We start from the raw sequence: 131,492 nt of genomic DNA, 5'->3' as shown, positions 1-131,492 counted from the left end.
ATATGCTGCTACTTCACAAGAGTCCCAGCACACAAATAACATTTTCTCCATCATTGAAAATAGGAGAGGTCAGGTCTCAGGTCTGGTGTAACTTGGAATAACTCCATTTAGAGACAGCAATGTTTTCCTGATTTACACTTGCTGGTGGATCAGGTCTGCTGGACACAAAACATGGTAATTACTGGATGCTGGAACTATGGAAGCATAAAAAGGCACAGAGCATGCTTCTAAAAATAATGAAATACTTGATGCATGAGAGCACACACACACACACACACACACAGAGAAACTTGCGCTGAGGGAAAAGTGGCTTTTAAATCAACAGAATAATTAAGCATGCAGAAGGCTTTTCCTTGTCATTCATCTGCATATCAGTGAGCAGGAAATTACGAATTAGCCATTAGATAGTCCTAGGCATTAAAAAGGAATTAGGGAAGTGCAACGAAAATAAACATGCTTTTAGGTATTATTACCAGTGCGTATCTCTGTTGGTGGGCAGGGATCCTTCTCGAGCCACTGAGTCTCATTAAACTTGAGTCCCCGTAACCGGTTTTTCTGGGAGGTGACTGAGCTGAAGCAGCTGAGGGAATCAGAAAGCACATTAATTTCATGGGACAATCCTGTGTGATATGTTGCTCTGCTTGTTAATAAATCAAAGAGAGTTAATTTAATTAGCTCTCTGCCAGAACTTCCTATCAGAGTACTATTTAGGCTTGCTAGCTAAGTACTCAGATGGCCTATTTAGCCTGGGTAATCCTTTTCCCCTTCAAAGCAGAACAGAGGAAAGTAGCTTTTTTTTCATTCTTTTTTCTTCATTTTAAAAGTGAGCCCCATGCTGGGGGTGAAGCTGCTGCTGCGGACAGATCAGCCCCCGTACAGCATGGGAATTCGCCTGGGACTGTATTGTCACAACTGCCTCTTCCTAAATCAATACTGCAATCCTGCCTCTGCCAGACTGCAGAGAGGCTGTGCATGGGAAAAGAAAAAAAATCTGAGTAGATAAATAAGTGAAAATTGTGAATGCTGGAACAGCTGATAACACAACCCCCCAAAAAAACGTTAAGGATGGGAGGAATATGTATCGCTCAGCTCCTAACATTTGGTTGTAAATGAGAACAGGAGATAATTTTTGCAATGCTGAGTGACACTTTGAGAATATTTTCAGACAGACTTGAGGACAAGTGAGTGAATTGATTTGCTTAAATGTATTCTTTCTCTCTGTTCCCAAAGTAACTGTGAGCCTCCAGCAAGTTATTATTTGGTTTTTTCCTGATTTGTAGTTAGTAGCTGCATAAATCTTGATACCAGGAAATTTCAGTCTACAAGTTACCAGTGCAAGTATTCTGCCATGAAAGCCATAAATGATCTAAAGGTCCTTGCTATTTACACTGGTTATTGCCACCTGAATCCCTGGAGATAATTTCTGTTTGACTATTGACTAAATGCCTAGACTTGGGAAGCACCACCATATCCATGGGCAGCAGAGATGGAACCCCCCATCCCTGCAGTCCTGCTAACCTCAGGGCTCCGGCAATTCTGTGATCCACTCCCTTTGAGACCCAGCTGCCTTCCAGGGCTGGCAGGAGAGGTATCCCTGATCCCACAGGTACACAGGATCATCTTCAACCTGAAAATGCGTTAGTGCCTCTGGGCTGGGATACAAAAAGGATTGTTGTTCTCCAAAAAAAGGACCACATTCAAGGATGGGTGAGGGACCTTTGCAGTGCTCAAATCCCTGTGTGCATCTGTGCCCATCATACTTGCTACATGTGACCTTCTGAGGAGCATTTGTCTGTCACCAATATTTGTGGAGAAGGGTGAAAATGAGCATTCAGGGCATCTGAACGTAACTCGTGCTCAGTACATGAGCTCACATTCATGGTGGCACATCTGGAAAATATTTTACTGCCTGTATTTTGTCCAGAGACTCCCACACAGCACCTGCTTACTGCATTTCAACACAGGACTTTTAGCTCCTGCTTGATGAGGGACTCTGCACCCACCAAGACACAGCAGCTGGCTGTGCAAGCAACTTCTCTTGCAAACAAAGGATCAGCAGCATCATCTGGCATGCAGGTGTGGATCCAGTTCTTTCTTCTGCTTTCACATACAGAGGGTCTGGACCAGCATAACTCCATTAATTTGAGGTCATTGTGGTCTCACCCAGGCTTGGGTATCCAAGGTCTGCTGCCCCACCTGGCCTCACACCATGGAGCGGGTCCTTAAAGTCATTATTTAACTGTATGGATGCAGCCAGAGAGAGGAGAAACGAGTTCACCTGCAAGGGGTGCTTGGTGAACCCCATTTCACTGCTGGTTGCAAATTTCTGGTGACTGCAGCTGTTACTTCCAAGATGGTTAATTCTGTAGCAGACAAGTGGGAAGTGGCAGAAGTCCATGAGCTAAACCTCCATTAGGATCCAGATTTTGCCAAATTAGCAGCTCAAGTGGCATCACTGTAACGTGCACGGGATTATAATGCTCTAACCGCTGAGCTGCTGCTGCAGCTGCGTCAGGTTTACACGGTGACAGGATCTGCCAAACACAAAAGTCAGCCACAGTAGCAATAGCTGTCCAGTTTTTCAGTCTGAGCTGCCAAGGTGCAAGGAGAGCGCTCATGGGAAACCTCAGGTGTCCAGGCACTGTGTGACTTGGCAGGATGATAGCCTGGGAGATGTGTTGCTCCGTCCAAACCCAACAAGAGATTTTGGGTTTCAACAAGATTTGTTTGTTTTTCTGACTGGGCACTTTTGGGAGTCACCTTCCTACATGCTGCTTTCTCTCTTCAACAGCCATAGGGGAAACCTAACCTGCCACGTTACCAACACTAGTCTTTATCCCAGGAACAGGAGAGCAGATGCTGCTTGGGCTATCACGAGTGTCCATTCAGGCCCCTGACCAGCCTGCCCATGTTTCTGAGTGCTGGTAGGATTTCTGGCAAGGCTGGCTGATGCAGGATGTCCTCTGGCTCCACTCTTTGTATTTCCCTGAGAAAGGAACCAGGCCAATCTAACCTGCCACCTGGCTGGGACTTCAGGCAGTTTTCTGCATCCTTTGGATCCAAACAATGTACAAAGCTTCATGTGCTCTCCTGACTCTCACAGCAGGTTTTGAGGAAAGGTTTTTGCACTGTTATCATTTTCCTGTGCTGTCTTTTAGGCAAGAACATACAAAAAGTCTCACTAACCCAGTGCAATGATCCCTCCAGCCCAGCACCCTGTCCCCTGCAGTGACTACAGAAGATGGCATTTTGAATTCACTCGTGGACAGGGATCACCACCTGCTGTCCATTCTCCTGGCATTCCCTAAGCACTACAGCTGTCATCTTGGGGCACTGGAGGGCACATCCATAGGGAATAAGAGCCTTTTAGAAGAAGCAACGACTTTTACAACTGGAACAAGAGTTGCAGCCCTCCAGCCTGGCCCCTGTAAAGCATGTGTCACTTCACACTGACTGCTTTGTGCTTTGATTGGAGCCCATTCTTTCCAAAAAGCCTGGCTTTGAAGATTCCCATGAAAGAGACCAGTGGCATCTCCTGCTAAGTTCTTCTAAGGATTATGTATCTTCATCACTAGGATTTTTTTATCATATTTTCAGTCTGAATTATTTTCCTACAGGAGCTTCTGACTTCAGAAAGTCATTGTGCTTTCCCTCACTGAGCTGGGGCAGTCTCTGCCATCACAGGCTTTCTGCATGTGAAGACCCAGTTTTTGCCCAAAACCTCCTCCATCAAACCCAGTAAATAGGTAGTGTTTCCTTTGCAAAGCACCTTTCTTGCCCAAGGTCAGGTCATTCTTGCATCTTCTCTGTGCATTTTCTCTACCTCTTCCTTCTCCTTCTGTCTTCTCAAACCTGATCTGCTTCTCACCATCAACGAGTATAGAAGCAAAGAGACATCATGGTACTCTGGTTACAAACATGATCTGTTCACTCCTTGGAGTTTCCATTCCACACCTCCACTTCTCTTGCAGGGCAGATTTAACTCCAGTGCAGCTACAAGGAAGCCAGAGCTGCCTGCGGGCATGGAGGACAATCACAGATCTCCCAGAAAAATGCAGGGAGGTACTCCCTCCTCTCATCTTATTTGGTGACTACAGTGATGGGAGGTGAGAATATAAGCAGATTTTTTTTCTCTTATTTAATCATCATCTGTCTTTTTTCAAAAGCAAAGCATTGTCAGAAGTTGTTTGCTTTACCAAAATCCTTTATCTGTGGTGAATTATTTTGCCAAATAGGTTTTCAGAAATCCATTTTGACTACATTCATCGATATAAGCAATAGCTGCACTGGAACTGTACACATGCTTTAAGCAGAAATTGATCCTAAATGTCTCAACAGTTTTTATTTTCTCTGAAGAACAGCTTTCATTGGGCAAAAACTATCAAAAGCAGCCTTTAAAGCAGTTAAATAACACGCCAGTTAAGATATCAGTGATAAATGCCACAGACAATCTTAAAAACTTGGGAGAAAATAGAATTTGCTGAACTGTAACCACTTTTGCAATTTTGCAATTTGATGTTCTTCCCAGTGTTTCCTGAGTGCTGGCCTTCTGCTCCCTGTGGGCAGCACCTTCAACTGTGCATGGTCATTGCCCTCAGAGCTGCTTTGCAACGCTGCAATCCAACACCATCACTGGAATAACTGGGGATGCATGCTGCCATTTTTTTAAACACTTGGGCCATGTCTGCCCCATCTGTCACAGAGCAAAAGTCGTTTCTGTACCCCCTGGCCACCTGCAGAGCATCGTCACTGCACAGCTGCTGAGCTGGTCTCTTCCCTGTTAATCTTCCCTTCAACAGAGACTTAAATTTCTCGCTGGTATTGGAGGGCACTGATGTGGCAAGATGTGTTTTTCTTTTATTCCTTTCAAAGCCATCCTTCCTATATTAATATTAGCACTACATGAGTTTTCTAGTTCTTGGGTCAAGAGGGAAATTCTTCATTTCTCCTTGGGGTACATCTGCTGCCAAGGGAAAAATGTTGCTGCTTCTACCATCTTAATTTTGTCCTTTCACACAGCTGCATTAGGTATTCTCTGCCTTCCTCTGCTCGCTTATTAACGGAGGAGTTTATGGCAGTATCTCATGCCACTTCTCTGCAAATGTTATACCCGAGAGAGCATCTCCTTTAACTCTCACCAGCAAGCCAGCAGCTCAATAAAGGCACTTCACATTTTCATGCTGTTACTTGATAAAGCAACTGCCATCATTTCCTATTCATAGTGGCTGCCTGGTGCCCAAATTACCATAAAGACCTATTGCTTTCAATTGCCAGCCTAACAGCACCCACCGGAGACTTCTGCTGCCCCAGGCCACACCGGCTGGGTGGATGGACTGTATCTGTCTCAGTTGCCTGGTCTTGAAGCTCCTGGAGCCAGAAGGGATGCACGGAGGAGGCTCCTTTTCCTGCCAATAGCACGAGCAGTGGCTTCTTCAGAGGCAGCCTCTAACTCTGAGGAGGTTTTAAGGGATGAGGAACTTTTCTGGGGCTGGGAGGCTTGCCTGAGAGGCTGTCTCTGCCCCTCTCTTCGCTCCCAGAGCCGTGCCGAGCCCGGGGAAGCAGCAGTGGGCAACGCAGGCTGGTGGGAGCAACAGCTGCCACCCTTTAATCTCCTCAGTGTGCTCTCAGCTCCAGTGCTGGTGTGTAATCAGGATGCTGGGGGCCTGCCAGAGTCCCAGTGGGCTTTTTTCAGTCCAGCTGCTTTAGAACAGACACAGAGACACACGCACGGGGACATGCAAAAGACAGATAGGTAGCAGGAAGGAGACAGACTCGCTGTGCTCATGTCAAATGGTTTTGGGGCTGCAGAGGAGCCCCAATGAGCCACATACTGCTGCTCCTGACTCCCCCACCAAGGAGGAGGGCATGGAGGAAGAGGTGGAGGGCTGTATCCAAATGGCTCAGCAAGACAGAATGCAGTCCCTGCACTTTTGGGTCACAAGAGTGATAAATTATTCGGGTTGGGAATGGTTGGACAAGAGTCTGAATTTCAGACCCCTTTTCTAAATTTCCAATCACTTTTCATAAGAGTTTCTGGGACAGATTACAGCTGTATCTTCCCCTGCAGTCCTGGTGTGAGCAGGGGCCACCTTCACTGAGGGTCTCACTAGCTCCTGTCAGCTAAAGGCTCACAGATCCCACAGATGACCACTGGCCAAGAGGCACATGTAGCCTTTCCAAATCTGTATTTAGTAATTTGAAAAATGTGCCTGCCAAAGCCAGTGTTTCTGAGGCATTGCTGCAAAGCTCAATTAGCTAATGGCACAGAGACCAGCATGAGAGGCAGTATTCAGTGCCAAGTGCTGTTAAGATGATTACCATGTCCCAGCGTGTCACCAGAGGCGCCCGTCCTGCATGAGCTGCACCCAGGAACAGCTTGCTTGGAATGTGTCCTTTCACATCTGCATAAGTACCAAAGACATCCTTGCAGCTGGTGGCATTTTTCCAGCCTACAGATAGCTTAGGTTGAGCCCACAGAGGTCAGAGATAGTGCAGGGACTCATCTGCCCAGGAACTGTACACAATAAAAGAGGTTGAAGAAGAAGGGCCTCACCTGGAGGACCAGATCCTCTTCCTGTGCTCAATGTGGTGCTCCCATGACACCAGTGGCATTTGTAGACAGGTATCTGATGGCAAAATTTCACTCTTAGACTATTTATTTCACCCTCAAGATAATCTCAGGAGGAAAAAAATGAGGTGGCTCCCCTCTGTTTCAGTCCTCCCTGAAACAAATTCTGGGGCTGTCCTTCAGCTCAATACACCCTTGTGATTTATGCCGAATGAAGTGGAGATGAAGCAGACCAATGATTGCCACCACCAGGTGCCCAGGGCAGTGAAAGCCACCCGGCTCCCTCTGAGCTACATTCCACAGGGACTGTGTCTCCCTGTGCCCCTGGATTAGCATCTCACATGTCAGACACAGGCTGAGGTGTCCAGGATCCACATCACACAGCCCATCTGGCCTTGGATAATGTGGCAAATACCACAGCTAGAAATGCTGGGGAGGATTTTCCAAATATGATTTCTTTTTACCTCTTGTTTGCATCCCAGGTGGAAGAGAAATCCTGTGCCATGTTTTAGGTGTGGCTGGAGTCATGGACAGGGCAAAGAATGTTGGTAAAGCAGTGGAGAGGGGCAGAAGGTGAGAGTTAGGGAGGCAGGAGTTCTGCCTATAAATAATTCACTTCCCTTGTGTAGTAAAAGGAGATATATCTGGAGTTATTAACCTTGGTTATAAACCCTTAATTCACTATTTCCGTGGAGCAAGACAGCACAACTTCCCTTTGTGCTGGTGGGCATGTTACCCAGAGTCCCTCTGGGCAGGTAATTCCTCACCATTATAGGCTTTCAACAGTGCTTGAAGTAAATTTAAAATATGTAGCACTGGAAATGACAACAACCAAATGAATACTTGCAGCCACATCACATTCTTGGTTTCCCTGGGGAGGGCAGTTTCAATATTGACAGTGTTGCCTCTTTTGGGGCACAGCCACATGACAGACCTTATTGCTTTTCTTCCGGTGTTTGTAAATGTAACTAAATTAATTTGATTTATATAATCAATAAACAGGTGCTTCTGCCCCATGCTCTCAGACACAATTGTCAAGTGGACAGCTCCTGCAGCCACTTCTCCACCAATAATAACAACATCTTTTACTGGAAAATAATAATTTTAAGGGCAATGGTCCTAATTGCATAATGTCTTTTTGGGGGCTCTGTTTTCCAGAGAGCAACTAATGTTTTTCACAACGAGATCAGTTATCATCCCTGGGGATACATCCACCTCCTTCCTGGAATGCTTTTCATGCTGGAGGACGCTCACTGAAACCAAGAGCAATATTGTCAACACAAATCCCAGCTGATACCACGTGCTCCTGGCTGTGATACAGCCAACTCCCGAGGGGCCAGCAGAGCCTGACCTTGGGCAGCCAGCAGAGACCAAGGCTGAAAGTTTCCAGCCTGGGATATAACTCTGCTGCTTTACACTGGAGGGAAAATTCCCAGAGTCTGCTCTCCAAGGTTTTTCCAGCAAAGTGACTACTTCAAGTGAAATGTCTTGATGTGGAAGCATCCCTCTGCTGGCAGGAATAGCTGAGGGAGCCTTCCCAGTGTGATTTGTGCGCAGTAGCACTGGGACTAAAACTGTGTGTGTTGATCCTCATGGCACACCACACTCAGGCAGTAATTCAAAGCCTGATTTCCTTTCTTTGGGGGCTCAGTGTTTCAGCTGCTTTTCAACATTTCTTACTGGGAGTCTAAGCCCTCAGTAAAACTGAGTGTCCAGATGGCTCAACACAAAACCCTAAAGCAAGTTCTCAAGACCATCCTGACTGTGTCTTGACCTATTACTAGAAAATAAACAGCCCCTGCAGATCTCTTGCCCGTAATTAGCCAGCAGACACCAAACTGCTCCTCCTCAAGCCCTTCCACCACTGCCACTTTCCCACCAAGCTGTCGCCTTCAATCAAGGAAAGCCCCAGTGAGCAGATGAGCCCTGACCTCCGGCCTCGAGGCCACCATGCTCCAGCTCAGGGGGTCTCAGGAGACTTCCTTCCAGAATGCTCATTGGTTTACATTTTAAATGGCAATTTAAAAACCATGATACAGCCAACACTGAAAACATGACTTGTTTGAAAGCAATCCCTGTCACACAGCATAACAATGGCATGCCTCAGGGTTTGCCTTGTTTTTTTTTGTTTTTTTGGTTTTTTTTTTAATGTAAAGATATCAAATTATCAGCTGACTCTCACGGTGTTATTTCACTTCTCCATATGAAGCAAGCCCATCAGACACACTTTTCTTAATTACTCAGCAATCCCACTGAGATTCATTTATCTCCAAGGTTAAAATATGCCAGGCATTTAAAGTACGAACCAAATGATTGTATTAAAAGTTTGCCAGAAGGAGTATTAGCCTTTTATGGGTGTAAACTTCCCTGTTTGAATGATTCAGAAAGGTGGCTGTGATATATTCAGTTTAATTATTTCTTTCGATGGCTTTATAAATGTTTTCTCTACTATCTACAAGCAGTGTACATCTCAATTATATATGACATGTTTGTTTTTAACCAAAAGCAAATCAATAAAGGGACTCCACTTTTTATTTAATCTTACTGTTGGATGGCTGCACACAACCTAAAACCCCATGAATATAAGTTGAATCATAAAAATCCAAACAGCTACTAAACAAAGAATAAAAAATAGATGCCAAGTCTTTGTTTTTTGGAATTAGGCTATAAACCATGCCCCTGCATCTGAAATGCAAAGTAGCAGAACTGGAGGATAAGGCATGAAGCAGCATCTTCTGGCACGGTGGCTTTGAATCAAAGTCCAAGAGGAGTCGTCCTGCCTCAGAGAACACCTACCAGCCATCCTAGCCCATGGCCATCATAAGAAAGGAGGAGCTGGGACAAATTGCAGGCTCAAAATTCAGATTGGGATTTTTTTTTTCCTCGAATTTTAATTTTTCAATTTTTTTTTTAAATCCCAATATCATTCAACCCCAATCCAGTGTGCAGCCTGGGGGTTGCCACCTTTTCTGCATTTCTGCTGTGTCTGCTGAGGGTGAGATGTTCCAGTGCACAAGCACAAGTGGGATGAAGTCATGACAGAGGACCTCACCCCCTGCTGATCTTGGCTCCTGAATACATTTCCTTTTAGCAAAGAAAATAAGCACACTTTTAAAAACACCACTGGAGGAGGCTTGGCCACCCTGTGTCTCTTGGCCCTTTCGTGCCTGGCTGAGCCTGCCTGGGGCTGAAGCCCTTCAGCAGGAGGGCAGAGGTGTGGGCTTGGGGACAGCATGGTCACATCCCTATGGCAAAATTTGGCATAGAGTGAGTCTTGGTGCTCGAGGGTGAGACAAGGGTGGGAGGCACCCATGACACCCTAATCTCACCTGCAGAGGCACTCAGATCACACATGGGTGTCCTCAAGCCCCCTGGGAAATCCAACCTTTCCCAGCCCACGCATTTTTCACAATAACAGTCCCGTTCATGTCCAACTGCCAGTCCTGCAGTGGTGATCTCTTGTGTCCTGTCGCTTGTCTGGGTGTGGCCACATCCATGGGTGAGAGGGGCTTCTCTGCCTCAAAGGCCAGGGCAAGGAAAATGGGGTAGGAGGAACACAGCACCCAGATTAATTCACACTTAGCAGCTGTTTCTAGTATTACTGGTTTCCATCATGAGAAAGGTGAGCAAAGAAAAGAACTTCAATGGCTTTTGGTTCTTGTACATCTGATTTTCCACTGTTTGCAGATTCCATCAATTAATTTCTCCTGAAGACGAGAAAGTCCTTATAGATGGTTTTCCAAGGCTTTGTGACTAATGTAATCGGAGCCCTGATGGGTGTTGATTTGTGTTAGAATGTCAGTCTCATTCGCAGGTAGCCTGGGACAGATCCACTCCACTTCACTTTGCTGGGCTGCAGCACAGTCAGATCTGTTCGAGATGCACTTTGTTACCGGCAGAGGTGCCCTCAGGGCACTGCATCAGTTTGGAAGTACTTAGTCACTGCTCCCTTTTAACCCTCTGGACCACCAGGATATTTGCATGTTGTAAATTAAATAAACTGTATTCGGTGGCTGACTGGGGTAAATAGCAATTTCTTTAGCTAGTGGATGCGGCGTGGGTTTTTGCTCTCCCCAGCTGCACGTGGCTCTTGGGAGCCCGGCTGTGGCGTAGCTTCCACGTGCTGCCGGGGTTTGCTGCCGTGGGTTCCCGGACACGGCTCCGTGTCTCGGGTGCGTGGGCTGGCCAGCCTCTGTTACCGTGCGCTAGGGACCCGGCAAAGAGGAAGGAATTTGTCCATTTACTCCGTGCTTGGCAGGAACGGTTTATTGGTCACGCGGCGCGGTTCGATGGAAAGACGCGACCGCTCCCGGCACTCGCATGGGAGAAAATGGCGCCTGGGTGCCGGCGGGATAGGGCTTTATGGAGGGGCGGGGCGAGAGGATCCACGGCCTGCCGGCCAATAGGGGCGGCTGCCGTGGCGGTGACGCCAGCAACAGCGACCAACCAGAGAACCCCGCAGGGGCGGGCGCCGAGCCTTGGGCTGAGTGGGATCGTGTGGCCAGCACGGGGTTTCCCGGGGCCAGATGGCAGGGTGGTTACAGGAGCGGCAGAGGGGTAAGAGCCGGCAGCAGGCAACATGGGGCCAGAAACCGCGGGGGGGAACAACACGGGGGAAAACGCGGGATTACAGAATTTGACTTATTTTAACATAAATTAAAAACCCTAATCTAAACCCAAACTCCAGGATGCAACAAGTGGATCCTAATTAACCTGGTGTGAGTAAGGCAGACGAACATATCCTGGTAATATTGTCACTGCACATTGATATTTCAGCTGAGGCTCTCGGGGATCTTTATGTGACAGGGCAGGGGCTGGGTCGACATTGAGTATGAGGGTGCCCCTCTGTGGATGGACACAGGGGTAGAGTGACCCATGGCTGCCTACATCAGAAGCCTGGGCAGAGCCTGGAAGTTTCCCTCATTTCAGTGCTCTACTTCTGTTTCCAGCTCCAGCCTTCCCTGCTTCCTAGAGTCAGAAGTATATGGGGAACCTGTTTGTTTTCCCCTGACACCAGAGCACCATGAAATTCCACTGGTCTCTGGGACATTTAAATGGTGCTGACAGCCTTCTGCAGGGGCTGAGCCAGGGAGTGCTGACCCTTTGGCCACGCACTGACCCTTCGACCACAGCACTACCTCTGTCGCTGGCAGAGAGGGAGAGGGGCACTTGGGCAGAAGGAGGCAAAACAACTGGAAATGAACCAGCGTAAGAAAGGAGCTAAGGCTTATGTGTGACTAGATCTGCCAGACTGGTGAAGAAAATTGTCCCTGATGTTTTCCAGTGAAAAACAGCTTTTGCACTCGATACATGTTTTCAAGTACATGATTATTTTAATGATTTTTCATGATCCGAAAAGTGTTGATTGTCAAGAAACTCCCAAATGTTTCTGTTTTGTAACCTATGGATTTCTCATGCAGAAACTTGAAAATCAGCACAGACAACAGAAGTCCCTAATTCCAGGAGAAAAAGACTCCCATCAGCTCTGGCTGCAGCCTAGAATCAACCCTGAAGATAGTACCCAAGAACAATCTCCCATCTTATTTGCTCAACTCAGTGCCAAGGAAAAGTTTCCCCTTGTTTAGGGCTGCAGAGCAGGCTTGCTCCTGCATCCTCACAAGAGGGAGGATTACACCACATAGAAAAGGGAAGAGGCAATGACACCATGTCCTGTGTTAAGGTCAGCCTTCTTCTAGACTCTTACAGGAAATACTAAGAGGGGAGAGAAGTGGATCCCTCTTGCAGAAGCTTTCAACCCATTTTTCTGCTTGAATCACATTTTGATGAAAGTTGGGCCAGGAAAAGCTCAGAAGAGAGGGGCAGTAAAACTGGGATGAGTAGCAAATGGTAACAAGAGAGCGTATTAAGAGGGTTTAAAAGGGCAGCTTACACACAAAGCATTTTAAATCCAATGGTAAATGACAACTCTGTTCCTTTGTGCCTTATTATTAAATCGTGTTGGATTAATTCGACATTAAGTGGTATTTCTGTCTCTCTCCTCTGCCACATGGACGCATCATTCCCATGAAACACTATGTTTCACTTGTGCCTCAACCAGCAGAGTGGGACCAACTTCTGTTTGCAGAGGTAAAAAGTGGTTATCTCTTCCCTACTGCTTTCATAGACTGTTTTCCTCAATACTATATAGGAAAAAAAAAATCTGCAAAATGGGGATATTGACTGTTCAGATTCAGCTTGGCTGCTTCTGTTCTTCCTCATCAAAATCTGACTATCTTGGAGAAATTTCCCGCTTGTGAAGATTGCAGTGTGCTGCTATCAGACAGAATTGTAATGTTCCACCTTGGAGAGCACAACAATTAAGAGAGAGCTCTTCAGGACACATTTTTTCAGGTGCTCTGGGATGTCTTGGCATATAAGGAATAATGGGCCTCAGTTGCACACAGAAACAAACATCCTTTAAGAAAGTTCACTTTTCTTACAGCCATACTGAAGAGTGAAAGGAACAGCCCTGAGAGCTGTGTTGCTCCTTTGAAAGTGACACTAGGACTGTAAACTAAAAGTCATGGGTTCTTTGCAAGATTTTCCACTGATCTCAGTCATTTGGAAAACTTCCAATTATTCTGTTCTAGACCTCAAAGCTGGACTGAAAATAATAATAAAAAAAAATTAAATAGCAGCAATTCCTGGAAATTCTCCTGAGCTTTCTGGTACGGTCTTAGTAACATGTATCAGGAAGCAGAGAACGACTGCATAAAGCATTTGACATTGATTGAATATATAGATTGGTGGTGCCTCAACCCCTGTTTTAATCTTTCCATTACCTATGATATTTTTTTTACAGAGAAAGTCTTATTATTTAGAAAACAATTTCTTGCAGCCTTCAAATAGACGAGAAGCTGCAGCATCTTAATGGAAGGTAAATTACTGGTGCTTTCACAGCCAAAGCCTCTCCCTGGTCTGATGGAAAGGTTAACCATTTAGCACCTCCTCTCTACAAACACTACTCTCCATGAACACGAATTTGGCAGAATTTGTCACAGTGTATTCTGTACTGGGAAAAGCTTCTCCACATTTGCTGTGACAGGTAGTTATTTCATGCCAAAGGGGATGAAATAACTAATAAATTAATAAATTTTCAGCGGTGGGGAAATCTCATATGGGGGTAGCATCTCATATGGGGGGAACAACTTGCAGGGAGCCAGTGGCCTCAGTCCCAGTGGCTGCCACCCCTAGCTGCCCGATGACCACACAAATTCACGTGGTCTGTTCCCACCTCCCTCCCCCGAAGCAAATGGGCAATTACACTTGAGCGCCAAAATCGGATTCCAGCCGAGGTGTCTAGGTGGGAAAGGCAATTCCTTTAATCCACTAATCTACTTTAGTTCCCCGTCTTTATCTGAAACTCACAGACAGAAAGTGTCACTGGGAACTTGATGGACTGACTACCTAATACAATCAGCATTTCGGGGTGCAAATTGGGGTTTCTTGGTTACCTTGTTTAAAAGGGAAACAGCCAAGAAAAAAGAAAAACATTTTATTACAACACTCTATCGGATGTTGGAGGCAGCATTTTGGAACCAAATCCTCATCAGACAATCTGTGCAGGTCAAAAAAGCATCTCAGCATAGGATGGGGAGGACAGAGTGGTGTGGGGTGTTTAGTCTGAAAATGGCTGCAAGCCTGAAAGTCTGTCTGCTTTTAAAAGCAAAGCAAATTCACCACAAATGCTAAAATATGTGGAGCTGGTTAAGTCCATCGGACTGCTAGCAGACACCGTGTGACATGCTGATTTTCCTGTCTCTCCCTGTTATTTGGTAAACCACAGAGGCTTCCCACACCTCCACCCTGAATCCAGCTGTCACAGATCCAATTTTGGGAGTGCACCAGCCTCGCAGCACTTGGATGACTGCAAGCAGTGCGATGCATAGTGAAAGTCATTTTTGACATCAGGTTTTTACAGCTCCCCCCAGCTCTTATTATTCTTAGATTTTGGCATGAGGGAACTTCTCTGACAAGAAAGAATGTTCAAACTGACCTCTAGCTCTTCCTGTAGGTGGGCAGCAGGTGTGAGGCTCGGGTGATTCCTCCCTCCTTCCATCCTGCACCCTTGTGCCATCTTGGCGGGTGATTCCTCCCTCCTTCCATCCTGCACCCTTGTGCCATCTTGGCCCAAAATTTCCACATGAAAGTCACAGAGGGATTAAGAAGAATTTGGAAAAGGATGAGGAGCTGGCATTGAACAGGGCAGGGGGCTCTCAGCTGAAACTGCTGCAGCAGCACCCTGACCCCAAGGCTGAGCCTTGGGATGTCACATTCCCACCTCAGCCTCCTGCTCAAAGACATCTCAAAGCCTTGACCCAATGTCTCAAAACCTTCCTTTCTCACCCCCACCACACCAGTCAGCTTGACACAAAACTTAAAATGCTTCATTACCCTTCATGAGGTTATTAAAGGCAATAAAGTAGGGAACTCTGGGAGGGGAAGGTTACTTCCAGTGCCACTAAAGCAGGGAAGGGTGTAACAGCTGAACAACGTGCCCTCACAAGGCTTTGAAAGTCAAAGGCAGGAGCAACAGGAAGATTTGTTGTTATATTTGCCTTTGTAATCCACTCAGGCATTTTATTCCATAAAGAGCCCATTCTATGTTTTGCTCAGACACCCTGACCATGTGCCAGGGCTCCCCATTTGTCCTCTTCACTCACGGGATCAGGAGATGGCTGCTCTTGATAGCTTCACCCCTGCCTGTGCTTTACTGGGGAACAGCATTCTGTCCCTATGCCCATCAAGTCCATTTCCAAACAGTGGTCATTACTCAGTTTCCCTTCATCCATCTTTCCTTATGTCCTTTTCCATGCACATGCAGTCCTGGGGCTTTCATCCTACTATGTTTTCCCTCTTATTTCTTTTTTCCTCTTGACACTTCTGAAGTTTCTGGCTCTTCTCTCACCTTCAGATCAGATCTTTGCTCTTCCCTGGGCAACAGTTCCCAGTCTAGGTCACAGTTTAGGAGACAGGACAGTGGTGCCCTGGAGAAGAGACCACAACCACTTGGAGAACAATTTCCTATTTGTGCAGCCCTGAGCCCGGCTCAAGACCTGAGGACATCACAGCTCTCCCTGTGTGTCTCTCATCATCCTTTCAGGGGTCTACAGCTGTTTCCTAACCTCATGGCTGTTACAATCATACCCCCAAAACTGAGCTGTACCACAGTTTAGAGGGAGTTCATCCCACAGCCCTTCCCAGGGGATGTGGGGCACGGCTGACTGGTGGTTACTGGCAACAGCCAGGTGGGTGAGAACCAGGAGTAAATTGAAGGCCCCCTTGAAAACAGGGGAAACATGTTCAGAAGGCTCACACTCCTCATCATTGACTTCAGAATGTAAATGCCTGATAATTCCTCATGTTATTGCCCAGCCTCACAGTTAGTGTCAGGGGATCATGCAGGGATGCTTCATACACAGTTCTGAAGGTCACAGCAGTTGTGGGAACATACCCAAACAGGAGAGGGAAAAGGAAGCAGGGGACCACTGTTGCAGTGGTTGGGCTGTGGTTGGAAACAGAAGAGTGTCCTGAGCAACTGAGATAATGAAATATCAGGGTCTGAAAGCAAAGAGGGAAAGGGGGACACCTGTCCTGGACAAACAGGACTACTGAAGATGAGGATTATCCTCTGCTGGATTCCTGATCATGGTGTCTAGATTTTTATCAGTAAAAAGAAACAGCATTTTTTTGCTTAAAAAGAATCTTGTAAAAGACAAGTCCCTGAATCTAACATGACTTTGTTGGAGCTAAGTCTGTCCTAGAAAGCAAATTTTTTTTCTCTGTGTAGATTTTTACTACCTGATGAAAAGAAATTTCACAATATCTGCTCTAAAATTTTCTAACTCTTGCATTTTTCTTTTCCAAACATTTGCTTGTACTCTTGTCACCTGCTTTTCCTTTTCATCTTTCCTTTCCTGTCTTCCCAAGCACTGTTCAGACCCAGCTGACAGTGGTTAGGATCACAGGTTAAGATGCGGTGATGAGCTGGAAGGTGATGAGGTTTTGCACTCTCCAACCTTGTCACTGACCCCCACACTGAAGCTCACACTCACTTGGGATCTAACTCCTTCTCTACAGACAGGATCCTGCAAGAATAACATTGATAAGGAGATTTTACTGAAGACAACACGTGGACAGTTTTGTGGTGCTGTGTCTAGAAGGTTCCTGCACTTCCTGCAGCAGCTCAGCTGGCCTCTGCTGCAGAAAGAAGGACTTGGTATTGCTCATGGAAGAAGGTGCAATGGAAAGCAAGAGACTGGAAGACACAGGACATGGAATGGGTCCCACAGCCCACAGCATGAAGGAGTGGCTTACTTGATGCACAGCAGGAAACACTGGACCTTGATGCACAGCAGGAAGCAGCACTGTTGATAATATTAAAGCTGGATTTACAATGCAAAGGCTTAACTAGTGAGCTGTATTTCCATGCAAATGGATTTCAATGAATGCATGTATGGAAAAAAAGCAGCATGGATGAGTGGAGCAGAGCTGAGGCAGGCAAGCACATCCAGCATGAGCAATTTACTGTGTTGGGAGACCAGTGGAAACACCTCTCATGTTCCCTTAATGTCTAGAGTTTGGTTTAATAAGCATAGAAAACATGCATATTTATTCTAACCTTTAGCAGTGCTTACTGAGGATAGGTCAAACGTATCTTTGAAGGCAGCATGACCACTGCAGTATTCCTCAGGGATGTGAGTAATACAAAGGCACCTCTAAGTTTTCCACTTAACAGACCTCTGTATATCATCATGGACACTTGTGCACGTTTGAAATGCGGCCGTTTAATAACCATGAAGCAACTGGAAAAAACAAATGAGAGAATATCTGACTAGAGCAATATTAATTATTTCTAACAAAACCCATGTTTGCATTGCAGCCAATATGATGTTGTACATGTAACATTTGCTTCGGTTACTGCATTAAAAGGTCAGCATGAAATGAGGGGTAGAAAACCATCTCTGGTTTGTGAACATGTGCTGTAGACAGTCAGGAGTGAGTTATTACAGCCCTCATCCTGATGTTTAAAAAAGCACAGGGGTATGTTATTCTAATCACTCACTCACCATTTATGAATTTCAGCTCAAACTGACCAAACAGAAATCGTGTGCACATGTTCAGACTACTTCTGATTAGCAGCTAAGGCCCATTCCTAAAAAGGCCGCAGGCACAGAGGGACTCTGCAGCTGTGCCTACAACCAGGATAACATCTTGGCAGGGAACAAACCTCCATTATCCTTGAGGAATAAAATATGCACAGTAATCAGGCAAGGGAGATGTCCAATGTACAGTTAATTTTGGTGAGGCATATTGATCATTTTGCAGTAGTAATGAAGTGAGGCAATATTTAGAGGTCTCCAAGGGTTTGCTAATCAAGAAGGTTTTGCCTTGGTGCTTCAATGTGATGCATTAGAGACTACATAGACAACACAGAGAAACCAGTCCATGGACCACTAAGGGATGATCTCTGCTTATCACCACATTCCTGAAGTGCAAGACTCTTACCAGTATTTAAGTCTGCCTAGCAAAGGATGGTGAAAGAAGCCTGTGAGATGTCAGAGGCTGATCACAGAGGAGTCAGGCACGCAAGGATTTGATCTCACCTAGACACACCCAGGTTTTGCCAAGGGGATGTGTATATTATATCAAACGTGAAGCCAGCAAGAATTCAAGCAAGATAAAACCCAAACATCAAAAAAACAGGTATGCATGAATGCATTTTTGTCACATTTCCACTTTCATGTTATAAATTCTCTGCCTAGTCCCTTTTGAGATCATTTCATACAAAACAAATGTAATCACACATTGAATGTGATATTCAGATCATGGGATGCAGGCACACACAGAGTCAACACCTCTGAGTGGGGAAATGACTCTAGTGACAGACCAATATCCTTTCTGAATTACTAACACTAGACATTCAAGGACAAATTATTCCTTTCCAGCCTTTCTTTTTATGGAATCTTTCTCTTCTCCCAAAAGATGTAACGTGTGTGTTAAAAGGGAGCTCAAGGCAGTAGGTAACTTCTTGTGCAGGGAATTATAATGCCTTCCAAAACAAATGTTTAATATTAAGTATGGACACCTTGCTCCATGGCTAAAACCTGAGCACTCACTGCTAAAAATGCTGTGAAGCACAAGGGCAATCTGGTCACACTGCCTTTTACTGTGGCATCAAATTGCATCCAGCAGAGGGTTTATCCACTTCATTAATATGAAGGGATTTTTGATCTTGTTTGTCTTTTTAGGATAAGCAGATGACATTAGAGTTTGTGTCAGATTCTGCCTTCCTGATCAGTGGAACCTGACTCCTTCAGATAAGTGAGACAAGTTTAATTTATGCCACAACAGAACAGTGATGAAAAACACTGAATCTAAATAAGATTTTTGACAAAGCTTTCTTACCAGAAGAGGAAAGAGTGCAGTAATTCATACACACACGTACACTCAGTCGTACATCCACAGCCATTGAACCTTAACGACATTATTAATTGAGATGTTTGGCTTTGTTATTTTTAATGCCTAAAATATCTTCTTTGTTGGATGGCTAACTTTAATGTCATATTGGCCTCAGATTTCCCCTTGAGGGAACTTGCAATCTGTACTAGCAACCCAGTTCAACAGAGAGGCCCATTTAACACTTTTATTAGCTCTGTACAAAGATTAATTAAGCAATGATCTCTTCCAAACAGCTCCTCATCAGTGGTTAATAACATGTTTGTTAGTTAAATTCCTAAGGCTAGATCCATGATGGGGAATGTTCTAGTGTGCTGGTTAACTGTTTTAGCAATTGTTAAAGGTTTTATTGTCAACGTAAATTGTACTTCAGGATTTGTAACAGGAGCAGTTCATAAATTTTTATCTGGGGAAACAAAAAGTAAATTTAACCATGTAGACAGAAAGTCAGTCATTTAACCAGTGGGGGTCTAAGACTCAATTAGAAGGAAAGCCATATTAAAGGTTACTATATCTCTAAAATGGTCTTTGCAATATTCTTTACAATGCATTTTAAGACATACCTAAGACTTCTTCTGGCTTTTTGAATGTTTTTGTTTAAAATAGCTTTCTATTGCCATCTAGTAACCCTTCCATGACTCCTTTTCCAGCAAGCTTCTGTGCAGCTGCCAGCCTACAAACAGCAGCACATGTCAGCACTGGAGGGATGGAGCAAGCCAGTGGTGACAGCTAAGAAATAATTGGGATCAGGCTATATATTGTTCTGTCCACCACTAATCCAGGTCAAAAGCAGCATGAAATTTAATTTTGTAAGTCTGGAAAGAAACTTTCCCAGCTCTTGATCAATGAATCACAAAGCTACCCTAGTCTTGAAAAAGCAAGAGGAAAAAAACCCCAACACTCCAAATTAATTTAGGGTTACATTGATTTCTCCTCCATCCCTTTATGGGACTGTGTCAGCATTCATCAGATTAATGCCTGCAGATAAAATATTTCTTTTGTAGTTGCGGACCTTGGGCTTTTGTGTCATGCTTTAAAACAGTGTCACCACGTAAATCCTCCTAAAGATGCTGATTGCAAACATGCTTAGGATACCTCTGCCCACAGGCACCCTGAGTGTGACAGCCCCCTGGGCCATGGCCAACATGTTGGTGCTTCTCATTGGAGCTGTGCACGGCCAGGAGCAGCACACTGAGCCCATGGCCCCTCCATGGCACCAAGACCACCACAGGGGCACCCCACAGGCTCAAGCATGATGGCAGTAACTCCACTGCCTGTGTCACATGATCAGATCAGAGAAATTACCCTCTGGAAACTGTAGTAAAAAATATATATATGTATTCCAGTAACAATCAGTGACAAAAGCCAAGAAAACTCCTGCTCTTTAACTAATATTCCCTTTTGATACAGAAATCAATACCATGGTGATTAGGTACTTTCAGAGCAACACAAAATACTTCTAAAGAAAAAATAACCCCACGTGATAAATCCTCCTCTGCTGTTCTTGGGTGAAGAACTGAAAACCAATTTCTATGGTTCAGAAGCAAGCAGGGAAGGAAAACATCTTTCCAGATATTGGATTTATCACTTCGGTAGTACATCAATTTTATCATGTCATTCTCTTCACACTTCACATTGGTTTATACAGGTGAAAATTAGAGTTGAATCTCCCATACATAAATGTGATATTTCCTTTCTATCCAGATGTGCATGGTTGAGCTGAGCCTAGAACTGATATATGCCTGTTGCCACAAAAAAAAAAAAGTCTGACTCTCAGACTCTATCCAGTTGCCTTATTTATTAACTACCCAACACATTTTGTTATGGGCTCCAGCAATTTAAGCAAAAGCAGGCTGATTTATTCTTACTGAATTTGAACAGGCTTAAATTGATTTTCCTAAAATGATGCTGAAGTGGAACCCTAATTTGAGCATTTCCTTATGAACAACTCTCGTGGTTATGTAGCCCTCCCATGATGACATTTCAGTGTAAATGGTGATGCCATTGGTCCTATGTTCCAGGAAAAGGCTCATGTGTCCATTCAAACCTGTATAACAAACAGAACAGCAGAATAACTCTTTTTTTCACAAGTTTAGAAATATTTTAAAAGCACTGTTTATCCCTCTTTTTTTTGTTTGTTTGTTTTAAGCTTCAGATCTGCTAATGTTCCATGCTTCCACTTTGGCCAGAGGATGCCATGATTTACACCAAGCTGTCATCAGGCAGGACTCCCATTTTTTATGTGTAGTTATGAGTGCAGCATTAACTAGACCAAACAACAAGACAGGATTGTGCATCACTGCATGCACTTTAGACTCTACTGATGAATAGGCAAGGCCATATTCATAATTTGTGCACTGAGAAGGAAAAAAAGTGGGTGAGATTATAGCAATAAAAATGGAAATTAAAGGCGTGAATACAGCAAATAGATTATGCTATCATTCCAGAGCAGACAGTAGAGAAGTCACAGTTGCCCATTTATGTTTTGACAATTCATGCATCAGATGAGATTTTCAAAGAGGGGTACCACAGTTTGGGGGAGGAGAACAGAATAGCTGCTGCTAAGTGTGGATTTAACAGTGCAATTATTATTCACACAACTTACTTTTGGAAAAGCTGTCAAAAAAACCATTTCCCTAAAGAAAAAAAAAATAGAAATTCAGATCATGCAGGAAAAATGTCACAATCAGGCATGTTATCTGTCAGTTTATCTCTCTCTTACAGTGGTCCTAACCAGACACCTCAAAGGGAAATTCAAAAGCCATCAGACAGAGTCTCATACTTTCTACCAGAGTTAGACACAGGTTGACACTGCCTGCCCAGCAGCTCTTATAGTCTCCAAGAGATGAGCTGAAAGTTTCAAACATGCCCAGGATGGTTCCCAAGTGCAGGAACGTGTCTGAGTCTGAACAACTGTGTGATGGAACCTGGCTCACTCCAACATGAATTTTTCCCAAGCAAATGCTCTATGTGATTTGGCAGCTGGGTCAGGGACTTTGCCCAACAGGCAGCTATCCCATTTCAGGAGTTAGGACAGCTTGCTCACACAGAAACAAACTGCTGGATACCAGGAGCTCACAATGCCTGACAGCCTTCCCTGCTGTGTAGAAGTTCATGTAATAGAAGCTGGTTTAGACACAGCCTTAGTTAACCTCCCAGAAACAGCTGTATATGCTCACAGCATGCTTAAGCCTTTTGAAAATTTTGGTAAGTTTTAACTTCTGCCACGTCCTACAGCTTGAACCCTAAACCTAATTAGGCATTGCAAGGAAAACAAGAATTTCTATTTCATTGTTCAGTTCTGCTAGTCTTCAATTTTACTGAATATCAACTGAGCTTTATCATAAGGAGCAGAAAAAAAGTATCTTCCATGCTTCTTTTTCTGGATCACTACTTCACATAATTTAATAATATCTACTATTACTCCTTTCCTTTCTAAGGGCACAGTCCCAAGAATTTTAATATCCTTGATATAAGATCTTACGTGCCTTCCCCAAGTTCTCACCTGCTTTGCAATAAACTTTTTTACATTAGAAACCTACTCATTGTGCAGTTTCTACCTCTGCATAACTTTTTTTTCTGTATATTCTTCTATTTTTGGCTTTATGTATATCTCTCTACATCAGATTGAAGTTTTCTGTGAACTATAGGGTTCCTTCTGGCACCAATACCACAAACTTATAGCACTACAAGGTATAGACATTGATTAAATTTTCTGCTTCAGGGTTGTGTCAATATGGTGGGTTGACCCTGGCTGGACACCAGGTGCCCACCAAAGCCATTGGATTCACTTCTCTCAGCTGGACAGGGTAGAGAAAATGTAATGAAAGGCTTGTGGGACAAGATAAGGACAGGGAGGGATCACTCACCAATTACTGTCATGGGAGAAATAGCCTCCACTTGGGGAAATTTTATTTAACTTATTATCAGAGTAGGGCAATGAGAAATAAACCCCAAGTCTTAGAGCACCTTCCCTCCTTGCTGGGCTTAACTTTACTCCTGCATTCTCTATCTCCCCCACCTCAGTGGCACCGATGAATGGAGAATGGGGAATGTGATGAGTTCATCCGTTGTCTCTGCTGCTGCTTCCTCCTCCTCAGAAGGACTCACACTTTTCCCCTGCTTCAGTGTGAGGTCCTCCTCTGAAAACAGTCCTCTACAGATTTCTACCTGAGAACTTCCCATGGGCTGCAGTTCTTCAAGAACTGCTCCAGGGTGGGTCTCCACAGGGTCACAAGTCCTGCAAACAAGCCTGTTCCAGTTTGGGCTCCTCTCTGCACAGGACCACAGGTGCTGCCAGGAGGCTGCTCCAGCATGGACTTCCCACAGGATCACAGTCTCCTTTGGGCATCCCTTGGCTCTAGTGTGGGCTCTTCCACATGCTACAGGAGGATCTCTGCTTCCCCAAGGACCTCCCTGGGCTGCAGGGGCTCAGCTGCCTCCCCATGGTTTGCACCAGGGGCTGCAGGGGAATCCAGCTCTGGTGCCTGGAGCACCTCCTGTCCCTCCTTCTGTGCTGACCTTGGTGTCTGCAGAGCTATTTCTCTCATGTAGTCTCACTCCTCTCTCCATATACAATGGTACAGGCTTTTTCCTTCCCTTTCCTAACTCTGTTATCCCAGAGGCACTGCCACTGTCACTGCTGGGCTCAGCCTTGGCCAGTGGGGGTCAGTCCTGGAGCCGGCTGGCACTGGATCTGCCAGATATGGGGGAAGCTTCCGGCAGCTTCTCACTGAACCCATCCCTGTAGACCCCTGTGACCAAACCCATGCTGAGCAAACCAAATAAAGTCACTTTTGGACCCTTGATGCTGATTGGCAGAAGGACTTAAAATGAGCTAAAAATGAATGAGCCACATGGCAGCAAACACATCTCTTCAGGTTTCCCTCGAGTTGTAATTGTGATTTGCAAATTTTCTCATCTTGCTTCTCAGTCAGATCCTTCTCAAATCACAAATGTACAGGGAGGTCACCCACTGTGAGCTGTTTGTGATGAGACGTGATCAGTTAGTCCTCTACTTTTCCTTCTGTTTCCTTGTAATTTTAAATTCATGTCATTTCTTTATTCTTCCCTCACTACAGCTTAATTTTTTCCTGCTAACCTTGTGTGAGACGTTTCAGAAGTCCTCTGAAACCTCTTGCTAGCACATTTTCTGTGAGCATGCAAGGCACAGATGCAGGCATGATGACTATGTTTCGTGCTGGCACAAAGCATCTTTGCAACTCAGAGAGAAGGTAAATCTTGTGTGCACCCATTCAGATCTCAGTAGACATCTTAAAAGTACATAGGAGCAGTGTAGGTCCCCACCTGTTCTTTTTCTGACCTTCAGTTTTTTTCTCCCCATTTCTCTGTTTTTCAGAAGACAGAATTCATATTCCATGCTCCTCCTCATTTTCAGGGCTCTTTGAGTCTGTAGGTTGAATCTGTGCTTCTGAAAGCACAGGGAAGCAGACCAGGACAGACCAGGTGAGAATCTGGAGGTACTCAGAGAGTAGTAAAACCACTCCTCTGCCTGCTGGAGACACTTACCTGGAACCATGGTACAGCCACACAGCCTGTTTCCAGAGCTATTTCACCAGTGCTTCATGTACTCACTTAGCACACCTAGATCCTTCTGCCTCCTTCATTCTGATGAGCGAGCTCCCAGCTTTTAGGAGTGTGAAACCACACTCCTGGGCTGAAAACTACAACCTATGCTACTCAAATTGTGCCCCATTTCTGTTATTCCTTTCCTCAAGTACTTTCCAGGCACTTTCCCTTTGTTTCAGTCTTCCCTTGGTTAGGAACTGCATAATTGCAACTATCAGAGCCCTTTCACACATGAACATACACTTAAAATCTGGCAGCACATTGCTCTGTGCCTCAGCAGTTTGTACTAATATGTATTCTGACACTTCAGTCTTTATAGGTAATACCTTAGTTTCGTCACTAATGAAAGAAAGCAAACCCGTGGTAGATGCATCCTCAGCAGTGAAAGCTGATATTAAGAAATTAAGCTTTTCCAGAAGATGTTTATCTTCTCTCTTTCATCAATTGATCCCTGTTGATAGGGCAGAGGCAATAATACTGGCTGTTCAGTACAAAAACAGTCTTCCTCCATAAAACTCTGGGCATTTGTTTTAGTACTTGTCTCTCCCACATGATTGGTCTCCTTTATAGAATTTGATGGGACAAATTTTCAAATTTTCTGGAGGCTAATTGTTGAGGAAACTCCTCACATCTTGATGTTTGGTCACATTGCTTTACTTTGGAGTTTAGGGCTTCGTTTAGAGCTTTTTTATTATTATTTTGACAATTCATTTGCCATTCTCAATTGTATCCAAATCCAAATTGCATCCAAAAACACCTTGGACACCCACACTGCCCATAATCCCTTACTCACTTTACAATGTGTGCAGTGAAACCAAGCATTTGGTACCATAACTTTGGACTTTCAATTGGCATTAAAACAAAGACTTGTACAGTAAAAATAGCTGCTTTGTAAAAGGACCCGTTGAAAAACAGATTTTGACTGCTACTGCAAAACAAGAGGTTCCTGAACTCTTTTAGCTGGTAGCAAATTTTGGAATTGAACACACAGGCTGTGTCCAGCTCCAGTCAGCCTGTTCCCTGCTGAAGGGCATCCCTACAGCAGGAAAAGGAGAACACAACTGTGTCAAGGCAATTCAAATAAAAGCCTTAATCTAGCAAAATTGTTTAAACTCTACCTTTTGAGTATGCTGTGCAGATGGCCCACTGTCAAAATCCCTACCTCCCTCCACTAGCTGAAGCAGCAATAGCCCTAAAGTACTGTTTAGGATAATGAATTTGACGCTACCCTAAGATAGAGGTCATAGTCCCATTTGTGTCTCGAGGCTCTAAAAATCTGCTCTGCCTTTGAATCCGTTCTGGCTGCAGGAGCTGGGCCCAGCATTTCACTGGGACAAAAGCCTGGTTCATCCACCAGCACAGGCACAGCTCATTGTTCTGCAGCGCCACGTGCCAGTGGCACCTCAGGGATGCTTAAAACTAATTTATCATCCAACTAGGCACAGCATGGGCTTAGCAGCAGAGAGGGCAGACATCTCTAATCTGGTTCAGGGACTGCTTTAAAGTTGCTGCCACAGCTTAAAAGGAGAAACTGAGTAGGGAGAGATGCTTGTCCATGTTTTCAGACTTGAAGCCGGAACACAAAGGGGCACCCAAGGCATGCATTTAGCCTCACTGCCAGATATATTACAGGCTCTTGTGTATCCTCCTGAAGCCTTGCAAAATGTGAAATGGACTAGAATTCTTCCACCCCTTCTTTTTCCACACAAAATCAAGCTAGGAGAGAAATAGGGAGGAAGGAAAAGATGCAAGAAGACCCATCACAGAAATGATGATCAACACAGGGAAGGTGTGGAGGCTCCAAAGATGGGAGGTCCTAAAGCAAGGTCTGCAATTCAGACAAGTTTCATAGCTTTTTCTGAAACTGGAATGTGGGAAATTCTCCTTTTCTTAAAGCCATTGTAAAATACCTGATGACAGTTGTTAACTTATATTCCCTGCAAACTAAACTTTACTTTTTGTTAAAATGATGAAGACCAAAATACTCATACACAGGAACTTCACGCTTACTGGGCTCTACCTGTACAGTAATTCCTGCCAGGTGAAGGGAAATGCTTGAAAAAAAATTCTAGTGCTTCCCACAGGAACACATATGTTTTCTGACAGTACTGTATCATACTTCTGCAGTCATAAGTGCTGCAAATTGAATTAAAGCAAAGGTGTGTAAGAGGCAATTTCAGCATTGTTCTTTGTATAATCCCAACAAATGATGGTACAGCTCAGCACTGGCTTTAAAGGGACCCTATCACTTCAGGAGATACTTAATAGTAGCCCATCAGACCTACTTTATTTTGCATTTTCTAGGGTAATGTGAAATATTCTTCTCCAAACTAAGTGCATATATACACCTTGACCGTTTTACAGGAAGATGGTTTAAAGCACAGTGTAATTAAATGCCACACCATTGATCTATTTTGTGTACTGTGGTTTTAGATACGGCTGTTTCTAGCTATCAAATATTTTTATGTCTTTTAGAGACAGAGGTTAAAATAGGCTTTAACAGAATTGGTAGCAATGATCTGATACTTTCAGCATAAAGGCAGCATTACTGTAGCTATAAAACAGGTGAGAACACATTTAAATGCTGAATAGAATTGGTTTGTTAACTCTTGCTTAGGTACTAGTGTTTAAGACATGTTATTTATTATAAGTCTATATAAAATCATCAATGACATCACAAATAATAGTTAACAAGCTAAAAATGTCCAGCAAGTGAAAAACATAAAATGAAGTTTTGCCTGAGTCACATAATTTAGTAAGAATTAACAAAAAAAGAAGGCAGAGATTTCTCACATCATTTATATTTGATATGAATACTATACACTGCTGTGTGGGCACTTAAAAAAACAGAACTAAAAACTTCCTCTTGTCTTCTTAAACAATTCTTTAAATGTAGTGTAAGAAGGTAGTAGGTGTTACAGAAAGCATCGTAGCAAGAAATCTCTGTATTTGAACCACATTGCTATTCATAGTTAGGCCTTTGCCTGAAGCCAATACTTCAGCAATCACAACAGATGTGAGACAGACCTGCTGTTAGCACACTCAACATCCCACCACAGTGTGCTGGTTCCAAGTGGAGAAAAAGGATAAGAAACTAATATAAACTTGTCAAAAAATTTAGTGGTTCGTAACTCATTTTCAACCTGCGTGAGAACAACGAAAGCAAGTTGCTCTGCAGCAACCCAGTATCAAGGTAAAGCTATGGATTTTTTTTCTATCCTCTATGAGCAGAATTCAAAGTAACAGTTCAAGTTTAATGCCAGGAAAAGTATAGAGGTGTATACAAAGACTTAGTCTGAGGTTTTAGAAGTCTTGGTTTCATATGGAGGACAACACAGACTACCTAAAGATACCTTACTGGTATGATCCAAAGATCTTTCACCCATTTTGTAATAGAACAATTCTTACAAAACTGAGCCGAGACTTGACAATTCTATAACATGCCTCTGAAATCTTAATAACCTTAAAAATCTTAATTGGTCACTGCCTCTACAGCTAACATACAAAACCTCCTGGAACTCAGCAACTTGAAACACCCTCAGGCTGCTGCATGGGATTGATCTGCCCTGACAATTCCCAGAATGTAAAATTCATCACAGAACGTCCTGAGGTGGAAGGGACCTACAGGAATCATCGAAGTCAGACTCCTGGCTCTGCAGAGAACACCCCAGGAATCACATCATGTGCCTGAAAGCCTTGTCCAAATGCTTCTTGAACTGTCAAGCTTGGTGCTCTGACAACTTCCCTTCAGAGCCTGTTCCAGTGCCCAACCACCCTCTGGGTGAAGAACATTTTCCTGATATCCAACCTAAACCTACCATCTCAGCTTCATGCTAATTCATCAGGTCCTGTCACTGGCCACCAGAGATAAGAGATCAGTACCTGGCCCTCCTCTTCCACTTGTGAGGATGTTGAAGACCACAATGAGGTCTCCAATCTCCTCCAGGCTGAATGGACCAAGTTAGCTCAGCTGCTCCTCCTATGGCATCCCCTCAGGGCCCTTCACTTTCCTGTCCTCGTCTTAAGACATTCTTTAATAGTTTAATGTCTTGCTTATATTGTGGCACCCAAAACTGCCTCCAGCATTTGAGGTGAGGCAGCCCCAGGTCAGAGCAGAGCGGGACAATCCCCTCCCTTGCCCAGCTGGTGATGGTGTGCCTGATCCACCCCAGGACAGGGTTGACCCTTCTGGCTGTCAGGGCATTCCTGACTTGCCATCAACCAGGGCCCCCAGGATCCTTCCCATGGGGCTCCTTTCCAACCTCTCATTCCCCAGTCTGTCTGTACTTCCAGGGCTGTCCCATACCAGGTGCAGAATCTGGCACTTGCCCTTGTTGGACTTCATATGGGTGGTTGCCTATCTCTAATTTATCGAGGTCTCTCTTCAGGGCCCCTCTGCCTTCCAGGGAATCAAGAGTTCCTCCCAGCTTAGTATCACTGGGAAGCTTACTTAACCCTTAATGAAGATGACAAAGAGCACAGGGCTGAGGATGGAGCCCTGTGGAAGCCCACTAGTGACAGGTCCCCACTCTGATGTCACCCCATTCACTATAACCCCGTGTACCTGATCCATAAGCAGTTGCTCACCTATCGCATGATGTGCTTATCCAGCTGTGTCCTGGACATCCTTTCTGTCCAGAAGGATATTTGAGAGAGTATCAAAAACTGTACTGAAAGCCAAGAAGATTACATCAACTGGCTTTCCTTGATCAACCAGGTAGGTTTCCTTGTTGTAAAAGGAAATCAGTTTGAAAAGCAGGTTTCCACACAAAGCCCTGCTGGCTGTGACCAGTGGCTGTGCTGCTCTTCATAGTTTTTCACTATGCACTAGTTAGTCCTTTTTGAAAGCAGGCAGCAATTCCAAAATGCAGTTAGTGTCATAATTATAGACACCTAAAACTGGTTATAAATAATTTCTTGAAGTGGTTTTTTTTTTTCTTTTTTAAACTTTCTCTTTAATCAACAAAAAAGGGAGCCTTAACTGACTGGACTAGGTTTTTGTGTCCAGAAGGAATTAAAAGGAAATTTCCTTTACATTAAAGGAAACCTATGTTAAAGATGGAAAAGAGGTAGATTTTGATCCAAATCCACACCAGAGGCTACTATGATAAGAAAGGGATTTGGAAAAAAGAAGGCAAACAGACTCACAGCTATTTAGCAAATTTCAGAAGTGTACTGAGGGACCAAGGTAATGGTAGAAATACCCATTCATAATAAGGAAAAAGATACACCGACAGTTTTCCTCAATTTAATATTATTTGATGTTAAAAACTACTAAATCCAGACATCTTCACATTATTACACTTGATGCACCATAAAACAGGTTTATGTTACAGTGTAAGGTTCAATATTACAAAAGTTGCAGAGACCTCCACACAGAAGTCTTAATTTTTCACTCCTATTCACATCTAAACCCAATACTCTTAACTGTGTACAAAAGGTGTATTTCCTTTCATCTTCTAGAGCTGCTTTACAACCACCAGTTCTAAACAGCAACACCAACACTGGTAGTGAGAAATCAACTCAAAATCAAGGAAGTGCCACTGCAGTCATTTCCTCAAGTCACACACACTTCCTGCTGGAGAGCTGGCTGTGGAATTTTGCTGTCCTCTGTCTTTTCCTGTCCGGGAACTTGGCACACAGTCTTTCGTTTGAATAACCGCAGACTCAACCGTAACAAGTCGCTGTCCATTGTTGCGGAATTTGTGTAAGTTTGTTTTGTTGCACCCTGTTGAAATTGGAAATTGAATTTAAAAAAAGGAAGAACTGGAAACAACGTCTTTTAACATGCAAGCTAGGAAATTAACCTCAAGTAGTCTCAGTAATTACAGGTTTAATCATACTAATCATACCACCAGAAAAGACTTGGAGAATCAATGATTTTTCTACTAGCATACAAAATCATAAAACCCACTGCAGAAGTTTTAATTTTAACTTGGATACTTACAATTCTTATACAAGCACATGGAATCTTAAGCAAGAAAGTTATTCAACAGTTACCTTTGAAATAATATTTTACCTAATTATTTTTATTATGTATTCTCTAAATATAGAAAATGTATCTCCAGAATTTAAACACCAAAATGGTAAGAAACAGGAACTAGCTCTAGTCTCAAATTTAAATTAATCTCTCATTTTACATAAAAAATAAATACCCTACAACCTCTCTAAATAAAAGTCAGTGTATTATTTAAAGGACCAGATCTGCTTCAGAACAACAAGCACAAAAATTATCTCTCAGAGAAAAGCTCTGCTTAGGGGCATCTGTGTTCCCACACTTTCACCCAGCACTGTAAGCAGACCACTTGCCTTTTCATTCTTCATGAGCTGCTTACGAATTGCAGAATCCCTGCGGAAGCACAGCGCTTTGCAGCAAGGACCCAGATTGCTGAGAAGACCTGCTCTCTCTTCTTTTCGCCGAAGTGCAGCCATGTTCAGTGCTCCCAGTTCATGTTCAAAAAGGTTTTCTGCATCTAGAAAGAATTGAGATTTGCAGAGATCAATATATATATGGGATTTTTGAACAGCACCATACAGTCATATGAATTTTCTTAACGTTTTACTATTTGTACTTCTGCCTTCTAAACAATATCAATGTTTGGAAAAAAAGGGTATTTCAGTTTATAAAATAACATGAATAAATCCTTCACCATTGAAATGGAAGGAAGAATAATCTTGCATTTAGTTTCAGCACTGGAAAGCAATATTGAGACAGCAATCACTGGGAAGCCTAAAAATCAAGTGACAGCTTTGGACAGAAGACAGGGTATGATTTATGATCAGATGTGTGACAGAAGAAAGGTGTTTGCTTACCACTTGCATTAATCATAAACTAGCCCAAGTTTCACTTTGCAAAACATCAGGTAACTGTGCTAGTGTCAACACTCTTTTTATATGGCTATGCAGAAGGGAAATACAACTATCTAGAATATTTTTTTCATTTGTGGTGGATGAACCTGGAAAACAAGTCAGCACCTACCCTTCCGACTGGCTCACCTAAAGCATTTAACAGAACTCAAGATGACAGGACCAGTCCTTCAACATATTTACCAGAAGAAACAGTGTGCAGAAAGAACACTTTTAGAAAAGATGGATCCTGAGGTGAATCTTGCTCTGCAACAAGTCTGTTTCTATGAAATGCAAAGACAAAAAGAGTGCACAGGGCTGGACCAGAGCTCATTGATTTATAGCCCTTTTACAATAAATAGGAAGATTATCATGTCATAGACAAAAAAGCTGTAAAGGTACATGGCTGAGTCCAATCCAGCTGCCTCCATATAGTAAGGCTGGGTGTTCAGCAGAGAATTTAACACCTCACTCAAGATGTGAAGAACCCTGGGGAAAATACAGCAAAGAAAAAAAGAAAAAGAGCAAAGACTGCTCCAGCAGTTTGGCAGTATGAACCCAGAAGAGCAGAAGAGGACAAAGACACATTTTTTAAACTACTCAGAACGTGGATGAAACTCAGTAGTTTTTAAACAAGCTGAAAAGAAACAAGAAAGTTACATGAAATGAAGGGCGGGTTAAAGAGAACTGCACTGAAGTCAAAGACAACCTCAATGGACAATCAAAAAATGGAAATAAGTGACAAGACACAAAAAGGCCACTTCAAAGGTAACATGGACAGCTTGCAGAGTCTTCTCAGATGCCAGCTGCTTGCTGAGCATATCTGGCAAGTAAGCATGTCCATATTCTCAGAAGAACAATTGCATATAATAGAGGGCAAGTCAGCGAAAAATTTCAATACCATCACATCACATCCTACAGATTTTTGTTTCCAAAGAAAAAATAATTCAAAAATCACACCCTGAAAAAAGGTATCATTTCCCTACTTTCTGCATTTAATAGTATTACCAGAAATATTTTGATTTGTTCCTCAACAAGAACAAAGACGGGAACACCTACCTCAGAAATAAGACTGGGAGACAAATTATACCACCACGAAGTCCAGAGTGAAAATGCTACTTTTTCACTGTTAAACACACTGAGCACATGTAGCTCAGATTCATTCAGTTCTCAGGGCACTGTATTTGTGCCTTTCTTTAGATTGTATGTGCTGTGGCTGTGTAAATCTCTATACAGAGAACATTCAGCTGGCAGACTGCAGAGGAAGTGCATACACTTGAAAGCCTACTGGCAGCGTAGGAACTCTGATGTGTGAGAGACTGCACACACACACCAAAGGGAAATCAAGAGAGGCACTTCAAATCTCCCATCCTCTCCAGAGCCAGGTTCTGCTGAACCCAAGTATACAGTCCAAAGGCAGTGCTGGAGAGCCTTCTGTTATCACTAAGGACTTTATTTCTAAGGAAGCATGCAAAGATTGCTGAGATTAGTTCAGGTATCATTTTAAACAGCCACGTGGAGTGATCCCGCAGTGCAGTTGCTGTTGCAAGGAATCCCTGGTAAAAACTGTTGAAGTATACAGTGAAATTAAAGCTTACAGGGAGAGAGACACACTTCATACATTGACTGTATCAGTTTGTATGCTCAGGAAGACTCAATATTTTGATTGATTAAAAAAAAAAAAAAAGTAGGAGCTCACAATTCATACAGTTAAACAATTTAAATGGCTCAAGCAAACAGTGACATTGATGGAGATTAGCACAGCTAAAAGTTTTGGATTTTTTTTTCCCCACTTATGTGAGACTGTGAAGTTGTCAGAACAAGACAACTGCATAAATAATAATGTAAAGTGAAAGGTATTGTTTCAAATTAAGAACTAGAATTTACTGAGTAAAAAAACCCATGAGCTCCACATATACTATTATTTATAAGCCACAATTTTCTAACATTTAGATCCTGCAATAATTTGCATAGAGGTCTTACAGAAAGCAAATGTTTCATAGTCCCAGAAGAACCATTCTACTATGCAAGCTGTTGCAAGTAGCTCAACTGATTCCAGAGATGTGAAAAATTAGTATTCCTTCTCATGGAAAAACCCTGCTAACACTCAGAACTGCAGTAAACAGCACTAGTACAAGTGGTGCCTAACCCATTTATCATGCATGTCTTATGACATACACTTTGTCCAAATTCCAAACCTGTAAATCATTTTATTTCCCACTTTTAGTAGAGGTATAATATACATATTTAACTTAGTGCCTTCATTCTGATCCAAAACCCCTATCTATGAAATCTAGAAAGGATCCTTAGAATGAAAATAAGAAATCTTATTTCTTTCTTGAAATACTACTACTAATTCACTGGAAAAGATATTTAGCTTCCTAAGAAACTGCTAATACACTTTAGGCTAGGAAAGCATGAACAGTCCCACAGAAAGAATATTCCACTAAGATAAAAGCAATTTTGTTTTGTTTATTAGTCTAGACCTCCGCACCATTGCTGGAATCAAAACACTGATCTGACTAACATGCTGCTGTATCACATTTCTGTAATTTTCACACAATATTCATTATACACTTTCTGCAGTCTTTGAAACCTAAAATAATGAACTAATGCACATTTCAGAAGGACTTTTTCACCACACGAAAAAGACAGTTTAAACCCTGCAGAAGTTACCTTTAGGTTTTTCTAACACCCTCTGGCATGTCTCTTTTATTTTGGTGAAGAGCTCTGGTCCTGCCAATCGCTTGGAAATGCCAACTCTCAACATAACAGCACCTGGTGTGAATTTTAGAAGCGCAGCCCCAGGTTCACGTGGTTCTTTTGGCTGTTTTGGCATAAGACTGGACCAGTCTACATCTATAACATCCACTGGATCTGCAAAAACATTGACAGAGAATGAGTTATCACATCACCACCCCTTACTACAGCTGATTGATTTCACATGTTGTGCACACGTCTGTCTCCTGAAAGCAGTATATATATTAGATGAACATTGTTCTGCAGACCTCTTGGACCTTTCATGTAAGAATGCCAAAACTCACTTGGATGGGTGGAAAATAAGAGAAATACAAAAAGAAATAGAAATAAAAAGCTGTACGGATTAAAAAAAACCAACCCATGCCTAATATTCTGCTTTATTTTTATTGCAATCCCTTTGTGAAAGGTTGCTCAGATCCTGCTTAGCCAGCAGGTTTGGAGGTATTACTTATGCATTCAGAAAAGTCACAGTCCAACTGAATATGCTAAGATGGATTCAAATTAAATGCTCAGAAAGCTAGTTCACAGAGCCCAGACTACCCAACTGAACTTAGGACAATTAGGCAATTCCATTATTCCCAATGCACTTGGAAAGCATTCAAGCACAGACAGAATCTGCTCACAGACTGCACTCCTAATTCAGAAATACTGTCAACATCACAATAGCATTATATGCACACTGATCTAATCTTTATATTCAAATAATCACAAAAGGGGGTTGATATACTTTTACCAGGCATCTTCTCATCCTCCTGTTGATCCTCACGCTTTTCAGCATCACCTGCCAGAATTTCATCCAGTTCATCATCACTGATAGGCTCATATTCTCCAGCACCAGACCCCAGTGACTGCACATCATTAGTCTTTGTTTCATCCTCTCCTCCTACAGAGACAGATACATACTGTAGCTTTAAAGCAATCATATTTATTTTCTAAACATGGTGTACACTGCCTGAAGACAAAAAGGCTGAGCAAACTAAACTGTTAGCTTTTAGGAACAAGTGTATTCAACATAAAAACTGGTATTAACCCAGAGAAACAGTGAAGTCATTCCTCCCATACACAATGTGGTAGTTTGAATTTTACATACACTGGTCAATTTTTGGTGCGGTACTGCTCAGAGAAGGCCATTTTCACAACATACATGTTGATTATCTGATACCTGACATGTAGTTTATAATAATAAATAGTTTATAAAAATATAAGTCAGTGCCACTAAGTCTTTCAGATGCTTTAGTACATTAATCTAAAATCAGGATTCAGTCCAAAGGTCCTAAAATAAGTAACAAAACTCAGAAATACAAAAGGTAACAGGTATCCTGAATGAAACAATTATGTACAGAATTTTAGACTCTTTGTAGCAGTCACAAGAAGAGCTTTTAGAAAACCATGCCAAACTTCTTTTAGTTACCCTCCTTTCCATCCACATACTATCTGCATAAACAAGTACATGTGCTGTATGTGGCAACATATTCCTTAGGGCCTGTGAGCACAAGACACTCAAACACTGAATTTTGCAGTTCACAAAAGGGACATCCTCTCACCTCCAAGACTGAAAGATCAGACTCAAGCATTTAAAATTCCATTGCTCTGAACTCAGGCTTTATTATGGCTCTCCACCATGGGTACTAACAATGAGTTGTGCCACACAAACTGAACAGAATTTACAGGGATCCTCCTCTGCGAATGACTATTCTGATACCTTCCAGCTCCCTTAGACAGAGTGAAACTGCTTCCATTTTAAGTTTCCCCCCTGTTCTTTGGTTTTGTTTTTTTTTTTTTTTGGCTTGCCTTTGTTGGGGAAGAAAAAGTAGTCACCTCACTAACCTAAAAATCAGCAAGGAAAAAGCAAGTATAAGACAAACCAGCAGAGCATGAACAAACTACTCAGACCATCTGGCAATGCTTTGGAGGAAGCATATAGCATCTTCGGCATTATTTAAGCCCACTCCTAAAGCAAATACATTAGGTTCAAAACATTAAGACAATTTAATAATATCCTGACATATTTTGTTAAGACAATATACAACAGTAAACACCATGTACCTCCCTAACATCAGTACATCTGGAAATTTTACTTAGTTTTCTAACAAGTTTTTCCTTTTTAGAAAGGAGAATAAGGTGAACAAAATTCACTAGATTTCATTTTGTGTTTTATAACCTTAAATATTCACTGCCTGTAAGATCCATCTGCTGCATCCACACTGATGTGCCAGATTCACTAGTTCACCAGTACTACATGCCTGGACCCATTAAAATTTACTGTATTAAGAAATTTAAAATAATACAATTCATAGTTCTTAATATGTAGTTTTTAAAAATTATTTTACATTTTGAATTTCAAGTAAAAGTTTGGTAATTTCTAGACTTTTACCACTCTTATGTGGAAGTGTACTTTTATATTAATTCTGCATTAAAAACTCAATGCACTCATCAGCTGAACTGAGCAATGTAAAGAGGAGTTACAAAGTAATGAAGATAATGAAATACACTAAACCTTTAGAAAATCATAACCATGCTATATAGAATATGCTTTAATAAAATGGAATGTCATCTAATATTTTACAAAATAGATTTTCCTAAAAAAATTAAGAAATCCTAAATATATCATAACGCCCTACAGATGATAAGCTGCAGAGAATTTAGAACACAACCTTTGAAAAACAGACAAAGAATACACATCAAAACAAATATGCTGAAAGGCTAGACCTAAGAACACATTTAACAGGCACAGCCTATATGGTTACAGGTGCCCTCTCGGAAACAGGTCATGCACCCAAGAATGGCCTTTCATTACCTCTTTTCTCAACTTACACGGTACTCTCAGATTTATGCTTTTCCTCTAGTTTAAAAATAGTTAATTCTGTCTATTATAGCAAAAGCAGACTTTTCCAGGCTCATTTCAAATACTATTTTTGTCAAGTGCTTCCACTCCACAGATAATCTCCTTAAATGAAACTTTCTCAACAGGATCTCTCAATTTTAAAGACCACTTTGTGAGTAATCAGGTAGGAGACCTAAGTACTAATATTCCTCACAACCCTCTTGAGACAGCATTTGATTTAACTACCCAAATTAACAATGAACACTACAGGTAATTCTTACAAAGAATGGCAAACACAATGAGCATAATCATAACATACATCAGTTACTCTGGATTTAGACTCTTTCTTTTACGTTGTTCGTGTAAAAGCACTTCCCAACTCCCTATTCTTGCAAAGCTCAAGCTTCTAATCCATGTGACAAACTGTTAAGAGTTTGTCAGTGTTTGCCCCTTTCTAAGCACGCTTACCCCAATATCATTAGGGTCAGCAAAGTGAAGCTGCATTTTCAGCTGATATTACTGAGATCACCTCAGATAAGGTTAGATCTGGAAAGATCTATAAGATTACCTCAGGAAAGCTATTTTTGGACTACTGTGCCAAGCCATACATATGTTTCACCTACTAATCAGACAAACAGTTCTATGATAATTGGGCTCTGGCAGAAAAAAATCCCAAGAAACAGTTCCAAGTCCACAGTCTCTTTTTTCACTCAATACCTGTCACTCCCAAAATAAGAAATAGATCTTAAAATTATATGAAAGGCAGTTAAATTTTGGTGTTATCTTTTAGTAAACTGCTTTTTCAGAAACACTGCATTTTGGTGAAATTATCTCAGACAATTTATGCCTCTTTGCCTCAAGACTTCTCTAGAAATTAAGAAACAGCACTAACATAATTAACAATAAGAAAGATGCTCATCAGATTTCTCTCACTGTCTGCTTCCACAGTGGAGAAGCTGAAGCCAATAAGCCTTTCAGTAAAAATTATTCTATTTAGCACTATGCTAAAAGAGAAAGAAGAAAGTACTTGTTAGTCCAGTTTCTTTCCCAGAATAGCTCACCTTCTAGACTCTCTACCTTTTCGGCCTCATTTCCATCTTCAAAGCCTTGTAAAGGTCCTAAATCTTTGTCTGTTTTCTCCTTCTCTGAAGCCGCTGAGTCCCGGCAAACACCATCAAACTCCTTTTCATGATCTCTGTCCAGTTTTGTTTCACTGTGCTTTGTTGATTCCTTTTGAGAGGAGATGTCAAGAGTTCTCTCTCTCTCTCTTTCAGCAGGATCAGGCAGCTGTCGCTCTCTCTCTCTCTCCAGCTCCCGTCTTTTCTCCCTCTCCCTCTCTCGCTCCCGGAGTCTCTCTCGCTCCCGGCTCCTTGGCCAGTCTTTGTCCACATCTCGGTCCCAGTCCCTCTGTCTCCCCTCTCTCCTGTCTCTCTCTCGTTCTCGATCATGCTCATGTCGATCTCGCTCCTGAAGCCTTTCCCTGCTATCAAAGGACCCAGATCTGGAATGGACCTGACGATCTGACTCAGGGGAGCTTCTTCTTGAACTGTGGCTCCTTGAATCTTGACGATCTGCATAAAAGATTATATATATAAGCATGACTATGACACATAAATGTAATACCATTTTACTAGATCAAAGCATTTTAAAGATTCGGGTATGAAAATATGCTTCTCAAAAGCATCATCTTCAAATAAATAATGCTTTCACACTGCCTTAGAAGATTTAACCTTAAAAACATGAGGTAACTTTTACCGCTTCCAAAAAAGAATTTTAGTGGCTGCTTTCTACTATGAGCGAAACCAACTGAAGGTATACAATCCTAACTCAGGAATTTAGGCATAGGGGAAAAAAAAAAAAGAAAAAAAAATCACCTCAAAATTCGAAATTTTTATAACATGTCTTCTAAAAGCTAGAAATGCCTTAGTTAACAAATGATGAATTCAGAAAAAATTTCAAGCATGTAACCATGAGGAGAACAGACAGCCAAAATGTTTCTGGAAGAAGATATTTTTGAATTAATGCTGATTCAGTTTTAAAATATTTTACCTACTGTTTTTTTTTCACAGCAATTACACACATTAAAAAATGTGATTATTTTGATTTGCAATGAAGATGATTTCCATGTGCATTAAAAGTATGCCTAACAGGAACCATAAAGAAATTATCTAATTTTGCATAATTTCAGGAATTTCCATACCAAAATTAACAATAATAACAAATTTAAGATCATTATTTAGATAATCAAACTACCTCAATATTCTGTTAGCACAAGCATTTTCTCTATGAGGTTTTTCTGTCCTACAAATTACTTTATTACCTAGACATCATGAACCAAATCCAACTGAATGTTTTGGTGTAAACAAAATGGTAATCCTGCCCACTGAGAATCAGCTTTTCAAATATGTTAACACTTGCAGAAATCTTAATTCATTCTAGTTTTACAATGAAAGGCAGGCAGCACCTTCCTCTCCTGTCACACTAATTAGAGCCATGAAGAACAATTTGGGACTTGTACACAGAATGATAGGTCAGTCTCACTACAATGTATCTTATTACCTGAAGATGTACTGCGACTGGGTTCCCCTCGTTTCAACTGATCAATTCGGGACTTCCTTTCAGTGATTTCTAAGCTTTTCTTCTCCCTGTCCCTGTCCCTATCCCTGTCCCTAGAGCTACTGTGCAGGATCCTCTTCCGTGCAGTCTGATCGTCTCCACTGCGATGCGCTGACTCATTGGAGGGGGATCTAAGCCTGCTTGAGGCATGGCTCCGATTGCTACCGAGGCTGCTGCTGCGCTTCTGGTCCACAGGCTTACGGTGTGGTCCATCCTCTATAGTAACATGAGGGGCTTCCACTTTTTCTACCCTTGTCCTGTGACTTTTTCTATGGGAATCCTCAGTGGTTCTTTCTGGAACAACAATGTCACCACGTTCAGGAACATCTTCATCTGACCAGTCACTAAATGTTGTATCTTCTCTTTTTGTTGGGACTTCCGCCACTGCTTTCTCAGGTGGTGCTTCAACCAATTCTTCTTTAGTTACAGGAGGGGTTCTTGGGCCTTTTTTCTTTTTATGATGTGGAACAATTTCTTCGTCAGAAACTTCAGAATCACCCTTGGATCTCTTACGCTTTTTCTCCACATTTTTCCTTTTTTGACCTTTCTTAGGGGAAAAGACCTGGCTTTCCTCAGTTGTTGGTTCATTAGCATACCTTTCCACCCCACTGTCATCATCTTTCTTCTTCTTCGTGGCCTTTTTCTGTATCTTAGACTTCTTCTTGCTGTCATCATGCATTCTATCAGAAGCATCTCTTTCTTCAGAAGGACGGTGTCCAAGATTTTCCTGAACCCTGGACCGGGAACCTTCTGAAGCATCTGGCTGCTCTCTTTGCTTATCTGCTGAAGAAACCCTCTCTTTAAACTCTGGTTCTTCATAGCGCCGGGAACTTTCCTTTCTGTCTGATTTTCGCTCTTCTTCTTTCCAGCGGCTCTGCCGCTCCTCTGTGACGTGAGAGGGGCTGAGTGACCGGGATTCCTGGGGCCGCACAACCTGGCTCAGGAGTCTGTGCTTTTCATCTGCAAAATGAGAAAAATAACATTCTTTTCTAAATGAGAGGGAAATGAGAAAAAGAACATCCTGTTCTAAGAAGAACATTTTTTCACAGCCTTTATTGTGTAGGAAGAGCATGTGAGCATTTGCTGTCTAATGCATGCCAAAAAGTGTCCATTAAAACACATAACCCATTACTTCAGTTTGATTTCTCAGGTTTTTCTACTGCTGCAGCAGCAAAAGACAATTTCCAATTTAGCAAAAATTTATCTTACACAGAAGATGTGAAAGTCACTATCACCTCGAAGACATAACACATAGTGACAAAATGAAGATAAACAACAAATAAAGATGAAGAAAAAATGTAGTGCTCGTAAAAATATGGAGAACATTTACAAAACCTTCCCCATGTTTTTTCTGTTTAAAATTGCAAGTTATTTTCCATAGACAGAGGATAACCTGGGTCCAGCTGCAGAGAGAGCCCACTCCCACTTACTTTTGTCATCTCCACTGTTGTAAGCATCACTATCAGGAGAATGATCACGGCGACGTTTGGGTGACTGACGGGGACTTGGACTGCTTTCATTTCTGTGACGCTTCCTGCAAAAGGAACATGCACCATCAAATTTCTTTAGGATGCTTTGAGTTTATCATCAATACAATCCCTGAAGTCTAAGCACCTCATACAGAAGACATTAAAAGATGTCGTGAAGTTCTGTAGTTTTCTAAGCTGCCTTTCCAAGTAACAGCTATGCACTTAAAGGAAGTACAACACAACACTGGGGATATTTTTCATGCCTTCACTGGTAGCCTTCTGGTGTTGGAAATTTGGTAGAGCAAAGGGTAATGCATGTTCCAAAGAAATTCAATTAACGAAGTCACAAACCCTGACCTAGATAGCTGCTATTTGAATTTCAGACTTCATAATGTACCACAGTTTTCTACTACGTTTCCATTAGTGACTGTATTATTAAAGGCAAGACAATGCATGCATAAAAGGGAAAATTACATTGTCTGACTCAACTCTTAGCTCACGAGTAGTTCCATGATTCAGCACTAAAAAAAACCAGTGGAATAACTTCACCAGCATAGTACCGATTTGGGGGCTACCAGCATGTGCCACACAGATGCAGGGGAGACAGCTCCAGACCAAGCCTATGAATAAACAGAATGTCTTCTTCCTTAAAATACTCCTCTGCCTACTAACTTACCAAATTCAACAGTAAAAGACTGCCTGTTTCTTTTTCTTTGACTGAAATAACATTTAGATGCACTCACTTGGATTTTCTTTCCTCGTGGACATCTCTTGAGCCTCTTTCTTCTCGAATATCTTCTCTCTTATCCCTGCGATCTTCCCTTCCTTTTTCTTTGTCATCCCAGTCTCTCTGGCGGTCTCTTTCTTTGTCTCTGTCTCGACCTCTCTCCCTTTCGCGCTCCCGCTCCCGATCTCTCTCTCGTTCTCGCTCCCTTTCTCGTTCCTCCCGCTCTCGCTCCCGCTCCTTCTCCCTCTCCCTCTCTCGTTCCCTTTCCCTGTCATGGTCTCTGTCTCGGTCCCGCTCACGGTCCCTGTCTTTGTCCCGCTCTCTGTCCCTCTCCCGCTCCCGAGCACGATCTCGTTCCAACTCTCTTTCTTTCTCCCTCTCTCTTTCCCGGTCTCTTTCTCTTTCTCTCTCTCGGTCCCTCTCCCTTTCCCGCTCTCTCTCCCGGGCCCTTTCATCTCTCCTGTCATCAGACCGATCCACCCTTCGCTCCTCTCTCCTCTCGTCCCGCTCGAGATCATCACTCCGTCCTTGGTGCCGTACCGGTGAGCTTGCTCTCTGATCTGCAAACAGAATCAGGTTTGATTACCAAGTGCTAAACAGATAAACACTGCTTCCACTGCACTAATAAAAAAAGAGCCTTTGTCTTGACAATCTAGATCTTGATTTGCATTAAATGAAAAGCAACTCCATGCAGAAACTTGAATATTCCCTTTGGGGAGGAAGGAAGGAAGACAAAAAGCAGAATTAATTTCAAAAGAATTTTTCAACATTTAGGAAGTGGGCTTTGCTTACTTAACCGAAAGTTGCCAAAAAAATTTTAAAATTTCTACCAGATTTTTCTGAATGGCTTCGAAAGACAAATGTATGCCTCATAATGTAGCTATTACTATTGCCTTACCCAATGATTCCAAATCTGGTATGAGATCTTAAAAAGCTGGGAATGGCATGCATAAGAAATGTTAAGGCTTCTGTACAAAGATTTTACTTCTGAAATCTATTAGGAGTCAAGTGCTTTACAAGGACTCAAGTTATTTATAACATAGAGTAAAAGTTTCTGCAAAATTAGGATACTGGTTTGTCTCTTCACAGAACAGATCCCAGCACAGAAACACACAACTGAACCTACAAGACAGGGAGAGGCACAGATGAGATAGGGGAAGCAGAGCTGCCAGAAGTTTTCATTTGTGTTCACTGCAGAGTCTTACAGTTTAGAATCTGAGTTTGCTGTTGTTCAGACAATGGATTAGAGTCAGAGGGAAAACTAAACATGTAGAAAATGACTGATCCAGAAGGACAGTGAAATCTGATTTGTCCAATTGTATTTACTCTCCACAGACATACCTATGTATTTGTCATTGTATTTTGGATAGTTTTGAGTATTTCTATAAGTTTCAACTACTTCATAGCAATTTCTATGCTCACGTTAGTAGTATTTGAGCCACAACAAATCAATAAAACAATTTTCCTACAACATATATATAAAAACACTATACAAAAGAGGGGAAAAACGGCATGAACAGAGATTGGTATTTCTTGGTCCATTACTCTGAGTCTGAGTGCACTTCCCTGTAAATTGAGACAATGTCCACTAGGCGTGAGCAGGCAGAGTTTGGACAGAAATAAATCAATAAAACATGCATTTCCATCAGTTTAATCAATTTTCATCCCTGAGTGAATTAACAATGATTTAGTGCTCTCCTGTTACCATGTAATATTAAATGTAAAGCTCAGTGACATTTCTGCCTTTTTAAAAAGGTAAACCATCAATCCATGCAATCAGTTCCATGAACAGGTTTCACATTCTTTTAATGGGGCCTACAACACTGATTTACTCTGCATACCAAGTATTAGATTTTTATAAAAAAGTTCTGTAACTCCTATTTGTTATGTCAGTTTTGGTGACAAAACATCCACATCAAAGTCTTATGTGAATCAAACACTGCAAGTGTATTACACAGTTAAATGCAGACAGTCAGCACTTCTTACATGACTTTATTTTTTGAAGTACTGTTCCAGTGTTTGTTTGGAACACTCGCATATTTGCCTTAGTTGAATAAAGACAGCTCAAATTTGCAAGCTTGCATTTTAAAATCATAGTCCTTGCATATCACAGAATCAAAATCTACCTCAATTTTTCTCAGAATGACAGGTATTAAAACTGAAGTCTAATTAGGGAAACTGTCTTGAGTTGTAACTCTGGGGACTTACTATTACAAAAAGTGATCTAAGTTTTTAAGGAAGAAGACAACAAATTTTGAATTTACACTCTATATTTTTCCCCCCAAAGGGAAACACAACCCATTCAAAGCAACTTCCTTCCTAGAAATTTATTTTGTTGTGATTACATGCTTTTATTTCCAAGGTTTTTTCTGTTGGTTTGGGGTTTTTGTTTTGGCTTTTTTTTTTTGAGGGTGGATGTTTGTTGTTTTTTTTAATAAATTAAGAACTTGCTAGGATATGAAGGGCACAGAATTATATGATATATATCTGTAAGATTTATTTGAGCTGGGAAGGTGAAAAGGATGAAAGCCAGATTGCAAAAGCCAACCCCCAGGACACGTTCAGTCTTCAGGATTTTTCATCTGACATGAAAAAGGAAGCCTGGAGTTTAGGTCTGTTGAAATCCTGCCTTGAAGATGAGAGAGAAGCTGAAGCAGAGCCTTTCACGAGAACAAGCAACAACAGATCTGTTTCAATAGGCTAAAAAGTATCTTTTGAAGTGGCATACAAAATAGCTGTTTGAAAAACTGAAATTACACAGCAGCTTGAATGTATCTATCACCTGTAAATCAAAACTCAAGACAGAAAATAACCCACTGTAATTTTATGTTTAGTCTTCACAGCTCCTCTTTTAATTTTCACACAATTTTCATTTCCCTGACTCCTGTTCTCTTAATTGGTGAGCAATACAAATGTATTCCAGAGTGTAAGCTGGTACTAAGCTCCCTCAAGCCAAAACAGTGCACTTTCTGGTACAGAAGTCTGACATCTGGCATACTATGTTAAAATAAGTCTTGCATGCAGTTTTCATGATCATTGGTATCTGTATCAATACTTAGTTAGTAATTATGGACAATAGCAAAGCACTCATCACTATTAAACTAACCAGACAATAAATATTTGAATTAAGCATAAATTTAAACTGTCATTTACTTTAGTAGCAAGTAGTCCATAATTGTCAGTCTAATTTAGGCCTTCCCCAAAACACACTCAAGCAATTTACAGAACAAAAGCATAGTGTTTCTACACAGGCAAAGAGAATCAGAACGAAACACGATCATGACTCTAAGCTTAACAGGCTTTTGAACCATGAAGTGGAGGAGGAGGCAAAAACATTTTACAATGAAGTCATACAATGAAATCCCTTGAAGTTTAGCTTGTTTGAATAATACTTGGAAGAATAAATACAGAAGATGCCAAAACCTAGCCATAGGGCTGGAGAAAAGGTGACAGCATTCATGCACACAATGCCAATGAATGATCTTTAACAGAAGTTATCTTCTATCAAGGATAGGAGTAGTGTCAGTGTGTGGTGTCAGATGAGCTATTTACGAATCAGTGTGGGAGCAGAACAAGGTAGAAAAATGAGGGAAACACACACATTCATACTTGTACATTTGACTACAGATGTATGAGTAAAAACAAGACATTAAAATACCTCTTTCTCTGTTGTCACGTCTATCCCGTTCACTATGTCTTCTTTCAAAGGAGGAATCCCTTGCTTGATCCCGACTGTCGTAGCGATCCCGATCAGCGTAGCTACTCCTCGATTCCCAGCTGTCGTGGTAGTTCCCACTACTGCTGTGACCATCAGCCTGGGATCCTCTAGTCCCCCGACTTCCTAATGGAGATGGAGCAACGCAAAACATGAGCTTCCACACATAAGGAAATCCACTGATATTTTATACCAACTGATGTATTAACATCTAATAAATTTGAATTAGCTGTTCACGGACTTAAGATTGCAACATCAAACTCTACTTAACCAACAACTCAAATTTCGTATGTTTTAACTGTTTAAAGTTATTATTTGCAAAATGCAAAATCAAGACTTTCTAAATCCCCATGCCCTGGTCATAGTACGAGGTCTCTTGACTAGAAGTATCAGTCCAAATGCCAGTTCACAATTGTTCTGAATAGGCTGTAAGCTAACAGTGCATCAAGAATAGGCAGAGAAAGCAGAGGTCATTCTCCCTGTAAAAACCGTACACAATTTCCCTAATGAAAATGTCACAACAAGCCTGAGAAAGCAAAATAAATTATAGATTATTAAAAGTTTTTGTTATTTATTACTATTATTAATACATCAGTCTTCAGAAATGATTTTAAAGAATAAAGTCACACATTTTGGAAATTGGATGAGGCAGGGCGGCGAGGCAGGGAGAGATGGGTGTGTGAGAAATGGTTTCCAGGCACCTAAGATATGCAGTTGTTTTTGAAAGAGCTTAAGAAACCTGCTGCCCGGTGCTTTGAGATGCACTACCCCCTATGAATTTTCCACTACATATCAGCTTGTTGTGTTTGTAGCAATGGGAAAACCTAGGGTTGCAGAAACATTAAACAGAGAGAAGCAAGGGTTAGGCTTTGTTTTAAAATGGGATGGCAGAATACCAATGTCATGCCACTTGAATGAATGGAGAACACAGAAGTGCTATAAATTTCAACAACAGTTCTAATTTAACAACAACAGAATTGAACACAGCTTTAAAAGCATGAACTACTTGGCAGTACTTGCATATCAAATATCAAACAAGGCACTATGAATGCAAATACTCAATCTTCAATGACAGGGACACATGGATTTTTTAAATTACGCAATACCTTTGTCAGATAATTCTGGACCTCTGCCTCGACTTCTGCCAATTCTATCACTTCTGCTCTCATTTCTGGAGTCACTTCTGGAGTCATTTCTTGTTTCAGCACGAGAGCTCTCCTCTCTGCCATGGGATCTTCCATAGCTGCGCAAGTCATCCTGATACTGGTCATCCTTTTTATGGGCATCACGACTCTCTCTGTCTCTGTAGTCATGGGAGTCTCGTGTGGAGCGCGAGTCTCTCTGGTCACGACTGTCTTTGGTATCCCTGCTATAATCCCGGGTGTCTCTGGAGTCTCGAGTGTCTCTGGATTCCCGTGGCTCCCGCCGATCTCTGGTGTCTCTCGTGTCCCTCCGATCTCTTCCATCACGAGACTCTCTGTCATCCCTGTGATCCCTGGAGGTACTCTGCTCTTGGTCATAATCACGATCATCTCTTGTTTCTCTTTCTTTTTCTCTTTTCCCTCTTGTTTCTGCAAAACGTTTGAAAGAATGTTATATACCTGGCTTAATCTGAGCAAGCAAACATTTAGCACACAAATAACACTAAAACAACATACTCAAAGTACACTTGCTGAATCAAAATGAACACATAAGCAGGACAAGATCATGCTGGGTTATCTATCTATACATTTAGTAAGTTTTAACGATCTTATTCTGAATATGAATCTCTACAGATATTTACCTATTCAAAACACAGTAAGAATAATAAGAATAAATGTGAAACATACTAAAGAGCAAGTGCACTTCAATAATTTTAAGGCAGGATCATTACTCATTCATAGATTCCTCTTATTTTCTACACACACACAGAGACACTTCCAAAACATTTGTGGTATATTTAGACCACTTGTAAGGCCCCAGTGCCCTGCTAAAATCTGCTGGTTTGAGTTTGGGGGGTCTGTTTTGTTTTGGGTTTTTTCTATTATAATATTACTACTACAGGAAGGTAAGTTTACAGCCAGTCTAATATAGAGCCGACATATGCACTCTTCTAATCTGTCTCTCGAGGCAAACAGCATGTTTGCTCATCACATATTACCCAAATAGACGGAATGACTCCTTCTTTGCACACATCTCACTTCATGTCAATTACAAAGACAATAGAAAGCAATCAGTGGGGACTGGATTTGGGCACCTCACAGAAAAGAGTAATAGTTACTTAGGTGTAGCCTGCTGTGAAAATCACCTTCTTACTGACACCACCATTGCATTACAGAAAGAACACCGACACAGATACCTACAAGCACCTTTACAATTAGTTGAGCCTACGTAAGCAGTTCTGCAGGGGTACGTTATTACACACAGTACCTGCAAACAGCACCACCAGCACGGCCAGAGTAAACACAGCCAGTATTTTCTTCAACCCCTAGGCACTGGGATCGGTGCACACAATGCCAGAATTTGAAAATCAAGTTTCACAAGGCTATTTGCAAACAAATAAAAACAATTCTGAAGTGCTATTTTCATTCATACCATCCCGCCTTTCGTGGCGCCTGTCGTGAGACTGTGAAGTCCGATCACGATCGTGTCTTCCCTTGTCTCTTCCAGGAGATCGGTGTCTCGAAGGACTTCGTTTCCTCTGAGGAGGAGAGGAAGAGTGTGGGGGATAGGGGGAAGATGACCGCCTTGCAGGCGGGGAAGCTGTCCTTTGATAGGATGGAGAAGGAGTTCTTTTGCGGTGTGGGGAAGGAGAATGTCTTTGAACAGATGAGCCTGACTGCGAGGACGAGGAGTGATGTCTGGAGGATATGGGAGAATGATGCTGACCTGATGGAGAAGCAGACCTGCACGGAAGAGTTAAAACAGGCACATGTGTAATAATTTGACTTGAAAGGTTCTTGACATACCATACAAAAAAGCAATTAAAATAATTTTTGTATTTGCTACCCTCTGATTGCTCAAAATATGTGCTGTTTCTATAAAACATCAAACTTCGCTTCCCTCCAGGGTGCCAAGTATATGTTTTCAAAATATGCTTATCTTTGAATTATTATTATTTATTTAATACCCAGGAAAAATCTGTTCAATCAAAACTGTATTACATAGCTACCAGAATGTAGGGGAAGGAGGAGTCAGAAAAAAAATCATTATCATCTTTCCCATTCCTAAACGAGAACCATTGTTTTCTTCAATAGAAAATAATTTTTGGAGTTCATAATAAAATTACACAGATAATTTTTACAAGGTGTAACTAAGATTTTTTTGTTTACAACAGCATTGAAATTTTTTTGACAAAGCAACAGTGTCTCCCTCCTTATACACATCTAAACACCTTTTATTGTAAGGACTGATCTTTAAACAGTTCTTAGATCCAGAAAAACCATACGCATACCTACTTAAAATGTTAGCCAACGTGAATATTTACACAAACATGGAAAACTCACACCTGATAGAATAAAAAAATGTATACAAAGTATTTCTGATCTTCGAAATTCTGTCACCAACTAAAGAGAATTTACACAACAATAAAAATTTCCTCATAATATGACTAACATGGACAAAACCACACTTCAAGTCTTTAGGCTCAGTAGTGGGGTATTTTTCCCCTTATCAGCATCCAAGTAACTTGCAAGTATCTTTTCTCATGAAATATATACTGTCCTTAACTCCAACTGCCTTCTACTTCACAATACTCCAGAGATGATAAGGATAAGAGTGGGAGTTAACAGCCACACTTGGACAACATGTCATCAAAAATCTCACTGTTCCTGAGGAAACAAGTAGCCTGCATCCCTCTAAGATGACAATTCATATGCAAATTAAACAGATAACCTGGAATTAGTAGTCAAATTTCCAAAGCAGTCAACGTAAAATTCTGTCAGGGCTAGATATGACTGACAGAATCCAAAAGACTTTCATGACTTACTGTCTTTAAACTAAGACTACATTTATTTTTCCCTGTGAAATCATTATTTTGAGACACAGAGTTACCAAGATTGGCTTGCATGGAAGGCTTTCAATGGTATGGAGACAAAATATTTCATATACCCTTCCCTGCTTAACATTCCCTTGCACAACATTTGGTGCTTGCTCACTCCCCCCCACCCCCCAACCCCAGCAGGGTGGGGAGAAGAATGGGAAAAAAGTAAAGCCTGTGGGTTGAGGTAAGAACAGTTTAAAAACTGAAATAAAGTAAAATATAATCATGATGGTAACAATAATAGCAATCAAAAGGGAGATAAGAAAAAGAGAGAGAAAAAGAGGAAAACCAAGAGAAATGGTGATGCACAACATATTTGCTCACCTCAACTGATGCTCAGTCCCTGAGCAGTAACTGGATGCTTCTGGCCAACTCCCTCAGTTTATACACTGAACATGATATTCCATGGTATGGAATATCTTCTTGGCCAGTTCAGGTCAGCTGTCCTGGCCATGCTCCCTCCCAGCATTATGTGCACCTGCTCACTGGCAGGGTGTGGGAAACTGTGGTAATCATTACTAAAACATCAGTGTATTATCAGTATTCTCATGCTAAATCCAAAACACAGCACTGCAGTAGCTACTAGGAAGAAAATTAACTCAACCCCAGCTGAAACCCGGACACTGGAGTAAGTTAAGAAACAGGGAAAAGAGTACAGAAGAGGTATTTTGCAGACTCTGTACTACTGCTCTAAGAACTCTCTTCCCTATGAAGAATCCAATATAGTAAAAATGTCCATCAGTCACATAAAACAATCCAGTGCTGTTTCAGCTGAACCAAGTCACCACAAAGGCCAAACAGTTTGCTTAAAACTCTTTGGATTGCTGAATGGATTTGTTTTATTTTGCTTGCTTTATCAGGATGCAGAAATATGTATGACATCTGGAGCTTCCCCCACCCTTCAACAGAGGTGCAGAAAATAAGAATGCTTTGCTCTCCATTATACAAACACGGGACTACAGCAGTATTTAGCACTGCCATTCTAAATCTGAGCTTACACTCATTCAGGCCAAAATAAGGAGCCTACTCCATTTTTAATGGGTGGTAAAACATTTTTTTCAAAGCCCCAAGAACTAACAAATATGATACCTTCCCTAAAACTTCCTGCAAGAAGCTTCATACAGCATTATTTAACCAGCTGTAACTGCTTCTCAAGAAAGATGTGCAGAACCAGGACCTGTGTATCACTTTTACCTATTCTAGAAAAGAGAAACTCTGCCTGTTTCCCATCTCAAAAGTAAAAGATATTCCTATGTTCCACTTCTTAAAAAGAGGAAGGTTAGGGAGGTAGAAAGCTCCTGAAGGTTCACAGACGCACTGTATCTCATATCAGATTTCTGAAGCTCCACCTGAAGGCAAAACATTTGAGAGGAACTGATAAACAGAAACTTTCACTGTGAATTGTGTTCTTGACGTGACTATAGATACTCTCCATGTAGTAACATTGCAAAAGAACAAAAAGTCTCAGAGCTCAAGTGTTTGAGGCACAAACATTCACAACAGGCACAAAAACAAGTAGTTAAACCAAGAGAGGAAGTTTCCAAACCATAACTATTAAAGGAAATGAAAACCACAGAATTGACCTCCTACCTGCGAGAGGGTGAGAAGTTATGTTTGTGAGTGGTTGACTTGGCTGGAGCTCGGGAGGTTTGCTTTCGCCTTGCGGCAGGTGGTGAGTACTCCCTGGAAGGGGAAGAATTACTGCCAGAGTGATCTGCAGGACTAGGAGAACGTTTCTGTCTACGGGAGCTTTCAGATGGATCTCTGGGAAACATAAACAAAGCTTGTTTAACAAGGCTAAGACGGCATTAGCACATTTCTAAGAAATTACAGACACCTCCAAGAAAGAACCTGTGATTACCATATCAAGAGCCATGTTATACAGTCATTTGTTCCACCTATGATTTAACATATGAAATTACCTTAAGCTAGCAAAACTCAAGAATGCAAGATATGCACTAAATTTCTTGCTACACTGGACTTTAGAACCAAAAAAAAAACCCTACTGAAATTTTACCTAACATTTCATGTGGTGGTAAAACAGAATTCTTACCAGTGGAGAACTATTTACTACCTTATTATAAGATTTTTGTAATATCAGAACTTTATTTAAGCAGCTTCAAGCTCAGACACATTTTTACAGGCTAATCCCAGTAGCAAGTGAATGAAAGTAATCTGCCAAAACTTTCAACTATTTCACTGACTGTACCTCATAGAGATTTGACATTACAACTTCATTTTTTATTATGTAGGGAAAAAAAAAGACAACAATCCAACACTGAAATGTAAGGCTGTAGTCACCACAGCAATACCTGGTTATAGTACAATGATAAGACAAGTACTGTCTTGATGCTTTCAGCACTATCTAGAATGTTCTTTTCTACTGCTTGCAACTTCCTTCCAGTAACAGAGTGTGCAATCATGAGGGAAATAAAATACTTTCAAGTAAGTATGGTGGAATTTATTTAATCAATTAAAAATACATGACTGACTGCTCTTCCAATCCTTAGTCTGCTATGCCAGTTACAAAGACGTAACAACAGGTACCCGACTTTCAAGAAAATATAGGACATAAAAATGCAGATCATGTATCTTTCAGCTTAAGTGGATGTGTATGCTCCAGGAAATAATGGAATATTCATAGTAGCCCACCATTTTTTTTTAATATATAAATACGTATATATGCAAAAGTGAAGCAATTCTAAAATGTCAGTAGTCTTTGACTTTAACCTACTTGAAGATTAGGAAGCGTTTAAATGCACACTGCCAACTTTTCAGAAAAGCATACAATCAGACCAGTGAATGACTTCAATAAAGGTTTTGGCAAACAACCTGTTCCACTGGTGAAGATCCAAATTCTTGAGAAGTAATGAAGCTTTCTAAGGAGCATTTTACAAACTTACGAAGTTATGCAATTAAAACCTACCAATCTGTTAGTTATAGTCTATCAATCCATCTACATAACACACTGAAAATACTTCATTGAGTACTGGAAAGGTTGTTGGCAAAGTATGTGATGCCACCCTTATTATTCAGTGTTCTATAGAAGATAATTTTAAAAGCAAGGTTACAGTTAAAAGCCCGTAATGCAACATAACTTACCTCTGCTTCTCTTTTTTTTCCTTGTGCCTTTCAAAGTCACGCCCTCTCTCTTTCACGTCCCTTGCCTTTTCTTCTGAACGTTCTTTTGCTTTATGTTTTTCTTTGTGTTTTTTCCCCAGGGGAGTTTCCTCGTGTACCGGAGGAGGAGGGCTAGGGGTACGAGGACCTTTCTTTTTACTCTGGGTACTTTTAGAACTCCTAGTGAAAAATTAATAGGGTGGGGGGGGGTATAAAAATGAAGAGTTGACAACTATTTCACACAATATTTTCTCAGACGCTGACAGGAAAGTTGTAACATAAAAGGCCTGGAGGCTTTTAGGATGGGATTTACCAACTCCCTTAGCAAGCACCATTCAACAGCAGAACTTGACAGAAAGATGAATAGAGATGGTAAAAATTTATGTTGAGCTCCTCAATTTATAGCCTTTTTTTCCTACGGAAGTGAACAAAAATAGGAATTGCTCTTGCTCAGACAGAACCAGTTTTCAAAGATAAAATGCCCTTACATGAACTGTGTACATCAGAAGACAAAAACCATACAGTACCTTGTCTGTTTATACTCCCATTTCTGCAATGCAATATCCCAACCACATACACAAAATTACTTGAACGAACTACTCATGTTTTCAATTTAATGTTAACTACCTGACCGGATGAAGCATCTAAACATTCTTGAGTATGCATCTCACAATATGAAACATTATGTATTTTCCGCATAATTTACCACTAAGATAAATCCTATCAACTAGGTATCACTGCATATGTCAGTAGTATACCAGCACATGCTGTACCATTCCTGCAGCAGAAACAATGTCCTTCTACCCCTATTTAAAAGGGGATTTTAACAAATAGGTTAAATAGGGGATTTTACCAAACACAGATGTGTCTGGTTACATTGCTGCAGTCATTTCTTTCATATCTAAAAGCTGCAAACAACAACTCAAAATGTCTTGTGGCCAGCAAGAACTTTAGAAGCAGGTTTGGAGATTGAGTCTGGTGGCACAGCATCCAGTTAAAATCCTGTGATATTTTATCCTTAATTCTTCCCTGCTCCTCCACATCCCTCACTTCTTATCTTCTCCTGAATTCTGAGAAATTCCCTGCCTTGAAAGTCGCACATTATATCTTAAACAGTAATATACAATACCAACAGAATGTGCAGTTGGTCAAATTTTAACCACTTCAATTTAGAGAGGCTGCCTCACAGGCTGCAGCATTTCAAACAAAAGTGTTTTCCACTTTTCAATGGTTTCTATTTTCTCATCATCTCACAAAGCTTCTGGAGATTCAAAGAGAAAAGATCTGCTTGTAAACCATGAAAATAATCAATTGAAAACTACATCCATATGACAATTATCTGCATAAGATGATTCACAATGCACGATTTAGAGATCTTCTCCTAAATTTATGTAATCAAGGGCACTGAAAGGAAGGAAGATGAAAAATATTATTTATGAAAACTCCAGTAATAAATGTAAGTGTGGCTCTCTGTTCTCACTCTCTTGAAAGATGCACCTACATACTGACCTCTGCTGCTCCAAAAGTGGTGAAGACACAGTAGATGCTTTCTTATCTTTCTTATTAGCTGAAGATGATGATTTGGGACTGGATCTTCGTTTTGGAGATTTGCTGGACTTTCGTGGTGATGGTGATAATTTAGATCTAACCACCTCTGGAGAAATCTTGAGGGAAAGAATAAAATTAACCAGTAAGATACTGATGCTCAAAAGTGTAACTGTATGCTGATATGTGTGTCAAACATGTAAATTCAGCAACTGAGAGAGTATGAGAACCATGTACATCTCTACTTCAACCTCATCACATTGTTTGCAAAGAATAGCATAAAAGGAAGACAATAGATAAAGTGCAGGAGGAAGAGAAGGTGATGCACTCTGTAATACGTTACAAAAGCTGTAACTTAAGGTTTAAAATCAATATGCTCACTAACTAACTCACTCACATTTGTCTGAAAAAGAAAGACCTTAGAGGATTTTTTTTTTTCAGTCTTTCCCAAAATGTTAGAGTTTCTAACACCTACAGCTTTGTCTCTGTCACTCTATTCTGTTACTACAAGGCAAGCTGGAAAATGAGATTGGGAAATGCCTTGTATTTTCTTTTACCTATCTTCTCCATTACAGATCTTACTAGTTTTGTATCACTAAAATGCATTAAATCCTACTCATTTAATAGCTGACTTCAAAAAGAAGAAAACTTGGTTACTGTGCTGGATGACTGATCAGATACTCACTTCAAGTACTGAAGTCACATACTAATTACATAGGTGCCAGTTATTTCCTATCATGTAACACAATAGTGCATTGGTAGCCCAAAAACTTTAAAGTCTTCTGGGAAACAATTAGAACCCTTCATAGAACCCTATGAAGTGGCTGATGACTTTTTTTATTTCACGTTTACATAATACAAACCTCTTTTTTAATTACTATTTCCTCTCGTTTCTCCATGTTTTCCTGCTCCAATTTCATGAGTTCTCTCTGAATCTTTTGGCGCTTCATTTCCAAAGACAGCTCATGATCATAATCATAATTAACATCTCCATTATCAGAGTCTTTATTTGAAGAAAAAAAAAAGTAAATAGATTAATAGACAATTTCTTATGAAAAAATACAACAGTAAGATTTAGCATACTAGATGGCAACCATAAATATTTCCATGACCTTTAAGCACTGCATGAATGGACCAAGGAATGAATGCCAAATTTCTTCTCCAATTCTGTATGCAAACCTGAAGTAATTCCAGTTAGTTCCATACAACCTGAAGTTAAACTCTTACACTTCATTAAAAATAACACCTTAACTTCTTTAATGGACATTCATCTGAGGTAGCAAGGGAAAAACAGTAAACCACTTCATATTTAAATAACAAAAAAAATTAAAACTGTGTCGTCACAAGGAGTGAATACATGTAGAGCAGTAGTTAACTGGGGAACTAACATGAAACAGATTCATACAGTGATGCACAATACTAGAGGGGTTTATTTAATACAGTGTCTTACAAATCAATTGAAACACTTAATTACAATTAATGTAAACACTGATTTTAAAATAAGAGAAGAGTTCTGTATTAACCCTTTCACTGGATAAACATACACTTCAAGAGTTTACATCTGGTTTTACAAAATTATCACTCTTTGGTTTTCACATTAGAAAAAGTGCTATTTCTCTCATATTTTCATTAAGTCATGGACAGTTAATATCTTAAGTTTCCAACCTGGCAACTGAAATCTTACTGAAAATTGAATTTACTCACTCTGCTTATATTAATTTTGTTTATGGCTATTTAAGTCTAATACTCAAAAAGCATTTTGGGAAAATATCTGTCAGAGAAATGACAACTTCATTAAAAAGTTATTAGTTTTTACTCCCTTCCTACATATGGGAACTACATAAAAGGGTTTGCAATAACTACACTCAGTCTACAAATCGCCTTCATGTGTCACGAATGCATGGGAACAGTCCAGAGAAAGGTGCAGTTCCCAGTAGCATAGGTTCTTTCCAGTCTATCCATGTACTTATATAGCACTCAGTAGAAATGAACAGACAGTAATTCTCCTTCATCCATATACCGACAATTGACACTATTTTGAAAAAAAAAAGCTGAGTTCTCAAGATGAAAAGTCTCACTGTCTAAGACTTAACACATTCATACCATATGTTTATATAGACCTTGTGGTTTCTATGTTCCAAACTTTTTTGAGTCAGGTTTTATTTCCATGTATACATGCCAGAGATCAATTTTTCTTAAAAGTGTGTAAAAAAAAGTCTACAAATGAGTGAATACATATATTGGCTACTTTTCCATTCCAAATGCATTCCATGTATTGTGCTTAAGACACAGCAAAACAGGACCTGCAACACTTTTAACACACAGTGTATTGAAAAGCTCCTTAGTTATTGACATTTCCAAGGAGCTCATTCCTACAACCTGCAGTGAACTTCATTGCAAATATCTTCATTATATGTGAATTCCCTCAGATGGGATCAGAGCTGCCATTTTTTTCTTGCAACATTTTAACTACTTCTGAAAAACAGATGCTTAGAAAACGACAGAAACACCACAGTTCAGTGATGTTTCAGCAAAAATGAAACCACCAATAAGTACTAAAGTACCTCCAAACCCAAAAACTCCCATCCACCAACTCATACAGAAGTGACTACAAAGGTAATGCAAGACACTTAGCATTCTTCAAGTATTTTTAGAACATAAGTATGTCACTGATGTCCACCTTCAACCATTGTTATATGCATTCTAATGGAAACCTTGATAGCGACAGTTTACACCATTACAAATTATGCAACAAAAACAGCTGACTTTTGATTTCAAAGGATTTGCACTTTCTTCTCAGACTGACAAGTTCCAAAATTACTTTAGATGCAACTTGGATTCATTTAGTGACCTTAATGTGAAAGATTCACCATGAAGTAGACTATACCTAAATTCCTTGTTGCCTGAGTGGTTAAAAGAGGAAAAAAAAAAAAAGCCTGTGGTTTTAAGCTAGTTGATTTAACCACTGTAGCAGTCCAACTCAAATAACTTGTTAGTTCTCCTCAAAAAAAAAAATATTAACAGCTACTGTATGAAAGTATTCTGCTTAGAAAGTAAATCTTGAAGCATTCCACTTGGCACAGAGCTCAGAAATCTCACAGCTCTTTAAGGTGTCAGGGGACTGTCAGTTCAATACCTTATACGTACCTTCTCTATTTGTTTCCCAATCCCCATTTTCCTCTTCGCTTTCTGGTGTTCGCTCCTTTGTAATTTTGATATCCTCCTTTTCTCTATGTCTTCCTCGTGAAGACTCTTTCTATAAAGGAAAAAAATGCCACATTAGAGTAAACAACTTTATTTTAAAAGAAGCCTGAAGAAGCAGGTGTATTTTACATGGTATTTTGGCTGGGATTTTTTCATAGTACAAAAAGCATTTTCCCCTTTAGCCTGTTGAACAAATATCTTCCTAAACAAGCAGAGACTCCACAGGCTACATGTTCTAATGCAATTTCACATAATCAGAATGCAGATAGCAGATGAGGAAAAGAGAAGAAAGGATTCATAAAATAGGAAGGCTTAAAGGCAGGGCAAGTAGGCACCGAAAGAAGAGATTAAGTTCTAAAGCCCAGAAGTTTAATGAACATTTAAAGAGTATAACTTTAACAGCTTGAGCAAGAATTCTCGGCTGTAAATAAGAATATTTACAGGCAAGGCAGATGAGCCTCAGAAGTGGAACCATTTAGCTCTTCAGAGGATAAAGAATGGGGGCGGGGGGGTGGGGACAGGAGATAATAAATAAACCCAGAGACCCTTGGCTGGCAGAAGGGGAAAAAATTCTAAAGCAACACAATCGAATCAAGTTCCATTGACAGCTTTGTGTTTGACTTTCACTGTCTCCAAGACAAGTCTAACTAATGCAGTAGCACCCATTTCCCATATGGTGGATGGTCCTGTGAACACCTAAGAAAGCCAGAGACTATGCTTACAAGAAAAAAAGATAATTTCAAGTCAAATGATGCTGTGCTGCTCTTGTGCCCTTGCTAAATTCCAGTATAAAGCTACATAGTTGCACCTCAGCATCTGCTGAAGCAACATTCTCTGTATGATGTACCTGGGCTCAAGTGGAATACAGGACGAAGTTTCCTCACTACTAGCAAAAGAAGAAAATTCAAGCTTACAAGTATCTCAGGTTAATATATTAAATAGGAAACCAGAACAGCAAAATCTGTCCCATAGTCCTGTTGTTCTCAGCTCACATAGTGCCCTCTTTTGTTTTTCTGGGGATTCTTTCATATTGGTATGTGGGAGAAACACCAAGAAAAGGAGATGCCTGAGAATTTCACTAGCTATTCCTTACTGGGACTTAGATCTTAATTTAAAACCTTAACATCACCTTAGAAACACATTAAGGAAACAAAATAAAATTGCAGACAGCCACTCAAAAATGAGTAAAATTCAACTATTCCTTTTTATTCAGCAACAATGTTAGAAACTTATCTCTAGTTTAATGATGAAAATCTCTAAAATTATACAGAAGGTCACAACTTACTGAGTTATGTTGGTTGCTGACATCAACTGCAGACAAGTCTACATCCACTAAGCCATTGTCTCAACATGCACTAAAGACATTCAGTCTAAGGGCCAGAATTCTACTATGCCCCAAAGCAAATTACTTTAAAAGAAAACTACTCTGATGAGATCTGAAAATCTCTAAGTATAACAAGCCTTCCCTTCAATCATTCTTTTCTTTTGGAAGACTGTTCTTATTTTTCTAGCCCACCCTCCATGAAGGCCACAGCTGTTTTACCGAGCTGTATACTTCTGCCATATACTTAAACTAAGTCCTATAACATAAACTAACAAAACCATAATTTCTTAAATATGAATACTAGCTTCTATTAATTCAACAGTAGCTCTTACTAGCAAACAGAAATACGAACACTAGGACAACCTCTCTATGCCGATTTAAAAAAATCTCCCAAAGACAATTCATCAAATACCTTGTCATCAAAGAAGGTGGAGCAAGTCAATGCTTCAAGTTCAATTTAACAACCCATGTTAAAAATACTACACAACCTGTATGCATCATGCCTACCTCCTCAAACTTACAAGCCAATACAAGCATCTTGAAAGAGCTTGTATTTTCTCCTTTCAGTGGAAAGATTCGGTAGTAGCACAATCATATTTCTAGAGAAGAACTGAGAACAAGAAAAGCTATCAAAATAAAATACTGACTATAGGGGAAGCAGAGTATTTTACATTAATGTTGTTTAGTTGTCAGGAAAAAAAGATTTTTGACAACATTGCATCTTGAGAAACAAATATCAGTTTAGAAATTGAGTATATTTTTCCTGGGGCATGCTAATCAAGAATTTAAGTTATGATGATTTAGAACACATACCTAATTTTTCTCACTGAAAAATCTTCAACATGTTCCTTTTATTTTACTTGTTACACTTGTAACACATTTGATTCCCTCATACTATGGGAATGAAATATTTCCTCCATATCCTTACAGACCCTTTCTGTCTCTCCCTTAACAAGCCAAGAATAAATTAAGTTAAATTCCTAAAGGCCAATAGCATGACTATCACTTGCACCTGAAGATGCTGAATATTCAGTCTTGATAACTCTCTCTGCAGACTCTGAAAAAATACCATTTACTAGATGAGAAACATTACACCTACATAATTATATATTTATTTACTAAAAAAAATTGCAGCATGTCCTAAGAGGAAACAATGATTTACTAGACTTTGTCTACACTGTTTTTAGGTATATGTTCACAGCTAAACATAGCAGGTATTGGATAGATTTTTACAGTTTCATGTTATGTTTAGAGAGATGCCACATAAGAAAGGGAAAAATTATTATGGGTGACTTCTGTGCGATTTTATTTAATTTAATGTCTATTCAAGTTGAAGTTCTATGTTGCATGTGATCAGCACTCTACAGCACAAGACTTGATGTCTACTTGAATAAATTTCCCTCTACTGCCAGAAAAGCCTGGCCAAGCACAAAAGGACTCATCCAATCTTAAAACATGCTCCTAGCCAAGAAGTGTTACTTTGCCAACACTGATGGAAAGAATAAAAGACTGATACAATACAGGAGAACCTACAATTCTCACACAGCAGAAATCTTGGTTTCAACCTTGCACACATACATGCAGCAAAATAAACTCATTCCAAAGCACAGACTCCTTTAAACCTACAGTAAACTATGCATATTACAGCTACAACCTTTTGGGCAAGCACAGTACTACTTTGCTCTAGGTATAATATCTTTATAGTGTAAACTACTATCACACTACAGAAACACATAAGTAAACGAATCTGAAGTTCCCCTGACATTAAGAGGTATTTGTTCCCATTTCAGAGATGGAAGACAATGGACAATGCTGAGTCCTATTTCCAGTGGAAATAGTTAAAAGCTACAGTGACAAAATCCACAGATATGAAACAAGTGATACACATTCCTTACAAAAACCTTCCTAAATGTACATTAAGCTCCTCCCACTTTCTCCCAAATCACACACACCTTCCAGGTTAAGACTTCAGTAAGACTTCATACACACCAATGTAACTGTCTTCTCATATTATTTAAAATAAAAATTTTCAACTAAATAAACAGCAGGAACCTCAACTAATTATCTGTATTATGATTCATACACTAACGTAAATGCTGAAGTAATTCCAAACACAAATCCAAGAAACACAAAAACAACTGAGTTCATTCAATGTAGGCGTCCACACAGCACAGCAAATTCTCTCTGCAAACAACAGTACAACACATGAAGAAATAAAAAGGGATATAGTCTATAAACTGCCAATATAGGAAGTTTCTTCCTAAATACATACATATTGTACTAGATATGTCTCCAAAGAATAAAAAATCGCTTCTGAAAAGATTTTATACTGGTTATACTGTCTTAGCTTCTTGTGGAACCTATTCAGCTTTGTGTGTCTATCTTCTGGCAACCAGGTAGATTTGTTTTATATAACATTTCCCCTTGTAATTTTCAAATTTGCCACTCTTTCTACTGGTATAAAGTACGAATATGACGCATCTAACTTACATTCTCTCAAACATACATTATATGCATTCAGCCCATGTCCTTTCTTCTCTCCAGTTTATTTCTCACCTCTTTGCCCACTTCAAGACCTTTGACTGTATTTTCTTGCATACAGGTGATGACAACCAAACAGCATTTCAAATAAAACTAGACCATGAATTTCTACAGCATATTATCAATCATTTTCTATTCAATTTTTATATATACCTGAATATTTGCTTCTACAACTGTGACTTCACTTTGAACACATGGTTTCATTGAGCTGTCCACAATAACTTATTTTTCTACTGCATGGTTTCAGTTACTTTTAAAAAATTCGTTCATTTTTTGTTTTAAATACTTTCTTCATTGCCAACACCAAGTTTCATCTGCCATTGTACTGCCAAAAACTATCTTTCCCAACCCCTGTGGCATTCCTCAGACTTCAGTAATCCCAAGTACTGTTTTCAAATCTTCTGCAAAGTTTGGCATTTGGGATGTCCAACCTTTTTCTACATTCTTTAAAATTATAGTTCTTTAAATGAATTACAATAGCATTCGGTGTAATTCAATTTCAAATTAATCTAAAATTTTTCCCTTAGCTGGGTTCTAAACCTAAAATACTATACCTTCTATTCTTTGACTATCTATACATATGCCTCAGAAGTCTTGTTTCAAAACAGGTTTGACCTACATCAGCCAGTTCTCTCTTAACCACTACCCTCCATCATAGTCTGGTAAAGCACAGATTTTGTCTGCAGGAACGTTTCTGATCAGTCTCTTTATTTTTAACCAAAATTATGAAACTTCTTATGGAACAAGCTACCTTTCATTATTTCAAAGTTTTCTTATCAAGCTCTGCTGTTACCCCAAAAGCTTTAATAAAATATGGAAACATCACATATTAGATCTCCACCATAACAGCAGCTCCACCGATGGAGCAAGATTTTTCTTAGCAGTTCAGTCACTTGAGTCTTCTGTCCTTTAAGATATTTTCTGGTTCTTTGCAAAGCAACTCTTGACGACTGTCCCTCTTCATCTATTTGTTCCAGAACATTTTCTTTGATATCCTGTATTTTGAGAGTTGCCTCCATGGAACTAAAACAAAAGTTCAGCTGTTTCCTCAATCTTCCATTTTATGTGATTGAAGCAGAGCATTTTTTACTCTGCTGTGTGCTTAATCTATAAATAGTTCTTTGATAGGTTAACACTAATTCGCCAATTCCTTTAGATTCTTGCTTCCAGTTCACTTTCACTTGGGTTTTAGTTGTTTAAGAATATTTTATTATTACATTAAGAGAACACTATAAAAAGCAAGGTTAACTAACCCAAAGTAAGAATTACATCAAAATTAGAGTGGCACCAGGACAGAAGTTACAGCAAATTTTTAATGACGGTTGGAAAAAAAAAATTTTCCCACCAACCATGTACTCAATAACTGAACAGTTTATTCAAACTATTAGAAAATAAAAGAAACACATTTCAGTAAAAAGATTGAGAGTTTACAAAAATTAACAGCAACTGAAAACATGATTGGAAGGTAAGCCATTCTGTTAAATTTAATGATAGCAGCTGCTGCTGATATATTTACAGCTGACATATGAAATTCATTTTACACAGCAAATAAGAACAGACCAAGAGGAAATGATCGAACATTGTCAATACCTGCAGAAGTAAAACTGATGTTTTACAAATAAAACCTTTAAAAAAATATTCATATTAAGATCATCTTAAACAGGAACACAGTGGTGCTACTGCTACACAGGTACAGGGTCACAGTATGAACTCTGTCCCTATTTGTAACATCAGAAACAGATAACACAATTTAAAAATAATTAAATGTTGATATTTGAGGGCCACAGGGTTGCAGAAAGATGTTTACAAAATAAGAATAATAATGAATTTTTTGCAAAATCCACTAATAGACCAGTTGGGGTGCCTGATGAGTAAATGAGGAGGAAGGCAAAATGAACCTGCACAATTTTAACTGCATGGTTTCGTCAAAAGCAAATTTGGGGTGAACAACTTAAGTCAGGATGCATGTATACAAGGGATATGAATAAGTGTTGGGGGAAAAATAGTGGACGACTGAAAGAATGGTTAGTATACTTTCTTGGTAATAATCAAAGAGTCTGCACTGTTATTAAATACTTGTTTATCAGTATTTATAACACATTTTAAGTCTGTGGGGTTTATAAGATCTTTGGGAACCAAAAGACAAGAAAGCACTACAAAATTGCAAAACAGTACAATTGTTAAGACACTTCATAACAAAAAAGTGTGATATGCTATGTACAAAATGATCAGTTCCTTAAAACATTTTCAATATTACAAGTCACAATGATAAGGTTTCTAGGACACACTGCCCAATTGTTACTGAGGGATTCTGGAGTTCTGCAAACTCCACTCTTACCCTAACAGGAGAGGATGATTCCTCTGTACTTCGTTTCTGTGGCTCTGCCTCAACATCTTGACGTTTGTTCTTCATTCTTTCCCGAAGATCTCCAGTGGGTCTTTCTGGTGACCTGTATAATACAGAAAAACAATATAACCAGTTCTATGGGACTATTTTTAAAGGAATATCATCTGTCTTTTAATTATTATTTTATTAGTACATCCAGAAAAATCTAAACATCCTACCCAGAAGCAAGGTGGATGAGTAAGAAAATATTCCATTCTAAAGGGCTTAAGCATTAGAAAAATCCCAATCCTTTCAGAAAGTCAAGATTGGACTCTAAGAAGAAAAATTATTTTTATGTATTTATGGCATTACTCAGTTACTACTCTATATCAGCTTCCCATCCAGAATAAATAACTTTATTCTGACCATCATGCCGATGTGTTTCACAATCACTCCTACCAAATATTTGGAGATTTAGCCTTCTCCTTAATCTAAGCTGCAACAACTTTTATATATAGTACATAAATACAAGTGTCTCTATATGTTACATATATATATATATATTTAAAATCACAATTAATGCAGACTCAAACTACTATAGACTAGCAATGACAGTCACAGAGAAGCACAACTCTGAATGTGGATGAAGTCTGCAAGCAGAGATAACCTAAGCACCAGCCCCCCATGGTCCAGGTGAGGCTGCTACACAGGAAAACACTGCTGCAAGACATGAATCAGAAATGAACTCTTGGAGGCCTCTTCCATTTTCCATCTTGCAGTAATAACTATTTCATTATTTAATTACAAAATACTGGATGAACTCTGGTTGTCGTGCACCTTTATGATATAGTTTCTGTAAAAGATATTACTGTGATGTGGGAGGAACATCCTACACTACTATAATTTTGTCACCTCTTAGTATGAATTCATGACTTCATTCACCCCTTATGGGTTAGAAGAGAACAACCATTGCATTGGTGAGACACTGGCACAGGTTGCCCAGAAAAGTTGTGGATGCCCATCCCTGGCAGTGTTCCAGGTCAGACTCGATGGGGCTCTGAACAACCTGGTGGAGTGGGGGGGTGGAACCAGATGATCTTTAAGGTGCCTTCCAACCCAAACCATTCTGTGATTCTATGATTCAAACAAATTCCTAAGCTAAGGGAATATAGGAACTGTTTCAGATGATCTTTCAGTTCAAGAAAACAAGTTTTCTCTTCATATACATTTGGCTTGACATGGAGTTTAGTACTTCTATGATGGCTGTTAGCTGTAATTATAGACTTTTCTGTGAAAAGGTTGCATACAAATACTACATCTGTGCCTATCAGTTGACACTAAAGAATCATAAAGAGATACTAATGCTGTCTTTGGATTGGAAAACTTATTTGTAATATATGAATAATGAAATTTGCATTTCTTTTTTTTTTCAGACTGAATCAGTTTCCATTGAGAAAGTCATTTCTCCCACTCATCCTGTCACATTATATATAAAGGGTAAACTGACTTTCACAATGCATACAAAAACTTAATTTAATACCATTTCATTTTCAATCTGCACATATTTGAAAAAGTAATTTTTTTTCCATTTCCTCCTCTGCACAGTCTCCTACATTTAATTCTTTAAACTGCACCACGGGGTTAAATGTATGAGGACCTACAGAGACAAAGACCAGTGACTGCTCTCATTTTTAATGCATTTAATTCTCCATGAAATTATAAGTACAGCTCAATCTAGATCATAGGAAATGTACAGAAGAGAAGAGCTCTGCTTTTTTCATCACTAAGGATCAATTAATAGCCAGCATACAAATATAAGTTATCTTCTTTGCATGCATGACTATATGATCTTTTAAGTGTCTGGATTTAGGAGAGGTTATGATTCAAAGTATTTTTCCCCTCCCCTCATATTAAAAAGGTAACTCTTTGCATTACCAAAACTCTCTGAAGCATTCCAACAACCAGCTATCTCAACAAATAAGCTGTCTTTCAGCATTAAAGTGCAATTCAACACCTAAATTTTTAATGATATTTAAGCTACAAATACAAAGGATTTGGATTAGTGAAACTGAAAATTAAGTTAAAAGGCAGTAAGATTATCAACAATGTATTTGTAATATTGTTCCTTGAGAGGAATACTTTCAGGAAAAAATCCCATTAGCTGAAGGAGAAAGCAAGAGATCATGCATGCACTGAGTGCAGCTCATGTACCTTATAGAGTGACATCTGACATTCTATTTTTTTTTTTTTAAGTTATAGGCTGGAGTAAAAAACAAAGTATCCAAACCATTTTACCATCAATTAATAAATGTTTTCTTTCCTCCCATGCAGGAAAAAAGGTATTGTGCTAAAGCATTCCTCAAGTCTACTTAAATATTATAAAAGCTGTGAAAAAACCACATAAATTTAAAAGGTACACATTCAGGGCTGGGGTTTGCTGGACAATTTTTTTGTTTGGTTTTGCTGTAAGTGGGTCAGCCTTTTTCAGTTTTAGGAGAACACCAAAGCAAAGTCATGGCAATCACCCTATCTCCAAAAACTGTAATAAAATAAGATTGACAATTAGTCAAATTTTAAGAAATAATTACTCAGGAAGCCATGAGTGTTTTCAGATGCTTTGGCTGGTCTACTAGCTGATTTTTCTTTTATGTGTACCACAGCTTCATTTCTACATAACTTTCCACCAGCCCACTCCAAAAGGCATCTTTGGTTATTCCAGGTCATGCTCACTGTTGAAGTTGATCTGTTGAAGTTCAAGACAAATTACCTCTGCAGTTCAAGATGATGTGGCTAGACTGCAACTGCCAGAACCTTTCACACAAAAGGCATTATGCAATTTCTTTTTAATATTTTGAGCTGGGCCCATCTTTTAAATAAGGCCTAAGATGAAGAATTTCCTCATTTCAAATTCTAAGGCACTTAAGTGATTTTAAACAGCATTACTTCCTGCAACAGTTCAGTTCTCCACGTTCAACAGCATTTAGGAAATGAACATTCATAACACTGCCTTCATTTGTTCCTGTACTTATTACAGTGTCAGGAACAAGAATCCAACAACAGGCACACCTTGCAACATATCTATCTGAGTATATCTCCGTGTACCTGTGTGAGAGCAGATGTGTGCATAGAGGCAGACGACCAGTATTTGTGTATTATGTACACATTATAACTGCTTAAGAAACACTGTCCCATTTTCCAGTTTCCCATATTTGAAACTTTCAAAATCCATACATTCTTTCCTAGTATGACTGCTGGCTTGGTTTGGTTTGTAAATGCAGTGTGATGATCCCAAATAAACAGGACCAGTCAGACTAAGAAAAGGGCCAAGCAATGGCACAGATGCTGACCATCGCACGAAAGAGCCAGCCAGGAAGCTGCCAAGCAACTAACCAACAATCTGCAAGTGCAGAAAGAGCAAAATTCCTAGTGGGATAGCATGTTTACACAGAGCTCACAGTTAGCTTCTCCTTAATTCTGATGTTGGGAAGACTGGTAGGTCTAATACTGAATTTCTAATACCATAATCAGGTAAGCTTCATGTAAAAACACGTTAGGTTTTATTTTTATAGCATGATTCTAATTCATGCTGTGAGAGGCAGCATTAGTGCTAAAATCTTTATCACACTTCAGAGTCAAGTTTTCCTACTGTCTGGTGATGTTTTGAACTATGGGAGGCATTATGGTCAGATAAAACCATTAAAAACAGGATTGACTGCAGGCAGGTATGGAACTTGAGGCAGAAGGTATGAAGACAGAAAGGCAGCAAGACATGCTTTGTCCTACCCAACTCCTTGCAAAGCAGATGAGACTTCCCTGGCAGGTGTGACTGAACACATGCAGACATGCTGCTGTTCTGCTATCCCAGATACTTGAACAAGAATATTGCTTTAAGTGAATTGATGTAGAAGCAGCATTAGTTTGGCTTGCCTGAAGCCAATAAAATTGCATTTGAAATGCCTGGATAACATTTGTGAAAATCTCTCTAATGTTAAATGGCATGAAAATGCCACCATTTTATTATGTACATATTATGTAGCAGCTTTTCCTATGTTTGGCCAAGAGCTATTAGTGGAAACTTTTGAGGACAGGCACAGCTCTTTCATTTGTCTGTTTTGGGGTGTGTGTGGGGGTGGTGAGCTTCCTCCCCCTTTTTACTTTTAAGAACACCTTTATTAAATTCTGAATGTGCCAAGCAAATAAGCAGGAAGACTTGTCCTTTGAGTTTTCATACAGTCTTAGTAAAAAAGTTAGCAATAAGAAGGAAATCAATGTTTTTCTTAAATGTCAGTGGTGACAGTGAAGCAGAAACACAGCTTTAATCATTAAAAGAAATGTCACTTTTTTTCAAATGACCAAGCAGAACTATGCACTGAGTGTTCCAAACACTGAAAGCAAGGAGAAAATGACATTTTAACAATTTTAAAATTTAATCCCTACCAGTAAATCACTTACTTTATTCATTTGGAACATTCAGCGCAGAACAGAGTAAAATCTTTTACACACAAAAAGAAACATTAAACTCAGTGATGTATTTTGTATCCCAGCTGCTACCACCTTAGAAGCAATGGAAGATCAAACAAGTAAAGTCAAGATCACCCTAGGAGTATGCCATAGGAATAGGAAAAAGAACCAAATACAGAACCCTAACCTCATGCCAGCCTTCCTCTTGTTGCTTTACTCATTGATGCTTCAGTGTGCCCATCCATAATCTATCGGTAATACTGGCATTATGAAGGACAGCTGTTTGTAAATTGTGAATCCTTCACAGAGATACTATGCTAAAACAATAACATCTTTCCGTCCTTTATAGCAAGAACACTACGAGCTTACTGCCATACTTGGTTTCAGTTAAGTTACGTGCTATGCCACACGAAGGACAGTTGAAAAAAAATTAAATTTTAGAGACATACGAAGAGACATATAATAAAAAATATTCTCTTTTGAAAAATTAGGTAATTTTTTTGATCTCCCCCTACAATACAGGACATTTTTCAATATCTGACAGATAAAGTCACAAAGCCATGTTTTGAAGAGTTTTCTCATAACATGAGAGAAAGGATAGACATTCATCACGCAACATAGCAAAGGCAGAAGGGCTGTGAGTGTGAGCACCACTGTAAGTAATTGCAAGCCAACATTTTAGTACAGGACAGAAAAGTATACCAGAAAGCAGCAGTGATACTCTGCCAAAAACAAAAAAGTACTAAGGCACTTGAACTTCCCATTTCAAGTAACATATAGTTAATCTGTATCCAGTCAACCATTCATTTTTTTAAAGCTGTATACACACAAAAATCCTGCACATTGCCAAAATAACTGTTTTAAGCAGCTTCATAAGGCAGTCGGTTATTGATGTAACACACAATTAGGCACACCACAGCATTTCACTTTAAAAAAAAACAACAAAACAAAAGACAGAGTTGCAAAAGCTATTTTCCTACAGCATGTGAAGAATTCAAAGTGAGTTCTTGATTTACCTTCTATAACTGCTGCTATAGCCTTTACCTCGTGGTGAAGGGCCATGTACGAATCTACATGTGTTCCCATAGAGGCAGTTGCCAGTCTTCAGCCAGTTACGGCACTGTGTCTAAGAGACAGACATTACTGGGTGAATTTCACACTCCTTTCTGGAAATACCATTGGTGTGAGTGTGGCAGAACAAACAAATGACTCCACATTAAGTCCCATTTATCTGTAATTTCTGTCCACCAGTAATATAATTGATTAAAAAAAATAATCAACAAAGAGCATCAGGTCTGGCAGAGAAAAATTTAGGCTGGTGGAAATATTATTAATATGCACAGTAACACTGCTCCATCCAGAAGCTGGCACAACACACAGTATTTGAAAATTCTAGTATTAGTATGTTGAACATCCATGCGTTAAGGAGTTCTTTTCACCTTTACTTAACCTCAGCAACACCTGAGCATTTGGTGCTTGTGAGCTACTCTTTCCCACCACATAAATCCTGGAAAAGAAGATGCTGGGGTGGGGAGGAAAAGAAGAACACTTTTACAACTCACCTCTGCAGTACTTCCAGTGCTGGGTCCAAGCCTTTCAAACACACTGGGTCTTCGGGATGTGCTATCGGATATGGTCTTGGTATTTTCCACTGTGACCTTCCTTCTAATTTTTGACATTTTGTACTACTTCAACCAAAAAAAAAAGCAAAACTGTAAAATCCTTCAGTTTGGGGCTATTGACACTGAACTCACACGAATAAAATAGTATGAAGTACGTTGCAAGAGTTGCTGCAGAGGCGATGAACAAAGAAAAAGAAGTCATAAATGAGTGAAATGTATCTAATAACACGGAATGTTTCTGACTTGAGCTAGTCAGCTGAACACCAGTAATGATAATTTTTCATTTTATTTCATGACCTGGTTTGGATTCTTCAGCTTCCCCTTGGGAAAGATCATATGGCACGTTATTTATTTAGGCAGCAAACACCACAGAGGACAGATGCTTTCTTTCATCATGTATTTTTGGTGCACGAACTCAAGTGACTTAAAGTGAATAGAACCTTTAATGTTATTTCACCAACCTCTCAGAAACCAGTTCCAACCACTACAAACACCTCCCAGTTTTGAAACAAATTTTAAAAAATGAGAGCTTTTTATTTTTTCCCCCTTGTTGTATATGACAAAGCCATCTCGCTATCATCCACAGCCTATGTTTGTTATCAGTCTGACTTCTACAACTATTTGGAATTACATGAGTTTAGGAAAAAAAAAACAAACCTCCATAACGATAATGCACTTCTTAATCTGTTAAAAAAGTAGCTCCTTCTCATTAAGGAAAACAGATTTTAAGGAAATACAGCATAACTTTGATAAACAAGAAGCCACAATTCACCCTACCTGAGAAAGGAAGGAGTTACAGTGAAAAAAAAAAACAACAAACCGTATTTAAAGAAAACAAAAGGAACATATATATTTAGCACTACAGATGGTATAAAAAGGGCAAAATGGGCCTCAAAACCTAATGTCCATTCTTTACATTCTACTTGATGAAAACAGAAATAAAATAAATTTGGGAACATCTGCCAGGTGCTCAGCAATTTATATACAGCTCAAAAACACACCTCTTTGTTGTACTGCACTGTGCCATCACCCTCATTAATCGGCAGATCATGATTAGCCAAACACTAATCTCCTACCCTTCTGCTGCTGTCTCTTCTGCTCCTAAGCACACATCACCTTATTTAGAACACACACACACACACAAACTATCTCATACACAAACAGGTTACAAATGACAAAGTTCATCCATAAAGCCAGAATAATACACATTTAAACTAACATCCACCAAAGAGGATTGATACACATTTTCATCATCTGATCAGCAATATGTTCCATACGGTAAGGTTACATTTCAGAGAAACAAAATATTATAATGTAAAAATGTGGACATTTCATTATCTGAACCCTATACTTATTTCCATGACAAGATTTCCCTAGGAGTCTGACACTGTGCATTTTCTACAAACAAAATGCTGTGTTGAAGCTCTTGTGAAGCACGTTAGCACCTTTATAAACAACGGAAGAAAGAAAGTTTACACTGTGTATTTGATATTTCTCAGTAGATCTCTGCTCTACTGACTCCTTCTTCAAGCCCCTGATTATCTGAAGAATTTTATCTCATAAAAAAGGTTCAGATAATCAAGACATTAACCAAGATGTTCAGGGAGGGTAGAAGTTAACCATATGGTGTATACCAAACATTAAAAACAATGGTTAACATCAATTAGTGGAAGCAGACAGTCAAACATTAGAATTTCCAGTAGTATGAAATTATTTGGGTTAGTAAGAACTGTGGAGAACAGAGATTTCCAGAAAGATCTAATTGAGTTAGAGAATTGAATAATACAACAGCAGATGAAATGCAAATAGATAAAATGCAATGCAAACAAGGAGAAATGATTTTGTCTAAATATTTGATGAGACCAAATTAGTCCAGTCTTCTGAGAAAAATAATTAGGAGTCATTGTGGACAGCTCAATGTGCAGCAATAGTTAAAAAGTCTGACAGGATAAACCATTAAAGTTAGAAAGCAAAACAATATCACATCTCACCTAGCTGAGCACCCTTCCATTTCAGGATTCTCACAGAATTTCAGAAAAATCTACTAAATTTCTACAATTTCACACAGTCACATTCTTTTAATAGAAGATATAAAAATCAACTGACACATGCAAAAGCATTTTTAATAAGATAATCATATAACAAATGCCTAATTTGGATTAAATATTTACAGTTAAAAGAGCCATGTTTGAAATAAAAAGTTAGATAAACGACACTGGCAATGGCATAGGGAGAGGGTTCAACACATGAAGGACAGATGAGTCTAATACACAAGTACACACTGACATCGTAACAGCACACAGAAAAATCACATTCATTTTGCCTCAATTCCAATATGCTTTTATTTTCAAAGAAACAGAGGCAAAACTTTCATTTCAAATGTTAATTTTTACCCAGCATTTAGTACCTTTTTGGAATTAACTCGTATAGGACGTTATGATGATGACTAGGCTTAAAAGGAGTTACAAACATGGAGAGGATGAAGGGGCAACATCATCCTAACTGAACAGATAATTTAATTCCAACCACCTTTTTCTCTGTACTTTTGCATATGGAAATTAAGAAGAATACCATTCAACCCTAAATCTTCTAAGGTTTGTAAAACTCCATATTAAAAAAAAACAAACAACAACTTAAAATGAGAAACAAAAACCTGCGCTATTTCGGGTAGCAATCTGTCAGTTCTATCCTCATATTCTGGCCCATATCTACCAGTTTGCAATTAACAACAGATCCTTTATTCACAGAAGAGATATTTCACAATAGATTACTCTAAAGAAACAAACCTGGCATGCTGTGAGTGCACAGCATATTACTTTCTGTATGCACCTATTATCACATGAGGGCCTTGCTCATGTAACAAGAACTGCAATTCCACTGCTCAGTGAATAGATGTTATCCAAGGCTGCAGGATTAGAGTCCAGACACATTATTCTGAGGCAAACTGAGGAATTTCACTTTGTCAAACTATGTATTTCAGAGACTGTGTTTGCAAATGCAATCAGTCCCATTTTCATTCCTTGAGGACCAAGCGAGTTGGAAAAATAAAGAGATGATTAAAACAGTATTGAAAATCTCAGATGGATAACGACAGGTTTTTTGTTTCTGAGAAGGTTCCTTGCTCATAAACAAGTACTGTAAGGGGGAAAAAATGACATGTTTAATTTCCAAATTTCTCAGACTGCACATTAATGGACAACCAAAAACAATTTAAATGGAACATCCCATAAAGATTCCCCTTCTGAAACATTTTTCACCTTCTGCTGTTTTACCACTGATGATCACAGTCCTGCTATCAATCCCACACTGATGGCCAGTGCAGTGACTTTCCATCAGATGTTTGTGCCTCTGAATTACCATCTCCTTATCAAACACTAATGTGGGATTAGACAGCCATGAGTACCAGTGTAGACTGAGCCTTAAGCACTCTCAACATTTCAAGTAATTACTACCAGGATTAAAAAAAAAAAAAAATTAAAATTTCTAAGTAGAATATTATGCATGTCTCTATTTCAGATACATGGCATTGCACTGCTGACTCTGCTTAGGGGCACTGAACTTTCTGCTACTTCTGAAACAGAATGAAGTTTCTGAAACTGAGCAAAGTTAACTTTATCTTCCTAAAATAAATTCTATACCTAAAATTTTAACTGTAAATTATCACTTTTCCATGCATAAATAAGATCCACAACAGCTTTTAAAATAAATTAGAAATACTATAACACTATGATAACTCATTCATGGATTCATCCATGTTATTCTTTAAAGGAAGTAACTTTCCCAGGATGAGAGACAATCTGTTAATGATATTAATTACACTACCATTTGAAGGAGAACATACCACAGAGTGTTATTTACATGAATCATCTAAAATGTGACAGACTTGAGAGAAGTGAGTGCACCTATTGAGCACTGACCAATGAACTGAAATCAATGAGGCATGATATGATTGACAGCATTCACTGAAATTCTGTATTTTTTATTACCAATATTCTTATATTTTGGTGTCAAGCATGCTTAACAATTTTCTTCACAATCAGTGTGATACTGCATAAGTCATAATCAAGAGATATCTGAAACATCTGGTTTTCTCTTAGAAAAACCTAATCCAGCCCCCTGAAAAATGAATCCTGAAGGATTCTACAGGAAAACTTGAAACTGAGATGTAACAGATCAAAAGCAAAGTTCAAAAACAAGAAAACATTTAAGGAGATAAAAATCTCTTTAGGAAGTCCAAGACATCACTCATAAGCATGTCAATGTCTGCGCATGCACACCACACCACACACAAGCTACACACAACATCACTTCAGAAAATCCTACCTGTGAAGAGATAAATAATATGCCATTTCAAATAACAAGCCAAATTACTTCGAAGTCCTACAGATGTTGAGATACAAACTCATTATTAACACTCCTTGATAAACTAAATATGTGTTGAAAACGAAATAGCAGCTGAGAATGGTTCCCTGCACTTTTTAAAATTAAGAGCTTTTACCTGAAAACATTTCGGGTCCTATTACAATGTTAATGCTTCCATGTCACATCACTAATAAAATAACGGTATTTGAAGAAGCTCCATGGGTTTACTACCTAAAAATATTGCTAAAAATAGTAAAATGCATTCATAACGAACCTTCCAAAAGAGCAGTCAAATACTCACACAGAGAAGCCTGTTTGACACAAAACTAGAAATTAATCCAAATTTTAAAACTCCTTGCTGGCAACCCATCACCATAGTAACTTGAACCTATCCCTCTAACTTCATATGTGATATTCTCCATTAGTAGCCATAAGCAACTGCTAATTATGTTTGCACAAGTATGAAATCATGGTTGGCTTTCCAAAGGTGAATAAAAACATCAGGCCACAGCACCATACCAGGAAGTATAGAGTATTCCATGCCTTGTCTAACAAAGTCTTCATATTCAAAGAAGATGTTTCCCCAGACTAAGGGACAGTCTGTGCAGACTGGTGCAGACAGGTCCAAGTTCACTCTGCCTTACACTACATTACCTCCGATCTGTGAGCTGGATCAGCACTTTGGCCTGCCGTCACTCTCAGCAAACCTGCTGAGAAGCAGGGCGCATTATCTTGGGCACAGCCACATAAACCACACTTCTTTAGTTTTCAGGTAATTGGCTGAGTGCGTCCACTCCCGTCTGCACAGAGGAACCGTGAGTGTTCCATCAGCAGCCCAAGATCCCTCAAAGCGCTGGTTGCTAACTCACTGAGAGCCAAACACCTGACCTTCAAGCACTCTTGCAGAAGGTTGACAAGAAATCAACGGTGGAGTGAGAATCCATCCAGAAGCCGAAGGCGAGGCCCTAAGTAGACCACCCATAACACACTAACCCACCGTGCCCGGCTACAAGTTCCGGAAGGGATGGGAGTTAGCTATAGCCGCTACCTGAAGGAATGGTAATGCGGGAATTCATACAAGCGAAATTAGTAGTCCCTCTTGAGCACACAGAGCAGAAACTATTTTACTGCCAGAAAGTGGGAGAAGAGCACTACCGAAGTGGAAGGAAAAAACCCAAACAAAACCAAAATCCAACCGAAAAACCCCACGATCAGGGAATATCCGACTATACGGGAAGCAGACTCCAGCACGACCACCGACTGACGGAACGGCATCCCGGGCACACGGCGGGATGGCGCCTCCGGGCGTTCGCCCCACCCCTCCTCGGGGAGCCCCCGGCCGCGCACCAAGCTGGGCGGCAGCGCGGCCCTTCCCCGCCGCTGCGCTCCGCAGGCCGAGCGCGCCCGAGGCCCGGCGGCCACGGGCCGGGGGGGAAGGGAACACGGGGACCCGCCCCGGCTCTCCACCCCACCCTCCGCGCCCGCGGCCGCCCCGCCGCACTCACCTGCTCCTTGCGCTGCCGAGCCGCTCCCCGCCGCCTCCTCCGCCGCCGCCCGGGGCGGAGAGGGTGGGAGGGGGCGAGGGGGGGGTCCGTCCTCCCGGGCCTGAGCGCGGAGCGGCGCCGGCAGGAGGGGGAGGAGCGCGCGGAGCGGCGCGCGCCCCCGCGGACCCGCCGCTCCCGCCCCGCGCGCCGGGACAGCCGTCGTGGGAGCGCCGCCGCCGCCACCGCCTCCGCGCGCCCTTCCCGGCGGCCCTCGCGCCGCCCGCGCCGCCGCCGATGATGACGACGATGACGACGGCGGTGACGTCGCAGCTGGGAGGGCGGTGGCGGGAAGGGCGGAAGCGGCAGCGCCGCCATCTTGGGGAGGGCGGGGCAGGATCCCGGCTCCGCCCCCGGGGCGGGGCAATGGGGCTGGCGGGGCCGCTGGGGCGGGAATTCCGTGAGGAGTGGCTGCGGGAGTTGGGGGTGCTGGGCCTGGAGGAGGCTCGGGGCTCACCTTATCGCTCCCTGCAATCGCCTTAAAGGAGATTTATCTGAGAGAGCTGGGGCTGTTGGGCCTGGAGGAGGCTCGGGGCTCACCTTATCGCTCCCTGCAATCGCCTTAAAGGAGATTTATCTGAGAGAGCTGGGGCTGTTTGGCCTGGAGGAGGCTCGGGGCTGACCTTATCGCTCCCTGCAATCGCCTTAAAGGAGATTTAGACAGGTCTTCTCATCCTGGTACTTATTGCCAGGATGAGAAGACCTGGTATTAAGCTGCACCAATGGAGGTTCAAGTTGTACATTAGGAATAAAATTCTTCACAGAAGGGTGATTAAACATTGGAATGGATGCCTAGGGAGGTGGTGGAATCACTGTACCGGATGGTGTTTAAGGAAATACTGTACATGACACTCAGTGCCCTGGTCAAATTGACAGGGCGGTGTTGGATTGTAGCTTGGACTCATTGATCTCAGAGGTCTTTTCAACCTCAATGAATCTGTGTTTCCATGAGCTTCAACTAGAACAGGTTGCTCAGAGCCCCATCCAACCTGTCCATAAATGTTTCCAGGGTTGGGGCATCTACCACCTCTCTGGGCAACCTGTGCCAGTGCCACACTACCTGTATTGTAAAAAAAATCCTTCTTTCTTAGTTTAAACCTGCCCAATTTTGGTTTAAAACCATTGCCCCTTGTCCTGTCACCTTACAGAGTCTTCAGGCCAGTGCTGTGCTGCACCAAGCCCTTGGCTGCCGAGTGAATGGACTTGGCTGGTTGTAGTGGAGCAGCCTCTGGGCACTGCACTTGGTGGTTTGGCCACTTGTGTGTCCTCAATTGCTGTGGCCACCCCTCCTGTTTCACAGGGGACGTGAGAAGTAGGGTTCTTCTCTTGTAATGAAATCCTGTAATAACACAAATGACCTAAATGGGGGAATCTCTTCTGTGGATGGAGTCTGCCCAGTGTGCCCTGTGTCAGTCAGAGACACTTTCACCTGGAGTTCCCACTACCTAGTGGGACATGGGTGCTTTTTTTTGCCCTTACACTGTGCTCTATCTATTATACTTGTGGTGCAGTGAGCTACCATTGTAGATATAGGTATATAAGTATGACTGAAAAAACCTGTTGTGTTTTAAAATGCAGGGGGTGCAGTCATTCTAGAGTTTTGCCTATGAGAAAGAAGTTTAATAAAGGAGCAAGCTTCTTTTTTATTACATTTTTGTAAGTAACTAAGTGCAGTCATGCTGGAATAAATTATATTCAACATCACAAATTTTGTAGAACGTGTTGAGCTATCTCTTTGACAGCAGAAAGTGCTTCTAAGCAAGTTGGCTTGATTTCTCGAGGAGGAAGCAAAAATCCGTAAGTTCCTGTGTCACGAAGCTCAAAGGTAAAAGAATATTTAATGCCAAGATCATAAGCCCAGTCGTCAGATCCTCCAGGAGCTAAATCTATGTGAGGAAGGGAAAACAGAAAAATTGCCTGAAACCAGAACTTCTTCTGTTCAAAAGCTATCTTCTGATGCTAGCAAAGACATACTATCTTGCCTTTCATTGCAGTAAAGTCATACTTACAGATTGTTTGTGCACCAGCACCAGGTCTGTAAGTTTTCCAAGTTGTCCTCTTTATAGCTTTAGCTGCTTTCTGTGCCAGACTTTCCTGAAATTAAACAAAACATTATTACCTTTAAGGCCTTGTGACAACAGATTAAATGTACACAGTTAGAATTTACTTACAGTGTGCTCAGGATTTCACATAAAAATAATCAAATAATCATATAAAAGGTCCTAGAAAACCCACTGAATAAAAGTGGTAAGAGTTTTCAGCATATGCCCATGCTACAGATTGCATTTCTGCTGCAGAGAGATAAAAAGTATGGATGGGACCTTATCCCCACTTCTGACAGTAAATTATTGTCAAACCATTTGTTCTCATTCATCTCATATTATTTTAATTTTCTGCCACAGTACTTAAGTCACTCTTTATTTAAGTAATATTGACAAATATGGCAGGAAAATATTTTAATTGAGAGAACCCTACTCTTAAGCCATGAAAAAGACTGAAATGCCCAGAATCAGTGCACCTCTCTCTGCTTTACAGGGAAAGAGTAACTGCTGTGTTTTGAACTTCACTGTTTTCAGTGAGAGTTTGTGCTGTGTCATTTGGTGGTTCAAGAAAGTAAAATTCTACATATGCTGGATATATTTTTCATCCTACTACTAAGACAATTTTAAATAAGTGTCCCTAGCAAAAGCCATAATAAAAGTAGCAAGTATCCACCAGAATACCTCATTGCTTAGGTATGTAAAGGGTATTTTTAGTATAACACACCCAATTAATTTCACAGTTTATATAAACCATAAAACATAATGAAGAATTTGCACATATGTATGTTTTCAAGATATCCAGAACAACAGGACTCTGCTCTTCTAGTAGCAGCTTCAACACGTTAAGTGTTGTTGATGTGTAATAAATCTGGAATATTTTCATTTTTCTGTAGCCTTCAGAAGCAGCTTGCTGACTTACACACTACTAGACCAGCCCAGACTTTTTTAAGTTGTTAATGACCTCAGGAAAAATGTCATTTCCTAATTCTTGATCCTCACAGCATAGTGATTCCCTCATTACAAGACTGACCAAGATGGGTGAACAGTTCTGAGATAAGTGTGAAACTTCTGGAGGTGGGAAAACTTACCAGCTCCTCATGGTCCTTGCTTTTGTTTGTAGTGTAAGAATATGGAAACAACACCAACTGGGAGTAGGAGTGCATGGTTATGTAGGCTTTAATGGTGTCCTTGTGGTCTCTGACAAAGCGAGCCACTGCTTTCACTTCAGGCTCAGACTCTGGGTAGGGTCCACAGTATATCTCCCGGCATTCAGAGTGAGATGCTCCTGGACCTTTAAACAAAAAGAAAAAGTGCAGTTTTACTCCTTTACTTCTTCCCTTCTGCATTTCTGTTCATGAAAAATGCAAGAGTATGAAATGAGAGAGCAGAGTATGGTGCTAATACACAAGAAATCATGGATTCCACCATGCTATGGAAAGAACTTGCATCCTTGTAGAAATCTCTGTAAGCCTACCAGGATTTCTCACCTATTGTGCTCTTACAAACAATCAAGGAGAAGATGTAGAAAAAAAGTATTCAAAGACTGGATAAAAAGTCTTAGAGGAGAGGATGAATATGCTTTATTTAAAATCATCACATGGTTGAGAGATCACATCTTAAAATCTAGAAGAACTACAGGAAAAAGGCAATTCTACATGATTATTTAATTTTGTGGGAAAGCAAACTCCCAATGGGAAGCTGAGAAAACAAATGAAAATTTTTAAGAAAAATTAGCGCTGAAGAAGCGCTATTATCAAGAAGACAAATAGGATTATCAAGAAGACAAATAGGATTCACCACTTCTGTCTTCAGAATAAGACCAAATAACTTTCTAGAAGCATTCAAGATCTTTAGGGGGGAAAAATGCATGTTTTTCTTGAAACAACAGCTGTGGATGGTTGGGCAGTGGTCTAGAATGACTGAAATCCATATAGGAGTTTAGTGTCAGCACTGAGTGAAGTCAGATCTGATCGATAGGGTAACATTTTAAGGCAGCTATTCTGCAGACTATGGAAAAAACTTGTCAAGTACTAAAGTGCCTGCAGTAATTAAATATGATATAGTCTTCATAAGAATCACTAAGGGCCAAAAAATCTTGGTCAGCTAGGCATTATGGAAGGATGACTGAGCTGATCAGTTTGTACACCACAGTGGAGCATCTACTCAGCTGGATAGTGCAACAGGCCTTGGGTGACATGGCAAGGGCCACCTCTTCCCTCTTTCTTTCTTCCCACCAACAGCCACCTCAGGTGTGTCATGGTGTGATGCAAGGGGCTCTGTTATGCTGGGAAAAGGTTATTCCATGGTGTGTCATCTGGGAATGAAAAATCCTGAGTCCCAGAAGGAATTATCTAAAGCTGGGAAAGTTTTCACCGGTTTATAATAGATATTTAGCTGCATTTGTCTTTGCACTAACTTCGCGGAACAGTAGATGAAAATGTTTTCAAAATCAAAAATTTTAATGGCCAAAAGTGAGGCAGGGGTACAATAGGAAGAAAAATATGTCCTACCACACCAGTGTGCATCAAAATTCCTGTTCATGTCAGTACCAATGCACTCGCTGTTACCATACGAGGAGCGGCTTTTTCTCCACAGCCGATTCTATGGGAAGAGACACACAAGCCATGTTCATGGAAAAATGCTGAAAAGGTCAATGTACCACCTCACTGGTTAGTTAAATGTGACTTCTCACTTGTGCCTCTACAGTTCTGTGCTAGTGAAGACCAAGGAAGATTCTAAAACCAGTCTGCTTGCCAGCAAGGCTGGGTGATAAAAGGAAATGTTGGGTAGGATCAGAAGTGATCACATTCTGATTTCAATGGAATTTGGACTGCGGAAGGAAGCAGGAGACCTACTGTTTGGCTAGGTATGTGAGTTTAGGAGCAGAAATACAACTTTCTGTGGGAAAGGATGCAGAAATTCCAAGTACAGAATAAGTTTGGGGTGTGCAGTTCCAGGATGATAACTATGCCCTAACCATGCACAATGATAATTCCCATAAATAGCAAATGAGTACCTTGAACAACCTTTCAAAAAAGGTCTACATACAGAGGGGTGGCTCCATGTGTATTCATAGCCATCCACGTTTATCACAGGCATGATGTAGAAATCGAAGTGCTCCAGAAGTGTTGTCATGGTCCGATCTCTCTCACGCACATGGATTGCCTATAAAGCACAGGGGAAACATATTAAAAGCATTTGTAATTGTTATTTTTCTTACCTTCCTGCAAAGGTACCTGGTGGTATGTGTAAAATAATTGTGCAATTATCAGAGCAGTCTACCTGAGTCTGATAAGGCTCATCATGTCATGGAAATGGTTAAACAGCAAAGAAGCTCTCTGCTCAGAAGTGCCACAGGGAAAAATTGATACAGTCAGTCAGAGACACTGCAGTCCTTTAGTGTTAGTGGGTGGTCATGAGACAGAAATGAACCCTATTAATAGGAAAGTTTGAGCTTTTGCTGCCTGTGTAAGTAATAGAAACCTTCCCTCCTGCCCAAAATACAGCAAGTTCCAAAATAACAAGTAATATTTCAAATGGCTGCCGTACATAACATTATTTATTCTGGTTGCATTGTGAGTTTAATGCAACTGTATGTCAAGAGTCAGTATGATCTACATTGCTAATTTTGCCTCACAGCTTATTTTGAAGGCTTTAGTGATACTGAACCTGGTTGTTGGTCCATGACAAAGAAATAAATTTTAGTCTAGATGAGTGGATTTGTTACTATTAGAGTAGACTAAGTCCTTCATCATCCTTGTTTTTTCTTTATGCCTTACTTAGATCACCTTTTTTCATTTTAAATCCTTCCTAGTTATCCTCAGGCAATGGGCTTCCTTTGACTAAATAAGAAATGTCAATCTTTCTACAATCTCAACGACAAAATTAAATTATAAAAAGTGGAGCCATTATAAAGAATGCCTAGGATTTGCTAGGGAGGGCTGATGATTTTAGTGCATGTGTGCAGATGTGTATTAATGTCAGATTTTAAAACATTGCTTCATGAAGACATACAGAAACAGAATTTGAATTTAAACCACGTAAATTAGATCAAAGGAATGGAGAACCTAAATGTTCAGCTTGTTACTTCTGAAAAATGCTGCAGGGACATGTCACTGGCAAAATGACAGCACAGCTGGTAATTATTTGGAGCAGCATGAAAAGGGCAAATGCATTTCTATCCAGTGGAACCTTGCAAGCTGGGATTATCAGAGGGGCACAAGGTACATTCAGCTGTATCTATCCTTACCTCCTGCAATATCCTTTCAAATGTTTTAGGCATTGAGATTTTATAGTTGTGATTGATAACAAAAATAAATACATTTTTATTGTTATTACTGTTATCATCATCATCCATATTACTTAGTGCCGTCATGGCCAAAACATAATTTACATTTCAAGGACTTGTCTATGTTGTTTCTCTGACTATAGTACTGGTGATTGTGAAGTCCCAGTGTCATCTAGTTTATTTTTACTGTGAACTTCACTTTTGTGAAAAAGTAATAATAAATAAATATCTCAGAACATTAACTGAGCAAAATGGGCAACCTTGTCTGGGCCAGAAAGGCCTCAGAAGCGTTTTTCTGGTCCATACCAGGGACTGGGTCAGCAGCTCAGCATAAGGAGTTGAATAGAGATGCCTTAAGTTCAACAAGACCAAGGCAATGTATTTTAAAATACAGTTGTAAACTGTTGTTTCTTTTGGTGCACCTTTGTTCCCTCTTCTGAGCAGTGTAGATAATAAAGATACTAAAGATAGATGTGCCTATTTGTCTGTGGCCACACATCAAGGCTGGTTGATCTAAGATCATCAGTGATTAATCTACAGGCTCAACCCATCAGTGATTTTCCAGTTTCCATGAATGGTAGTACAGCTGGGTGTTGTTGGTCATGTTCTGGAGGTCTGACATGAGGGTGTCACTAGCAAGGATAATACCTTCAGAAGAAGGTGGCTTATGTGGCTATTCTCTGCAGATTCAGAAAAAAAAAAAACAAAAACAAATCAGGAGTACAAATGAAAAACATGGAGTCAGGAGGAGCAGTAGCACAGACACAGGAGTGGGTAATGCATCACAGCCAGTGGATTGCTGGTGTGGAGCTGTGCCATGTCTGGAGCAGGTTAGTGTGGGGTACCTATTGCTCTAGAAAGGCATGTTGAGAAGAGCCAAGGGTTGTAGGACCCTTGAGCTCACCCTGTGTGTCTTCTGAGCTGCTCCAGGCAGTGCCAGTTGCAGTAACATGGACACAAGTCACCATGTGCTGTGTGACTCAGAGCCAAGACCACTCCTGCAATCCACGTGGCAGTACAGACATGGCCCTAGCAGATTACCAATCATTGGTACTTTTTCTGGCATGCCCTCTCCATCCCTGACTGTTCATAACAATAAATGTCTCTGTTGAATTTGCTGCACGTACTTTGAAGTTTCTTTCATACTTAATAATACATTTGAGCTCCCTTGCATTCGCTCCCAATGACTTTCTCTCACACACACATACTCTTATCTACTGACATGCACACATGCACACACACACACACACACACACACACACACACACACTGCTATGCTTGCAGTTTAGACATAAATATAATGTGTTGGTCTTGTGGGAGTAAATGGATTAAGGCTTTATGGATCCTAGAATGCAATTGGACGAAGGTAAATGGCATCAAGATCTTTTGCTTTGCTTTGAAAACAGTAATCAGATGTGATTATGTACTCACATGACCTATGAACCACAGGCAAAAAGCAGGAGAAATCCATTCTCTAGCGTGGATACCACAGTCAATCCATATGGCATTTTTTGATTTTTCCTTGCTTTTAGAAATCTGACAAAAGAGAGTTTGCATTCAAATGTCACCACTGTAAAGGTACCACATAAAAGTGGAAATGAAAAGGTAACCAAGATGGAAGAAGAAGCATCTATCTTGTAAGGAGAGCTCAGACTGATCCTGGGCCAGGATGCAGCCATTGGCTAGGTTTGCATACAGTCAGAGCCATTCAGGCTGCTTGCAAAGACCTAACACCAAGAGGACAGCAAGAGGACAGCAAGACCTGAAGTCAGGTGAGTCTGCCATCAGCTATGCAGGGCAACAAACTAGATTGGCTTCATCATCAACAGAGGAGGGTGTCCACTGTGCCAGTATTTCATGCCTTCGCATGATGGCCTAGATGTGGTAACTTCCTTGTGACCCAGAAAGAAACCTAATCTGGTCAAATGCATTTGCAACAGTAACACATCTTACTAGAACAACTTAGGACTTCTAAAAATCACAAAAAATAAGAATGTAGGTATAGATTTAAGGAAATGTCCTGACCAAACCCCATCATTTACTTACAGTAGTACTTGGAAAGTTTTTGCAGTAAGTCACAGGCGTACCTTCAGAACATAAAGCGGTCGCTTTTCATAGGATGATCCAATATATATTTTCTGGAGGAGATCAGAGTGGACTTTCAGTACTGCCTCCATCCAATGATATATCTGCAAGGGTAAGTGGATCTTCTTAGTAAGTGGATCTTCGTTTTACTGTTTTTCTTCCTCCCTGAAAGTAGTCTAGATTTAAATTCATTCTACCTCCCAAAATTTTTATCTGATGGGAAAGAAAAACTAATAATTCAACCCACCTACCACACGCCTGACTGTAATTTTTGTTAAAATCAGCTGTAAGATGCAGTCACAACACAGTCCAAATGTAGCCCTGAAATTCCTGTTTAGTTCTATTTGTTTAAATTGTTACTGATTTCATGTTTTAAACATTTACATGTTTTGTGACTTCATTTTGCTTCTGTATTTACTGCCTTTGAATGACAGTTTGAGGCAATATATGTGTGAGAGATTTTGTCTGGTGCTTCTATCTATCTCTATGAAAGCATTAGAATAAATAGAACTCTTAATTGTTGTGCAATACAGTGGTAATTATTAACTGCTGATGATTTCTTTCCCTTTATATCCATTCTCAAACATGAGATAAATTTCACCCTTTGCATCTACACACTCTTGCAACAAAAACAGCTTACTTCTTTCATTGAATGGTAGTTTTCATAGTATGAGGAAGATCCGCGAGCATTGACTGTGTCATTGGCAGTCTGTTTTTCAATAATTCCTTGAACATCTCCCATCAAGACTCTGAATAACAAAGGAAGAGCACAACCTCCTGTTAAATAAATGACAAACAATTTTACAGAATCATTCATGACAACAAATAAAAAATACATACTTGTGTTGGATGGTCAGTTGCCTTAACTGAGCTTTTATGCTATTTATGTTGGATGCCCTGACATAGAAATGGACTTCTCTGCCCTTCTGGATGTTTTCAACCACAACCGGTTGCCAGAGAATGACCTACAAAGTTTCCAAAAACATTTTATTTTTTTTTTACTGAGGAAAGAAAAAATATTCTTACTAACATTTAATAAGCATTTTGAAAATAATCAAAGCATATGCTTTCAATTTAAGAGATCGCTTGTAAGAAGCAGTTTAATGTTCCTTGTGATGTGTAGCATTCTGCTACTTCTGGAAGTGAAATGTGTATATTTAAGAAAAGTTTATAATGACTTCTGCACAGAAATTCATAAATCAAGAACAAAGACAAGAACATAACCTTTTCTGAGATAGTATTTCTAGTATAATAGATATATTTAGCTGGTTATTATGTTACATGTTTCAAATGTGCTGAGTTATTTTCCCTGAGGGTATTTGGAGAATTAATGCAGATCAGACCAGTCTTTGTAGTTATTGTATTCTTTGATGACTTTGATCAGGGAGGAAATAAATGCCAGAAGGGGTTGGAATATAAGTCAAGTTGAAGAAGTAATACAGAGATTAGAAATTGGAGAAAAGTAAGAAAATTAGATTGTTCTTGGTAAAATTAAATATTTTACAATAATAAAATCAGAACCCAGCATATTCAATAAAAGACTGAAATTTCAGAACCAATAATACAGAAAGATCTGGGGGTGACAGTTAGCAGTAAATTAGGCATAAATTTAGACTGTGTAAAAATTCAGCATAATTATTGGGTGCATTTTAGGGCATCTGAATTCACCAGACAATAGGGTTTAATTTTTTCCTTTATGGTTCAGTTGCACAAGGAATAGTTTGAAGAATAAATGGTAACCATTAAAATTGGTTGGGAGGTACTGTTTGTGTCTACCCTTTCCCTTTCCCTTTCCCTTTCCCTTTCCCTTTCCCGTTCTTTTTTTTTTTTTTTTTTTTTTTAGCTTCCCCAAATTATAGTAATGGAAACAAATTGTCTGGTTTATAACCTATGAAAAATATTTGGTTTGCATATTCCCATAAATGACTTGGAAGAAAATACCACAAGCCCTCTCTGCATTGAATGTGCTGCAGTTCTTCTTCCTGACTTCCTGGTGCTCCTGTGTACAAGAAAGTGAAGAATCACAGTAGTAAAAAAAAAGATGGAGGAGTGAAGGTTTATATCAGTACAGAAAAAGAGATGTGTACGTGACTTGACTTGTGAAGGTGGAAAAGAGCAAGGAAGGTTATCAAAACGTTTCTGAGAACTTAAGGGAAGGATTGCTAGTAGGGACAGCAGAAGGATTTTAGGGTGGGTGTAAAATGAATAGGAGCCAAGAAAGACAGAGAAAGACCGGGCGTAGACACCTTTGAAAGCTCTCAGTCATATGAAACCCATCCTCAATCATCCTGTAAATTATGGTGATTGAGGAAATGGTTACACCTTTGTTGCAGTGTTGACTTCAAACTGGGAGGGTGTGATTGGGCAAGAAAAGAGATGTCTCAATTTAATTAAATACTCCTTTATCTAATGAAAGATAGAAGTAATAATAATACAAAAATATTAGTTAAGGTATTTTTATCTTCTAGATGCTACCTCTAAAAAAATACCACAAAAATCCAGTCCTGATCTTCAAAGGCGTGCAAGCCATATATAGGTCATGATCACACTGGTCAAAAGTGCTGAGGTTCCCTGGCAAACGTATTTCTACTTACTGTGTGTTGGTGTTTTCCCAGTTTTGTAGTGCCTTAATATACAAAATCAATTGCAGAAATATGAGCTCTGATATAATTAATTACTGAAACATTATGTAAACACATGTCAATCAGAAGGTAGTGAGAAATTAAAACCAAGCATTTCCTGAGCTGATGGATTAGAACAAATGAATGGAAGTGGGCTAGATCTTTCTTGTGAGGGAGAAGCAGTATTAGGGCACCTGGGGGGAAAATTTGGCCTAGAGTTCAGAGAGACAGAATAATCTGTTTACCTCAGTGGTGTTCAGTAAATCCTGAAGAGCTTCAACTTGTTCATCAGTTTGTGGGAGAGCCCACAAAACTTCATCCCTGAAAAACAAGGGTATTTAGGCAAAGCACAGGTACTTGGAACAGCTCCAGTTCATGCAAAAGGGAAGAATCAGGCTTGGCCTCTCTCATCATCCCTGCCTTGGGTGCCTTGAACTCAAAGACACTCCAATAGTGAAGATGCTGAATCTGATTCCAGCCTCTGCATCTACTAATCAGTAAAATCCATGAAAGAGATGGTGCAGGGCTTTAGTAACCAATATTTACTGCTGAACACTGGGATTGCTTCTGGGAGCTGGCACCAGCACCACAGCCACCAGCTCCAGCTAATCCACAGTGCAGCAGCAGCAGTTGAAAACTAGCTAAGAACAGGAAGATGGCTCTCCTGTTGTCCCCTGAGTTTCTCAGTCACCATTCAGCAGAGACATCAGCCCTCCCAGTCTGCCAAAAGCCCTCACAGGTTTGGCAAAAACCAGACATGATGTTTTGTAGATGTGCTTTACTACTTCAGTCAAGTTTTTCTGGTGTCCTCATTTATGTCCTTCTGCTGGTATTGTTTCAGATGGTCTGCACCACTGTCCTCCCCATCTTTGCCCAGTAACTTATATTCCCCTTCTATTTGAAAACCGTGGTTTGGACATGCTGTATGTGACATGGTGCTTCCCAGCTACTCCATGCCTGACACCACTGTTGGTGACAGAAATTCACTTTCTGGAAAGAAAAAAACAGCACTCTGCATTGAGTCCTGATCATCAGTGTCCTGCAAGTCATGTAGTTAAAAATTGTATTGGATAGGTAATTAAAATAATTTGTGTGTGTAGAAGAAGGAGACTCAGGGGAATATCAGACCCCTCTTTCCATTTCCTGGGCTGGGGTGGCTCTCAGCCATCTAATCACGTGGAACTGGTGGCACTGTATAAACCAGGCACGATCAAAGTCCCTTCCAGCCCTGTCTGCAAAGGCTGCCCTGAAAAGAAAACAGGCAGGCTCTCAAAACTAGGGTTTTCAAGCAGCATAACATGATTGTCACAGCTTGTTGCTGTGACTGATTTCAAGCAGAAACCTGACAGCATCTGGCAACCAGGTGATTCATCTTTACTTTTAGCCAGGCTCCAAGCAATCACTGTTGTTTCTCATGCAGAACCAACAACATGCCAACCCTATTTTTGCCTCCACCATCGTTTGACAGAACATCAAAAAACAATCAAGAATAGGCAAGGTGGGCAGTTTGCCTATTTCTTTAGTGCACTCTGAAGTGTGTGTTTGAGGCTACTTTAAAAATGAATGTCTTCTCAAAGCTGAGGGAGTCTTTTCACACAGGAGCCATGAAAAGGCCTGCTGCATCTGGTTTCATTGCATGATTCCCACAGCTTCAGAGCACCATAATGGGGAAGTTGATGTGTATTTGTACTCCACCATTTGTTGCACAAATATTTTATGCGAGTGTGGTAAGTACTGAACAGGTGTTACAATTCCTCCCTAGCTCTTGTGATAAGACCTGAATACACTGATTAAGCTGATCAAAATTCTGCCCCTGCCTTTCAGTGTGGCGAGTATTAACAGCCAAAACTGTAGTTGTTGCCCTTCTCAGTTGCCCTGCTTTGATTTGGCATGGTATCCTCTTTCATCTGTCTTCTTTCCCATTCTTTGTAGAAAACACCCAGGCAAAAGCTTTAATTATTACCCTTATTACCAAGCTCAGAATCAGCCCTCTACCTCCAGTTTCCTTGCCCTGCCTGCTGCCCCTGGACAGATGGACCTGGTCATCTCAAACACACCTCTTTTCTTTCTGTTCTCATGCCCTCTTCCCTGATTGCTTTCAGTTTTTCCTTGAAAAGGGCCTTCTCATTCCTTCTTCCAGTGTTCTGCCAGAGACCCACTGGGCTCTGTCCCTGTTTCCCATATCTTTTTCCTTTCCCTTTTACCTCTTGGTAGAAGTCCAGCTGCCATCCCCACACTACCTTACTCAGATCTTACCCTGTAAGTGAGTAAGTTACGTTTGAGTTAATCTTAGGTGGGTTTGATATCTTCATCTGAGCAAGGCACTATCTTAATAAAGAGACTGGCACTTTAGGGGTTGGGTTAACCTGAGCTAATTTAGATGTGTGTGCTAACCTGAAATTAATTGCCTTCTAAATACACATATTTTTACCCACTAGCTGTACAGAAAGGTGAAGAGGATTTATTCCTACACAAAGCTGTGTAAAAATTAATCTGGTCAGATGAATCTCATTATTTTAGCCATTTTTGTAACTGGGGCTGGAGGGATTAGGCTCCTGCTTTCCAGTGGGAAACACCATATTCTTCTTTAAGAGTCAGATATTCAATGTTCTATTTAAACATGAAATAAATAAATCTTCAAATAGCACAGAGCAATATTGTTCCACTGAATTCACCTAAAACCACATTTGTTTCCCCCTACTTTAACCCTCCCACCTCCATAGCAATCCACAACAAAATATGATTGCATCACAAAGGGAGAGGAAAGATCCTCTTTTTAAGGCATGAACTCAATGGTGGTCATCTCTCACCGGTCTGCAGAGTGGTGCAAAATCACAGAAGGGATACGAGAAATAATTCACGTTTTATTTGTGTATATATTTTAATTCTGGGAGCAGGCTGTATTTAATCCTAAATTGTTCAGCTTTGCTTAAAATCACCACATGAGGAACTTATCCTTTTAGTTCTACTTAATAAAACATTTCAGGTTTTTAAAGCAGTGGTACATGCAGAAAATAAAAGCACTTTGCCTGTCTTCATCTCTGACATATGTTCTCATGTTTTAAGAAAGCATTTGGTTTCAGGGCATTTCTGAAGTTTATCAATAGGTAACAATAAAGCTGCTTCTGAAACATTGTACGAACACCAAATTGTTATTCAAAATGATTTATGCCTGGAAAAACCATCATAAAAGCTGCTTTGGAAAGAAAACAGATTGTTAGCACTTTCTGAAATGGTTTCTCTTTCTACCTCGAGAAGTAATTCATTTAAGATCTTGTTTTAAGGCAAATGAAGAAAATTATTTTTCCCATTAAGTTTCAAAATGCCCTTTATTGGCATTCAAAAGTACTGAATGAACAGAATTGATTTGCACTTAGACCAAAAAGAGTAGTCTTAATATGATTAAAAACATAGGATTTATGGATGCAAAGAAGACTTAAAATAATTTCATTTCCCCCGCCGTCTTTATGTTAAATTGAACCACGTATCCAATTACAAGGGCAATAAATATATGTCAGCCTTTGACAAATGTTTTCTCATGCAACTCAGAATTATTTTGCATCAATACTTTCCCTGTCCCACCCACCACACACTAGAACGCCCAGTAGCATCAGTAGATCTTTACCTTGGAATAGTGAAGAAATGCTTCTCTGGAACCAAGATAAAAAAGGTAAAAAAGAGCAGGTAAAACTTCATCTTCATGGCATTCACAACAAAACCAAATGCAATAGGAAAGCCAAGGGTTCAGGACCCACATTATTGATTTTAAAAATGTTATTTAAAGAGTAGTTAAAATTTAATATTGCTTCTCACTTCAACCCCAAGCTCCTGGTGGCTAAGTCAATATGACAGAGCTCCCTGGAGAGGTGCTGCTCATATTGATGTCGTCCATGTAAGAGAGGATAAAATACATTTTGAACATTTTCATATTGACAAATCACTTTGTCATCTCAGCCTTTTATTTTATTGCAGCTACAAACCACAGACATAAGAAAGAACAGCAAGCACAAAGCTTTTGTAATCATCTAATATTTGTGGAGGTCCAGCAGTGTGCTGTGCATCCAGCTCTCTTATAAGACATCACAGCCAAGCATGAATCTGGTTCAAAGCAGTGGGAATGAGGTTAAGTCCAAACAGAAAAATTCTGAACAGGAAACCTTCTTTTCCTGGCATTTGCTAGGAGAGAAAACAAGGAGCAAGTGAGTTTTGTGCTTTGACATCCATGTATTTTCCTTATGGATGTCATAAGGATTACTTTTCAAGCAAAAGTACAAGTAACTCTTCATCTCATTATTATTAATTTTTGCATGCCCCCAAGGTTTGCTCCTTGTATCTCTATCCACAGTTATCTGTACAGGATATGCTGAAAAGCTGTGTGAATTTGGCATGTCCAGAATATGATCTTCATCTCTGTTCCATGCTTGAACAGCAAATCCAAACTTGACTAAGACACAGCTAATTATCCTGGTTCAAGTCCTCTTCTAGAGGGAATTCATTCCAGAACAGGACTGAGGAGTGAATCAATATGTATAAAACAGTGACTCCAGGGAGCCAAGATCTGGATGTGAATGGGGGAACTAAATTATTTGATGCACTAGTGTAGCTGAGGGTTATAGCTATACCCCGGGTGAAAAATGCCTGGGGCAAGCCCTGGAGCTAAGGTTAGGTAATGCATCCATGAACATCCTCTAGAACAGCTCTGGAGTGGTCCAGATCAGAGCCAATTCTCCACCTAAGTGGGCAGCCAGGCCTTTGGAAGTCAAACACAGCCCTGGGTTTTGGGTTTTTTGGTTTATTTTTTTGTGGGTTTTTTTTTTTTTTTTTTTTTTTTTTTTTGTGTGTGTGTGTTTTAATTGTTTCAGAAGGGCAGCCCTGTCCTAAGAAGCCAGACAGCTGAGTTTTAGGTGACTGAAGTCAACAGAGGTGAATCATGCTCCCCACTGGGTAGGCTGGGGTTAATGTCTCTGTGAAAATACACCAAAACTGAAAATCCCCAAACTGGAGTTGAGCACAAACCAGACACCAAAAGGAAAGGCAAAGAAAGGCTCATGGGAAGTGAAATCACTGATGTCTTACCTAGACATTTAGTTCTTGTTTTATCTTTTTAGATGTTGTTCAAACAAACAGGAAGTTCTGATAAGGTACAGAGGCCATTCCCAGCAAGGGCAGTGGGCAGCACTCTGTCAGAAAGGTTGATTTTTAAACCAGTGGTTCAGATGCTCTTTCCTCACACGGGCAAAAGGAAGCTGTCAAATAAAAATAAAATATAGGAGACAAAGCTTGCTCATCCAGACACTATTTCATGTGGAATTGTTTCATGCACAGATATGAAGAAAAATTTGATATGCTGAGAAGAGATTGAAAAGCTGATGGAGTTGGGTTGCTCTTATTGAAGGAAAGGAAAGGATCATATTTCTACATGTCTTAGGGTGTTAATTAGGTGGGAAAAGGGAACACCTTCTATTGTCTACCCAAGAGGAGAGTTTTAGACAAATGGTAGTTGTAAGACTTTTTTTAGTGTTGGTTGCTTTTCCAGGAGATTCTCCAGTTTATTGCAGAGAGACTGTTCACACAGTGTTTGAAAGCTACTGATTTCCTACTTGCTTTTTGGTTTCTAGAATGCAAAGGAAATATTTCATACAAGAAAAAGAAAAAAAAAGGGTGTTTGAGGAAACACTGCATGCAGAAGTAAATCTTTTAATAACCTTCAAGGACTTCTGAGAACCTAGGAATTATTTCCCAGATTATCTGGGAAGAAAAATGCAGTCTTAAAAAACACTGTGAAGGGCAACTGTAAAAACAATTGAGTTAATAAAAACATTTAATTTTGAGAATTTTAACCGTTGCTTGATTTTTTCCTAAGTCATTTTAATTATTTAATTGATAATTAACTTGCATTTCTACAGACTGTTTTTAAAACCTGGAGGAAATAAGACTCAATTTAGAAACTGTTGCAAGGTGAGGTTCTAGTTGAATTTGAGGAGATTTAAAATCCTCCTTTCTTGAACAAATCTATTTTTCTCTAATTGGGAAATTCATCACAACTGATCATTTCCAGCAACCCTTTTCGCTTCTGCTGACTCAGCATTCCCTGCTGAAGAGCTGCTTGGTCAAAAATTCTGTCAGAGTTCAAAGATTTTGCTGCACTTGGACTAATTATTCCTTCTCACTGGGTAGTCCATGGGCTGTGTTGACCTGCTACTTGCAAGTGTTGCCATAGCAAATATGGCCAGAGGCCTTGTACTAATGGAGGACAATTTCAGTTGTGTTGGTTTGTGTTAACTTTTAGGGTCGCTTTGGGAAATGCACAGGCTTTCATTTAAAGAAGGATGAGCAGGTCTTGGTTTTCAGAGTAGATAATTAACAAAGTATTCTCTTGATTTCTCTGTTGAAAAATATACATCTGGGAATTAGGACTGGTAATATGCATAGCCTCCTGATGCCATTATTATATTGATTTTTAAAATATAATCACAATTTAAAGGCAGTTCTAAAGAGACGTCTTGACTCTTTTGGTTGAATGCTGTCTCTCTACTCCCTCTGCACATTCAAATTTAGTAACACCAGTGTCCCCTGGACAGATACTGGGTGCTGTACCTCAGCCAGACCAGGCTCTGGCAAATCTTTATGTGGTGGTTTAAGATGTCAGTGCCCAAAATGGTGGCAGCAGCAGAGGCCAGCACTCGTGTCCCTGCTAAGTCAGGGTATCTATCATTGCTCAAGACCCCTCAGCACATGCTGGGATGCTGGGCTGTGCCTGGTCATCATGCTGGGCTCCTGTAGGCTGCTCTTTTTGGTGAAAGAGAGCCAGACCCTGGAAAGCTGTCAGATAAAACAAATCAAATAAGAAACTTCTTGAACTGCTGCAGCCAGATGTAGCAGTACCACTGAGTAATCTCCAGTGACTTTCATAAGTGGTTCTCACCCCAGTTTTCAGCAGCCCAAGCGTCACGAGATATCCTTTATACTCAACTGTGACCTAAGTGTGACTGTCCTCTTTGATCCTGGGGCTTGCACAGTATCCAGCAGCGAGGTTTTAAATAACAAGTCTCATCAAGGTTCTCAGATCTGAGTCTGTATTTCAGTGTGTGCTAAAGCCCATGCTAGGCTGGTGCTGTCTGTTGGTAACAGTAAACCTGTTAACAAGCACTCACAAGGGGCAGGAGGAGCAGAGGTCAGCTGTTATCAGCAACCACATCCCTCTGATCTTTTTCCTTGTTTGGGATTAGCATAGTCTGTTATGGTTTTGATCCTCCAGAATTCTCTTGTTTCCAGTTAATCAGGGAGTCCCTCCGGGGATAGGTAATCGTGCTGATGCATCCGTGTGACTGAAGCAGAACATAAAAGCCAAGTGAGTCTGTGCTGTCCTTACTGGTTCTTTAAATTCAGATTCAAATGCAAAATAATCTCATGAAAATTGCTGATAGGCTTTTGCCATTTTTTTGTGCCTTATCACTACTGATGAGGCCAAAGGTAACCAATGAGTATCCTTCCCACGTGAGGCAGAAGATGACTAAAATCTAACTAAACTCTGATCTCTGTTGCTCACTGTGTGATGCAGCTGAGTGCTATTGCTCATGAGCCACACAAGGATGCAATTAGTCTAACAGCTCTTTATTATGAATGTGGCAGAACAGAATTAGAACTCAATTTACAAGTCCCCCTTTCAAACCCATTCAGCCGTTAAGGCTGCATCATCTTTCAGTTTTCCAAGGCATATAATTGATAAATGATTTCTCCCTGCACACCTCAGCTCCTCATCTTTATTCATGAACCAATTAATCTTTGTAGGACACTGTGATCATTTGCATACATGGCCAATGTCACCAACCTCTGTTATTTCATTCAGGAAACAATTTTGCAGCCCATGAAACCACCAGGAGGGGAAAATCTGGATTATGTCTAAATTTCTGTTGTTCTGGCATTTCTCCCTCTCATCATCCTCAAATATAAAAATCAGATGCTGCTTGTGCTAGAAAATGATGGATTAACCTGGGAGGAAACACACCTCAGCAGTATGTTTCAATCATGGCTGATAGGTATGAGCAGAGGCTGAAAACACATTTCCTTGGCATTTTTGAGGACTCTGTTGTACCACCCTGTTTTGTTTGTTAAATCTTTTATTTTACTCTCTTTGCTAGTCAGCTCTCCTGGGTTAGCAAAGAGAAAGCTGCTCTAGTGAAGCACAGTTTGGGGTAAATGGGGAGGTGTCTGTGCTGTTTAAACACTTTCTTCATGAGCTCTGCTTCCTGAAGGTCTGTTATAAACTACCACCCAAACAACACATTGTCCAAGTGACTCATGTTTTCTTTTTGCCGGTACACATTGACTTATTTGCCAGTGTCTTAGCAAGGAGCACTTGCAAGGCAAGTTTTATTTTGGTAAATAGAGGATACCAAAGAGAGTACCAGGAGCACTCCAAGCAGAACTTCTGAGCACTTGAGGAAGGTGTCCAAGTACCACCTACAGAGAGCACATTTTGGCCAAGTTGCACGTGAATGGATGCACACCTGTCTCCCTCTCTATGTACAAAGGTTATGTGTGCACATATCCAGAATGCAATTGGCCCTGCAGTAGTGATGTGTTCTACCTGTCTCTGGCTGGATCAACAGAACTTTCTTTCTTCTTTGCACTCCTTGCACTTGCTCACATTTCTTGCACAGCATCTGGCAGAGGTTGGAAGAGTTGACCATTCCTTTGGGCTTTTGGAGAATGCTGGGACCTGCTTGAAAGGTGCCAGGGCCTGTTGGAGGATGGCTGGTGAAGATAAACCCCATAGAGCAAAGGTCCTGCCCTCTTTCATTCACCCCTCTCAGCTGGTGTGGTCCCCACCACCATCAGTCTGTGCAGGCAGATCCACACTGCAGAGACAACCATCACAGCTCTAGAATCTGGCTCCAACCACAAATTTGGGAAGTTTCTACAAACTTGGAAATTTTCTAGAGGCATTTGACTGGTATGCAAGATCTGATCACTGCATGGACAGCATCACCCCAAGTAGGTCTGAGAAGCATTATGGGACACTGAGGCCATGTTTCCCTAATGCCAGTTGTGATTTGACAGTGCAGCAAGCAGTGGATGTAGGACTGGTGGGCAGGGCCTGCATCCCTCCTCAGGAATCTCTGTTTTCCCTGCTGTGGCTGATCGAGCCTTTCACTGGCACATTACCTAAGCACAGGATGGTTTCACTGACACCCAAGCAAACCCAGGCCTTGAGGAGAAGGCATGGCCAGGCTGATGCTCCTAAGTCTTGTCCACCACCTCTCAGACATGCAGAGTGTTTTGCTTTCCATTTTCACATTGCTTTTCTGCCTGCATGAATCAAAGCAGCACCACACGTGAAGCACCTGCGAGGTGATTTCCAGAGTGGATGTGTGAGGCTCCTCTCTGTGCTTCATGCATTTACAGATATTCATTGCTGTATTTCCTTAGATCCTTAACAAATGCACTAAATGAGAGCCTGTCCTGAGGGAGTTCAGTGTGTCTAGGTGGGATTGGTTATGTAGCTTTCTGCTCTTTTCATAAATTTCAGACATAGCATTACCTGTGAGCAGATGGTCTGTGTGAATTCTGGCCTTTCTTGGCTTTGGACAATTTATCATGGATCTGGAATAGTAATAGTAGTTTGCACTCTGGGAACAAATTAGGCTTCCCATAAAGCACTTTGAAAAGTTATCAGGGCACAAAAAGTAAATAAGATGCAATGAAAAACAGTCCTTTATAAATATAGTCATTTTACTTGGTGAGAACTAAGAGCTGTGTGTTACTTTCAGAGCAGCAAAGGAATTGCCAGGTGAATAACACATTTTTCCTGGTGGCAGAAGAGAACCACCACTGAGCACTGAATGACAATTATTAAAAAAATTGAGAGCATTATATTGTGGCCCTAATTCACAGTTTTATCACATTAAGCTGTACAAAATCCACAGATGCCACCTTACCAGTACACAGTGCTCTTCTGATTAATGTCCTGCTTTATGAACAGCTTCTTAGGTTTGTGGATAAATTTTAGCTCCAAAGTGGCTCACCACACAGCAGGCAATGAGAGTTAGGCATTCAGTTACTCTCTGCTCCTTGCCTTGTCTGCTTGCCTGAAAAGCACCAGGCTTAATTGGCTGAGAAGCCTGAAGGAAAATGCTCCCAAATTCTTGACAAGTCTGTTTTTCACGTGGTGGAGGAGGCTACCAGAAGTGTGAGAAGACAGAGAGCTGACTCTGAGCAACTCAGCCTACAGGTTTGTGGGATCGGAGGTACCAGGATCCATTTCTCCATCAAGCTGAAAGCAGCAACCAATCACTGGTATTTGCTGTAGGACCAGTGATGCTCCTGTGCTTTTTGCAGCCAGCTGACAGAGACCTGTTTTCCAAGGGTCCTATTTTCCAAGCAGAAGCCAGATCAAAGCTGCTGCTCCTTTAGGCAGCAGTGGACACCAACACCTGAAGTTTGTGATTAGGCTCGTAACAGAATTAAGCTGCACTTAGAAGGATGAGTTATGTCAGGTTGGGGTTTTGATTCAGTCCCAGTTCAGGAGGAAATAGAAACAACCTTATCTCTACAAGAGCATGGCAGCCAGCCATACTGCTTGCTGTCCCCTTTCTAAGGCTAGAACAGATGATTTCTAGCTAGGGTAGATGATTTACAAGAAGGTGTAAAATCCTCATCATACACCTAATTATGCTTTACTACTCTGTTGGGGGACATTTCCTTCTAAGTCCATCTGGTGATCAGACTGTACCCTGAGGCATGTGGATTGATTGCCCTCATGGTTTTTTCTTCTATTTAGTCTAAATGCTGATGCTTTATTTTTATTCGTATTAATGTCTAAGCCTTTTTGAAGCATTTAAAATTATGATTAATTGTGCAATGAAAATCAATAATGGAAGTGCTTACAAAGCCAGCTTGATTTGGGAGTGAATCCCAAAGACAGCTGCTTTCTCTAAGAAGGATGGGAAAAAGTTTGAGGAAAGCAGCAGCAAAAAATTCCAGATCCTGGTTGGTATTTTTAGTGATGTTTGTCATAAGCTTAACGCCTTCAGCATCTGCTGAGAGAGACCTTTATTACAGGCTGCTATTACCAGTTCATGAAAGCAAAACCTCAAGTCCATCAAATAAGTAAGACCACTCGATTAACAGAAATGCACTGAAAAGTGAAAATATCTATACTCCTGTACCAGAATGCAGCTATTCCCACACCTTCGGGGCCACGACAGATTAGTTTTTCAAGTGTGATTCCAGAGCCGGGGCTGAAGATCTGGGAGGTATTTACATTATATCCCTGCCAGCAGCACTTACGGGAGTAAGTGGCGAGTTCTGGCTTTGTGCCGAGAGCCCGGGATCCACTTTTTGCTCCGTTTCTCGGAGGGCGCAGTGCTGGCGCTGCTGCCGCCGCTGTCAGGCGCTCCGGGGGCAGCGAGCGCCACCTCGCGGCGCTGGCCCCGCTGCGGAGCTGGCGCTCAGCGGCGCTGCTCCCCAGAGCAGCCTGCGGGCAGGGCAGCCAGCGGGGAGGGATGCGTGCCAGGCTGCTGGGGTGCCGAGGAGGAGGAAAAGCAGCCCCTCCTACAAAACACGGTTCAAATAACACCGTACAGCACTTGGCCCCTCTCCAGAGCCTGAGGCAGAGGCAGCTTTCAGTCCCCAGAGCCCCTGAAGTCAGCAGACTCCTCTAAAAATCCCACCCCTGTGCAAAAAGCTGAGTTACCAAGAGCTGGTGAATGGAAAACGCCTGAAAATCCCTTCTACTCTCTGGGGATGGCAAATGCCTGCATTCATTTGGGGTCAAGGGAAAAGCCATCCTTCTCACCCTGCTTCTTGCTGCCATTTCCAATCTGTCATCTACTTCATCCTTCATGACTGCCCCTGAGTCTGGGGTGAGACCATCTCACCAGCAGCCAGCTGAAACAAGGAACCTGAAGCAGGGCTGTCTTCAGGCAGGATTACCCAGTCCTTTCAGATCTACACCATTTATCCAACAAAAAATGGCCTCTTCATTTTGCAAACACATACGCACATGCGTGTGACTCACACAATACGTGGTCGTCCCACCTGAGAGAAGCTCTGCAGTCACGGTTTCCTCTCTCTGCTTTACCTCTGAAGGACTCCCAAGTCAATCATAAGGGGAGAGGAGCTGCCTTTTCAGTGCCACCCCTCTTCTCTGGCAACAGCAGGTGGTATACTTGAAAAGAGGAGGAGTAGTGTAGGGGCCATGGTCTCATAACTCCTCCTTCCTGGGCAATAAGCTGGGGTGACATCTCCATTGTATAACACTTTGGATGTTCTCCTCCTCTGGAAGCACTGTGAAATACTGGGACCAGACAGAATGGGTTTTAGGATGCTGTATTTTTTCCCATCCTGTATTAAATTCTTAAGAGGAACAGGGGAGTCAGATCTGATCAGGCACAGGATCTGGCCATTCCTGCAGAAACAAAGCAGCATATTCGCATTTTAGAATGCTTAAAGAAGCAAAATTTATGGGTACCTGGGCAAAGGAAGAGGATGTTGGGCAGTGCACCAAATGGGGAAATCATACTGGAAGTCCAGCCAGAACAATGTCCCGTCTTTCGCAGTGTCTCAGAGTGGCATTTTCACAAATGGCCTAGGAAATAATTCTTTCCATTCTCTGCAATCTGTGGTTTCAATAACAATGCAGAAGACACATTCTCAGTGAGCCCACAGATTATTTTTACCTCTGTCCCCATTTCAGCTCCATGACACACACCGACTAGCACATCCACCACTAAAAGCAAGGACTACACATCTGGCTTTATAGAACATTTTATTTGAAGAGACTTTTCATGTCATAGAATATTGGTTCTTTGTTAAGGCAGTTCTGAAGGGCTGGAGGAAAGGGAGGGGGAGGGGGAGAGAACTGTGTCAACGGGATTGCATTAAGGCAAAATTCCCTCCTTCTGCATTTCGCCACAGTAAAATCCATGTAAAGGCCAGTAAATGTCTCATGCCAAGGAAGAGATTCAGTGCAAATATATCCCACTGACTATCCACAGACAGGGCTAGGACCTCAACTGAGGCAAATTTACAGTGCCTTGTTAGCTGCAAAGCAAAGCTGATTTAGCTCTGTTGAGGATCCCAGCCTGGGTTCAGGGGAGCATTTTAGTATGTGTTTCTTATGCTAGCACAGGTATAAATGCTCTCCTGAATCAGAGCCACAGCCCCTTGAGTGCAAGTCTGTGAACTTAACAGAGTTGAATTTTTATTGTCTACATAAATATGTCATTCTGCATCCCTTTGTTCACTTCTCATTGTATTGCTACTGAGTACATTCCCTTAGTTTCTTTAACATGGCTTTCATTTCTATCATGCTTTGCAATCTTTTTAAAGTGTATTATGACATAAAAATGAATTATCCCTTGGAGAAAGTTTGTTGCAAAGGTTCCAGAGTTTGGATGTTCTTGGAGGACCAGGCTGCAGTGTGTTTTTTTTTGGTGAGCAGTAATGTAATCTGTGAGTAATGCCATGGATGGCAGAGGCATAACTTGCAGGAAAAAGTACTGCTTAGTTTACATACCAGCAACACATCACAGACACCAAACACTTCTTTCTTTCCCCAAGAATTTCCTTGGAGGATCCTACCACTCCAGAAATAGTCACTACTACTTGCATTGGCTTAAGGAAACCTGTTTTGTTATCCCAGGTGCAAACTGAAGGTAAGTATGACAGAAATGCTACGAAAAGCATGACGACATTCTCAGGCAGAAGCAGAGTATAACATTTCATAGTCCTAAAAGCTGTCTGTCACTGGATGACCTCTCACAGAAAACCCTAGTATCCATTAATGAAAGCATATGCTTAGGCCTCAGTGTCAAAAACTTGTTTAGGAATATGAAATGGTTATAGCTAGCAAAGTGGAAAAATAAGGCAAAGAAATCAAGCAACAAAGTATTTCCTGGATACATGTGAATACACAACTTCTGTATGACCTGGAACCACGTATAACATTCATGCCTTAAAAGCATGAGCACCCTGCATATTTATTTGATACAGAGAACAGCATCCAGTTTGAAGGAATCTAAAGGGTGAATAACCAACATAAGTGCAAGTCTTTTGTGCTTTAAACTTTCTTCATTCCTTTTCCCATAAGGCAAGCAAACACTGTCATGACCATTTTGGGTTTTACTTCAACCAGGTCTTCTGGAAGGGCATAGACTCTTGCTCCAATTTTTCTTGCCATAGAGATGGCATATCTGCATTACAGGGGTGGGAAAAAAAAAAGGGAAAAATAAAGACAGAAATTAGTGCAGTAGCAATAATGTTCCCTCTGTTAAGTGTTTTACATGATCAATACCAGAGTGGGTTTCACTGATTTACCAAAGTTAAACTTTTCTATAGGAATGTATGAGACAGGTTCATAAAGAACTGCATTTCTAATAAAAGGTAGAGTGCATTCTCTGATGGTTAGAGCACTGATTACCTGCAGGAACAAAACATTTAATCTTCCATCCCCTAAAAGATTATCCTCAAAACCAGCCATTATGATCTTGCTCCTGCTCAATCTCTGAGACTCAGACTTTATATATAAACAAACTTGCAAGGATAGAAGCAGAAGGCTGATGCCATTGGAAATCAGTACTGTTGGAAATCAACATTTGGGGACTTATTTCAGTCATACCCAGAAAGTGCAAGATGACATTCCCATCTCCCTGCTCAGAGCCACTGGCTGTTCTCCAGTGAGTTTGTCTCTTCTCTCTCTCTTTTTTTTTTTTTTTTTTTTTTTTTTTTTTTTTTTTTTTTTTTTTTAAGCTAGAAAATCCCAGGTTCTTTCCACTTCAGAGCACATACAGTTGTGAAATTTTCCCCAAAATTAAGAGAAGCATTGGGAACCTAGAGGAGCAGGGGTGGGAAATGAGGAAAAGAACAGCAGAGGAATGAAGAAATAAAGTACAGAGAAAAGCACACATAGTATTGCAAGAAAAGAAAGAGTAAGAAAAATATGGTAGGAAATGGAAGGAAAAAGAACATTGGAAAAAGTCTTTACAAAAATAATGGCAGATCTGATTGCTTTACACTCATCCTTTTCTCCTTTGTAGTTACTGCATAGAAAAGAAGTTAAACTGATGATCAGACCAGGAGGTGATCTGTGTAACTCAGAAAGGAGAGGGAGACGCTCCCAGAATTGACTCTCTGCTAGGAAATAATTTGCATTCAGGGAAAAAAAATCAATATCCACATCTAGAGAAGCAGTTTTTCAGGCATGAATCCTGTCCTCCCCTTTCTCTCTTAAATATGCCCTTGTTCTACCTGTAGGTGACCAAAGAGCTGTCACTAATCCCTGTTCACTATTTGTTGGCATTGTTCCTTGATCTCTGAAAGAATTTTAAATTTAATATAAGAAAATAGGAGCTTGTGAAACCAAGTGATTTCAATCCTTTCAAGGAATTTATGAAGCAGGAACTGCAACATTACACACTGCATTACACTCTTTTTACTACCTAACTCACAGGCTTCATGCTTCTAACTCAGGTGGTATTTCTCACATGAGGTTGTGCCAGATGAAAATGACAGCAGAGTAGTTTTTAAAGATAGAGTCAGGCCAGCCTGAGCAGGTAACTCATGCTAAGTGCCACTTGGCAGAAACATACTTAGCATTATTTAGTTTCTCCTCATCATTCAGGTCCTCTGTTTTCAAGAGGTCATACTTGATTGACCCTGGTTGGATGGCATCAATGAGATCCAGGACTGGCATGCTGGTGCTGATTTTGCTATCCTGCAAAGATGAAAGATAAAATTAAATGGAAGAACAGGATGACAGAACTCCCACAGAGCCAGAGTCTAGACTCAAGAGCAATGCACAGTTCAGTCAAATACCATTTAGATCTTCACAAAGGGCTGCTTAGAATATTTTTTTATCTAAGGCAGACTAAGAACTCTTTCTAGGATTTTTTGTTTTACCCAAGGGATGAAACATCATAGAATCATTTAGGTTGGAAAAGATTTTTATGATCAAGTCTACCCTTAATCTAGCACTTCCCAGTCCACCACTAAATCATGTCCCTAAGCACTACATCTCCACATTTTTTAAATCCTCTGGTAACGGTGACTCACTTTGCTAGACAGCCTATTCCAGGGCTTGACAACCCTTTGAGGGAAGAAACTTCCCCTAATACCCGATCTAAACCTTCCCTGGCCATTTGCAACTCAAGACCATTTCCTCTTGTGCTATCACTTGTCACCTGGGAGAAGAAACTGACCCCACCTGGCTACACTCTCCTTTTAGGCAGTTGTAGAGAGTGATAAGGTCTCCCCTGAGCCTCTTTTCCTTGAGGCTAAGCAACCCCAGCTCTCTCATCTGCTCCTCATAGGATTTATGCTCCAGAGCCTTTCCCAGCTTTGTTGACTTTTAGACATGCTCCAACACCTCAGTGTCTTTCTTGTAGTGAGGGGCCCAGAACTGGACACAGGATTCAAGGTGTGGCTGAGTACAGGGGCACAATCACTGCCCTGCTCCTGCTGGCCACACTACTGCTGATACAGGCCAGGATGCCATTGGCCTTCTTGGCTACTTGGGCACATGCTGGCTCATGTTCAGCTACTGCTGACCAGCGCTCCCAGGTCCTTTCTTGCTAGGCAGCTTCCCTCCCCGAGCCTGTAGTACTGCCGGGGTTGTTGTGATACAGGTGCAGGACCCCAGCACTTGGCCTCATTGAACCTCATACAACTGGCCTTGGTCCATTAATCCTGCCTGTCTAGATCCCTCTGCAGAGCCTTCCAGCAGATCAGCATTCCCACCCAGCTTGATGTCCTCTGCAAACTGACTGAGGATGCACTTGATCTGCTTGCCCAGACCATCAATAAAGATGTTAAATGGCCCCCAAAAACTGAGCCCTGGGGGCACAAGTGGTGACAGGCTGCCAGCTGGATTTAACTCTGTTCACCACCACTCTCTGGGTCTGGCCATCCAGTTTTTACCCAGCGAACAGTGCACCTGTCCAAGCTATGCGCAGCCAGTTTCTCTGGGAGAATGTTGTGGTAAACAGTGTCAAAGGCTTCACTAAAATCCTGGTAGACAACATCCACAGCCTTTTCCTCATCCATGAAGCAGGTCGCCTTGTCATAGAATACAATGTCACTAAAGCAAAAGAAGGGGTGCAGGGCTAGTGCATTTGCTTTCTGTGGGGAGATGACACTGATAGACATCTACTGATGGGAGGGGTAAGAGGGACCAGCTGTGTGATTCCTGAACTCATTACATGAAATTTGATGGATCTGTCCTTGCCTGGTGCAAACTGCTGATTTATATCCACTGAGTGTTCCCTAGCTTGGGAAGTGTCATAGATATGTTAGCAGAATTGGAAGCGCTCTAGAACTGGTCCATCTCTGTGTTTGTATGGTACCTTGCAAAATAGGGCAAGGTACCCCTGGATGGTACTACCAGGTTATGAATGTATTGCTAGTGTTCATTTTAATACTGCCATTTGTAATTGCTGTTGATTCATAACCAACAGCACAGCAGTTCTTTCTTAATTCCAGTAATCATTCCTGTCTCCATCCTTTGATTTCCCAAGCCAAACTGGAATTCAAGGTGTTTCCTTATCATATTTCTATGTGTTCAAGGTGTTCATACCATATTTCTATTACTTCTTCACAATAAAGTTCCTTGAATAAAACCTGTATATTTGAACAAGCTTTTAAAAGGGAATGAAAAATAATCAAGCTATGTAGTGAGTTATATCATAATGTAGAGCGTGTGTGTATGCATACACACATCTATATATCACACACACAAGCACTCTGAATAAGAGATTCCTGAGCAGAGATTTCTGAAAAAGCCTGTACCTTGAAACTGGAGATGGTTGAATCCTTCCCAGCTGCAGTGAGTGTTTCATTGACCCAGCTGACAATAATTTCATCATTGACCTTCTCTCCACCACCAATGTCTTCAAGGATATTTAGGGTGTACCTGAAGAGGGAAGCCAAGATATTTGCTCAAAGTCTACTGTAATCTCAGAAGTGTCCTGTATGTGCATAGCTTGTCTGGGATTATCCCAATGATCTGATATTCCTCTGCCTCACACACACTCACAGTGCATATGATTTATGTTATAATACAATTATTAATCTAAGGAGTTTAATTCATCCCCAACTCCTTAATCACTGTTTTGGGAATGTTAAAAGTTTTGATTACTTAAAACTCCTGGAATTCCTCTCAATGTATCTCATTGTAAACTACTCATTCTCATAGTGCTTAAAAAATAATCACTGATTTTAGAAATAGAAGGGAGTCCTTCTGCTCACCTAAGACTGACTTCTGCATAAAAACAAGCCTGGAGTGTTGTGCTTATACAGCATACACCTTGGAAAGATATCCCAAACTTAGGGTAAGTAATCACCTCATGCCTATTTTAGCTACCTTACTGATAAACCTCTACCTTTCTCTATGGTCTGAACTTAGTTTGTATTCAGTTCCTAACTACTGGGGTCTTTACTTTCAGTTACAGCACTCTTAAACACAGAAACATGCACACACAGAGAATTACATTAAAATGGGGAGAGGTACTTAGTTGTGCCCAATTCAAGGAGCAGCTTACAAAACTTCTACATCAATTCCTTGTTTCTGGGACATTGTCCCCATTCCCTGATACAGAGACCTTTTAACTTCTTTTCCTCTCTTCTGTGCAATAAACATTTCTTGTTGCTATGCAGATAGTGACAATAATAATCTTCTGCGTGAGCTGACTGTAATGGCCATGCCCACAAGATGTGCTCTGATCACATCCTTAACTAGGAGTGAGCAGAAGGTCACTGCCTTGGCACTGAAGTGCAGAGGAGTGAGAGGGCTGTAGCCTGTAGAGCCTCCTCAGTGAGAGCATAACTACAGCAAAGCAAACTGAGCATACCAAAATGCTCTGAGGCTCGTGGCTGCCTGACCTACCTTCTCATCAACTGCCAGATTAAGGCCAGCGTGAGTGTACGGTTTCCTTCATTCAGATCTTGCCCAGCAATGCCAACAAGGGAAAATTTGGCTTGATTCTTTCCCAGTTCCACTGCATAGTTGCAGTTTTCAAGCTGTTAATGGCAGGGTCAAAAATACAGGAAAAAAGAAGAAAAAAGACAAGACACTGTTACTTTAAATTCTTTGGATCACTCAGCCTCCTGGGCAAACAGGAACTTTGGGGCTCTGTGATAAAACAGCTGATTGATTACCAGCAGGCAGATCCATCCCAAAAATACCATTCTGGACATTTAACATAGAAGAAAATGCTGTACTTCATTATCAGGGCCTGGCAAGCAGATTATCCTGGAAAATAAAAGTGTATGGCTCATGGGTACCTCCAGCATTATGGCATTGCACTGAGACAAAGGATTAGTGTCCCAGCCAATATTTTAGATTGGTTGATCACTCTGGTCTAACTGGATGCAATTACTCATCCAGATAGTTGGGAGAAAGCTTTGCATTTAGCAGCAACTGTGTGATCGGTTCTTGATGCATCTGATCAAGAATGCTTATCATCACTGTCTTCTTTTGATGTGGAGGGCAGTGATCCAGACAGCTGCAATTAAGCTGGTGCCATGCATCTCACGGTCCAGATGCATTACAATCAGTGCCTAAAGCAGTAGCAAAAAGGATCTGCAAATACAGTTTCTAAATACTGATACAAAAGTTGTCTTTTTATTCTTTACAAATATTTTTCACCTGTCAACAGAGCAAGTGAGTCTAATGTATATTTCTTTTTCAGAATGAAAAGTTATCCACTGACTAAGCACAAAAATCATTTAAGGTGCTGTCCTTGGGACTGGAGAGCAACATGAATACCCACGTTGCTGTTTGAACTGATTTAGGCATTCACTGAGGATAAGGCATCACTACTGGAGCTATTCTAGCGTTTTGTACCTTCTTCATGTTGCCACCCAGTTTAGGATATGGTGGTTTGTTCACCCTGTTCCAGTCTACTGGCACTTTGATCTTTTCATAGAGTTGGAAGATAACCAAGGCATCTGACAGGTCACTGAAAACAACAAAAAAAGATATATCATTGTCCAAAGAACAGAGGAAAGAAACACAATTCAACTATTAGCAGAGGTAAACTTAGATTCCTGGGAAACACAAAGCAGCATATATTCTTATAGGGCCCAGAATTTTTTATGTTCTTGCAGACAACTTGATGGCTGTATTTATCATCTGAAGGGAGTGTAATACCTCATCTTACCTGTACAGGTGATTTACACATGGATTAACACCAAGGGAGTTCATCCAGTTCCTAAATGTCCTTTCTTCCCTTGTCTCACCTAAAACAACAGACACATCAATCAAAGGCCTGCAGAGCACCACACTTCAGTAATGTAAGTGCTTTGGGAAGAAACCCTAACTGAATTTACAGCACAGTGAACCACGAACAGAAGGAGACACATGGGAAATACCACGGTGCACCGTGCGATATTTGCATTTTCCTGACCTTCAATGGAGCTCCAGTCAATGTCCTGGTTCTCTGGCTTATGCAGGGCAGGGTATTTGTTGAACAAGTTGGCAATGAAGGCCAGATTGAGCTTGGGGTTGCCCCGGACGACGTCGGTGGCGGTGACGAACTGGCGGCAACCGAGGCGCTCGGCCTGCTGCAGCATGCACTCGGCGCGCTGCACGTCGTCCTTCTCCTGCCCAGCACAAAGGGAACGTCAGCCTCACCCACCCCAGCTCTGCACCCACCCCCACTTGGGTCTCCTGGTGGGGATCCAGCTGCTAAAGCAGCTCCTTGATGGATTTACAGTTGTTCCCGTTCCTGCTTTTACTAATGGCAAGTCTGTGTTTTCAAATGGGATTTGCCTACGATTCAAGCACCTCACCATATTGCTTTTACAGCCATATTCCATATAAAAGTGATGGTTTGATCTAATTAATAGATAAATGTATTTAAATACACTCGTTACATGCTAGTAGTTTATCAGTGTGATTAAATGGTTGCTGAAGTTTCAGAGATATTATCTAACAAAAATCCAAACACATAATTTAATTCTTTGGAAGCTTTGATTTCTGAAATACAAGATTGTGTTGCAATGCAAGAAAGAATTTGCTGGCTCTGACATCCCAGTGCAGCCCTGTGTTGGCCAGAAATGCAAGTAATGGACAGAAAATATTGGCATTTACTCCAAACTTATCTCATCTTACCCTTAATCCTGACATGTCAATAGTAATAGCTGGAATGCCTTCTTCATCTCCCTTAGGGGCAACTTGGTTCAGCAAATGGTAATAAGCTCTTGAGTCCTGTGACAGACAGAGAAATTAAAGGGAAGAAAAATCACATGTAAAGCTCAGCCCTCTGAATGCCAGTGCTCCCCTGAACAATATGCCTGCATGCTTCATTTTTATTACATTGATCATTGGGCTACATAATTAAATTAATTAAGCTGGAAGCACTTAGCAATTCCTACTTTATGCTGTGTTTGCCAGATCTATTTCTTCCCTGAGCCACTATATATGTGCTGGAGAATGCCCAACACACAAGACAAAAATGCTGTGTGTTGAACTTACAGAAAAGGCAGCAACAACAAAAAGATATCAGAATTGACTCAATCTGAACATAAAATTAGAGGTAAGAAAATGCATACCTTTATAATGCTGTAGAAGTCAGGCTGCTGAGCATTTAATAAAAGAAAATGCAGAAGGAGAAAGCAGATGTTTAAAGTGGATTTCAAAGCAAGGCTGGAACAGTTGTGGAAGAGAAAGCATAGTTTTCAAGGACAATAGTTAACACTGACAACAGTATCAGCATTTTTCAGGCAAAAGGGCAGGAACAAGGCAAGGGTTTATCATGTTGTGTCTTTAATCTTTTGTGAAATACAATGCTGCTTCCATATGTGGAAAATATTAACTCACTTCAAAAACAGCTCAAAGAACTGAAAATAGAGCTACATGTTAATGTCTAGGAACTTGACTAACTGCCCAATCATTTTTCTCTACATGTTTGAGTAAGGGTTTTCCAAACAAAAGTCAGGTCAAGAGTTACTTAGGGAGATTTAGAAAGGAGGTGAGCAATAGAGGCAAGGAATTGAAAATACAGTGTCCATATGCCCTGTCCAGAGCCAGCAGCCATTTCTTTCCCAGGCATCTGGTGTGCAGGAGCTGGCAGTGATGACTATAGGTCAGGAGGAAGAGGAGGAATACTACTGAGTGCAAAGGTAAACCCCAAAGAAAGCATTTTAAGTACCCAGCTCCATGTGCTTGACAGAGCAGAATCAGCTGCTTGGAGTGTTTCAGTGCACAATCCCTGAGTGGAGGGCAGGAATTTGGGTGTAGAGGTACTGTTTTGCTTTTGTTGGTCAGTATTTCTCATACCTTGATGTCTGAGCTGAAGTTGTTGACTTTGTTGCATCCTGCATTTTCCAGGTGATAGTTTGCCCATCTCAACAGCAGATCCTCTGGAGACAACTTCATCAGATCCTCCAGGCTCTCTCCTTCTCTCAGAAGAGCAATCAAGGCTAAGCAGGAAAGAAAAATTAAAAAATAATGATGTGAACATTTGTTGAGGAAAATGTGTAACTGTTTTCTCTCTTTTAGGTTTTCCTACCCTAGTTTCTGAATATGAGTTGCCAAAATGTTGCTAAAATTCAAGCTGGATTAGCATGACAGAGGATGTAAACAGAAAAAGGGTCTCATCAATAAAATGAGTCCAAGCTAGTAATTTGTGTATCTAGTAGTGGATCATATTCAAGTGGAAGACAATTACAGTGTGGTCTAAGAACTGCCCACGAGCTATAAAGGTCTGGTCAACCCTCCCTGCAATGAGCAGAGATATGTTCAACTAAATCAGTTTGCTCGGAGCCCCATTTGACATGACTTTGAATGTTTTCAGGAATGGGTCATCTACCACCTCTCTGGGCAACCTCTGCCAGTGTTTCACCACCTTCATTGCAAAAAATTCCTTCCTCATACCCAGTCTAAATCTACCCTCTTTTGTTTAACACTATTACCCCTCTTGCTATTGCAACAGGCCCCGCTGAAAATTTTATTGTCATCTTTCTCATAAGCCCCTTCAGGTGCTTGAAGGCTGCAATAAGGTCTCCCTGGAACCTTCTCTTCTACAATCTCAGCTCTCTCAGCCCATCTTCATAGGAGTGCCCCAACACCCTGAGCTTTTCTGTGGCCTTCCTCTGGACCCACTCCAACAGGTCCAAGTCTTTCCTGTGCTGAGAAGTGCAGAGCTGGACACAGTGATGCTGAGCACAGTGGCAAGGTTGCAATGAAAATATGAACACAGGCTTTTTGCAGCTTAGATGAAAGAAATCTCAGTGACCTTCACACTGAAACTGGATTCACACAGGCATTCTGGAATACTTGCACAGGACCTCATGGGCTTGTGGGCCAGTAGGGCTAATTCATCTGTCAATTGAGGAGATACCCTATTTATATAGAAAAATTGATACTATGTTCAGAAGAGGAGGAACAGGCAGGATGGGAGGATTGACCCTTGAAACCTTGGACCATGAAAGGCTTTAGAACTAGTTTTGAAAAGAGCTAACATGGAAACTAATTATTAATGTGGTAAAAAAGGAGGGTGTGTTACATTGCTCTGATTTTCTTCTAGTATCTTTTGTCAGACCTTGAAAGAATTATGGATTTGCTACATAAAGGAAACAGCGGAGACATACCATAACTGGAGTTACACAGATAATTTGATATAGGGTGCAATGGGGTTAAACTGGACCAGAGGAGGATAATAGGAGCATTTGAAAGTAGACAGAGGATTTTATGAAGAGAACAGTGTTGACACTGACAGAAGGCTGGAAGAAGGATTCTTGTGGTGTTGGTTGTGGATTGATTTTTGGATTAATGTTTTCTCTTTTTTTTTTTGCATCAATTATCTGGGCACAAATTACTTGCAACATGCTAAAAATGTGAAGATGATAGTCAATAGGTGGCACAGTCAATACAGAGGATGATCAGGAAATCTGACAGAACAAACTAGATGACAGTAATAAAAATGGAATGCAATTTAATAGTGCCATGTTCAAAGACATTCACTGGGGAATTAATATGAGTAACTGCTATTAGCTAAAAGCTTATGTGAATGAAGGATGAGAACCTGAGTGGATTAGATGTTTTCCAAGCTACTCTGAGCCACCATTTGATATGACATGGGGAAAATCCAATATGAAATTAAGTGCATCCCAGGTAATTCCCATAGAGGTTGGGATGTATTACTGCCTTATCATGTGCTCATGAAAGCTCACTGGAAATATAGGGTCCCCTGTTCAAGCAAGGGGAGTTTTACCTGAAACAGCTGTGGACAACAGCTATGAGGGAAAGGGAGAACCTGAAAAAAAATCAGAATTTTCTTGGCTTGTCTAGCCTTAGATGAAGTCTTAGATGAGAAGTGAAGGAGAAAATACCAGAAAGGAAAAAAATAGCAAATAAGCAGGGCAAGGCTACCTACAAAGGAATGGGAACTGGTGGCTCTGGCAGCAAAAGGGGCAGAAATGTGAAAGGGATGAGGCAATGAAGGTAATGCCTGCACAGAAACTGGAAGAAAGAAGTGTCACTGTTGGGTGAGGGACTATCCAGAGGCATGGGGAACAAAGCAGCAAGATGAGGTTCTGTGTGGACTGCAGGTACACCCACTTCATGGAGAATTTTGGCATTGGTGGAATGCTGTGTCCAGTTTCTGGCTCCCCAGTACAAGAGAGACATTGACAAACTGAAGCGAGTTTAGTGGAAGGACACAAAGATGTTTGGATGGAAGTTTGTAATATAAGGGAAGAGGATGAGAAAATTTGGATTGTTTAGCCTGGAAAAAGGTTTGAGAGGGGTGCAAGTATTGTCTTCAACAATCATAGAGGGGCCAGATCTGCATTTTTACAGTATGCACAGGAAAAGGATGAGGAGCTATGGACCCAAGATGCCAGAAGGGAAATTCCAACTAGATTCCAACTAGAAAAAAAAAAAAAAATCAGAGCAAGAGTGGTTGGGCTATGGAACAGGCTGCCCAGAAAACATATGAAAAGGCCCTGAGCTACCTCACCTTAAGACATTAAGATGTTATACTTAAGATTTTGTACTGCTGAAAGCAGGGAGCTGGATGGCTGAGTCAGATCTCCAAGGTGCACCTCCACAGGTTCCTTCCAGCCTAAATTATTGTATGATTCTATAATTATGATTTCACAAAGAAAGATGTCTGGCAATCAAGAGCAAGAAGGAGTCAAGCTTCCTGAATGCAGATTTCCTTATCCCAGATTTAGTGCCAATACACTGATATACTTGGATGCAGACCACCATTCCTGACCCAATGAGCAGAACACACAACTCTACAGAAAACCTTGGACTTTTGAGTGCTGAAGCTCGTGAAAAGCAAGTGAAATTAGACCAGTCAAGAAAACGGACAACAATTACTTGAAAAAAAAAAAATAAAATCTAGATTTTTTTAAAAAGAGCCTTATCCTAAAGACTCTGCAGTGATAACAGTGGAGCATTGAAAGGAAGACCCATACATACCTTCATTCCTGCTGATCTCTATGTCAGCAAAGAGTCCAATTTTGATGACTTGCCATAAAAGACCCAGAACCAGGTAAGGTTTCCCTTCTTTTAAGTCTTCAGCTCCAATGTTAACAACATGGCACCCAATGGCTGAAGCAGAGTTCAGGGCCAGGTTCAGATTTTCCTAGGGAAAGATGAGAACTTTTGAATGATGCAGAACTTGAGAGCTGGGCCTACAGGAAGGGAGCACAGCCAAAACGAGTGAAACCTGCAGGCAGCTTCACTGTAAATACATTTAAGTACACAGAACCATGAGGCAGCGCTCCAGGTGGGTGCTCTGGATGCTCATCAGAGTGGAATACAAGGACAGAACCACCTCCCTTGACCTGCTGGCCACAGTTCCTTTGATGCAGCCCAGGATACATGTCTGGCCACAGGGGGCAGGGGAATGCAGACTCTCCTGGGGATTACAGGCAGATTCTGGGTCTCAGCATAAAGACAGAAAGGGCCTCTTTTTGGCAGAGGTGGCAGATGTCACATCACAAGGCACTGGAGCTCAGAGCATACGTCTACATTCACAGTGGTGTCCTGGCTCAGTCCTGGTTACCAAGGCCAGGCTCTACCTAGGGCTAATGCTAGAGATCATGCTCAAGTACAGACATAGCTTCAGCATGGGGCAAACTCTCCTCTGCTCAGTCCTGCACATGTGGAGGAGGAGAGGAGCTACAACCCCATCAACTGGCAGATATTCCAGGCTCGCCTCTCCCTAAGCACTCTGCAAAAGCCCTGATACCTAAGATACCAGTAAGTTGCTAGCTGGCAGTGTTTGCAAAGAGCACACCGTCCCAGGAATCAGTATGAATAAAGCTGATGAGTTTTTAGCCTTGCAGTTCAGCCAAGGTCAGAACTGGTAAAATCTGGACATTTTCTTTTTGAACTTTGGAGTATGGGCTCCTGGTTTGGGAGTGTGCAGAGGAAACAGAGAGATTCAGTGATTCACAGTGACAGGCAGAAATAAAAGTGATATTTCAGGAACATTATGTTTCATTTCCATTTTCTGTCCATTTAAAATAAAAGGAATAAGAAAATCTGGAATAAGGAAAAGGTCTACACTATGCAAAAAGGTGGTTTTGTAAACAGAGGGCAAGTAAAGCAGGCAAAGAAGCCTGGAAAATATAATTTATCACACAGATTTGCAGTTTTTCACATGAATTTCAGCACTGCTGACATGACAGGGAGATCTGATTAGATACAAAATGCAGAGAGAGACATAGTGTAAACTCTCATAAGCTAGAAAAATTGGACCATTTCAAATTAATTACTTTTTCTCCAGCAGACAGCTGTAAAAGGGTTAAGTTAAAGTGGAAGCTATATTGATCAAATCATGTCTACATGTGACAGGGATTGATCTGAGCTGCATCATTAAGTTATGCTGCTGACCAAAATGATTAGAACTGAAAAATGAGGTATACAGCATAAAAATCCAATTTAATGGCTTCTGAGCTTACTTGAGTCTGGCTAATGTTCCATCAAATTAGAGCAGCTGAGGGCTAAACTGGGTTAGGTTCATATCTATCCCATATATCTATTTATGCTCTGTACCAGGTACATAGATGTTCATATAAAAATATCTCTCTACATATTGCTGTGTGAGAAACACAATAAACTTTAAGTAGTGAAAAAAATTAACACCCTTTTTGTCCATTTAAAAAATCATTTATACGTGCATGTGGTAGAAATAAAGGAGGGATTCAGTATTGAGGGTGAAATAGTGGCTTGTAAAAGGTATGCAACAGCAATGGTCCAATTTCAGGCATATTGCACTGGTACTTCCAGGATCACAGTTAATATTTTGTTGAGGACATCAGACTGCAACAACAGCACTTGTGGGTTCAAGTCCATTGTCGTGCTTTAAAAGAGTCATTCAGCCTTCTGAGACCTACTCCAGCTGCAACTGGTCACTGTATTATCTCTGTGCTCTTGCATTCATATGGCATCTACCACAAAAGCATCTAAAGCTCTGATCTGATGAACATTATTCATTGTGTTTGGTTAGTCAGGTTGCTCATATGTTTGGAAGGAAATGTAAATATAAGTCTTTGTGTTTTTATGACATGGAGCTGAGCATCTCACTGTGCCACAAACAACTTTGCCTGACCATGTTAGGTAGAACCAGCCTTTCCTCTAAGTGATTATAAAAGCATCCTAAGGGGAAAAGCAAAGAATTTTGTTGTGTTTAAGTACCTGTATTGTGAAGGGTGTGAGTTTCTTTTTGTTGATTGTTCTCTCATCAATGGTATCTGGCACTGAAAAGTTGATCATCTTACTGGAAATAAAAGAAAGAATAAAAAACAAGAAATACACTAAGCTATGTGTGCACAAAATACAGGTATGGCTTTTGTCTCTACATTGCAGGACAAGTCTAAGAGCTGGAGAGTTACTTAACAAAAATAGATAATCGCCCTCTGCTTCTTCATATATACACAGAGGCACACAGTCAATGCTTAAGCAATTATTTTGGGCTACATACAGATTGTACTTAGGTGTGGGGACAAGAATGTCACAAGGTGAAGTTGTGTGAGAAGTTTATTGTGCAGAAGATGTCTGTGGAAGCACTCACTATTTTGTGCCACTTTGTGTGAAACACCAAAAGTCCTTGGGCAAAAATAAAACCAAGCAGCTCCTCAAATTTCACTGACTTCATCTAACTGTAAGTGTCTAGAGGCAAGGAAAAAGTCTCATTAAGCATGAAATATGCTTTATATTTTTGAAGATAAAAGAAGCACAAAAACCCTGGTATTATCAAGGTCCTGAATTTGCAAATGCTCCTGAGCTTAATGTAAATTCAGCAGGTTCTGTTTAAACAGAAATGTGAGTTTTTGCAGACTCACGGCTCCCGTTTGTGAGAAGGAAAGGTATCATTTACCAAAGCACTATGCCATCACCGACTGCCTGGAAGAGGTCATCTGTTTCTGGATTCATTGGCACCACGTGCTTGCAGTCAGGGTCCTTCTCAAGGGCTTTGTTAATCCAGTTGACAAAGGCATATTTTTCTTCCTCTGTGGACACAACATCAAATCCATCAGTTTGCTGTGCAGTACTTCTACCATCATTTTACTGACAAAGGCAGAACTCCTGGGGGAGCCTTTCCCACCGGTGTGACTGATCAACAAAACCCTGCATGGAGGAGGCTCTCAGGAGACAAGCAAAGGAGCTGAGGACAGCAAAGGGCTTGAGCTGGTTAATACTCCTTCAATACCCCTTCCCACTCACTGGCGTTGCCTGGGTCATGAGATCACTGGAGTAATTTGTGCTTTCACCATAATTTGAATGCATTGTTGTACCACTCTGCTAAATAGAAACCCCACATAACTTCAAACAACTCTGTATTGTACATTACACCCTCTTCATGTGGAATATCTAGAAAAGCCTGGCCAGGACTGGGCTCTGACAAAGAGTATTCAGAGGGCAATGGGCAGATGTGCCTGTAGCTCAGCAGGGCTGAAGCGCAGCTATCCTGTACCAGCAGCAGCTCACGTGCCTCCCAGTAGCTCAGAGGAGGTGCCCTCCAGGATGAAGGTGGATGGAGTCCTTGGAAGCATCCTCTGTTCTCCCTTCCCCAGAGAGAGTCAGTCCCCCACTCTTGCCCCTGCAGAAGATTGCCAAGGGTAGGACCTCCTCCCCATGGAACTGCTTCAGAGTGGGCTGTGCCCAGGAGGTAACAAAAGCAACCAACTTTCAGCTTGGAGAAACAGGCTGGGAGAAAAGCCTCGATGGAGTTGTGCCCTCCATGGGAAGAAGTCAGGAACTATCTTGTTGCAAGAAGAGTTTATAGAATGTGTGCCTGGTAAAATGTGCAGGGGAAATGGGTTATCAGCAGTAGGGAACCTGTGCCTTGCCTCCCTGGTGAGCAGGGACAGCAGTGGGCAGGTGTTTGTGCTGCTGCAGCCGGGGCTCACTTGCTGCTGTCGGTGTGGGACAGCTGCACCTACCTGAGTAGGAGTGTTGTGTGCCAGCACTGGACTGCTCCGATGTCCCACCGATGGCACAGATCCCCTCCTTCTTGTTGATTTGCTTTCGGAACGACTTGGCAACATCATCACTCTTCAGGTCTTGGAAAATCTTTCAAGCATGACAGAGGATTTTAGAATTTTGGAGAATTAAACCAAGGTAAAACAGTGATCTCTTGGGCCAGGAGACACATTCTCTCTGCTCCATAAATAGGGCAGGGCAGCTTGGGTATTTTCAGTGGGTTTCTGGGTACAATCTGTGTATCTGCTGAGGTACAACAGGATTAAACTCAGCTTTTACGCTTTCAAATCAGGGAACAAAGATCAGCTAAGTAATAAAAATGCTACTTTGGAGCACAGCAGTTTGGGTTTGAAGAATGAGCAAGTAAAAACCTACTTCTTCATCCCAAGGGAAATTCCACTATTTTAGTATTTGCTTTTGACCCAGTTCAGACCAGAAAAAGAAGTTTTTTGATTAAAAAATACCCCATTAAATTTACAGTTTTGATCTGCTTAAACTTTTTGTAATCATCTAGCCAAAACACCATCTTTTTGCAGTGTATAACTGAAAAACTTTACCTTGCTGCATCAACCAAACTGAAAGATATGACATTTATGCAATGAGCAGCTGTATTCACATAACTTGTCCCAGTTAATTGCAGAATTTCTAGTTTGGTTACTTTCTGCTTTCAGCTTTTCCAGTGAAGAGACTCATTGGATTAATGAGGTGTCCATGAGAGGTGCTTGTGCCTCTGCTGTGCCCTGGGGATCACCTTGAGTGACTGAAATAAATAACACCTTACTTACTGAAATAAATTCATCAAAACTGATCCTGCCATTCCCTGTGGCTGTCAGACTCTGAATGAGCTCTCTGGCTTTATATCCTGGGAGAGGGAGATTGGCAGCCTTCAACACCTCTGTTAAATCATTGGTATCGATGAAACCATTCCCGCTGATATCTGCAAAGGTTAAAGCAAGCTTTTACATTCTACATCAGCCCAATGGCATTTTCTTCACATAAAGGCTGGTTTTATTTTACCCAAGGAAAGGTACACTATACTGTACACTATATACAAAGATTTGTTGTCTTGAAATCTGCTATTTTCATCTGTTTTGGTGTTATTCACACCCAAGAAAGAATTACAATCACTTTTTAACAAACAAAAACTTACTGTGATTAATTTATATGTTTAGACATATAAATATCTTAACAAAGCTAGGTTTAAATGGATATAATTGCCATTCCAGGGTTTACACACAAATGTGATCTATAGAGGAAGCATCCTGTCCACAGAACAGCTAAAGAAAATAAAGTTGCCACAATACACATATGCACTTATCCATAGATACAATTTGTGATTTTGGCCTCTTTTCTGGATCTAATAACATCAGAAGTAAGCTGGAACTGCATATAGTCATCCTCAAAATAAAAACTTCTGTGTTTCTCTGTGATGGTGCTAACATGAATACTCCTGCTGAGCTTCCTGCAAGTATTTGGTAGAGAAGATCACCAATACAGGGTAGTATTTGGTGAGAAGATCACCAATACAGGTTCATAGTCCTTTATTCTCCACTTCATTAAAAACTCCACAGATAAAAAAGCAGACTGAGTTTATCACGTGGAGAGTTTCTGTTAAAACACTATGGTTATGACACAGATAAATGTATATATAGTTATATATGGTTATTTATATTTGGCTTTTAAGTATCTGTGTCCTTCTTTTTCTGCAGGCTTTTTTTCCCCATCCTGGAGGCTGAGGTGATTTCAAAGCAACATGTGCTGACTTCCTGCATAGCAAGTTGCAATTTGAGTCACTTGTTGCATGCTGCAAAAAGACAGACAGCTCTCAGCATCAGTAGCACGGATTAACACGGATTGCAAAGAGCATCCTATCCATCTCACCATGGCATTCAACAAAAGGATCTGGACTTGGAGAGGGAAGTGTCTGGGAGAGGAATGAGAGCTTTCTTCCAGCATTTGGGGGAGCAACCAGATGTAGTGGAAGATGCCCCTGCCATGGCATTGGGGTAGAAACTAGATAATCTTTAAGGTCCCTTCCAAGCCAAACCATGGTAGGATTCTGTGATTTGCCTTGTCAGTGCATTGGGTGTACAGGACACTCACAGGGACCAGATTTTTAAAATTGCCAGCCTAAACTACTGTGTGCTCAGAAATCAACCAACCACCACCTGAATCAGCAAGGATGACTGATGAGTGCATAATCCAGCAAGGCTGATAGAAGTTAAGTGAGCTGTGAGAAGCACAAAGTCCTTTTCTTAGACTTTGGGTAGACAGTGATGTGACTTTAAAGGAGACAAATCAGATGAGATGTCTAAAGGTTTGGAAAGAAAACATACTGTAGAAATATGAAAGGGTTTGAAAGGGGCTTGAAAGGTGATTGTGAAGGGATTACAAATTTTTTATCCATTTGCGCATTTGTCCTCTCCACACTCTTCCTTCCCATAGGGAATACTCAATTTACATTAAAAAAAAAAAAAAAAAAAAACCTTTTTGTCTTCCAAATAAGTCATCGTGAATTAACAATATTCTTGGGAAAACACTTGAGAATATTTCCAACATGGTTTGCTGTACAGCTGTTGAGTTTTTTCATAAGACCTGCTGGAGCTCCACCTCCCCTCTCTGTAAGAGGCCAGTGCTCTGCAGTGAGCTGATGTGGTTTCATCTTGGAGGCCTGCAGTGGCAGGAAAAGGACTTTCTGTGGTTGATGTGACAGAACAGATCAGTGCTAGAGCAAACTCCATTTCCTCACAGCTGGTCAGTCAGACCATGAGAAAAGAGCTAGCCACAGGTTCACACTTCAGCAGTGCCTTTGCTGTTGGCTGTACTCACCAACTTTGCTGAAGGCCTCCCGGAGCTCTGCCATCTCCTCCTCGGAGAAGTGTGCTGTCGATGCCATCCTTACTCCTGTGAGTGGCAGGTCTGCAAGAAGAAGACACTTGTGTCATTTGATGCTTTAGGGGTTTGCAACTGTGATGAAACAGAGAGGTTTTCGCTCGGTTTTCAAAGTTTTGGAATAGCTCGCCATAGCTGAAAATCCAGCTCCTCTCTGTATCCTGAAATCAAGTGAAGGGATAAAATCCTTTGTAGATGAGATACAATTCCATGTCCCTCCTGTTGTTTTGTCTGTCCCTGCTCAAAATTACAACAGTTTTATTTATACTAATTTAACTGGAATTAAATCCTTCCTCTGCTGACTTTCATTTCTCATGGAAAAAACTAAATTTTGCTGGTTCTTGTTATTCCCCCTAGAAACACAATTCACCAGTCATTTCTTCAGCAGGGCTCTGGGCTGGAGCCAGAGTCTCAGGGGAATTTGCACCAGAGTCTCAGTGGTATTTGCACCACTTACCTTTGGGTACCTAATGAGGAGGCTGCTCACCCTTACAAGGTGGAGGGATGGAGAGAAGCTCCTTCACAAGGTGCTCAGAGCACCTTCCCAAAAGTCAGCTACTTCTCTCCCTGGATATGTGGGGAGTTTAAGGATTTTCCTCCCAAGGAGCCTAAATTAGTGCCTGAGGCTGGGTGGCTTTAGGAATGTGTGGCCAGAAGGAGTTTTCCTGCCTTTCCTCTCATCAAAGATATAAAACAGGAGCAAGGATTAAACTTTCACTTTACAGGCACTTTCCTTAATAACCAGGAAGGGAAAGTCTGCTTTCTTTTATGGCATCATTAAATACACTGCCAGAAGATGCACATTATCCCCAACTGCTTTTTCATGCACCTACTGTCCCTTGCATATATTCATGAGGAAACTGTTCAGGAGACAGACTATCTATTATTCTATATTTGTGAGAATGACTATAGTGTCCCATGTCTCTTTAAGTATTAATTAACCAAACAACTATTTAAATAGAATAGAATGGAAACCCGAGTTAATCCTGGGAAGTGGTTACTGTAGATACAGTAATCAAATGAGGGGAAAAAAATCAGAAATATGCCATTCCCAAACTAAAATTCACACTGCATAATTTAAAAAAAACCCTCTAGATTTGCAATAGCCATCTGTAAAAACACAGAGTTATGTACAGCTTATCTGGGCTTCAGAGTCAATGCTCTGCAGACCTCATGCATTGATTCATTGTGTCTGTGAAAACCACTGTGGACATGGCTTTGAAATAGTCCAAAAGCAACTCATGTGGTTAACTTCTTGTCTGCTGTCTCCCAATAGTATCATGCACCCTTCTCCTGCCTAATCACTGTGGTTTAGGATGAGGACAGCAATAAAAAATTACGTTAATTCACTCCGACCTTGATAAATAGAGAAGTGCAGCAGAATCCATAATGCCACTACTCTTACAGTTGATTCTAGCCACCATATTTTCAAGGATCACCTTTAAAAACCCTAATGATCCACTAGCAATGTGGGTTATATATGTTAGGGTAAAGTTAGATCCATAGTCTTCCCCGTCCTGGTATATTTCCTGCCTCTGACTCCTCGCTGCCAATCTTTTTCTGTTGCCTGCTGTGTGTTTTTAGAAATTGTGGGTTAACTAAAATGCACCTGGACACATGAAAATCCTACACTATCAGCCAAAAAGTCCATATTCCACTGCAAGGTCATTCCTTCTAGTCCAGTCACTTGATCAAGTAATATAATTTGCAACACAACTTTTAATAGCATGAAGACTGTTCTAGGCTTAAGAGGTAGGAAACACTACAGGTTTTTGCCTATAACATTACTTTTGCAAAATAACCTTGAGAAAAAAACTATCACCAACATAAAATGGCCTCTTCCAGATTGCATAAGAAGTTATGAGCTCTGATATGTAATTAAGTAATCTGTTAAATACAGAGAATCCTATTAATATACATATGTTTACATATGTGGACATTTATACTAATAATAGGATGAAGAGCTTTGCTGTAATGACCCCTTTTGACTTATTTTGGCTTACTTTCAGTATTATCTACTGTTGTGAAGGTAACTACACTTAGCTGAGCAATCAGATTCATCTCAGGTGCACACCAAGAATGAGGACTGGTCCTCCATCACCTGAGGGATGGTCACTGCCTGCTCCAACACAACTGAGCTTCTCCTACAGTTTCACCCTTATAGCACCTTTTGACTTCAGGCTGTCAGTTCCAGTATCTAAATCCACTGGGTGTTGCTAATTAATACCCCACTGTAGTTTCACAACAGTGAGATTCAGAAAGGCACCAGAATTTTCAGATTAAAGGCTTCAGAGTTATTCCCAACAAAAAATCACTGTCATTTCTTAAACTGTTCAAGTAGGAAAAACAAAACATAGGGAAATCAAGTGAGTAAAAGCCCCAAGCTTTAGCAAAATACAGCAAAAAAAAAGAGGAAATTCCCTTTCAAAAAGCCACCTTTCCGTATTTAAAATGCTTATTTTGCTTAAATCATTAAATGATAATATTTAGGCACAGAGAGGTGTAAAATGCTTCTGGATAGTAGTGGGAGAGGTCAGGCCCAATATTTTTTACTGATTTAACCAGCCAAGAGCAGAGCCATGTGCTTCTAGGGTTCAACCTCTTTCAGCACTTCACCATCCCCCATGCAAACTGAAAATACTTCGGGCATCCCATGAAGAGGGCATCCAACAATCCTGGGTGAATAGTCCAATTACTGATAACTCAAAAGGCATTGTAAGCACACAGGGCACTGCTCCACTCCAAACTGTTTGCAAAATCAGTATGACCAGGCAAATGCAGAGAAAAAATGCAGAGGATGATTTAAGAGCAAAGGAGAATATGTGTATGAGAAATGATGAGCAATGTGAACAAGTTGAAAGAGCTCCTTTGGAGGGAGCATTTGTTGAAGAGCTGTCTGAGGAAGGAGCAAAGGAAAAACCAGCTAGTGAGAACCAGGCAATGGCTTTGAGCAAAGTGATGTGTGGCCAGAAGCAAAGAGAAAAGCTGAGCAGGGGAGAGGTTTGGCAAGACAGAGGGGAGTTTGGTATAAACTGAACACAAACAGCTTAGCTGTCAGGACAGATGAGATATTGAAGATCAGCAGCAGCTGGGAGGAAGGATCTTGAACTTGGTGTGATGGAAGATCAGTGAAAGAACTGAGGTGTCTTAGGGAGAATGAGGTGAAAATCAGCACGTGCTTTGATGCTGAGGCAGGATGCTGAGGAGGGGAAGACACCTCCCTGGGTCAGAGCAAGAAAGGCAGTGGAACTGCCAACGAGAAATAAATGGATGGCAGTAAACATTCAGAAGGAAAACAGAAAACTCTCTGAGACAGTCTGAGATTCAGATGGCTTCAGGACATCCGGATTACAACATTGCCTGGAAGCAACACTTCTTTCTAGTTTGGCAAGCAGCATAAACCCACTATTGCCAAAGCAAAACATAAAGTTGTGCAAATACACTCTTTCCTCCTCAGAAGACTGCTGAGTTACCGGTTGATGTAAAAAAGGGAAGATGTTCTCACCTAAGCTGCTGAGAATACAAGCAAACTGGTACCAAAAGAGCATCCAACAAAGCACTCCCTTCCCTGCCATCATTTCCAAACCAATATGTCACAGCCATGCCCTAAAGCTTCCTTTTATTTGACCTTATCCTTAGAAGAACCTATGACCACACTAATGTTTTAAGAGATCTAATAACAAACTATTTTTAGACTGGAATATAAAGGAAGAACTAAAATAATCTTAAACCTGAACATAATTGCTAAATTGAAACACAGTGATATTGATGTTCTTTCATTTTCTTTTCGATTTTGAAGCCATACTCAGAGGAGCTGCCTGGCTATGCATTGCATGGCAAAGTGTACACCCACCATGCACTATAAATAATAAATGGCAAAGCCATTAAAACCTCAAGGTTTCCAAGACTTGTATAAAATGGTTACCTTGACTGATACTTTTCTCCACTGCTCTGGTGTTTAAGTTTTGTTGCAAGCAAGGCAGTGAAGACCTTGAAGATGTGAAATGGCACTTTATGGGTAGACATAAAGTTGTAGCTTTCCCCAAAACAAAAAAGCACATTTCATGGGACAACATTGGCTTTCACAAACACATTTAGTCAGGAACAACTTAACTGTGAATTTGGTGTCAAGAAAGTCAAAGACACTACTAAAATTTACTCACTTTCTACCATCAGGGCTTTGCTTTGTTAATGCACTAGGTACTTTATAATTATATGTTAACTTGTCTAGCTGTTGGAGAGTGACATGACACATGTTCCCTGGCATATATAATTTTCCTGCTATCTTCTCTTCAAACTTGTTTATTTTTTTCTGAAAGTGATGAAATAAGAGGCACTGGCTGTTGCAAAACACAGCTGTCAGAGTTTCATAGGGCAGTGTGAGACTGTCCCCCTGCACGCACAAAACTCTGCCTTTCCCTTTGCCAGAGCTCATAGCTCTAGCTCCTTTTCTCTTTCTTATCTCACTTACAAATTCAATTTCCAATGTCCAGCTTTCTGTAAGCTACATTAGACTTTCTGCATTAGACTTTCCCTCCCAGCTGACATCAAAGAGGCACCCCCAGCAATCCTCCCCCAAGGCACAGCCTGCCCTGGATCATGCCATCAGCAGGGAGAATTGAGAGAAGAGTCCTTAGAATTGTGCAGAAAGTCTTGAGACAGATCTGAAGCATCTTGAAGGCCAGAAAAGTACAAGGGAAAACAAGAGTATCTTGGACATATTTGTCCCATATTTGTTGCACTTTTGCATACCTGCCTATTCCTGGTCACTCTTCAGAACACCCCTGATAGGATATTCCTCCCCAGAAATATTTCCCTCTACCTTTCTCTCATAAGATACCACACATAAGTCTATAAATCCATATGCATTTCTATTCAAGTGATTTGTCTCAGCTGATCCTACAGTGTGGAGGACTGAGGAGGAGACGAGAGAAGATTTTTGAGTTAGATTCTGATTCTTTTTTTCTGGAGACAAGTTTTTGCCATTTTCTTTGTCACTAAAGAGTGAGAAAAAGATAAACTATTCAGTAGATCTCATGCTGAAAGAAGAATCAACGCTACAAAACTACATCAGTGTGACCTAGAAGTTCCTCAATTTGAAAGTTTCATCTTGTGCTCATCAGCAAAAACCTTCAACAAAAATGTAGCAGGCAAAGCCATCTTGTTGACGATCAGCCAAACATGTTCTTTAGCACAATCCAGAATAGTTTATCTCTCAATTAAACTTCAGTCTTAGCATATTTGCTGCTACCATGATTTTCTCCTATATATTTATTATTAGCTGTTATTTTTCTTAGAGCTCTGATCAAAATAATGTGCTTATGTCACTGCATCAGCAGGGTGATCATACTGCACCCACAGCAAAATAGGATAGTAGCTTTAATGCTGAATTAAAGTGAGCTGCCAGTGATCATTCACAGTGATAGCTTTGGGGTATCCAGCTTTCTTAGACAAACAAACAATCCCATTGATGTCCTTTATTCTTGTTTGGTGTCACAGCTTCCAGGCAGACTGAGTGGATTTTTTTTTGGTGACAGCTTTTTTCCTGCTCATGATGTAAGATGAAAACTAGAGTTCATATCTCTCTTCCATGCTGGTGAGTTACTCAGACAGCTCCTCACCATGGCTGACAATATCAGCAAACACAAACACATTTGGAACTTCATGCCAATTAAACATATTTCTTACACAAGGACTTTGGAAATCATTGAAGAAGCACAAACTGCAACATTTTCAAACACATGAGGTGGTTCATTAAAAAAAGTTTGTTTTTCATGTTGGGCATGTTGGGCTATGACACTTTCCTTACTGAAATAACTACAGATAAATAAGAGTATTTTTCAAATTTCCTCAAAGATGCCAAGCTTAATTTTAAATCCTAAAGTAGACAGAAACATACTTTGCTCTGTTAGCAATGGGTAACTTGGATCACAGTACCTTCAGTTTGGGTGGCATCTTGCTGTTTAAATCAGCATTCAAGACACTGAAAGGAGTCTTTCTGAAGATATGGCAAATACTTCCTCCCTAGTACATTACAAAGATTCATGATTTAGCCCACAATAAATGACAATCTTTGCCTCAAAGACTGATGCCTGCAACAGCAAATCTTACCATGTATGTAGACACTGGGTTTATTAAGATGTTGTGCTTTTATCTGGTCTTTTTCTTATACAATTTGAAAAAAATACAGAGAAAATATATTTATCACTGTTTGGAAAGAACACAGTGATGCCCATGAGTTATTTGTTTATGTTCCATTTCATAAAGGACCTTATTTGTCAGTGTGATGCCTGAGTCCTAAATCAAATACTGGTCAACAGAACTTAGGAAGGGAAAATCCACAGGGTCTGGAAAGAGATGGAGATCTCTTTCCAATATACCACTCAGTGGCAGAGAGGGTTAATCCTTCAAGGAAAATAAGACATTGAAAAAGCAGAGCTCTGAACCTATAAATACTCTCCTTATGTGTCTGGTATCTGTCAGATACATCCTACCAGGGAGACAGCATTTAGGTGCATATTATTTTTCAATCAGTGTCTGTAGAATTTTTCTTAAAAAAAAAAAAAAAAATTGATCCAGTACACGACATTTCTTGTTGGGTCACTTATCTTTCTCATCCCTTTATCAACACAGGCTAGCTAGCTTTACAGTGAGAACCTTTTTCCGTAGATAAAGGAACATTTTGATTCTCAAACTGACAAACAGCTTCAGTCATTCAACAGGTGTCCCATTTGGCATGGAAAGCCCTGTCCCACCCAGTTCCATCTTCACTAACAAAGGTGGGAGAAGAGGAGAGCATCTGCAGGGTCTGCTTTGGATACAGGTATGAGAATCTATCCCAGCTCTGCCCCAGCACAACTGGGGTGGCAGATGGCCATAAAACCCTGGACATACAGATAAAATCTTCTCTTCCTATTCCTGTGTGTTTCAGCCTGAGGGCAAGAGGTCAGGTCATGAAGTACTGACCCAAATGTGCTGTGGAAGCCTGGTAACTGATGCAAGAAAAAGACAAGCCAGCCTCTGCTTCCAGTTTGCAGAAAAACAGCTCCTCCGTGCATGGAAAATATTAAAAACATGTTCCAGCTGTAAAAAGGAGCTTTTTAGATACAAACACATACATTTGACACATACAAACACAGCATTTGACAGGTTCCACAAGGATTTATTAATCTGCTGCTGTCTCTCCCCTGCCAGGAGTTGAATTCTGTCCTCAGTTTTGCAGGACACCTCAGTGATTCCAGCGGTGACCAGGCTCTTCCACTCACAAAATCAGACCAGAAAAAGAAGAGCACATCTGAACATAGGCCTCCTTTCCAGCTGTGCTGTTGCTTGGACCCCCATCCTCTGATGGTGCCGTGATGGGAGCTGGAGTGTGCAGTGGGGAACACAAGCAGGACCTGGAGGAGCAGAAGGCACAGTCCTCCTGCTCCCCTTTCCTCTGAAGAATGATTTGGCCTTATGGCATGGTCCCCAAGCCTGGTCACTGGATGTCCCTCTCATGTCTCTCACATGCCACTCTCCTGCTTGTTGGCACAGCCTCCATGTCCAGGACACCCGAGTTGTTTCATCAAGGGACAGGAATTTATTTCCCATCCTACAGCTTTCCCCTTGGATAACGGTGGAAATGCACAGAGCATCCAACAGACCCTCCTGTACTCCATCCTGCAGCACCTAGATACTGTTTCAGAATCTTTCCTAAGTATTTTTCATTTTGATAAATATTTTACATTTTGCATCAGCATTTCACTGGAGTCTGCTGTTTTGCATGAAGGGGCTAGGTATGAAAATGAGCTACATTTCTGAATGCACTGTACTCCCCTGATCTCCCCCGTCTCCTTCCTTCCCCTTCACTCATTCTCTTCCTAGTTCTTTCATGCTTTATAAAAAACATATGGTAATGACTTTTACAGTAGGCTCTCCATCAAGATAACTCCTCTCCAAGCTACACAGCTGTTTTAAGCTGTTCATTAATGAAATCAGAAAGAAATGGGGTCAAAAACATTGACAGCAAAATACAAGACAATGGAGTGTGTGGCAGGTTCTGTGAGCAAGAGAAGAAGAGCAACACCACTAGATTTATTTAAGTACAAACATTTTATAACCATAATAATATTCAGTCAAAGCAGACACTCCAGTTCAGTTGAGGAAACAGATTCAAACCCAGTAAGATAATACAGCCCTTTTTTGACCTTCAGCTTCTGAGCTAAGTAAATCTGGACCTTATGGTCAGGATGGAAGCAGCAACTCCTGCTCATGTTACCAGCACACAGGCAGGTACTTCCCAGTCCCTCCTGGCTCTAACATTGCTTCTCTGGGTGGAGTTTCCCACCACAGAGGGGGTTTCCACATCTCCTGTGTACCCATGAGAGCTTCCCCAGCTCAACAGGCCAGACTGCTCCTGTGGGCAGACAAGAGGGGAGGAAGGAGAAACTTGCTGGAGTTTCTCTACAGGAGGGGTGTCAGGGTGTGATCTGCTTTTAGCAAGACGGCCAAACCCCATCTGCTGAGCAGCCAGCTGCATTTGCTAGAGATCTTCTTCACCTGACACCTGTAGCAGTACGAGATCAGTCAGCCAGCCTGGTCTGTGACTTTGGTTGTGATAACAAAGACGTAAAGTTCCATTGGATCCATGTTCAAACCAAATCCATGTGCCAAGGAAATCACTATATGACAAAACCAGCAAGGCCACTGCTCTTACAGGGAAGACAGTTAAGCTTGGAGGCTCCTGGTCATGATACTACCACCTAAAATATCTGTAGATATTCGCAACTCACAATTCATCTAGGGCCTGAGCTGATATCCCAAAGAAGACAAGGGACAAGCCTGACCAGATTCACAACTCAAGATCTTAAAAGGTAAATATAATGTTAGGACCACCCCATGTCACTATTTTAAAAGCAGAAGTCCCTATTGCAATCAGGCTCTATCATGAATCAGTTTTATTTATCCACTGGAAAGTAAAATTACATTTCTAAAAACCTGATATAAATGTCCTAACAGCCAGCAGATTACATTGTAAGCACTACGAGCCAAAATACATTATATTTATGAATCAGTGTTTTTCATCACTGAAATTAAAATTACCTTCTTACATGGATCCAGTCTGCAATCTAAATAATGGCTTCCTACTTTATCATGCCCTTCCAAGCCAATGCCAGCTCCAAGACTACCATTCTACTCAGCCAAAAAGCACTCTGCCAAATTAAATCTATCAAACACTTTCCTGAAGGTCAGTAGAAACGCCGTGCACAAGACTACTGGAAAATGCTTCACACTAATACAGAACCTGCTCTGTTTTTTCACAGCAGCCACAATTTCCTGTGCAGTTAAACTGCTGGGGTCCTCAGTGCGAGCAGCTTGCCAAAAAACCACCAGATGCTGTGATCTTACCTCCTGGGCTCAAGCAGTGGGTCAGAGCAACGAAGAGCTCAGCAGCTGCAAATCCAACGGAAAGAAGAGAACTTCTTAAATAAACCAAACGTCTTGTAGGGTGGAGGAACTGCAAAGCAGTTGTCACTGCAGACAAGGAACCTTCCTTTTCTGCAGTGCAACTAGGCAAGCCCAAGAGTGCGAGCCCACGACTGAGCCCGGAGAGGGAAGTGAGTGGTGACAAAACCCCATAGTGCAATAGATTTTTGTCTTTATAAGGAAACAAAGCATTCTCTGGTCTCTACCTCTTCACCTCAGTTCTCCTCCAATAAGGGCCACTGCTTTGCTTTCCTCTCACTACCGCTCTCGTTCACGGAACACACACACACACTCAAAACACTTCCTCTCTTCACTGGTAATGGTAGCCACATTTGAGACACAGAACAGTAAGGTCTGCAGTGACACCTCATCTACCAGGCAGGGCTGGCTGCCAGGCCAGGCTGGGGCAGAGTCAGCAGGCATGGAAACTCCTCAGCATCGCCACCCAACCTCTGCCAACGTTTGACTGCCCTCCCTGTGAAAACTTTTTCCATGCAAGTGGTTGGAATTTCCTTTGATGCAACTTATGACCTTTTCATTATCAGTGTTCACCGCTGACAAAAGGCTGGCTCCATCTTCTCTATAAGCTCTGATTAGGTTGGTGTAGATGCCAAGATCCCTCTCAGCCTTCTCCTCTCCACGCTGAACAAGTTAAGCCCTCTCTCCCTGTTCTCTGACCTGTTGTGCTTCATTCCAGTACCATCCTGATGTCTCCCTACAGTTTGTCCAAGCCTTTATTGAACAGGGAAGCCTAAGAAAGAACACAGCACTCCTCACACCACCTCACAACTGACACAGATTTCAAGGACACGTTTCCCAGTGCTCTGAGGGTCACATGTAAAAGTGCTCGATGGATGCTATAAACCATCTTTCAAGCCCCGAAGATGAGCATTGCAGAAGCCCTAGATCTGAAAGCATATCAAAGAGAAAAGTTATTTATCAGTCCTGCAGGGACTTTAAGAAATGTCCTGCCTTAACAGCAAGATTCTTGCCACTTTCCACAGGCTGAAGAATCATCCTTCAGCTTTTTCAAAAACTTCTGTTCTGACTTTTACCTATGAAAAGGGGCAAGTGAAAAAAATTACCGAACTGTATGTCTTTAATGAAAAAGCTGTCATTCACCAGACCATGAGCTACATGCTGTTGTAAAGAGATTCAAGGAAGCCCTTTCATGAACAAACCTCCATAATAAAGATCCATCCTTGAATCAGCATACATTTGCTCTATTCAGAGGTACGTTGAAACACTTTCCAGGCATTTTTGATTACTCACTTCTATTTTAAAAATACTTCCTCTATAGTGTTTGATTATTTGATAGGCTGTGCTACAGCTCCTCTTATTTGTTTTCTAGGATATTTTACACCAGCCTGATGGTTTGTCCCAGCTTTTTTCTTACAGACCTTTTCCAAATCCTAAATTACTTTTGTTGGTCTCTATGACATCCCATTACATGCTGCAATGTCTTTTCTGAGATAAGGAAGAGAGTATCAAAGGGACGTGTGCTCTAAATCTAACATCCTACTTGCACAGGAAAACTGGGCTGGCTGTTTCCTTACCAGATATGTTTGCTTAACACTCTTAGCACCCTCTCTAGAGTTGTTACAGCTTATGCAGAAGGTAGAGGAGCAACTCAGAGTGTCCAGCATGCTGTGTGGTATTTTATATTTGCGTGACCTAGACTGAGCTCAACACTGTGTCCTCAGCACTGATTAGATACCAGCACATCCCATAGGCACCAGCTGTGTTAAAGAAGTGTTCAAACAAGCTTGGAAATATAAGGACAGCAAGGATGAGATTTAAAGTATGATGGACTTATGAGGCAGACATAAACAAAAAATGTATTTGCCATGTGGATCGTGAATCCCTTTTTCTGCCTCATTTCAAGACCTGCTAGATTGTCACTGTAAAGCTAATAATGCTGTCTCACCAAATATTATTAAACTTAGATAGTCCTTAGATACAACCCCAGCCAAAGCCCTGTCATGACACACTATTTAAACCCTGCACTGTGCATCTTTGAAGCGTCACACACATAGCAATTTTACTGGGCAGCACTGAAACACATTTCAGTGGGACAGTGCAATAGTTATCTCTTACCTGTACCTGGTTAACTTGCACCTATGTCTGGACGTTTGTGTTATTGCTGACAATGTAGGATTCCATGAGAATGATCTCTAAAGTAATTTCTTAAACAGGGCAGGATACTGCAGGCTATTACTACAGTACTGGTTTCCTAGAAGGGTGTTGAATTGTAACTCTATAAATAGCTTGCATTTTGCCACAAAATATGCTTATGGCTAGGAACAGGCCAGCTGGTGTTAGGACAGGCTGTGCTGTGGGACTGAGTTAAATGTCCATTACTGTCCCACCTCAGAAAAGCAATACACTTGACCTACAGCTTCAGTGTTTGAGCCAAAATATCAATGCAGCTGCTTTGAGATTTATGTGCATGAAAGGTAAAAAAAAGTTAAAGGAGAAGTGGTCCTCCAATTACAGGAAAAGACATTAGGAAATATCAAAGATGATTGTCTATAAATTAATTACCATAAATTAGCATGCACTGTGTTCAATCACTTGCAGAGGAAGGACTATAATTGCTAGCAGACCATGCCCCTGATACACAGCTGAAAAGGTCAGAACCAATCTTTTCCCTGCTGTTGTCACCACTACAACACTTCAAAAGTCTTGCCCCTTATTGTGCCTGTGCCTGAAGGGCCTTTCTTTCCAAGCACTTTTGGCAGTGCTGACACTCCCATCCTGCTGCCTGTGTAATGCAGTCACACTTCACTGCAGATCAGCCAGACTGTGTCACCACGGGCTTCAAACCCTTCCACGAGTTATCTCCTCCTTGCCTCCGCTCCTGAGCCAGCCCCACAGCTCTGAATGACAGAGCATTTTCACTTCAACCTCCTCACCTGCCAACAGGCTCTCACCTTCCTCCCCTTCACCCCCACGTGCCTTGGGGAGCCTTGGGAAGGGCAGAAACTGCCTGTGTTCTCCTGCCACAAGG

General features: G+C 40.9%; 3 protein-coding genes across 6 annotated transcripts; all 3 read right to left on the bottom strand.

Moving 5' to 3' along the window:
* Positions 1-29,848: 29,848 nt before the first annotated feature.
* ZC3H13 (zinc finger CCCH-type containing 13) lies at positions 29,849-75,743 on the bottom strand. 3 transcript variants are annotated; one of them, XM_053969907.1, is made up of 20 exons: positions 75,605-75,743; positions 69,678-69,803; positions 69,132-69,241; positions 63,667-63,778; positions 57,407-57,515; positions 55,123-55,262; positions 54,224-54,378; positions 52,697-52,894; positions 51,185-51,358; positions 48,148-48,458; positions 46,680-47,144; positions 45,517-45,699; positions 41,875-42,418; positions 41,093-41,196; positions 39,606-40,622; positions 38,108-38,617; positions 34,950-35,105; positions 34,139-34,339; positions 30,926-31,089; positions 29,849-30,344 (listed from the first exon to the last, which is right to left on the bottom strand). In XM_053969907.1, exons 2-20 carry the CDS (start codon positions 69,792-69,794, stop codon positions 30,174-30,176), a joined length of 4,941 nt encoding a protein of 1,646 aa, XP_053825882.1. In that variant the 5' UTR covers positions 69,795-69,803; positions 75,605-75,743; the 3' UTR covers positions 29,849-30,173. The 3 variants fall into 3 exon arrangements, with proteins under 3 accessions (XP_053825882.1, XP_053825884.1, XP_053825883.1); XM_053969909.1 differs by having other exon boundaries at positions 34,956-35,105; XM_053969908.1 differs by having other exon boundaries at positions 69,678-69,800.
* A 1,515-nt stretch (positions 75,744-77,258) lies between these two features.
* CPB2 (carboxypeptidase B2) lies at positions 77,259-90,393 on the bottom strand. The gene is made up of 11 exons (XM_053970258.1): positions 90,302-90,393; positions 86,922-86,997; positions 84,896-85,020; positions 84,696-84,804; positions 84,058-84,159; positions 83,402-83,506; positions 80,731-80,847; positions 80,193-80,283; positions 78,771-78,973; positions 77,650-77,734; positions 77,259-77,526 (listed from the first exon to the last, which is right to left on the bottom strand). The coding sequence occupies exons 1-11, from the start codon at positions 90,376-90,378 to the stop codon at positions 77,342-77,344; spliced, it is 1,275 nt and encodes a 424-aa protein (XP_053826233.1). The 5' UTR covers positions 90,379-90,393; the 3' UTR covers positions 77,259-77,341.
* Positions 90,394-99,431: 9,038 nt separating this feature from the next.
* On the bottom strand, positions 99,432-128,578 carry LCP1 (lymphocyte cytosolic protein 1). Of its 2 annotated transcripts, XM_053971593.1 has the most exons (17): positions 128,405-128,578; positions 118,952-119,041; positions 116,908-117,059; positions 116,083-116,212; positions 115,017-115,149; positions 114,335-114,416; positions 112,109-112,274; positions 108,956-109,098; positions 108,229-108,255; positions 107,789-107,884; positions 107,082-107,277; positions 106,836-106,914; positions 106,520-106,634; positions 105,560-105,693; positions 104,464-104,587; positions 102,270-102,394; positions 99,432-100,874 (listed from the first exon to the last, which is right to left on the bottom strand). In XM_053971593.1, exons 2-17 carry the CDS (start codon positions 119,016-119,018, stop codon positions 100,742-100,744), a joined length of 1,902 nt encoding a protein of 633 aa, XP_053827568.1. In that variant the 5' UTR covers positions 119,019-119,041; positions 128,405-128,578; the 3' UTR covers positions 99,432-100,741. The 2 variants fall into 2 exon arrangements, with proteins under 2 accessions (XP_053827568.1, XP_053827569.1); XM_053971594.1 differs by lacking the exon at positions 108,229-108,255.
* Positions 128,579-131,492: the final 2,914 nt, after the last annotated feature.

The sequence above is a fragment of the Vidua macroura genome, chromosome 2 (genome assembly GCF_024509145.1).
Source record: "Vidua macroura isolate BioBank_ID:100142 chromosome 2, ASM2450914v1, whole genome shotgun sequence".
NCBI lineage: Eukaryota > Metazoa > Chordata > Aves > Passeriformes > Viduidae > Vidua > Vidua macroura.
This window is presented reverse-complemented; position numbering and strand designations above follow the sequence as displayed.

Excerpts from the sequence above, each read along its gene's own strand:
- LCP1 (XM_053971593.1), bottom strand. The coding sequence starts at position 119,018 with ATGGCATCGACAGCACACTTCTCCGAGGAGGAGATGGCAGAGCTCCGG. Across the intron at positions 112,275-114,334 it reads TCACACCCTTCACAATACAG|GAAAATCTGAACCTGGCCCT; the intron begins GTACTTAAACAC and ends ATCTTTCCCTAG. Across the intron at positions 109,099-112,108 it reads AGAGATCAGCAGGAATGAAG|CCTTGATTGCTCTTCTGAGA; the intron begins GTATGTATGGGT and ends TTTCCTGCTTAG.
- CPB2 (XM_053970258.1), bottom strand. The coding sequence starts at position 90,378 with ATGAAGATGAAGTTTTACCTGCTCTTTTTTACCTTTTTTATCTTGGTT. Across the intron at positions 86,998-90,301 it reads CATTTCTTCACTATTCCAAG|GGATGAAGTTTTGTGGGCTC; the intron begins GTAAAGATCTAC and ends CTTGTTTTTCAG. Across the intron at positions 78,974-80,192 it reads TTTTGATGCACACTGGTGTG|GTCCAGGAGCATCTCACTCT; the intron begins GTAGGACATATT and ends TTTTGTTTAAAG.
- ZC3H13 (XM_053969907.1), bottom strand. The coding sequence starts at position 69,794 with ATGTCAAAAATTAGAAGGAAGGTCACAGTGGAAAATACCAAGACCATA. Across the intron at positions 54,379-55,122 it reads AAATAGTAATTAAAAAAGAG|ATTTCTCCAGAGGTGGTTAG; the intron begins GTTTGTATTATG and ends CTTTCCCTCAAG. Across the intron at positions 45,700-46,679 it reads TCCAGAATTATCTGACAAAG|GAAGTCGGGGGACTAGAGGA; the intron begins GTATTGCGTAAT and ends CATCTCCATTAG.